Source organism: Carettochelys insculpta, chromosome 14 (genome assembly GCF_033958435.1).
Source record: "Carettochelys insculpta isolate YL-2023 chromosome 14, ASM3395843v1, whole genome shotgun sequence".
NCBI classification, from domain to species: Eukaryota; Metazoa; Chordata; order Testudines; family Carettochelyidae; genus Carettochelys; species Carettochelys insculpta.
The window spans coordinates 21,240,959-21,385,137 of record NC_134150.1 but is presented as its reverse complement, the minus strand read 5'-3'; the positions used below and the strand labels follow the sequence as shown (position 1 = coordinate 21,385,137).

Sequence of the window (144,179 nt, the reverse complement as noted above, 5' to 3'; positions counted from 1 at the left end):
ACAGGTGGGTCAGGGGGGAGGGTTAGTGCCACTGAAGGCACAGGTGGGCAGTGAAACTCCCTTGTCCACAGCAGATGTGCAGCTGAGGGAACCGGGCGGCGGGAGGAGGGGCACTGAAGGCACAGAAGATTGTATTTATTAGCTGAACTCCCTCCCACCAAAAAAAATCATTCATTCATTACAGCACAGTTGATTTACTGGCATTACGGCAGAGATATACATAGGTACCATGTGTGTTACAGATCAGTCATAAAGCTGTTTTTTAAAGACCCCCTTATTGTTGCAGCCTGAGCATGGGTATTGGTGGATGGCAGTGTAGACGGCTGTGAGTAAGCTCTGCCTATTGCCTCTGCTTCAGAATTCCAGATAGACGGGAAAGTCTCCCGCCTTGATTCACGTATGTTGTGCAAAATAGCACATGGTGTAATAACCGTTGGGACATTAGCTTCAGAAACGTCCAAATTGGTCAATAAACATCAGAACCTCGCTTTCAAACATCCAAAGGCACATTCCACAATCATTCTGCACCTGCTCAAACAGTAATTAAAGTTTTCCTTGCTGGGGTCCAGGGCTCCTGTGTAGGGTTTCATCAGGCAGGGAAGCAGAAGGTTAGCAGGGTCGCCCAATATAACAGTGGGCATCTCCACAACACAAGTCTTGATTTTCCAATCAGGGAAAAGAGTCCCATCCAGAAGCTTTCAGCACAGTCCCAAATTTTGGAATATGTGCACATTCTGAACCCTCCCGGACCAGCCAATGTTGATGTCAGTACAACAACCTCTGTGATCTACCAATCCCTGCATGACCATGGGGAAGCACCACTTTCGATTAATATACTCTGAGGCCAGGTGGGATGCGGCCATGATGGGGATGTGCGTGCTATCTATTGCCCCACCGCAGTTAGGAAAGCCGTGGGCAGCAAAGCCATCCACTATGTCCTGTACACCTCCCAGGGCCACAGTCTTCTTGATGAGATGCCAACAGATTGCATGGGCCACCTCCATCAGCATGGACCCTACTGTAGATCTGCCCACCCCGAACTGATTTGCCACTGACTGGTAACTGTCCGGGGCTTCAAACTTCCACAGTGCAATTGCCAGTCACTTCTGTACTGTTAAAGTCTGCCTTATTTTGGTGTTGCTGTGCTTCAGGGCAGGTGCCAGTGCATCACAAAATTCCATAAAGGTGGATTTGCACATGCGAAAGTTCTGCACCCATTGCTGGTTGTCCCAGGACTTCAAAACAACGTGATCCCACCAGGGTGTGCTGGTCTCTCAAGTCCAAAAACACCACTCCGTGTTCATCAAAGCATTCATGAAAGCTACCAGCTCTGCATTCTTGTACTGCGGTTGGCACAACTGCTGTTCCAAAACACCATCCTTATCACCATCATCATCAGCAGCAGCAGCCCACCCCCCACCAGTGGGACAGACAAGCATCACTGAGCTTTGGAATTGAAGTACAAATTGCATGACTGCTGCTGTGGTTGCCGAAACAATCTGTGCTATGAGTTGGAGCATTTGTGGATCCATGGTTGCACTGGAATGCTGCAGCAGGAAATGGCGCGATCTCCAGTTCCTTTTTCATGCAGTTTGCGATGCAGTGAATTCTGGGATAGTGCTTGGAATTCTGGAATTCCAACATGAAATACCCACAAGCAACTGGGGCTAAGGCACTGTGGGATAGGTACCTCCAATGCAGTGCTCACACTGTCAAACTTGCACAGGGCAATGGGGACGCAGAGATTCGACATGGAGAAAAGGTGGGTTGAATTTCAAAAAGCTTTGTGGACGCTTTATTCGAATTCATAATATCGAAATTAAACATTCAAATTTATTATACATTGATTTTATCTCATAGTGTACACGCAGCCTGAGTGACCTAAGTTACGCCAACCTAAGTGCGGATGTGGACAGCTCTAAGTCACACTTGACTGTCTGGAGAGACTTAGCCTCCTCATGGCCCTGATCTCACCAGCCATGAAGGAAGATTAGGTTGGCCAGGGCTCAAGAAAGGCAGTAAGGCCTAGAGAGTCCCTGAGCCAGAACTTGGAGAAGCAGGCAGGCCTGGATTCCCCTGCCAGCTACTGCAGGAGTGGCACTATGAGGCAGTGAACAGGAAGACTGCCCAGGATTGTTGAAGGAGACTTTGATGCCCCAGCAGGGGCAAACATGTAGAATGACCTGACTGGAGGGCTGAGTCACAAAGAGGCCACAGCAGCTACAGGAACCAGAGAGGGGCTGAAGACCAAGAGAAAGAGGTGGAGGATGGTGTGCAACTGAAGGAAGAGGTATCACCCTCACGAGCTATTCCTGAGCATGAGTGGGGGGAGGTACCATCCTAGCAGTAAGTACAGCCCCTATTACAAGGATCTTTACTGGCATTCTGCAAAGTATTGTCAGAAAAAGTTAAAACTCTAACCTTTCCCCGTCAAATAAAATACATTAAAAATACATTTTGTGATATGTAGTTCTCCACCCACCTTGACATGATTCTACCACCAGGATACAAACAGCTGAGTCTGAGTCGCAGATGTGGAGAGAAAGTTGCAAATTCACAATGAGGATTACTTACCTCTGCCAGCAGACACAAATCACCTCAGCTCTCTAGGCTGATCAGAAACTTTTCCTCCTGATCAAAAATTTGTAGATGCTGTGGTGGAGAAGAAGAAACTTCTGTTTTAAAAACGGTTTTGTGCCATAATCAATTGTATTTGGCATGAGGCTTCTAGCTTTTTTGTGTCATTTTGTACCCAGCATGATCTGGCTCACGCCATCATTGTTTAAATGGCTGTGAAGATCGTGACAACGAAGTATTTAAGGTATCTCTGCATTTAAGTTTTCCTCCAGTTTCACAGTTCACTCAAAGTATCTATAATGTTTCTAAAGGTTTGTTTGAACAAGCTCCAAACACTTGTCTTAGGTTTAGCCCTCTGCCCCAGGCCCCACCCTCATTCTGCCCCTTCCCCCACGGTCTGCCTCTGCTCTGCCCTGCCCCGCCTCTTCCCACCCTGCTGCACCTTTGCTCTCTCCTAGGAGCTGAAGATCTTATCCACATTAGATAAACTTCCAGCCATGTAACTATACCAAAGTAGTTAGACCAGTGTGAATTTCTCTCCCTGTGCTTTGGGGTTAGAGGGTAGAGTACAGGTCATGCTGCCCAGCTTCTCTGTGCCTCAAGGCCAGCAAGGCTGGATCCTCACTGCCCGAACCTCCCGGCACTTTGGGAGGAGGGTGTGTTTGTCTGTAAGTTCCAGCAGCCACAATGGTAGGTGGGAGGGGTTGGGCTCTGGTGGGCACGGAAGGGGCAGGGCTTTGGGAAGGACAGGGTTGGGGGCAGTAGCCTCCCTAAGCCAACAGTTCACCACTGCTCATGCTTAATTTCCTGGCATAGGTGACACCTGTGCAGTACACAGGGAGCTACATGCAATCCCACATCACCCCTGCACTCACCTTGAGCTCTGTGCAACTTCTGTTGCGTATGGTGGCAGCCCCACACCTCCCACACAGCAGTGCAGCCTGAAAAGTGAGCAGGGAGGGAGAAGGGGCACTTAGCTGATGGGGTCCTCTGGTCCCACTCAGCTGTTGCAGAGACCATGTGGGATGCACACTCCATGTGAGTCCCACCCTGTATTTTGCAAAAGTATTGACCTCTTAGTAACTCAAGACCTCACTGCACCATTCTGAATGAGCTTCTCATGCTGCAACTGTACATAAAGCCATTAGTCATTTAAATGTAACTCAGTAAAGGAAATAACAAGCAGTCCTGTTGCATCTTGAAGACTAACAAATTTATTAAGTAATGAGCTTTCATGGGTAAGACTCATGCCTTCAAATTATTGAAGAAGGCAATTAGAATCCAGGGTTTATGTAATGGGGGCTGGGGGGAAGAAGGAAGGAGCGGGGAGGAAAGGGGGTTACCTGTCACTAGTAGTACCAGTGGATGAAGCACATTAATTTAAGTAGAACGTATGTTGTCCTTGCAAATGTCAAAGGTGGGGAAATTGTTCTTGTAATACATAAGATGATTGAAATCTCTGTTAAGGCCTAATTTAAATGTGTCAAATTTGTACAAGAATTCCAATTCAGATGTCTCCCTCTGCAATCTTGCGGCAAAATTCTTTTGTAGAAGAATGGCTACTTTAAAATCCAGTACTTAATATCCAGGGAGGCTAAAGTGTTCCCCTGTAGGTGATGGTATATATCACATTAGTGGCTGTGCCAGCATATGAGCCCTGATCACATGGCTGATGTGGTTAAGTCCAGTGATGGTGTTGCTAGTAAAGATATGGTAACAGACTTTGTTGCAGGGACAGGTTCTGGGGTTAGTGTTTCTGTGGTATGGTGTGTGGCTGTTGTTGAGTATTTTCTTGAGGTTGGGTGGCTGTCTGTAGGAGAGGACAGGCCAGTCACCCAAGGCCTGTGAGAGTAAGGGATCATGTTCCAGTATAGATTGCAAGTGGCCAATGTGCATGCATGGATTTACAGTGATTACTTAGAACACTTCCAATGCTATGTTTAGCTGAAGAGAGAACACCCAAGAAAATCACATAACAAGCACAAAAATTTGATAATCCTCTAACCTGTGGTATTTCTACCTGCAAACTATCATCAAGTGAGAGGGAATACAGTTTGTCACTGACAATCTTGAGTAATATAGTCTAGCTTCCAAAAATCGTTGTTAATCATCCAAGTCCAGGAAATAGCTCTAATTCTCTCAAAAATAATTTGGTAATTCACAGGGTAGAAAATTGTTCCTTCTGCTCTAAAACATAAGAATTCCATTTTTTTAAATGATTGAAATTTCTATGATGTGCAATAATATTATTCATATTATCTCTTCTTCTTGATTCAAAAATGCCATTAGCTTTTTCATCTGATTTCATCTTTTTTCATCAATTCAGCGCCTCATTAGTAATCTTTGAAATGGCCACTTGCATGGCCATTTCGAAGTTTTGGCCAAGTGTGGCCACAGCCCTGATGTCTGGTGATTTCAGTGAGGAAGCAATATGTTGAATTTGTTGCGAGCCTGTGGGAAGTGAGGATACTCAAGATCAAATTTAAAAAAAACAGCATTATAAAATCAATTTTAATAAATTTGAATTTATCTTGTAGCGTAGACATAGGCTATGTCTCCCCCACCCTCAGCGGCCCTCAGAGCTGCCCAGAGTGCACTGCAGTGGTGTTCAAGAGGTGATTTAAAGGGCTTCGGGCTTGGGCTGTTCTCACTGCTGCAGTGGCAGCAGCAGTGATGGCCAGAGCCCCAGGCCCTTCTGTATGGCCAGAGCATGGGGGCCTTTTCCCGCTCAATACCCCTCTATCCCTCTTGGCAGGGCTGGGCTCTTCCATGACTCAGTGGCTGGACACTGAAGCTAGACAAACTCAGACAGGTAATAAGGCATAGATTTTTATGTGAGAGTACTTAACATGAGAGTGGAACAATGTATTAAGGTTCATGGTGGATTAACCATCATGGACAATTTTTAAATCAACATCAGATATTTCATCACAAAGATCTGCTCTAGGAATCATTTTCAGAAAGTTCTACAGTCTGTGTTAACAGGAGCTCAGTTAGACGACCCCAGTGCCCCCTTCTGGCACTGGGTCCTGAGGCTACGTCTACACAGCAGCCTTATTTTGAAATAAGCTATTCCAAAACAGGTATGCTACATACAGAAATGTTTTCTGAAACAGTACTGAGCTATTTTTAAATCCATAATCTGCACACATAGTGCTTATTTTGAAAAAGCACCTATTTCGAAGTAACTATAGATATTTTGAAATAAGCGCTATCCTGTGTCTTAACAGCACCTATTTAGAAATCATTACTTCAAAATAGGTGCTATTCCTTCTGCAATGAGGTTTACCAATTTTGAAAAATGCACCCGCTATTTTGAATTTATTTTGAAATAGCATGCGTGTAACGTAGATGACAGCAACATTATTTTGAAATAACACGTTATCTCAAAATAACTTGGCTTTACGGCCATAGCCTGAATGTACCATATATTATGAAAACATGGCAAATTGAGCACCCAAGTCAGCAAACAGAGGCACTAACCTGGACCTACATGACATTTCACTGAAGCCAATGGTATTTGACAGAGGTACCAGGACTCCATCCAGTGAATATGTTGGCAGATTCAGAAACCTGGACAATATTGGAAGAGTGTATTGACTCATAGATTGGCAAAAGCAAAGACATCCTTATGCAGTGATTAGTCATCCTGGAGAATTCATCTGCTCAAAGCACTGACTCTTTTCATAAAGGATAATAAACTACTCTCCAAAGTGATGTCTGGCTCAAATCGGTCCCAGTTAGAAACAGTTGAGAAGTAAGGGACTTCAAATACAAACATCCTGGTTGAGAACTACACATCAAGGGTTATTAATGCATTTTTAAAGGTACACAAATATGATAAATTATCTGCCTTAGGGTAATCTGCTGATCTTCTATACAGACTGTCTCCAGAAATGTAGTGTCTCCTTTTCCAGGTCCTGCTGGCATATCATCACTGATCACAGGTAGCTTAAATAGGTAGTTTACAGTTCCACACAAGGTGCATCAACATGGATGAAAACTGGTGCATAATTCTCCACCAGTGCAGCACCATCAAGGCAAACCAGAATAGGAGCTCTAACATACACAAGGCCCACCTCAACCCCACCCCTATGGGAAGGAATGGGCACTTAGGCTGTTCCAAAGTGATCAGGAGGGGAAAGATACACAGGTTGATCCTCCTCTGTGCATGACTGGGAGGGAAGGACGCACTGGGATGGCCCATAGCTAATGTGTGTGGGCACAGAAGGCACGTGGACTGACCATGTGTGTAAGCATGTAGGAGGTTCAGCCCCCTGGGCATGTGAGAGAGGGGCCCACAAGAGTCAGCTGTGTGTGTATGGGGGAGGAGTGGAATATGAGGAGATGGAAAAGTGGGCTCCTGTCTCCCAAATATAACTGCATAGCCTGCTGTATGATTTTAAATGCTTCAAATGTCTTCCCATTGCTTCAAGACCTTATTCGTTACACAGGCCCAATACAAAATGAAGCTAATATTGCAGACACATGGAGACATTCTGAAAACAAGGACAATTTTCAACCCTACAGCGATCCAACTAGCTGAAAACCCTTCAATACTTTATATTGTCAGATTATAATTCACCAGAGTAGGCCTCAACCTAAGGCCCCAAACCCTTCTTCCCTTTAACAGAGTGTTCTGGGGCTTTCATTTGGTAACACAGTGTTTTTCAAATCAAGCCCTTCAAGCCCAGACCTTCCTCTCCTTTATTTATCATCTCTGTCCCCATACAAAACTGCTGCTGCTCTCCCCTGCCAGGATCTTTGCTGCAGGAAGGGACTGAATTCCAGTAAAGACCCTCACTGGCACCTGCTCTGACAATGTTCCACTGGGAATAAATAAAAAAATTCCCTTTAAATCAAACAAAACAATACCCCCAATTAAGCCCTTTCACTATAAATCACCATTTAAACATGTGAGCACATTGGAAATCCTTGTTAGCCAGAATCTGAAGCCTCCAGCCTGTCCACGTTTCCCTTTGAAACATGCCTGCTGGCTGCTCCCTTGCAATTACAACTCTCTTCATTTTTTTTTTAATTTTCATTTAAAAAGATTGAGAGGATATTTTAAAAAAAAATCCCTCATCAGATTTATCAAATACAATTTCAGAGGAAGAGTCAGCTGCCACTAAACACTAACTAAGAGACGACACAGCCAGCTGCAACTATGAAAGGAACAGTTGGAATTCACAACTGAAATACTCTATCTTAAGTTTAAGGATGCAAACTGACAGTGAAATCAATTGGATTGCTCATACGCTTAAACTTAAGTGCAAGCTTAAGTGCTTTGCTGGACCAGAACCAGAGTACTCAGTACCTCGCAGGATGAAACCCTAATTGCACAAGTCTTGACCAGTGATTTTGGTGCTGTGTGTGCTAGTTTTGTTATCTGTGTGCACATTACGTTTCTCAAACATCACTATTTATTATCAAAGCAAAAAGCAGTCAAGTAGCACTTTAAAGACTAGCAAAATAGTTTATTAGATGAGCGTTCGTGGGACAGACCCACTTCTTCAGACCATATCCAGACCAGAACAGACTCAATATTTAAGACACTGAGAACCGAAAACAGTAAGCAAGGAGGACAAATCAGAAAAAGATAATCAAGGTGAGCAAATCAGAGAGTGGAGGGGTGGAGGGGAAGATCAAGAATTAGACTGAGCCAAGTATGCAGACGAGCCCCTATAGTGACTCAGAAAGTTCCCATCACGATTTAAACCAACTGACATTTATATTCAAATTCGGCACATTAACACATGGTTTAAATTGTGATGGGAACTTTCTGAGTCACTATAGGGGCTCGTCTGCATACTTGGCTCAGTCTAATTCTTGATCTTCCCCCCAACCTCTCCACTCTCTGATTTGCTCACCTTGATTATCTTTTTCTGATTTGTCCTCCTTGCTTACTGTTTTCGGTTCTCAGTGTCTTAAATATTGAGTCTGTTCTGGTCTGGATATGGTCTGAAGAAGTGGGTCTGTCCCACGAACGCTCATCTAATAAACTATTTTGCTAGTCTTTAAAATGCTACTTGACTGCTTTTTGTTTTGATAGTGTATAGACTAGCACGGCTTACTCTCTGTTACTAATCATTATTTATTAATTGTATTATTGTAACATGCCTGTTAACCTTGTGTAAGGCTAGAATATGACAGATTTCCTGCCCTTCTCCTGAATAAGTTGGTAAATAAAGAGTGAATAATAGAAAACATTAGATTGAAGATTGAAATTATTTTTTAAGGGATGGGGAGATCCATACAGTGAAAATAACAATGACATTTGTGGATAAAGGGTTGTGCTGATGAGAGAGCAGACACATGTCATTCGTGCTGCAGAATCGCTAGGATGAGAGAAGAGGACATGAGGAGACATTCTGGCTCCACTGAAGTCAATGGCAAAACTCCCATTAATTTTAACAGAATCAACACTTCACCCACTATGTTTATTTTTATCCAGAGAGAAAGTTTCAGCTCTAAGAGAGGTTTGCAAACTATGGATCAGGACCCCAAGTTGGTCACAAGCCCATTTTAATGGGGTCACCAGGGCAGGCTTTGACTTGCGGGAGCACAGGGCTGAAGTCTGAGCCCTACCATTCAGGGCCAAAGCTTGAGGGCTTCAGCCCTGGGTGGTGGAGCTCAGGTTACAGACTCCCTGCCTAAGGCTGAAGCCAGGGGGGCTCAGGTGAGGCCAGGCTTCCCCTCCTGGGGTTATATAGTAACTTCTGCTGTCAAATGGAGCTTTTAGTCCAATAAGTTTGAAAACCCCTAAATTACAGTATTCCAAAACCTCTGCAATACCATCTCAATGTGTAAGTTATTCCAATATTACCTCTTCCCAAACCAACTTCCACTGCAGTGAGACTTTACAAAAAAAAAAAATTGCTTATTTCTAAAGATACAATTCTAGCATTGCTGTGAAGGTTCAGCACTCAAACACAACCATCTCCTTTTACACAGCAATGCTGGCACATTCCTAGTTTGGGTTTCTCCGTATGGTCCTACACACATGACTACGCTATCAAAAGTTTAAAGGAGCATCTGTGGCAGTCACTGTTCTAGTATAATTTAATTCACGGACTATCTATCTTAAAAAGTGATGTGTTTAAACCAGTTTGCATTGAGAAATGCTAAATAAAATTTTTGGATTGTACAAGATGCCTTACTGGTTCTGTTACACTACATCTTCTTGAGCACTCGTTAATAGCACCTTAACTATTTTCAGATATGCAGTATTGTTGTAACCGTCTTGGTCCTGGAATATTAGAGGGACAAAGGGCTTGAGGTGATATATTTTAAGGTACCAGCTTCTGTTGGTAGGAGTATGTCTACACTATTGGCCCCACAGACGGACAGCAATCTATCCAGAGGGGATTGATTTATCACATCTAGCATAGACATGATAAATCAACCACCAATGACTCTCCTGTTGACTCTGGCACTCCACCAGAATGACAAGCATAAAGTGAGTCAGTGGGAGAGCACCTTCTGTTGATGAACTGCAGTGAAGACACCAGAGTAAGTAGATCTAACTGTGTTGACTTCAGCTATGGTATTCATATAGCTGAAGTTGCATAACAGATCGCCTTCTGGTGGTAGTGTACACCAGGCCTAAGAGAGAGAAACTTTCAAGGTCATATAGAGCTCCTCTTCAGGACTCAGAAGCTGTGTCTACACGTGCACGCTACTTCGAAGTAGCGGCACTAACTTCGAAATAGCGCCCGTCGCGGCTACACGCGTCGGGCGCTATTTCGAAGTTAACTTCGACTTTAGGCAGTGAGACGTCGAAGTCCCTAACCTCATGAGGGGATCGGAATAGCGCCCTACTTCGACGTTCAACGTCGAAATAGGGACCGTGTAGACGATCTGCGTCCCGCAACGTCGAAATTGCCAGGTCCTCCATGGCAGCCATCAGCTGGGGGGTTGAGAGATGCTCTCTCTCCAGCCCCTGCGGGGCTCTATGGTCACTGTGTGCAGCAGCCCTTAGCCCAGGGCTTCTGGCTGCTGCTGCGGCAGCTGGGGATCCATGCTGCAGGCACAGGGTCTGCAACCAGTTGTCGGCTCTGTGTATCTTGTGTTGTTTAGTACAACTGTGTCTGGGAGGGGCCCTTTAAGGGAGCGGCTTGCTGTTGAGTCCGCCCTGTGACCCTGTCTGCAGCTGTGCCTGGCACCCTTATTTCGATGTGTGCTACTTTGGTGTGTAGACGTTCCCTCGCAGCGCCTATTTCGATGTGGTGCTGCGCAACGTCGAAGTTGAACATCGACGTTGCCAGCCCTGGAGGATGTGTAGACGTTATTCTTCGAAATAGCCTATTTCGATGTTGCTACATCGAAATAAGCTATTTCGATGTAGGCTTCACGTGTAGACGTAGCCAGAGGCGCCAACAATCTGTTCCACCTTTCATTTAGCTGTAGTGCTTGGAGAAGACTTGAAGATGAGCTCTCTATGGCTTGAAAGCTTCTCTCTCTCTCTCTCACCAGCAGAAGTTATTAGATACAAAATATTAGCTCACCCACCTTCTCTCTCTATTGCCATATGCACAGATAGGGAGGACCCCCATAATAGGATGCAGGAAATTTTCCTCCTTTGGTTAGTTTAAAGCAGACTGTAGTGAGTCAGTATGGCCTCCTGCTGACTCAGAGGCAGAGGAGGCTGCGCAGAGGCCCTGGTGGGCGGGCCCGGAGCCAGAACACCAGTGGCCCGCCCCTCAGAGGGCAGGGCCTAGGGCTAGAAGGGCCAAGGGCAGGGCTCGGGACCCATTAAAGCCTAGGCCTCCGGGCAGGGAGGAGGCGCCTGCGCGAGCTCCCCGGCGCCAGGGGCAGAGGGCCTGTTGCCGCCCGGATGGGCCGGAGGAGCAAGCCCCCAGCGGCCCCGCGCAACCCTGGATCCAGATACCCCAGGGGGACTACCTGGACTTCCCAGACCTGCCAGGACCCTCACACCGGCGGAGACCCCCTGCCTTGGAGGAAGCCCTGGACACGGCCAGACCGGCGAGGGTGAGTGACCATGAGGCCCTAGGAGTGGCCTGCCCCAGAGTCCTGGCGGACCCCTGCAGCCCCCAGGCCCAGGATCGCCTTGGGCCCACCGTGCTACTGCCACCATACTATCCCAATGACATTGACATGAGCGACTGGCCGGAGCCCCCGAAGGTGGACGATTGGGAGGAAACCGACCCTGCGGGACCCCCTAACCAGATGGACTGGGACCTTCCCCCGGGGCAGGTAGAGGTAGGAAGTGGCCCGGGGAACGATGCTCCCAAACCCATGGCAGTGTGTTGTGGCCTGGATCCCCACTGCCGTGGTCGTGTGTGAGCAACCCCCAGGGCCCCGGGCCGGGTCGCAGTGGAGCGGGAGGGCCTGCGACCCCCTACCCGCTCCTTGACAGGGCCAGCCCGTGCTGGGCCTGTGCTCAAACCCTTGTGCTGTTGCCCCGCCCCAAACTGAGGGCTGGGCCTGTACTGTGTTACTATTGTGAACTGCTGCCCGCCCCTAGACTGAGGGCTGGGCCGGGATTGTGTTACAACTGTGAACTGCTGCCCACCCTGAACTGAGGGCTGGGCCTGTACGGTATTACTATTGTGAACTGCTGCCCCGCCCTAGGCCAAGGGCTGGGCGTCCCAGGACCCTTACACAGACCCAATGTTCATGGAAGATGCTGGACTGAGAGTCCAGAAGGCTAAAGTTCTTTGCTTCCTCAAAGAATAAGTACAATACAAGTTGAAGCACAAGAACGACTGTACTGGGTTAGATCAATGGTTTATCTAACCCAGTAACTTCTGACTGAGGCCAATGCCTGATGCTTCAGAGGGAATGAACAGGACAGGTAACCAAGTGTTGTTACCTATTCCTGGCTTCTGAATAATAGAAGTTAAGGACACTTCAGAGCACAGTTCTGCCTTCCTGGCTAATAGGTAGCGATTGGCCAATCCTCCATGAACTTATCTAGTCCTTTTCTTAACCCTGTTATAATCTTGGCATTCACAACATCCTCTAGCAAGAAGTTCCAAAGGTTGTGTGTGATGTGAAGAAATGCTTCCTTTAGTTTTAAACCTGCTGCCTACTGATTTCATTTGGTGACCCCTTGTTCTGGTTTTACGAAAAGGAGTAAATAACACTTTTTTCTTTACTTTCTCCACACCAGCGATGACTTCATAAGCCTTTATTATATATCCCACTTAGTCTTCTCTTTTTCAAACTGCAAAGTCTCATTCTTATTAATCTACCCTCATATGGAAGACGTTCCAGGCCCCTAATCATTTTTGTCACTATTTTCTGTACCTTTTCCAATTCTAATATGTCGCGTGATAACATTTGCATGGACATTGTCATCCCCGTTGGCTGGGATTTAGCATGATCCTGTTTATTTAGGACCGATTGATGGGCGGGAATCGCAACATTAAGGAAACCTAAAGTATTTATCATTGCCTACATGGCACACATTGTAAACGGTTCACTTTGACTGTTAACTCCCCTGAGAATTCAAATTGTTCCATACCTGCATCCATATTCATGACTTAAGTGTATTTTGATTTGCATGGGGGCAATCTGATTGGGTGAGCTTAGATGCCTTCCAGAAAATTCCAAGAGTCTGAGGACCTGGTTGAGGTGGTCATGAATATTCATAAGATGCCTTTATAAAAGAATGCGTCAGGGAGGTGCTGTGCTCCAGTGTAGTCAGTGTGTGCCCTGTGTTCAGTTGCCTGGGGTTACCTGAGGAGCAAGAACGCATTGTGGACTTCACTTACCTGGAAGCGGCGCAGAGCGGCGGCAACATTTTCTGAGATTTTACCTGGACTTACCTTATTTACCAGAGCTGATGTTCACTAGGCTTTTAAGCGCTATTTAGGAAGCGCAGGCCTACCTGGATTTGACCCACCTGGAGTTTACCATATTTACCTGGGTTTACTACATTGACTTAAGCTGAAATCACTTCATGCTTCTGAGCATCAGTATGGGTGGCGTGGGCTTGCTACGGTTGCTTGGCAACCAGCATCCCTGGCAATAGCTTCCATAGTGACCAGCAGCAGTTACAGAGGACCTCCTGTGGAGGGGTGAGGGATCACCACCCTCACTACGCCCTGTCTGGCCGGACAGCGGCGGGCCTCAGGAGTTGACCTCAGGCTGACTCCCAACAGCTGCGAAGTGGTGCTCCTGAGTGTCACAAAAGAGAGGGCCCAGGATGCCACCAACAAAATATCCTTGTTTGTAGTACTGACTAGCTCTTGGAGCAGTCTGAGAGTTTTAAATTTTTTGATGGTTTAAATTATTATATAGTAACTTTAGTGCTACTATTATTGATCGTTATTATATTTATTAGTATTAGAACCTATTTATAAAAATATTTAATTGTGTACCCTATTTACCGTCATACCCGAATTCACTTACCAATCCAATCCCGCTGAAGGGCCTCGAAACCCTTTCAGTAGGTGTCTGGACCACAAAGGGATGGCCTAGCAAACCGTCCTTGGTAATGTGAGGAGGCCTAGCAAACCCCTTCCTTACCCAGGAGAATCAAATAATCTCCCTTCCAGAAATTGATCACTGTTGCCTCTTTCCTAAACAGTTTCCTTAAGACCATAGTTCTATTTATTGAAAAGAGACAAAGATGGCTTCCTCAATCTTTATTGAGTACTTCTTAAAAAATCAAAAGTTTGTTAATTTAATCCCTGTTTGGTTACTCTATTTTTCAAATTACTTACTTGATTGTTATTCCATTGTGTTGATCTCAAGTTTTAAAATTTGTGTTTGTCATACCCTCTTTTACATTTTACGGGTTGTTTTTTAAATAAAATAACTACAGTTGTTTCACATAACTTTTTCTCGCATACTCATTCTCTCCCTCCTGGTGTGGTGGTGCATCTTGAGGTTGACTAGGGAGTAGAGGGCAGGGCCAGAGCTACCAGAGGCAAAGTTTAAGACAGGGAGCAGTACCGGTGTGCCTGGTGAGGACAGGTGAGCTCTGTGCATGGGCCTTTATTGACACACGAGCATACTCCTCTCCTTGCTGTGGGTTCCTGTGCCCACTGGCCCACAGGTCATAATATATTTTTTAAGATAGTTTGTCTTATCATCTATCCCTTTCCTAACGATTCTCAGCATTCTGTAAGCTTTTTTGACTGCCATGCCACATTGAGTGGATGTCTTCAGAGAACTATTCACAATGAGGCCAAGATCTCTTTCTTGAGTGGTACGTCCCAATTTAGGCCCCATCATTTTACATGTATAGATATGATTATGCTTTCCAACATGCACTATTTTACATTTATCAGCTTCTAATTTAATATACTGTTTTGTTGACTAGTCACCCAGTTTTGTGAGATACCTTTATAAATCTTCAGAAACCACAGTGGACTTAACTACCTTGAGTTGTTTTGTATCTGAAAATATTGCCACGGTTTATTCCTTTTTTCCAGATCATTATGTCCTTGGGGAACATCACTGTCTACCTCTTTCCCTTCTGAAAAATATTTATTCCTACTTTGTTTCCTATCTTTTAATCACTTAGATAACATCTACACTGCATTCTGTTTTTGGAAGTGGAATGCAAATGAGGCATGTATTTACATATCTCATGCCTCATTTGCACATTCTTACTTCTAGAAGAGGCTCTTCTGGAAGCAAAACCAGCTGTTTAGATTGGGTTCCTTCAAAGACAAACCCCATTTTCAAAAGAACCCTTCTTCCGATTCTGTTCCTGGAAGAAGGGTTCTTTCGAAAATGGAGTTTGTTTTCAAAGGAAACCCATCTACATGCTTGCTTTTGATTCTGAAAAAGCCTCTGTGAAGAGTGGCTGTGTGAGAATATGCAAATGAGGTGGAAGATATGGAAATCTATGCCTCATATGCATTTCCAATCTCGCTCATTTGCATAAAACTTCCAAAAGCAGAGTGCAGTGTAGCCTTAGCCTTACTGATCCACTTACTGACCTTCCTTAGCCCATGATACATTATGTTGCTTCAGAGCCTTTGGTGAGGGAGCCTATCTAAGGCTTTCAGTGTTGTAAAGTTCTTCATGTTGCCCTGCAAAGGTACATCTAGTTTGACCCATAGGGATCACTTCTACAGGTGGGGGAGTGCCTGCCTATTCACTCCTTCCTCTTCAGATCTCCAACAAGGCTGCCAATTGTGATGTGGGCATTTCACAAGAAACAGGATTGTGATCACCAATTTATTTTGTATAGGCTACCAAAGTGCTGTCAAACTGTAAAGATTTTCAGTCATTACTCACCAGGCCTAAGTCTGAAATGGCAAGCCCAAACCAGAAAAAAAAGTAGGCTATTTGACATCCCTTGGGCCAGCCAACACTCTTGATCTGCTGCTTTTACTATGAATAACCTTGGCAAAGAAAGTGTATTGGGATTAAACACTATTTCATTATCTTTTGCCTCTCACTGAAAATGTGTGCAATTCTGAAGAAAATTCAGTTGTACTATACCTCAGATTTACAATTACTTTCATGCTTTAGTTACCACATATTACTGAGGTAATAACATATTTAAATAGTCAATTTGCTGAAAATTTACCCACAACAGCGGATTAATATTCAATCTATTAATATTCAAATATGACAAACTCGTTCATATCCTGCATTCTATTATCTGAAACTCTCGAACAACTGGCATATTATCCATGAGTAAATTTTAGTTACCTTTTCCATAAGTACAGTACAGTGAAAGTAAACACAAATACAGCAAATACAGTGTAAGTTTACAGTGTGTAATACTACTGTTGGTAAATAAAGTACTCGGCATACATTTTTGCTCGTTTCTTAATAAAGAAAAACAATATTAGATATTATGCATTGTTAGGCATACCTCTCTATTATCCAGATTATGTAAATATCCAGCAACCTTTCAGGACCGGGCAGTTGCTGCATATGAATGAATTTACTGCAAATACTTAAAATCCAGGTTTTGGACCCTTCATTGTATATTCTTTTCATATATTTCTTACTATTGCTATTTCAAAACATCTTATTTGCTTTTGCTTTGATTACAAGCAAAAAATTATGTTTGGCCGCTCAGCCTTTTTCAGGACAAATGTCCTCCTGAGGCCTTGGAGAGGCAATGAAAAATTAAAGGAAATGTTAGGTGCCAACATTAAATGTCAAAAATGATTTTAAGTGATTACTAATATGCTGGTGTGTGTGCGTTTTATTCAGAAAATCCTTTTTAAGCATATTCATCTGGGAATATTCAAATTTATTATGTAGAACAATGTGGCATTAACATGCTAGCTTCCATTTAATGGTTTGGTTCATAGCAACAAAGATACCAATGGGAAATCCTCAAACCAATATGTGATTTTTGCAGCATAATAGGGCTATGTTTGGAACCATAGGAAAAAACTCACTAAGCTCAAACTGACAGAAAAATTGCAATGATCAGGCAAAGTACAGCAACATTGTAAGTGTCAACAGATTTCAGAAAGCGATTTTATGTTAATTCAAATGTTAATGTTGTCCACAGCAGTTGAAAATAATGCAAGTCTGCAAGATGAGAAAGATAGCATAGTCAATAAGAAAGCAAAGGGCATACAAAAGGCTTGCTTTTTGGTGTGGGTAGGTGAGTTTTAGTAATTATATTTCCTTTACAAATGTAATAACGTCAGTAATCTACACAGAATGCATTTAATTGATGTTAATGATTTCACTCTTCCATTGTTCTTGCTAGTGGACTCTCTCCATGCCCACTCCAGCCAAAATTTGTCTAGCTACATCCAGAGAATCCTTGCTTTTTAACACTCTTGTCTCCTAGGGACTTATGTTCCCAGTTAAGTTACTGAGGACAGATCTATACTAGACGTTAAAGTCAATCCTAGGTACACAATTGCATGGTTATAGGAATAAGGGTATTTTGAAGTGTGCAGGGTCCTTTCAAAAAGGAGCCCATGTAGATGGGCCACGTGTGATCGAAAGTAGCACTTCTGAAGTGCTGCGGCTGCCATTATGTTAATGAGGTGCTGCATATTCATGGCAGTGCCTCATTAGCATCTTTCGATTAGGTTCATTATCATGCCCCTTTCAAAGTTCTGGGGCTAGTGTTGACACAGCCATAGGATAGCAAATAAGGTGTAGAAAATAAACCTCTTCTCTGGTACCCATTTTACATTCCTGTTAAAGAAGTATAGGTTGAAACACTCATCTGGCACCCTCGGGAACAGACTGGTACCTGACAAGAGAATTTACTGGACCATGGGAGTCAATATTGTCTAGCACATAACCAATATTTTCATTGCTTAGTGGAATCTCAGAAGATATTTAAGGGTAAATTACAGCTAAATAACAGCACAGAACACTGAAAGCCAGGATTCATCACTGTCAACAAACTTTGAGACCATGGGAAACTTGGCCATGCTCATAAGGGGTTGTCCATCTTACTAAAATCATGCAGGATTAGAGATGTTGCCAGACAAGAGTTCTGGATTAGAGAGTTTCAATCTTTATAAAGAACTCAGGGATAATGCAAGAGGATCCTCTGATAACCTGAACATTGTGTCATTCTCCTATAAAACAGAGGTGGCCCAGGTAGCAAAACATTTATTCCATTGTTAGTGGTGAGGGGTAAATATTTAAATATTTCCCAATGGTCTCCTTTTTGGTAAACGGTTGACTTTTCAGTTTGGGTGAGAAGATAATTTGCTTTTACCTCAGAGTCCTTTTGCATTCACTCAAATGACTCCTGTGAAGACACTTTAATATAAAATACGTTGCCAGGAGCAGATATTATCTACACAAGGAGTTTGGGTAAGTGCAAAACCCTGAGGTACAAATAGAGAATACTAATAAAACATTTCAGTATAAACATACCAACTTGCATTCTGCAAGATTTGGGCCAAAATTAATTCTCTTCTCCTCTGATTGTGCCAGTCTTTGGAAACAACCACACTCCCCAATTGTGATTTAAAGTATAATTTTTTACTTTTTGTTCCACCTTGCTAAAAACTATGCTGTAGTATACGTGTAACTAGGTTTGAAGGAAACATCCTCAAAAATGTTAAATATTGAAAAAACAAAATGAAAAACCAACATGTTGTGTAACTGGCTGAAAGGACATGGGAACTTGCCAACTTGGCACAGCCTCAATAGGATGTCTCCCAACTGAACATTACTGGGGGCTCAAAAATCTTACTAAAGAGTATGTCTACAGAGCAGCATTATTCTGAAATAAGCTATTCTGGAAGAGTTATTCTGGAATATTTTATTTCATAAAAACACTGCGACATGCGAAATGCATTTTGAAATAGCACAGAGCTATTTTGAAATAGATCATCTACGCACCATAGAGCCTCTTTTGAAGCAAAGCCATTGGATGCACGATGGCTTACTTCAAAATAGACTCTATTCCCTGACTGCATCTACATTACAAAGGTCTTTTGAAAGATTTTTCAAAAGAAAGAGGCTCTTTCAAAAGATCCTGTGGAGCGTCTACACACAAAAAAGGTTCTTCTGAAAGTAAATCGAAAGAATGCAGTGCACCTATCAAAATTGCTCTTCCTTTACTGTTTCAGGAAGAGAGCCCCCTTTTGACAGCTTCTTTTAAAGGAAAACGTGTAGACAGTCTACGGACACTTTTTTTAAAAAAAAGAGCAGTCTTCATGGGACCTGATTTTTCGATCTCCAGCCCGGTCTTTCAAAAGAGCAGGGGCTGTGTGGATGCTCTTTTTTGAAAGAGCAGATAACTCTTTTGATCTGCTTTTTTGTGTGTGGACGCATTCTTTTGAAAGAAGCTCTTTTGGAAGAGATCTTTGGAAGGGCTTCTTTCGGAAGCTCTCTGTAGAGGTAGTTTGTGTGTAAAGCCCCTATTTTGAAACAGCAATTTCATTGTATGATGAATAGTGCCTATTTTAAAACAAGCCAACTGCTATTTTGATATTATTTTGAAGTAACAGTTGCCTTGTGTAGATGTGAGCAAAGTTATTTTGAAATAACTTTGCTGCACAGACCTACCTTTAGTCTACTGATAAGTACTTGGAAGGTTAATGTCATATGAAAGTAGCTTTACCTATTGAACTCATCACACCCACTAATAATTAGTGTACATAAATGTTGGATGGAACATAAATTTGCAGCAACTATAGCCCCTAAATCTTTGAAAACTATCCAATTAAAAAAGCAACATAAGTATCAGACTTACTAAAATATTGGACTGCAGTAGCACTCAACCTTGCGAGGCAACTGTGACCCTTTCAGGAGGCCGATTTTAATTGTGTTACTCCAAGTTTCACTTCATTAAAAAATAACCAGCTTACAAAATCAGACAGCCCCATTACTGAAAAAAATTCTACTTCCTCATTTTGCCATCTAGTTATAAAATCAATTGGAATGCAAATCTTGTACCTGTGTTTCAGTGTAAAGTACATAGAGCAGTATAAACAAGTAATAATACAAAAAACTTAAATTTGTACTAACTTCAATAGTGGGTTTTTTGTTTTTTTTAAAGGTAGCCTATTATAAAAGTAGGCAAATATCTAGATAAGTTGATACCCCCTGCTAAAATACATGTACCCCTGGTTAAGAACCACTGCTGTGCTGTTCGTTTTCACTTTCTTTTTAGTATTTGATGATCTAACTCTGGGACTCACATGAAAAATTGTTTCATACTATGCATTCTAGTTTGTGAACAGTGAAACCACAGTAACTGTAGATGCCACAAGCCACAGCTGTTGCTGCTTCTCAATCTTACAAACGCATGGAGAAAAAGGAAAATATTTCCTGTATAGTTTTACAGATCCTACACTGTCATTGCAGCCAAATCCTGTATTTTCAGTTCACTGGTTTCCTTCCCTGCACATTAGAAAGTGTTACCTGCCCAGAGTCAGAGTCCAACTAATTTCTCTACAAGAGATTGCAAAAATTTAAACTTATGCAAGTAACTCATTTCTTCCGGCTACTATGTTGTATATGCAGATTCTCAGTTTCAATTTTTCAGCTTTTTTTTTAAAAAAAGCTTTCATTCCTTGCACAGTTTGCTGATGAATATTCTTACTTGTGCAAGAAACACATTTTGTAGCTTTTTTGGGATGGGGGAGAAGGAAGGGAGACAAGTGTTGGAATATTTAAGGCTTTTTTCTACTTACATGGCAAATAAAAGAATCAGCTTCTAGTATAGAGAAATGCATGTGACATTGGGCAACATGGCCTTTGCCTGTAGTAGTTGGAGCCTAATTCCCATGAGGATTTCTGAGATAATATTCTAGAATACTTCTTTTGAAAGATGAATAAAACATTTGATATTGTTAATTAAGGGTTTCTTTCTATGTTGGTAAAACAGACTCAAGCCTGCAAACAATTTTGTTCTTTTCCAAGGCTTGGGCTAGTTTCAGTGTCCATACCACTTTACTGTATAAAAGTTCAAGGAACAACTCATTTTTGGCCCAATATTAATTTTTAAGGCTTTTTATGAAAGCTCTTGAAATTTTCCCAAGAAGGTCTTTTTAAAGTGCAGCAGACAACACAACATTCTGCTACTGTTTTCTCAGTGCAAATGTTGCAAGACAGAAAAAGTATCTGACATACATTATAGGAAGCACAAAAAGTAGTTCTGTAACAATGACAAAGGTTCAAATGTGATAGGGTATTCAAAGTCTATAATCCCAGTCCTCATATTTTCCAAAAGTACAGGGTCTGATTTTAAGATTAACATACCTCTCACCTGTCCTCGGGTTAAGGGCCTACTCTTTAGCTGAACAGTTCAGATAGTGGAGGGATCAGATGTTAGTTTCAAGCCTCAGCGGGCTTCCACCCACTTCTTCCTAACAAGTGCTGTTTTTTAACTCTGTGAGCAGATGTTTGCAAACTGAAGTTTCTATAGAAAAGGATGAAAAATAGATCCTCTTAAGCAGGCAGATGATAGTGTCATATTCTACTGCCCCTGAAGCACTGTGTTATCCCTGAGACATCACTGGGATTGCACAAGGCACAAAGTGGTGCCATAAGTAAGCCCTTCACACATTCCTTTCCCCAAAGGAAAACTGTGGGTGGACTTTCTTCCAGGAGCCTGCGCAGACCTATTTTGGCAAACATTACCCTGACCCTGGCAGCAGTTTCATCTCATTTTAAGTTTGCTCTGACAGTGAAGTCAATTATTCCCATATCAGACGTATGACAATGTATATTGACAGAGTTTGAAGACAAATGAAGCTTTTTCATACTTAGGCAAGTCCATTTAATAGCAAAATTACCAAATTCTCTCACTGCAACTGTTACTAAAGCTCCAAGATGCTACTCATGTAAAAGTAATTCCCTGCCTATAGTTTCAAAGCATAAATCCATCTTGCTCTTAGGACAGGCACAAAGCATACAGTGCTTTGAAAGCAGACAAGAAGTGCAAATAAATAGCTATAACAACATTTCAAAAAGAAGTCATCAAATGACTCATGTACTGAAGACCTTTTTCCTCACTTATATGTAACATCAATGCCTTTCAACACTCCAGGGAAAGCATCTCAGTTCTGTGGAAGACCATGTTACTGAAAGCATAGAACCAAATCCTTTAAGCAAGTACAGTACCTGCGCACACTAGAACTGGAATCACTTTTCCCTCCCCTTAAGCTCGTTTGGATAAGATTGTTCAATATATCAGCCCATAGCACTAAAACTCACAAAAAGAGCTCAGGTTTGTAATCTCAGTTCATTTTTTGTTCGTTTGCTCTGTTGCCTGTTATTTCACATACAGCATGATTTAGAGGCTAAAGTTTACTGTTTTGTGCTTGACAAAGCTCTGAGAATAAAACTGATATTTCAGAAACTTGAAAGGTGACATTTAAAAAAGTGTGGGTGCTGCCACAAACAGATGTTTAAGTTAAAGCTTGAACAGAACAATTATGTGCAATGTGAAACAAATATTTTAATTGAGACTGTTTGCTGATCAATTCCAGAGACAGTATGATGGAATCATCTAGTCAAAGTTATACTGTGCAACTACCTAAAAGACCCAGGGGGCAGCTGAGTTTGTAGCTTCACAAAAAAATAAAGCAGTCCTGTAGCACCTTAAAGACTAACAACTTTATTTATTAGGTATTGAGCTTTTGTGGGAAAGACTGAATTCTTCAGATTGCTACACGACTGTTTATTTTTCAAGAACCTAAAAAGACTTAACACAGAAAAGTGTGTTTTATGGGCAATTTGCATAATACAAAAATTCAAAAACTTTTAGAAAACTCAGGGGGAAAGGATCCATCACTCATGCTCCATGCAGACAACCTCTCCCAGACAATGCTGCACTCTGAACTCTGAAGTAAAAAAGAAAAAGATACTTCCATTTCCTATTCAAATAATCAGTTTCTAGAAATCTGCTATTAACTTTTTATTGAGAGCTTTCCATGTCAAGACAATGTAGCATTACTATTCACTGACTGCCATCTTGTACTGCTCTTTTGCATATAAGTCATGCCTGAGTCAAACAAAATCAAAAACACATTCCAAAAATTTCAAACTCTGCTTTGTCTAATTCATTCTAACAGCTGATTATTATTATTGTGGTCTAGGCCATAGTGGAAGATAATTAGAGGAGCTTGGAGAGGTTTATGATTAAGTGTAATGTGAACATAAAAAAGTCTCCTCTCCTCAGAAATAAGGCAAAAGTTACTAAGTGCTTATGGCCAGAATTGGGGACAGTCAATGAATCAGTTAACTCACATGATTAACTCCAATTATCCGTGATTCATGATAGTTTTTAATTACACTGTTAAACAATGGATTACTAATTGAAGTTAAATATTTTGGATGTTTGTCTACATTTTAAGAACATAAGAATGGCCATACTGGGTCAGACCAAAGGTCCATCCAGCCCAGCATCCCATCTGCCGACGGTGGCCAATGCCAGGTGCCCCAGAGAAGGAGAACAGAAGACAATGATCAAGTGATTTATCTCCTGCCATCCATCTCCTGCCCTTGTTCTGAAGGCTAGGGCACCATACTTTATCCCTGGCTAATAGCCATTTATGGACCTAACCTGCAAAAATTTATCAAGCTCTTTTTTAAACCCTAATAGAGTCCTGGCCTTCACAGCCTCCTCGGGTAAGGAGTTCCACAGGTTGACTGTGCACTGTGTGAAGAAAAATTTCCTTGTATTAGTTTTGAACCTACTACCCATCAATTTCATTTGGTGTCCCCTAGTTCTTGTATTATGGGAAAAGGTAAATAATTTTTCTATATTCACTTTCTCCACACCATTCATGATTTTATATACCTCTATCATATCGCCCCTCAATCGCCTCTTTTCCAAACTGAAAAGTCCCAGTAATGTATTGATTTAAATTTCAATAATACAAAATGTACAGTGCTCACTCTGTATTACTTTTGATTACAAAACATTTGCACTGCAAAAATTCTGAAGTATTTTTCATTTCACCTCATACAAGTACTATGATGCAATATCTTTATACTGAACATGCAACGTACAAATGCAGTTTGTTATATAACTTCACTCAAAAACAAAACAATGTGAACCTTCAGAGCCTACAAGTCCACTCAGTGCTACTTCTTGTTTAGCCAGTCTCTAAGGCTATTTCTGCACATGCCACTGGTTCTGAAAGCAGCATGCTAATGAATGGCCTGGAAAATGCTAATGAGGTGCAGATGTAAATTTCCAGCACCTCATTAGCATACAGTCACATGATTTGGAGTCCAGAAGAACCTCTTCCAGACTCCAAAATAGCATATAGAAGTGTGGTCCCGAGGGGATCTCCAGAAAGGAAATCTTCCTTCTGGAAGCCCTGTCTTCCTCAAAATGAATGCTAATGAGGTACTGGAAATTTACAGCCATGCCTCATTAGCATTTTCCAGGCTGTTCATTACCATGCCACTTTCGGAACAAGCGGCATGTGTAGAAATAGCCTAAGAGAAACATTGCATTGATGGTTGATAACACTGTCCATTTCTTATTTATAGTATCACCTGAAAAAATGAGAACAGACATTTACATGGCACTTTTTTAGTTGGTATTGGAAGGCATTTATGTGCCAGATATGCTAAATATTCATGTACCTCCTCATATCCAACCACAATTCCTGAGGAAATGCTTCCATGTTCATGGTGGGCTGTTTTTTTTTTTAAATTAAAAATTTGATTCAACTCCTTGGAGGATTATTATAGGACTCCTGGCTCCATGTTTTTTACCTGCACATTACCATATATTCTGTATTATGGTAGTTTCAGATGCTGACCCCCCCCAAATGTCAGATTTTAGTACACTTTCACTATTCTCGCTTTCAGGAGATGCTGTAATTAGGAAGTGAGCAGCATTATCTACTGCAGTTGTAAAGAAACTTGTTTGAGCCACTGAACAAGAAATGGGGGTGAGTGGATTTGTAGACCCTAAAGTTTTACACCGTTTTATTTTTGAATGCATTTGTGTACATAATTCTATATCTGCAAGATCAACTTTCATGACAAAACAATTGCACTACAGTATTTGTATTAGGTGAACTGAAAAGTGTTTTTACAGGGCTAATAGTTAAAAAAAAACAAAGTGAGCACAGTATGCTTTGTATTCAGTCTTGTAACTGAAATATATTTGAAAACACAGAAAACATCCAAAATAAATAGTATTCTATTATTTTTAATAATGAGATTAATTTTTTAAATCACTTGACGTCATAGTTAAACATAAACTAGGTTCAGTATACAAGTGAAGCTTCATTTTGCTAAAGACAACTGCTCACACAATGACTGCTGTGAGGTACAACTCATTTCTATCATGTATCCTTCTGAGGGGGGTAAGTAACCCTTGCATTTATTCTCAAACATTAGAATGTCAAAGCAGAAAGAGCTTTTTGACAAAGGAAACTGAAAATTAGTGCTTGTCACATTTGCAGTGTCTGCAGTTGTCAATTTTTCCACAGTTAGTGAGGGGACATTATTAAAAGTCCTAAATTAAAAGTTTAACACTCATTTTATGCTGTCAACTGGGGGGCTGTATGTGGTGCTCATTATTTAATGCTGAAGTTTTCATAGAAAGCATTAGAAATAGTGAGAGGAAGGTTTGCATTAAAAAACTGATTTCTCATTAGATACGAGGTGTGTCTAAACTACTCTATTGGAAAAATTCTGAAATACTTTTGCTCAGTTTTTAAACGAGTATGAGGATATTTAATAGTAGTACTAAGTTACATGCATTTTCATCACATGAGCATTTCTAACATTCCTTTCAATAGGGTGCATGCCTCACTGTCAGTCACATCTCCTACAAGAAGTAAGAAATTCAAATGGTAGTTGAAAACTTGTTCAACTTACATTTACACTTTTCCCTTTAGTGCCCAATTTACAGTCTTTCAGAGGAGGATCTTTCAAGAGACTGAACAGCATCACTAAGATAAAATGCATTGCTTAACCATTGGCAGAATTATGTAACACTTGATTTAGTCTACATTTTTTTCCAAGGTACGAGGGCATTAGATACTGTCAGATTTCCACCCTGCCCCCTCCTCCACTAAATTACTTTCAAACACTATAGTTACCAGCAAGATTTAGTTTGAATGCTTGGAATTTAATGAAAACACCAAACAACTTGTATTCCATTCCTTTGTTTCATGCTGCTCCTACTTAGTTTATGGGAGACTCACATGAGTAATGCTGAAAGCCTCCCAGAACTTTCAGCATTGCCTTTGCAATAGACACTGTTCACTGACATTTGGAAAAACAAATGCCACAAATTGTTTTACATCTCTTATCTGCAAGATGTGGAGGTGGAATACCAGTTTCCAGAAGCAGACATTCAAAATATTTCGGAAAAAATATAAATTTGACTATTCCCTGTTTTCAATTGCATTAACAGCTTTATTCTGTGGATGGTCATATTTCTGTATCCAAGTGACAGCTTCCAGGGAAAGAGTTGGCGGTAACAGAAGGTATTCTTACTTTTTGAACTCTCCCACAGCCCCTATTTTCTACTCTGAAACAGCTACCTTTACCACAAGGAGAATACAACAAACACATATAAAACCAGCTGTCTTGGACAGCATTTTTATTTAAAAATTGATATAGAGACATAGCAGCATTTACGTAAAGGGTTTTTAACAAGTCAAGTTGTAAGCTTGAAAAGAGGCTTCCACAGCATTCTCAAGCCCATTTGCCCCCCCACAAGGTGAAATGACCCCGAGTTATCCAAAGACAGACACACACAGTTGCAGTTTTTAACTTCAAGCCTTTTTTCTGAACAGTTGGTCACATCAAGTATCACCTTCCTTAGCAGCATCTGGAGCACTCTTCAGCATTCTTTTAAGTGGCTGGTGTACTTGATACATTTCTTTAAAATATCCATAGTTAATAAAAATTCATATAGCAGATTCTTGACAAAAAAAATGCAAGTTTCCTTTTTAGAATCCATAAAAGCTTCTAAACTTCACTGGCAGCATTTCCATAATGGAGCAGGATTCAGAACCAGAAAAAAAAACAAAACAAAAACAAAAAAAAAACCAGGCACTTCAACTAAATTGTCTCTGATGTAGACAGTTTTCAGTCATATCAGCTGCAGCCCAGTGGACTGTTTCTTACTACTCTGTGGTGGTGTGAGGACACCACTGGGTAAAGGAGAAGTCCTACTTTGCTCAGCCAACATGGCCTGTTTTGCTTGAGCTTTGTCCTAAACAAATAAAAAAGGTAACGTTTAAGTTAGTGTGTTACAAAACCAACTTTGCTATTCTTGCCTTGCATATTAATAGATGGTATAAAGAATTAAGGTATTGCTTATGTTATAGTTAAATACCCGTTATGTTTCCAAAGCTATCATTTGCATATTTAAACCTCTCTAGTGTTTTCACCAATCTATTATCCCATTTAAAAATTCTTACACTATACCACTGAAGTCGCTTCAAAGCCAAGACAGGCTACGAACAAGCAGCTATTAGAGCAAGTCAGACTAATGCAGCAATGCTAATTCTTCAATTTAGGTAATTTTCCAGTGCCCAGTTTTGTTGTTAAAGTAATATCAATATGAGTCCAGAGTGCAATTAGGCAGGTTCCTACAGAGACCTATCAAAAACTTCAGTGCAGGAAGATGCATGTACTTAGTCAGATACTGTAAATTATGACAGATCAAACTTAGCAGCATTCTGACTTATTATATCATAAGCATTAGAGACAGACGCTGCAAGTATATAAGATAGTAGAATTTCAGTTGCACTAAGCTTTAGGAGGTGTTTTTATAATCCATTACATTTTAATATAAAAGAATTATTGAATAAAAAGTTAACTCCAGTTTATGATTTGTGGAGCTGTACTTGTAGCAAGCAAATATATTCTGATCCTTAAAACATTATTGCTTCATTTATTCAAAGACTTGATTGCTAGCAAACCTTGGGACCATATGATATTGATCCTAGCGGGTCTATAGTAAGTATTTAATTACTGGTGGAGAAGAAAATAAAAGCAGCCAACTGGGGACTTTTTCCTTTCCCAAAATTAAACTATTCTATCTTTCCAAAGATAATGAGGAACCTGTATGTTTTATAATTCGTATGAAAAAATAACCCCAATATGCAACACGTGAAGCATCTCAAATACTACGGTAGGGAAAAGCAAGCATCTGCAATGTGGTAATAGGCTTCTGCATGATATTTACAAATAAATTATCAAGTGTTCCTTGTGTTATGCCATCACCAAAAGCCTATAATTTGAAGAGTGGCCCTTTTGTATAAGGTACTGCCTAAGGATATTTGCAATTTAAGCTCAAGTTTATATTCTCCACTTCACTCAAGTACAAATCCTTAAATATATACTGTGTATCACTTCTTAAAGGCATTTAGTTTATGCATTTGCTCTTAGCATGTCACCAAAAAAAAAAGCTTTGTAATGCCTATACCTTACATACATTTTCTGCCTCTAGCAATTACATAAAGATTAAACAATACATACCAGCAAATCCAAGCTGTTAATGTGTGTTTGTATATTGTGCAAATCTTCAGGAGCTACACCTCTGAAGTGTTTGAGTTTGGAGCTTCCCGCTTCCCTGATGGCAATCGCAAATGGAACCATCCATTTTACACACTCTTCTATGTCATACCATTCGTAACCTGGAAGGTGAAAGTTACTTACGTGAGCCTTAGGTTAAGCTACCTGTCAGATAAACCTTTGTAACTAGAAAGCATTAAGTTACCCGAAACTTTCTGCATCAGTTCAGATGAGGAGAAGTGGTACAAAGCAGAAGCAGCAAGTACTCCATATGTATATTCCAAGCAGCCAATATCGAGCACACAGAGATCCAAAAGCTACACAGAGAGAAGACAGACTCCTAACATGTGGCAATCTCGTAACAAATGACAATTCTTAGCACAAGGTGTACTGTGTTTGAGAATGAAGTCACCCTTACCTCTGCTATCTGTACAAAGATTTGCTGGGGATATTGTGGCAGCAATACCTCATAAAGCTCATTTAGATATGCAACTTGCATGTAAATATTTAGCCATGATACAACTGTCAGTGGATTTAAGTTCCAGTTAAGAGCCTGAAAGAAACGTATAAAAATTTCAGGAAAATGTTAACAAAAATGTAAACACTGGAATATGCACTTACTATATTCTATGCATTACCTACTGCTAGCACCAGTGCAAAGAAAATGTTTTTTCCTCCTGGGTGAAAATGAACTTTTCCATGTAAAAACCTAACCAAACCAGCAATCTATAACTTTGAGAAGAATGCAGTTACTATGTCTTATGGGTCAATAACTTGAACTAGAGGAAAATACTACTCTCTGGGAATATCTGTATACATAACTTTAGAGAGCGTGTCTATGTGCCCTTTCTTCAAGGACTCCTCTTAAACTGTTAAGAGCTATGACCGCAAGATATGGTATGCAGCTTCCCCTTACCCTAACCACGGTCAGGGCTCAGTTGTGCCTGGAAAGTGCCTGAAATCCCAGTTTTCCAGAACATGGAAAGGGAGGGTCACCAATTTTCTGGGGAAAGAAGGGTACTTTTGAAATCGGGGTTTCCTTTCAAAGGAATCCTGTCTACACAGCTAGTTTGCTATTCGAAAGGAGCATTTTCAACACTCCAGATGGCTAATATGCAAATGAGGTGCTCAATATTCATATTAGTGCCTCATTAGCATTTTCAACATACTTCATGTACATGCCCCTTCTGAAAGGAAGGGGCATGTGTAGCTGCAGCCCCCATGTTTTGGTCCTTATAGAAATGTAAATGATAGAAGGTTGTAACTACCTTCATAATGATGACTTCCATGCTAAGGATTTCATCTTCTGCACAAGCACCATCTGTGACATAAGCAAACTGGTGCAACTTTGGTGGATAGATTTCCTGAAAGATAAAATATGTAAAGTATAACTTACTCAGTATGAGTGCCAAAGAGAGGGTTTGACTGCAAGGGATACAACACATGGCCTTATAGCTCATACCAACAGCTTCAAGTTATTCTATCACCTCAAATTCATCTCCGTATACTCCTAATGCATACATAGAGACATAACATCTGCATATGCCTAAGAACGTTTTACAGGCTGAACAACATATGACCACATTTGTGGCAGGACAGCTTCCAATCTTAGTGTGGAGGTTTATTAGTGTTACATTTCAAGAGGATTAGCCTTTTAAAAGAAATACAGGTTGAACCTCTCTAATCTGGCACCCTAGGACCTGACCAGTGCGGGAGGAGAGAATTTGCTGGACCATAAGAGGTCAATATTATCTAGCAGCATTATCAACAATTTCATTGCTTACCGGGCTTCTTAGAAGACATTTAGGGGTAACTTACAGCTAAATAACAGCACAGAACACAGAGCCAGGACTGGAGTCAGGAAACAAACTTTATTGGACCATGGGAAACTTGGCCATGCCCATAAGTGGCCAGCCAGCTAACTAAAATCATGCTGGATTACAGATTTTGCTAGACAAGAGAGTTTTGGGTTAGAGAGGTTTAACCTGTATCATTATTGGGCACAACATGGCCAATGACAGTCTGATTTCCTGAGGTTAGAATTATAAACCTGGTGTCCAATACATATGTGGTGTCAGGATGTCCCTTTAAAGATTATGGAATATATCTGGTCTCAATCTGGCTTGCTAAATAGTGGGGAGAAAAAGAAACAGACATTGGCTGCAACTGAGTTTGTAATTCAAAAATATAAATGCTTTTTTAATACATATGTTTCCCCTACCTGCCGCAAGTTGGCTTTAGCTTACTCACACTTAAAGGAAAATAAATAAATAAATAAATAAATAAGATGAGGCCTTATGATTTAGGAGCAAAGTAAGGATGTGCGCCAAAGCATATCTTAATGAATCAAATACATTCCAAAGATTTCTATTCCTTTTCACCTTTTACAGTTCAAACAAGTGATTTTCCCACCCCTCTTGGTTTTAATAACTTGACTATTAAAACAAGGGACAACTCCTGAGTTATGTCATCCAGTCCTGATGTCAGTTATATTCTTTCAGGTACTCATATTTCTGTGCCTCCACTAATATTATATATGCCATCATGTGCCAACAACGTTCCTCTGCTATGTATGTTGGACAGACTGGACAATCACTTAGCCAAAGAATGAATGGACAAAAATCACACATTAGGAAACTGAAAACACAAACCGGTCAGTGGGCATTTCAGTGGAGTAGGCCATAGTATTAAAGACCTGAGACTCTCCATCCTACAAACACAGGGACTTGAGCACCAGATTACAATGGGAGACATCTGAACTGGAATTTATTCTCAAGTTTGACTCTTTGTGCCTTGGCCTTAATAGAGATAGCAATTACCTTACACAGACAGCTTCCCTATCTTTGATATTTGTAGTGATCTCAGACAAGTCATTTAACAACAGACACTTGCAGTAAGTAATTTCCTCCCTATCCTTGTGCCCTGCACCCATCTGATTTGTCAGTTTTAGTTTCCTTTTTGTTTGCTTTCTAGCTCTCTGTTATACATTCGTCATGCCAGTTGATTTTCAGCACTATTTCCAGATCTGATAAAGTCTGCCCCACGAAAGCTCATCACCTAATAAATTCTTTTGTTAGTCTTTAAAGGCAACCTGACTGCTTTTTTTGTTTTATGTTCTTTATTGTACAAGTGGTCTCTGGATACAGAGAAAAATCTTAAAACCCAAGGTAACTATACCTCAATTTTTGTATTTTCTATGAGTATAAAGGAATAGCATGTTCAGATGTAACTTTATACAGAGTAATATGGAAAGGAACTGTAGCAAGAGTTGAGTCTTCTTTCTTCTGACAAACGTCTCTAAAATTCCTCTTCGAATAATGACTTTCTAAATGCAAAAATATGCCCAGCACACAACAAAAATAAGCATTTCCTAGTCCACGTGTAGGTAGAAGGGAGACTCTCACCTCCAGCTTTGCAGCTATGAATAAAGATGAAATACCAATAAGCTGCAATAGTGTTTTTACAACATTTTGCTGTGTTGCCATAAACCGATCAAAGAAATCTTGTGCCAAGTAAAAAGTCTCTCTGTGAAGCTTGTAGACCTCACAAACCTGCACGAGAAACAGTAATGCATATTCATAGGTAAGTACAGAACACATACTAATCCTAGCAGCTATCCAACCAACTCAAGTACCTAAAATGCAGGTTTCATCTCAAGCAGCGAACAACATTTAATGAGGCAAAACTAGGGATATTTCACACCGGAGCTTTTAATATAAAAAAAGCAAAAAGCAAATATGGAATAGGAAGAGTGGGAGCATGTTCACACTACAATCCTAAGTTGACAAATGGAAAGGGCAACCATATCTTGCCATCCCAAATATGGGAGATATGGCAGAGAAGGGCGGCTCCTCCTGGCTCCATCAAGCCCCGGGGAGCCAGGAAGGAGGCAGCAGCCACCAGCCCTCCCTGGGAGCCCCAGGAAGCCCCAGCCACTGGCCCTCTCTGGGAGCACCGGGGAAGCGGCAGCTGCCAGCACTCCCCTGGGCAAGCTGCAGCCATTGGCTCTTCTCCAGATCCCTGTGGAAGCTGCAGCCCCCAGCGCACCCCAGGAAAGCCACGGCCACCACCGCTCCCTGGGAGCCCCAGGGAAGCTGCAGCCACCAGTGCTCCCCGGGAGCCCCGGGAAATGGCAGGGACATGGCAGCCGCCCACGCTCCCCACACTTCCCTGAGGCTCAGGGAAGTGACTTCCGCTAGCAGCCATACCTGTGCAGCTGCTGGTGGAAAAGGTCAGGGGGAGAACTCAAGCATGGGACAATTAGTCCCTTTTTAAAAATAAGTTGGGATGCCTTTTTGGCATCCCAAATACAGGACCGTCCTGCCTAATATGGGATGGATGGTCACTCTACCAAGGGAAGGAAAGTTTACAGCCACCAGTGATACCCTTCCATGGAACACCAGTGACCTCTCAATCCCAGTAATTACTGTGGCGGCTGACATCCTTCTGTAGGGTGGGCTCTTCCACCCACCAAAGAGAGGCACCAGATAGGGCTGAGAGCCCTGCAGCTCCCTGCTGGGAGCCCAGTTGCCCCCCCCCACTAGGCTCCTGGCCAGGAGCAGGGAATATCTGAGCTTCTTGGCTCCCTAAGCAAGAATCCAAATGGGATGGGGTAGCTGGGCTCTAGCTTCTCAACTTTGTCAATTTTCAAGCATCTGCACTGACACTGCATTGCCTTAACTACACCAACATAAGCCCAATATAAGCCCTCTCATGGATGTGGAGTTACGCTGGTGTAGCACAGCATTTACATCAGTGCGGCACATCTGTAGTGTGTACACTGACAAAATTAGGTCAATATAAGGAGTCATATGTCATCCTGAGTAACGGAGACCAAACCTGGGAATGTAATGGTTTCATTTTTTGTGCTCATATGAAAAAAGAAATTTCTTAGTGGCTAACTTTGGTCTTCCAAATGCAAAAGCAGAATGAATCAAGACTCAAACGCTTTGAGGGAAAAAGGAAAAACGAAATAACTAACTTGGGAAAACAAACACTACAAGACCAGACTATCAGGTCTTCATTTTCATAAACATGTAGCTCCTCTCCACACACCAGAACAGACAAAAAAAATCTCACAAATTGGGTGCAATGGAGACAGTACTTGTCAAGTGATAGCCAAAGTAGCATTTTTTCAATTTTATCAGGTTAGAAACAGTTGTGTGTCATGTTTTAGATGCTGAAAGTATTAGAACTAAGAAACATTAGGCACTACATCAGAGTTCTGAACTTCTCTACATGCATCATTACTTCCCCTCCACCAGAACTTCATCTTCGTTTGTTTTGCTCAATCTAGGATACTCTTAAGTTCTAGGTTGCCATCACTGATAAAATGTCTTAGATGTCACGCTGAGTAAATAAGTTCACTGATAGTCTCATACTTTATGGATTATGTAACATTCATAAAACTGCAGATCATATCAAGCATTTAGACAAATCCACCTTATTCATGACATTTCTATACTTACCTACAGCATGCTTAAAGCATTAACAAGAAAAGCAAAGCTCACCTCCATTAGCCAGTCTAGAAGAATTGCTCTCATTTTAGGTTGCAAGAGAGGATGCTTTTGCATATAATGCTTATCCCTCACATATGTCTGTTCTTTGTTTAGCATGTTTTTCCATACATCATCTCTATTTGCCCAGCTAAGGGGAAAAAAAAAATATAAACATGTTATGTATATACTGTTAAATGATAAATAGGATAAAGAAAGGGGGAATGAAATACAATTACCCCAGAATTGGTAGCGGTGAAGCTCTAGTTGGACTAAGTCTTAGGTGTACAAAATGAGAGAAGCCAATATTAACTGGCTCATCTTTATCTGGTGTGGGAATCAGCATATGGGGACTTTTCTGCACATCCTTATTCCAAGCTGGCTATTAAAGGAAAGAAAAAAATGTTGCACTATAACTGGTTTTATAGTTTCTAGGGCTATCAATGCACATAGACTACTAAAAAGATATTACATCAGAGAGCTGAGCACTCCTGTTGGTAGCTAAAGTTCAAAACAAGTTTATAGGTGTATTTTAACATTAAGAAAAACTTTCACCTGCTGATCTCAAACAAGTCATTTACCATTCATGCTTTGGGATTGAAGGGTCACAGATGTCCGAGAGAGAGAGGGAAGGGGAGAGAGGTGTTCTGCATAGAGAGAGTTTTGTTGCTCCATTGAACATTGAAAATTTTGAATGAGAGAAGGATTTTCATCTGTGAGTAGTCTCATTTGCTTGTTCCCCATCCGAAGTACTAATCCCTCAGACTGTGTGTGCAAGGGACATACAAGTCAACTGCAGAGAGGCAATATTAGCTATGCCAATATGAGTAGCTAAAAATCGACATATCAACACTCCACTAACTTGTTTGTCTTAACAGGGGAAGGTCAATGGGAGAGTTTCTCCCTTCAACCTTCCTTACTCCTCACGTCTTCCTCCTCACTAGCTTGCTAGTTAAGCTACAGAGAAGCAAGACGGCTTTCTAAAATGATGTCTCTAAAGATAATCTACCTAGCTTGCTAGCTGCACTAACCACACCTAGTCCCTCACCTATTATTTCATTCTTAAACATTTTCACAAACATGCAGTAGGAGTCCAGAGGTTAACTGTGACCCCTCAGAGCTTAATTTCATGCTTGTGTAAAATCAAATCCCAGAAGATCGACCCTGAGTAGTATAGATGTAGCCTTGGATTACGATGTCAGAATCACAGTCAGCTTCCCTGACCCAGCGCAGTCACTTGTGATCCAACACCAGAAGTCTAAATTTGGGGATGCATTCTGGCCATGTGGCATACAAGGCATGTCATCCTAGCTTATGTAACACAATCAAGGATTAGGGCTCAGGTGAAGAATAAGCAAATGAGATTCCCAGACAAAGATCTGACTTTTGCGCCAAATGTCCTGGATGCTGAACACAGCAGAGGAGGAATGCTCTGTGTGTGGGGGGCGGGGGGTACTGACCACTCATCTCGTGAAGCTGGTTAAACAGAAAGCTCACATTTTGCTATCACTTCACATATACAAAAATGACCGTATATATTTTATTTGACCTAGAATCATAGAACAGGAAGGGACCTCACAAGGTCCCTCAAGATGACCTCAAGAGGTCATCAAGTCCAGTCTCCTGCCCTCATGACAGGACCAAGCAGCATCTATATCATCCCTCCTAGATATTTTTCTAACCTGTTCTTATATATCTCCATTGACAGAGACTCTACAATCACCCTAGGCAATTTATTCCATTTTTTAGAAGAAACTGGGAGTGTCTGCTTTTCCAGCCCAGGTAAGAATTGAACCAGTGTCTTTAAATTACCCAGGTGCTTACTACAGCTACTCTGCTACATGTAGCCATTTGAAGATGTTCAGTCTTAAAAAAAAAGAATAAACCAACTCATAATAACTAGTCTTTTCCTATTAAAAACAGACACTAACAAATTTGAAAATGTTAAGCACTTTACACTTTTCCCACTGTTATACAAAGATACCAGTGTAAAGTTATCACTCCAGTTCCTAAAGAGACGGAGCCCACGTTGCCTAGCCCAGTATTCTGAAAGCTCAAAGTAAGAAAAATCCTATAATCAAGAATAAGCATATTTAATTTTATTTCAATTAAAACTGGGCATTTAAGCCTACAACTGGAGGCAGCCACCTTACAAGTAACACCCCTTTTTCAGGATCAGTGGCAGGACCAAAACTTCAGCGAGAACCCAACCAGGTTTAGACAGAAGACACTAATTCATAAGTGTTTATATTTAACTTGTAGAACAAGTTTCCAAAGCTGAGTTTTCAGTCTTTGTCACAACTGACGATATTTTCCAAGTACTACATTCAAGAATACTCATAACCACATTTCAGTTTATTCACAGTGAAAAATCTACTTTGGACTACTCAAGCCACTGACTGAAAAAAGCTAGTTAGTTTTGCTCTTTAAAAAGAGGTCTAAAAATTGTTCCTGCAACTTTGTCACAGCCATTTATACAGTTGTGTCCAAGACTCCAGTGCCGCTTGTATCACCATTCAGATGGGGAGGGGAAAAACACATCATTCACATTAATATGACAGCAGCTTCCCTATGAACTGAAAGTCTGTAGTGTCACATCAGCTCTTAGTTTTTCTGTTTCCTTTAAGTTAGTTTTCAGTAACACCTTGCTGTCCAGTTACATTGCAGGCTCCGTTGAGAACAATTAATCAAGACTGGGATGGAAAAGAACTGTAAGGAAGGAGAATTATATATTTGTTGTATAACGTTGCGCACATCTGGCACCTCTGTGAGCTCTTTGGGGCAGGGACCTCCCTATCTAAACAGTCAAGACGTAAGTTTTTAAAAAAAAAATTGATGATGCAATTCATCAATGTGGCAAAGTCTAAGGTTTGGGTGGTTTAAAATAAAGTAAACCTTGCTAGGATTGGAATGAGAAAACATGGCAGGGTTTAAGAGTGAAATAATAGGTGAGGGGCTATGCGTTCAGGGGTCCTAGCAAGCAAGGTAGATTACCTTTAGAGGCAGCATTTTAGAAAGCCATTTGCATCTCTTTAGCTTATCTAGCAAGCTAGTGAAGAGGAAGAAGTTATAGTCATTTTAAGTGAGAGTTCAGTATTTCTTTGACAAGGGTTTTGGTGGGGGAGATGGAGACTGCTACAGATTTTATGACAGCACCAATTTCAGATCAGGACATATAAAACAATACATTTGTACCATAGCAACTGAGAGGATTGCCTAGTTGCCATTAGTTGAAAAAAAATGGTAACGACTTAAGTAGAAAAACAGTCACTTGTTGCAAGGCTTAGTTTAGGTTTGTATAAATCTAGTCCCCAAACTCAGCAGCAGCAAATCAGCTCTTCTGCAGAGACCTGCCCCCCCATATATCCAGGATAGCAGGTGCAGCTGAAAATCTTGGCACAGGAAATTCCGTGACTCCTGGGCTCTTCCAATGGCACTTTGCAATGCTGGAGCAGGAGCTGAAATGGCACACAAACCAAGCCCACTATTCATCAAGAAAGAAAACCCTAAGAATCCAGTGTGGAAGAGCAGCGGTTTTATAAGTGAAATCCATGGAGTTCTTTGGCAAGGAAGCTTACATAGTACAATGACAGAGGGATTGGCAGGGGGTGAAGGGGGATAAAACCCTGTATTTCTTCCTGTATCCTACCCACAACAACAGGAAGGAAGCATTGGATAATTCAAGAAAGTTAAGCGCTTGGCTGTCATAGGACAAAAAGGAAAGGCTGATGGAGAAATCTATCCACAGGTGAACAAGCAGCAATTCATAGCTCTAAAAGTCTAGACCACTGCTGTACATAGGGATTGACACAGAACTCTAAGGGAAAGAGGAAATAAGGAAGCTGGCTGGATCATCAGCATGGAAGCTGAAATTACCAAACATCAAGGTGGAACTGGGAGATGAGATTGAGGGATATAAACTGAGCCCACCCCCAGGCAACTAGCGCCTTAAGCCAAGTATGAGGAAAAATGTTCTCCTGCACTATGCCTCCAGAAAGTGACATGTAATGTAATCCTAATTATTCTAGACTAGCATCAAGCATTATGGAACAGGACAGATACACAAGCCAGCCTCTAACAAGCCAGAGAAATGTTAAAGTCAGACAAGGGAAAGGACCACTGCAATTAATGTTTCAATTCCCAACCCAAAGTCTGACAGCACACATAGTTCATCTAAAAGATTATATTGGTTATTAATTCACCAATTGGGGTACCTTCCAGCACGTTACATGAAAAAATAATCCCAGTTTAAAGGACTTTTGCATCACAAGACATGCTGCCAATTTGGGGGTGGGCAGTAATTTTCACAAGGGGGGCTACTTCACAAATTTTGCAAGTCATGTTGGGCTAGACATTTCTACTATATTAACAGAAGGGGTGCAGGGCCTGGGAGGGAGCTCCAGACTGGGGCAAAGAGTTGGGGTGCAGGAGAGGGTGAGGCGTCTGGGAGGGAGTTTAGGTGCAGAAGGGGGTTCTGACCTGGGGCAGGGGATGTGAGGTGCAAGCTTGGATGAGGAGTCGCCACAGGCTGCTCCCAGCTGGTGGCACAGCAGGGCTTGGGATGACTGCTTGCATGTTGTGATCCCAAGCTGCTTCCAAAGTGACTGGCTCCTGCAGACATGTCTCTGCATGGCTTTCGGGGGTTAGGGATGGGGGCAGCCTGTCTTAACAAGCTGTCTACAAGCACCATCCTTGCAGCCCCCATTGGCCAGTTTGTTGCCAATGGAAGTTGTGACAACGATGCTGCAGGCAGAGGCAGTACATGGAGCTGCCTGCCTCTACTCCCTCTGCCAGGCACAAAGAAACATGCCAACCCTAGCTGATCAATTCTAGGAGAGGCATAGGGCCATGATAGGCAAGCAGCCTGCCCAGGCATCTGCTGCTCTAGGGGACTTTTAGTGGCATGCAGAATCATGGTGGGCTTAATGGCAATACTAGAGAGGCTGGATCTGGCCTGTGGGCCATATTTTGCCCACTCCTATTAGGTATGGACAGTAAAAATCAGAGAAGCCAGTACTCAGCTGGCTCCCCACCCCCTTCCCCAGTCAATCCCATGGCTGGGGTTGCTGAGGTGCAAGCCCTGGCACAAAAATATCCCTGGGTATGACCAAACTTCACCTGAGGATTGCCAATAAAGCCTGTTATCTTACTTCAAAAGCAGAGTATCTGCGGTACTCTGCATCCATCAGCCTCATATAATCACCCTTTCATCACATAAAGGGTAACTGCATCCTAATTAAAAGCTCAGGCCTTATGTTCAACAGAAACAAGCTAATGAATTGGGTGTTAACATGCCATAAGTGGGATGTGACCGTACTACTTTATACATGAAGTAAAATGGAGCTTGAGTTAGCATGTAATGATTTATTTAATGTCAAAAGCCACATGGTGTATGCTGTACAGGACTTGGAGATACTTGCACATTAACGTTTACTACGCTATTGGTATGTACCATCTTGCTTTCTCACTAGAAATCATACAAGCTTGTGCAGTACCAACAGCAGTGGAGCAATCTCATTAGTGGGCTATGGCAATTTATACCAGAGAATAGCTTGCATTACACCACAGACCAAGGAGCTGCTGCAGTGCAGCCAAATGTTATCATCTGACAAATCCGTTATAACAAAGTAGCCACAGAATCTTCTCAAAGTACAGACTGATACTTGGGTACCACTTATTTATGAAATACAGAGTTGCATCACCTTATTCTCATCAGTGCCAAGGGGGTTTATAGGAAGTTAAGTCTTCAATTTACACTTCAGGGATTGGTGCTTCAATTGTACTTTAATATACCATGCATTCGTGGAGTAATTGCTCCAGCATCTATTAAAAATCATCTAATTTTCATGTTTAGATAGGACTGTAGTTCTGGAGTAAGAAAAGTTACAGTAAGAACATTTTATGCTAAACTTGCCTACTTTCAATTTTGGGGAGAAGAGGTAAATGCTAATAACGTGAAAGCTAGAAATTGATTAGTAAGTAGCTAAAGTATTAAAAACCCTCAAATTCAGGAATGTTTCTTAGGAAGGGTGGAGAAAACCAACTGCAGTGAAGGACAGACAGCTCCCCTTGTCAAAAGTGAGAAATTACTTTAATATGCTGCATAGAAGGAAGACAGACGGGAAGGAGAGATCCCCTCATTAAATGCTCACCATTTGAGCCCAGCTTAACATGTTGAGTGATAACAAGTATATGCAGTTGCAAAAAGCAGAGAGCATTCCAAACAATGATGCCCATATGTAATGTAGCACATTAGTCTTCAAATTTTCAGTTGCCAGTTGTAGTTAGATCAGAAGGGAGCAATAAGCAGCCCACACGCTGGATACAGTTTGCCAGGATTAATCCCTGGTGGGCTGCCACTTTGTTTATCCAAGAGTCCACAGGCATGGCCTCACAGCTTTGTGGCTGCAGGGACTGCAACCTCACAAATTTAGTACACATCTTGTGTATGAAAGTGTGGGGCAGTCAGTGGTAGGTCCAAAGATTTGCAGAACAAAGAAAGAATGGAAGTGGAATGGGAGAATGGAACAAGGAAATTAAGTTTAAAACAACCTTTCAAAAAATCACAACTATTGTAACAGGGAGATTCAGAAAATTTGCACTGCTTGCTAAGGATACGGTTTCTCCTCCCTATCTCCACCTCTTCTGTGCCAGCTAGTGCTGTCTATGTGAATACCACTTAGTGCTTTTATAGGAACTGCAATGCCTTACCCCTGGGTGCAACAATGCCAATGAAATGTACATTCATTAGTATATAACATTGTAAATTTCCACATTTTAGCTGCGCACCTTTTTATTTTTGTCACTCGAACTACATTCAGCATCACAACTCCTCATTGATAGGCTGGAAGATGCATACACGTCCTCTTTTCACTTACATATTTAAAGTACAGAGAATGTCACAAAAGAACACAAAAAACTGTCAATTATATTTAAGTGGATAGGACACATGCCTTAGGCTTTAGCCCCACACTGCATAACTCTCTAACGAAGTAAATGGCTTCTGCGACAGCATCTACCCATGTAAAATTAAGGCCCTAGTCCAGAAAGGCCATGCAAACCCAGGACATGGGGTCTTGCAATCACAAGAATTCAGGCAGACCTCATATGTTGTATGACAACATTAAAGATCCCATGGCAACATGGGTAAATTGAGGGGCTTAACTTACTAGTGTCACTGTCCAAGTCTCCCCTCCTCAATTAGCATGAAGCATGCTAGCAGTGCTGCACGCAGAGAATTAAAACCAATCGGTGACTATGTATCCACAGCCAAATCCATTACCTGGTTTTCATATTGTTTTTTCTTGTTCAGTTCCATTTTAGCAATTTCCTCGTCAGGATCCTGCAGGAACTACAATGGGATGGGGGGGAGGGAGAAAAAAAAGAGAGAGAGAGGGAGCCATGTGCTAACAAGGCCAAACTCTACCCCGAGTCACACCCGCATAAAGCCAGTTGTTACTCCAGGCAGATCACGCCTTTGTGACAAAGCACAGCATTTGACCCAATTAGGGCAATCAAAATGCCACATGGACATTCACAATCCAGCCAGGGCACAGGAGGCCACAGTCCAAACATGTCAGCAGAGTGCAGGCGGGCAGCAGAATGACAGACGAGTGCCTAGCCCTAGGCGCAAAGCACACCCCTTTGTACTTACAGTGGCCACATCAGCTTTCCTCTTTCGGGCTCGCATGGTCAGCTCGGCAGCACCCTCGCCCTGGAGCGGGGCCGTCTCCTCCGTGGAGTCACTGCCAAGAGACAGGGATACAGGCCCGTAAGCCCCTCGAGGAAGTCTCCTCTGGGATCGGCCTCATGGAGACCTTGGCCTGCCCCACTTCCACCCCCACGCGCCCGCAGGGGCCGGGGAGACTCACCTTCCCCTGCGCATGGTGCCTGGACGGGAGGGGGCGGCCGGCTCCGACTCTGGGGAAAGGCAGAGGAGAGGGTTAGGGGGGCAGCTCCCCAGCCCCCACAGAGGGGCCGGGGAGGCCGCCGGGGTCGGATGCTGGGCGCGTTGGGGGGATTCGGGTAGGGCCGGGACTCCCCCCTCCCCCCACGCGGGGCACCGCCAGCAAACGACCGAGGGGCTGTGGGGGGGGGGAGCAGCCCCGGGCACAGGCCCCCGATCCCGCTCCCCGCCGCTGCCTTACCCCGGGGAGAGGCTGCCGGGGCCGCGCGAGCCGGGCGCGAGGCGCTGCGGCGGGCGGGGAGCGAGGCGCGGGCGGGCTCCGCTGGGCGCCTCCTGCCTCACAGCGCGGCCGCTCCCGTCCCTGCGCAGAGAGCGGCCCCGGCCGAGCGGGACATTTAAACTAGAGGGCGCGGGGCCGCCTCCCTGGCCGGCCCGCACACGTGGCCCCGCGCGGGGCGCTGCGGGGCCCCGGCCGCGGCGACGGCTGCGCGCGGCGGCGGCAGGAGGGGCGGCGGGGCGCAGACGGCCCGGCCCGCGGGCATGCGGGGGGGGCAGAAGCGCGGGGCCAGCCGGCCGGGCGGGTAGCCGCCTTGGGCGGGGCCTGCGGGCGCAGGGGAGGAGCCGGCGGCCCAGACGCGGAAGCGGGAGGAAGCAGCGTGGCTGCCCCTGGATGTAAACAAGGCGCCGGGCCGCGGGGGCGGACGGCGGGGCTGAGCTGGGAGCCCCGGCTCAGGTCACGGACGGGGCAGGGCGGGATGGTGCCTGCGCCCGGAGGGGAAGCGCCCTGCCGGCGGGGGAGCTGCCTGGGGCAGCAGGCCCGGCCGAGCTTTCTAGCGCCTGCCTGTGGTCGCCAGAGCCGGGCGTGCCCTGACCTTTCCCTCGCAGCTTTGCCCTTGGCTGGCGCGCTGGGCTGTGCCCCCAGTCCCGAGCGGGCCCCAGGGGCGGTCCGGGTCTGCCCCTCACCCCCAGTGACCGAGGGAACCCCCCTCTCTGTTTTTCCATAGGCGATGAAGTTTTTGGAGCTCTTTGGGCGATTGAAATCAGTTGTCATTGGGATGGTGCACGTGGGCGCCTTACCAGGTAAAAGAAGAATTTTTGTATTGATTGCCACTCAGATAAACGTGAGTCCAGTGAGTCTGATTTAAGAAACACCTCACTGTCCCCTGTCTGCTGTTTCTCAACGTCCAGCCAGGCACGGAATAAAAATGAGGTGGAGCTAGCATGTTGTCATTCTTCCACACTGTCCACCTGGCTGCTTCCTGCTACCTCCCTGTGGCCGTAATCTAGCAAGGTAAAAATCCACTCTGCACCAGGTGGTCACAACATAGCAGGTGGTGTTATGTGTAAATGAGCCAGTTTTTGAGTGAGAGTGCGATCCCTGGACTTTGCTAACATTGCACGAGCTTGGTGGCTGGATTTGCTGTGGGGTCCAGAACATTAGAGCAGGTGACTTTTTATGAGATCCTCATGCACCATGATTGAGTGAAACATTTGAGATCTCATGTCCTGAGCCATTCGGAAGAATGCTTGTCCTTGTTGTTGTTTCCTTCTTAGGGAATATTAGAAGTTAACAACCTTTTGTGGAGCTCGCCATTCCCATGGAGGGTGGGTGCTGGATTGTGACTAGGGGGAATTGAGAATTTATGGGGGGTCGGGGGGGTTGCAAAAGATCAGGGATTCTTGACGGGAAACCCACTAGCAAAGATGCATGCATGCATGTTTTTTGCTGGGATATATGCCCTTGAATTCACACTGAACAATATGTAAAATTACCATCTGGGTAGTGTGGCTAATCAGTATCTGGCAAATCTTCATGCCCTTCATTCTTCTTCATGAAGCAATCTAATAGCTGGGGCAAACAAATTGAAAGAAAGCACTAGGTCAGTATTTTTAGAGTGGCTTCTGAGTTTGGTTGCACAATCTGTAACAGCTACAGCCTGATCTTCAGAGTTACCAAGTGCCTCTTCTGTTGCAGTTGTGAATGTACTGTACCTCTGAAAATAAAGCCTGAAGTTAGGGACCAAGATATCAGAAGACACTTCAAAGTTTTTGATCTTCATTTTACTGTGAGGAGAACAGACAGAAAACCAGCAGACTTCACTGCTTTTTGTCTGTTACTCATCAGTGAGTTATTTTGCCACAGTTTACCACTCTAATTGTGTTTATGTGTACTGGGAAACTTCCTTTTAGCGCTAATGTAGTCCTTACATTTTCTCCTATGCATCATTCCTGTTTGTGAGTCTTTGAGAAAATTGGCATGCAAAACTTAACCTCCACTGCAGGTGAATCATTTGAGGATCCCCCTACCAAGCCTCCTTTTGTGTCCCTTTGGTGTTCTCTGTATTCATTTCCCATAGCCTGTGCAAAGTAATTGCCTGTGACACTGCCACAGATTGAAACACAAGTACGTGCACTGTCACTGGTAAAGAATGAGGCGTGATCAGAACTAAAGGCAAGAATGACAAGGTAGGTGCTCGTCTGGTTCAGTGTAAGATTACATTTGACATTCCTGAAGTGTGAGGGTTTTTAAGCCCGTTTTAGGAACTCAGTGGTCCAAGCATGTCAGTCGTGTTCGACTAGGGACAAGATACCATGAAAGTACGAGACATGATGCAACAGCCTACTGCTCATATTATTTACTCTGCTACTTTATGCCAACTTGGCACTTTTGCCAATGCTTGCAATATTTTTAATCTAACTTTGGCTTTGTTTTGATTTCTGCTTGTATCATGGCATATAACAACATTATTGTTCTTTGCAGGGACACCACAGAGCAGTTTGCCATTGATCCAGATCACTGATAAAGCCTGTCATGAGGCTGAGATTTATAAGGATGCTGGAGTTGTAAGTTTCATTGTTTATTTCGATTTTTGTATAAATACATTGTTATATCAGAATACAATGAATCTTGATTCTGTAGAGCTAATATTTTGAAGAGCACATTTATATTCGAGTTCTTGCCAAAACCTGGAGCCAGCCTGATGTGCAGATTGTTAGAAAGTGTTTGAAATTCAGTCCTAGATCCCAGTGCATTTTTCTGTATTAAAAAATAAATAAATAAAAGAGGATCTGGTACTTAGCCAGCTCCCCATCCCACCCCATCTCCCAGCCAATCCCATGGCTGCGGCTGCCAAGGTGCTGGTACTCTGTACCGGCAAGTACAGCACAAAAAAGCACTGGTAGGTTCTTATTTCGCAGATTACCTCAATTTCTATATTAGTCTAAACCAAAACCATAAATCACAGTATTTGTGAGCTTTGGAAGAATCTGGATCAGCACTTTGCTGTTCAAGCCAATCACTTAACCATATCTACAATCAACTTATAGAAGAATCAGACTAGTTAAGGAAGTTACATTGTTGTCTCTTTTTTTATGTTTCATCAGTGTCTACAGCATGGGTTCCTGGCCATAACTAGAGGTCTTAGGCACTATGGTAACACAAATAATTAATATAACGAAGAAAAGTTGATCATTGCAAAAAAATGTAGTCAGCTCTGTTCTTTGGTAAAATTATTCAGTGCTTATAAAGTGCTTTATTTGTTTGTCCTACATATTGTATTTTAATATAATTAAAGTGCTCTGTTTCATGGACTTACTGGAGAATGGAGTATGCTCAGGCAGTAGATCAAGAACCTCCACTTCCCCTCTAAGCAGATTCAACCTGTGTTAGTTGTGCTGGTCTCTGCAGTGTAAATTGTGCAGGATACAAAAAGCACCTGTGTCCATTTCTTCCAAGTGTAGCCCTTTTATTATATACCTCTGACAATAAGTTCTCTTCTACTTTCCATATCTAAGGGCTTGTTTACACTTGCCCCCAACTTCGAAGGGGGCATGGTAGTCAGGGCGACGGGAGATTGCTAATGAAGTGCTGCGGTAAATATGCAATACTTCATTAGCCTAATTTTCCCCCGTGGTAACTTTGTAGCTACATGCATGCCAGAACTTCTAAGTTTGACACTTCAAAGTGGCCCCAGGGGAGAGAGAATTAACCTAATGAAGTGCTGCATGTTCATTGCAGCGCTTTGTGAGTAATCTCCCATCATCCTGATTACCATGTCCCCTTCGAAGTTGGGGGCAAGTGTAGTCCCAGCCTGAAAGAGGCATTCTGAAAGGCCAGTCTCAGCCAAAGGCAACAAAGGCAAAAATACTAACACAGAGTAAGCCGTGCTAGTCTATACACTATCAAAACAAAAAGCAGTCAAGTAGCACTTTAAAGACTAGCAAAATAGTTTATTAGGTGAGCTTTCGTGGGACAGACCCACTTCTTCAGACCATAGCCAGACCAGAACAGACTCAATATTTAAGACACAGAGAACCAAAAACAGCAAGCAAGGAGGACAAATCAGAAAAAGACAATCAAGGTGAGCAAATCAGAGAGTGGAGGGGTGGGGGGGAAGGTGAAGAATTAGATTGAGCCAAGTATGCAGACAAGCCCCTATAGTGACTCAGAAAGTTCCCATCACGATTTAAACCATGTGTTTAATCACTGTTACTGAAGAGACATCGCACCGTTTTGGAAAGAGAAGTGGATGAGCTGACTTTTATATTCAAATTCGGCACATTAACACATGGTTTATATCGTGATGGGAACTCTCCGAGTCACTATAGGGGCTCGTCTGCGTACTTGGCTCAGTCTAATTCTTGACCTTCCCCACGCACCCCTCCAGTCTCTGATTTGCTCACCTTGATTGTCTTTTTCTGATTTGTCCTCCTTGCTTGCTGTTTTTGGTTCTCTGTGTCTTAAATATTGAGTCTGTTCTGGTCTGGCTATGGTCTGAAGAAGTGGGTCTGTCCCTCGAAAGCTCACCTAATAAACTATTTTGCTAGTCTTTAAAGTGCTGCTTGACTGCTTTTTGTTTTTAAAGGCAAAAATAGTGACTGAATTTCTATGAATGTTAGGTGTTGTAGTCATTTCTGTAGTTCAGCAGATTTTTAACATGGTGCCTGTCCTTTTAAAAGGTCAGGATATGTTTTAAACATTTCATTGCACTCGGTAGCCATGTGCTTGCTGTACCTTTTGCTGGAGTGCAAGTGTAAATTTCTGGCCTGGCAATGATGGCAGTTCTCAGTGTCTGAGCTTTAAACAGGGCTTAAATGGATAAATAGTCACTCCTGTGAACTGCTTTTAGTTTCTGCTTGGCATTTGGAATGTTTATTTCTATTTTTAATCTTTTTATATAGTATCAAATTCACATGGTACTTTACAGTCAAAGTAAGATTGAATTTAAGAACCTGTTCTAAGTTACGGAAGGCTAGAAATTAAACACAGCACATTTAATGTGAAGAAAAGTGTACCAAATATTGGCTAGAAGGAGTCCTGGAAGAAGTGGGGGAAGAGTAAAAGTGCATGAAACTGAAAGAGTGAGATGAAAGGAAGTATTAAGAAGAAATGTTTAAGAAGTAGGACACCAGTCAGTTATAAGCAGGCACAAGGTTATATATGTCCTTGAAGGCAAAGCCCAAAATAGAATTTGAGATGTTAAAAACTTAGGCCTAAACCATGTGAACTGCTGCATCCAGGCAGACCTCTGTGCCCGCGCAGCGTGCCGTGGATTTCACAAAGTTTACCCCATGCAAAGTAATTTTCTGGACTGATGACTCACAGTTAAGATGGGGTGGAATCTATGGAGTTTTTATGTCTTCTACAGCCATAGAGCAAAGGTTCTCAACTTTTTTCTCTCTGGGGGGCCACCAACATGCTACAAAAGCTCCACAATCGGGTTTTTGCATATGTAGGAGATTAAAAATGTGTTAAATTTATAGTTATGTATGAATAAAACAAAAATGGAAAGGATAAATGAGGCACAAAAATAAAAAACTGAATATTTTTGTTTTGCTTACACAGTGTAAACCTGGAGGTGCCCAATGGCCTCTTAATCTGACAAAATATTAAAAATACATTTAAGTAAACCTGACGAAGAAAATTAATATTTAAATATAACTCTGCTCGTTGGCATCAGTTTTAGAATAAATCACTGTGATTAATAGTACGTGGGTCCTGATGAGTAGTCTTTCATGCCACAGAATTTGTTTTTGTTTTTTGGCCTTTCTCTGCTGGATCTTTAATTCCATTTCTTCAATCAGTGTAACAAATCCTGGACTGACTGGGCTGCCATATTTCACAGTATCAAAATTGCTAAATTGCTCACTTGCAAGCTTTAAATCTGGCTCTTTAGATGAAAGGTTAATGCAGTAATTTCTTTGCATATTAAATCTTGTATTCATTCAGAGTGGAAGTAATAGCAGAAACGTTCCAAGTAGCATATACGAGTGCAGTAGCGGTTACATCCAACCTGTCTTTCATTCCAAAGTAGAACTCTTGAGACAGGCTTTACAGTTGAAACACCATGTTTTTATTGTGATTGCAACAGCAAACGTGAGAACTCTGAAAAGCAATGAAAACCATATACCAGTTCTTTTGATAATGAGGTTTAGAAATAGCTGTAAAGATGAATAAGGAGGTTGTTCTAAAGTTGTGTTGAGAACCTCTGATAATCTTTCCTTCTGCTTCCCTGTAACACTTGCACCATTTTCTGTAGCACTCCAGATGGTATACTGGTCCTTGTGGTGCTTCAGAGGATTCCTGGTTTCTGGGTATTGAAAGAGCTCTCAGCTACTCCAACTCAGCTTCCTCTGGGGAGTCAAGGAATCTGTTGTCTTTCTCTTTGGGGGCTACTTGGGGTAAATGGTTCACTTCTCTTGAAGGGTCTTTCATGTTTCAGAAACTGGGAGTAGCTACCCAACTGCTGTTTTGCAATTACCTGTTTATATATACTTGCTTATATAGGCAAGAGCATCCCCTCAATCTAAGCCAGTCAAGAATTCAGTATCTATGGGATAGAATCAGAAATGCTGAATAGCTACGTGTCTTCACACAGTGCCTTCCATGAGCCATTTGATTTCCCATATGTTTTACATGTAACTATTTCCTCCATGCTAAGAATCTTCACAGTACTGTAACTTTTCTGTGGATCAGTTGGATATAACTGCCTTTGAGCTAGCTGATATTGAAGAAGCATCATATACATTATAGACATTCCTAATGTGCCTATAACCATAGCAGGAAATTGACGAGATCAGCTGGAAGGCTGTACCACTGAGGTGACACTGCCTCTTGTGGAAGAGACCTTTATTCAGCAACAATTCCAGACCATGTCAGCCCTGCTGCAGTAGTTGGATTTTAAGATTCATACTTTGGTCACCCTCTAGAAAACATAGGACATAACCATTGTCACTTATGAACTATCTACAACAGACCTTTTCAGCCAGCATTTTCCACTTGGGCTGTCACTGTTCCATTGTAAACAACGCTATAGTGATTTCGAGGTTGGGATTTTGTTGAAATTGCTTTGCAGACAAAGCTGTAGACAGTTTTTTTTTTTTTTTTAATTTCAAAGCACTGTATATAAACATAATTGATTAAAGGAAGTCCTTCTTTAGAAGGTGACTTGCTTGGTCCATTACCTGTTTTTTTTTAAACATAAATATGAAAGATTTATAATGTTGGGGCACAATAATGAAGAAAAGTGAGTTCTCAGATAGGAGGCCATCTGTGCTGAAAAAAAATCAAATGCCATGTACTTGCATTGCCAAATAACCAGGTTGCCGAGACAAGATTTTATAAGTGACAGATCTGAGACTTTAAAGGGCTCTGCAATTTTGTCAGAGTACTGTTTCATTTGAAGGAAGTGTTTTATAGCAAAAATACAGGGTTCACATTTGAAGCACTGGAATTCTGTTAACTCAGCATCACAGAAAGCTTTCTGCTTCAAAACAACAATGGTTCAAGTTTTAACAGTTACTCTCACCAGCTAGTTGAGATAATTTAAATACTAAAATTAAGTACTGGAGATTTAAAAAACACCACAAAATATTCATCTAGCATGGGGACATTGATAGAGAAATATTGACAATGTGGGGTTGTCATGCTCTCTTCCCATGTAGTTTCCCACACAAGTCTTATTGCACTGGTTCCTGGTAAAGAATTTGGAATTCTCTGTACTTCCTTTGTACCTCGAAAGGTTTATAGCTACATATCTAATTTATATTAGTTTTTTGGCAGTGAAAAATTAACACCTTGCCATATTTGTTAACTTTTTACAAACTGCAAAGACTCTTGGGCTACATCTGCACTAGCTCCAAACTTTGAAATGGCCACGCAAATGGCCATTTCGAAGTTTACTAATGAAGCGCTGAATGCATATTCAGCGCTTCATTAGCATGCGGGTGGCCGCGGCACTTCGAAATTGACGCGGCTCGCCGCGGCGTGGCTCGTCCCCACGGGGCTCCTTTTTGAAAGGACCCCGCCTACTTCGAAGTCCCCTTATTCCCATCAGCTGTCATCAGGGTTATCGCTGGTTTGGTAGTTCTGTTACAGTAGGTTACGATTGGTCAGTAAAATTATAGTAAAATAATTGGTCAAGGTAGAGTTAAGCAGGACTCAAGTTTCGCTACTTAACCTGGAGTCCAAGAAAGAAAACAGCTGATGGGAATAAGGGGACTTCGAAGTAGGCGGGGTCCTTTCAAAAAGGAGCCCCGTGGGGACAAGCTGTGCGGCGGTGAGCTGCGTCAATTTTGAAGTGCAGCAGCCGCCCGCATGCTAATGAAGCACTGAATATGCATTTCAGCGCTTCATTAGTAAACTTCGAAATGGCCATTTGCGTGGCCATTTCAAAGTTTGGGGCTAGTGTAGACACGGCCTTGGAGTCATAGTGAAGCCTGTACTTTAGCATGGAGAAAAGTCTTTGTGTGTATCCTTTACTCGTGGGGAAATTGTGGGCTACTGTGCACATACAGAATTTGTGTCTCTTGCAGATTTCTCCCACCCAGTAGAAAACTTTGGTGGGGTGCTGCAGTTACGCTTTTGACCACCAGGGGCTGCAGTGGCACCATTAGAAAGGGCAAATGACTGGCAGGAGCAGTCAGCCACAGAGGGCATGGGGTGGGGTTTTGGTTGCCTTCTTCACAGTGCCTTGCCTGCAGAGCCAGATGAGGAGGCACAAGACATGGGGTGGGGGAAATGGACAGAGGTGTGTCATACAGACTGATGTTCAGAAGGGCTAGTAGGTGCCCTGGAGGTGATTGGGAAACATCACTGAGACAGGGGCTGAATAGTAGTGGAGATGCAGGGACACATGGGCAGGGAAGGAATGGTTGAGTGGGGGCCCAGGGATGCATTGGGACAGGGTAAGTGTGCTTAACTGAATGGGACAAGCTACGAGTCAGTCAGTGTCTGCATGGGGAAGGGTCCTTAACTGAGCTCCCTGCATAAAAACCACCCTGTTGCATACTTCTGCTACCACACACAACAGCTCTCCAGGTTCATTCCAATTCTTCTTCACTGCATTTATTTCCTTTCCCTTAGCTCCTTTGCCAGCATGGTACCCCACAGGACTATGCACTGTTTCGGAGGTGCGTGGGAAAGAAATTTCTACATTGTAGTTTAAATGTACTGAAGCTCTGTATTGATATGCTGGTAAGGAGTCTATTTGTTGGAAACCATTTCGTAAATCTTTTTTGCAGTCTGCATTGTTGCAGACCTACTGCTGACAAGTATTTTGAAATAAATTGACCAAAATAGTTGAATTCAGTGTGATGGTATAGTGTTACTTTGGCAATATGCAGAATTTTGCAAAAATTTAAAAATACTGCGTACAGAATTGTTAAATTTTTCTGGTGCATATTTATTACTACAAGAATAAATACTGTATTGGCATGTTTAAGTCCCATCCACATTAGAGTGTGGCAGAATCTCGCATAATTATTTTCTGATATATCTTGATTTAGTAACAACATAGAACACAAGATTGTTTACTTACCTTATACAAGGAAGAAATCTATTGGTGTGGGCAGAACCTTTGAAGGAAAGCTACCTGTATTTATAGTAGATTATTTCTAGAAACAGAAAGAAAATCTTGTAGGAGAATATGCCAACTGATTTCTTATTTATGTAAGGGAGTGGCTGAGGCTGAGCTAGAGGCATTGATTTATCCAGAGCACACCTGAGAGCTGGAAAGGAGATAGAAAATGATGATCTTTATGTGAAAGTTAGTTTTCTTATAAACTGTTTACATATATCAGAATTAAATAAAATGGTTTATTTCTCTCTATAATTAAGAGTATTTTTGAATATTTTAAGAACAGATGTCCAGTTGCTAATTGTAGTAAAAGGAGAACTTTTTGTTATATTTTAGACACACACAAATCACACAGAAGGAAAGGTATTAGAGGAAATATGTTATGTGAAAAGGAAGGCTAATGTCTGAATAAATAAAACATAAATAACCTTAATATTCAACTAAAGAAATGCCAGAGAATTACAAGAGTTTTCTGTTCCTATTTAAATAAATTCCATTTTGAAATATGTTATACAGTAACTGTTGCCATAGATTTCCATAAGTTTACGTTCCAAGAACTTTAATTCAGCATAACTGTTTTCTTTCCACCATTTTAATTAGCTGCCTGATAATGAAATCTGTTTTATATACATATGAATTCAGTAAAAACACAGAAATCTGTGGTAAGTGTTCCAGTTTTGATACATTAACTCAAAGCTTTCTTTCTTATTTTTGTATCAGTAATTCAGCTCACTGCATTGCAGAACATATGTTCTCATTTTTAATTAAAAAAAACATAATGTGCAAAAGAACACAGTCCTATCTGACAGTACCCCAAAATAACATGTTATTAAAGTAATAACCAGAGCCTGTGGCATTGCTCAGGACTAAGGGACACTGCCAGAGAAACAGATATACCGAAGTGTCTAGGTATAGGTTGCTTAAGGGTAAAGGACACAATTTTTTTGTATAAATGGCATGTACACTTTTGGAGCTAATGTGTGTTAGTATCTTGTAGCAGGAGCTGTTATAATAAAATTAAGAGTCTTACTGATTTTGGTAACTTTCCATAAATAGTATACACATATGGTCAGGCTCATCAAAATGATAACAAGAGAGGCGTTCATTTTTAGATTTTAATTAATAAATGACATACAGTTTTTAATGAAACGTTTCAAAAGTTCTGGACTGTTATCAATATAAAATAGTTGTATTCTCTGGATCACTTATGTGCTAGCTCTCTACAGACCATGAAATCAAAATTTACCAGTTGAATCATTAACTTTCCCACTCTGCCATTGTGCAAGTGCACTGTGGACAGAATAAATTTGATGCCTAGGCATATCCCTCTTTGACTTCCCTCTCACACTGTGGGTCATCCTATAGTCTGTTTCCTCTTCTCAGAAGCAGCTGTGAAATGCACTGACTGGTGAAGTCCGCTTGTAGATGGAGTGAGGCTTTGAGCTCTGTGATCCGTGAGAGAGGAGGAAAGGATCTGCTGCTCTGATTCCGAGCTTTGCTAGTGCATAGGTGTGCCCTACCTCTGGATGGGACTGTGATTTCTGCACTGGGCTGAGCAGCCATCAAAGAACTCAGCAGCATATTCGCCAAGCTAAGCAAAGAGTGCCAGTAGCATTTCAGTACAAGAAGCTTTTTTTTCATGTGTAACATCCTTTCTGTCATGGCCAGACTTTTAAGATAAATAAACTGACAGTAGAGCTGGTCTGAAGCTCTCCAATGCAACATTTTTCAATCAGAGAATGCCAGTTTGTCAAAATTGAAAACCTTCTTCAAGAGACTTTGCTGAATTTCTATGGAAATCTTCCTGATTTCCTATCATCTCATCCACCTGGCTCTTCAGTGGCCTGGTTGGCCAGGGGTGTGGGTGTGTGCCTGGGAGTCCAGGCTTCTGATTCTTAGGCTCCCAGGCACTTCCCTCCAGGTTCCTAGTTTTTCAGCATCTGAGAGCCTTCAACTAGTGGGAGCCCCAGTTCCTAAACTCCCAGCCTCCTTGGCCCTTCCAAAGCTTGTCTGGCAGAATGCCATGGACAAGTCTTCTCAGGTCTTCGAACTCCCTATTTGTGAGTCTTTGGCTACGTCTACACGTGCAGCCAACATCGAAATAGCTTATTTCGATGTTGCGACATCGAAATAGTCTATTTCGATGAATAACGTCTACACGTCCTCCAGAGCCGGCAACGTCGATGTTCAACTTCGACGTTGCTCAGCCCAACATCGAAATAGGCGCAGCGAGGGAACGTCTACACGTCAAAGTAGCACACATCGAAATAGGGATGCCAGGCACAGCTGCAGACAGGGTCACAGGGCGGACTCAACAGCCAGCCGCTCCCTTAAAGGGCCCCTCCCAGACACAGTTGCACTAAACAACACAAGATACACAGAGCTGACAACTGGTTGCAGACCCTGTGCCTGCAGCATAGATCCCCAGCTGCCGCAGAAGCAGCCAGAAGCCCTGGGCTAAGGGCTGCTGCCCACGGTGACCATAGAGCCCCGCAGGGGCTGGAGAGAGAGCATCTCTCAACCCCCCAGCTGATGGCCGCCATGGAGGACCCAGCAATTTCGACGTTGCGGGACGCGGATCGTCTACACGGTCCCTACTTCGACGTTGAACGTCGAAGTAGGGCGCTATTCCTATCTCCTCATGAGGTTAGCGACTTCGATGTCTCGCCGCCTAACGTCGAAGTTAACTTCGAAATAGCGCCCGACGTGTGTAGACGCGACGGGCGCTATTTCGAAGTTGGTGCCGCTACTTCGAAGTAGTGTGCACGTGTAGACGCAGCTTTTAGGTCCACACGTCTAGGACAAACCACTGAGAAGACTGCCCCACAGTTAAGACTTTGGTCTGTTTTGAAATTTGAATAAAACCAAATCAAAATGAATCCAAATTTTGAAATGGCTTAAGTCGTCTGCTAAATGGAGTTGCACAGCCCTACCAAACATTTACTGCATCCTAGATATGGTATGAAATGTTTTTAATTGTTCAGTTTTGAGAACTCTGTATGTGATTGAGGGTTAGTCAGTCACCTTTATTCCGAAGTCTGAGCATAGGATGAGACACGAAGGTGTTAAGCTGTTAAATTGTACAGTTTAATTAGACATGATTAAGAACAGCTTTGAGGTTCTTTAATCAATATGTGTGCTGCTTCTCATGGGAAATTGTATTGTTGGGGGAATCCTTGATTTGTAAAGCTGAGTCCTCCCGGTGAAGAAACATCAAAGGTGAATAGCTCCTTTAATTTGTTTGAGCTCTTTGAACTAGATCCAGTGCTGTGTAACCATTTGTTAGCCAACTAATAAAAGTGTAATGCATTGCCTTTAAGGAGGTTTGTCTCCTATTTTTCCCTCTTGTGTTATTTAACTGTTGGTCACTTTAGGACATCAGTGGTAGCATATTATGTTATTCTCCATCTTATTTATTTTAATATGGTACATGTATTAAGTTTTATCACACTATTTAAAGGGACTGTGTGTTTGGTTAAATCAGGGGTTTCCAACATTTTTTCATCGAGGGCCTCGTGGCAATTTTATACATGTTCCAGGGGTTGAACACAAAATAGCCCCAATCCTGTGCCCCCTGCAGTTCCCAGACTTAGCCCCACTCAGCTCCAAACCCACCCCCAGGCTTTAACCTCTTGCTGCCCCACACCACCCTCCCTGCCCCCAGACTTAACCCCTTGCAGCCCCAAACTCAGGGTTAACTTACCTTACACAGAAGCTCTGGGTGCTGCTGCACCTTTGCTGGGCTGCCATCTCCTCCTCAGCTCAGCTTTATAGCTCCCCACCAGCCATTCTACTCCCTCCCCCTACCTGCAGCACAAGCGGCTCCCTGCACTGCCGTGCTGAAATAATGGGACTCAATTTAATTGGTTGAATGGCCACATCCCTCCGGCCAGCTGCTAAACCAGTTAAATCGAATTTTACTCTTTTAGTGCAGCAGGGAAGGGAGCCAGAGGAGGAGTGAGCGGTGGCAGTGGCGGGTGCTGCAAATGGCTCCTTAAAGAGCAACATGCAGCTCAGAGCCCCCGAGATGGCTTTCAAAGTGACGCTGCTGCTCACACCATGGGCCGGATGAAAAGGCTTCATGGGCTGGATTCTGTCCCGCAGGTCATGTGTTGGACACCCCTGGTTTAAATGCTTATTTTTTTTCCCCCTGTTCCTTCATTTTAAGTGTCTGAGATGTTTAGTCTTGAACTCAGTTGTCACATGCTGGCTGTGCTTTCATGATATCTTTGTTTACAGAAATAGACTCTTCATTGAAAAACCCTCCATACAAATCTAATGGTTGTTTAAAATACTTTTCTTTATCCTGGTTGTACTTTTTTTATCCTGGTTCTGCATTTTAAACTTACTATTTGTCCTACCATCATTGGTTATTATTTAGCTTCTTATGATCCCTATGGTAAATTTTTTATTGAAATGCTGTGTGTAGTGTCTTCCAAATGCAGTCCGTTCAGCTAGGATACCCTTGATAGGGCAAGCCCTCTAGGGAATGATCTCACTTTCTCCTAATTATGGCCTTAAGAAAATACATTTTATCCATTTTTTTTCAAATTATTCCTCTCTGTAGTTTTAGAATTAAGTGAACATAGATTAGGAAGTTCCAAATTATTTTAAAAATTTGCATGTGAATGAAAAACATTAGATATAAATTGATCTTTTGTGTTTATATTTTTTTAATATCAGTCCAGAACATAATTATATGTAATTTGTTGCTTTCAAAATATATTAATGTATACGATACTGATGATTAACAACCAACATCACATATAACATACAAAGGTGTTTAATAAATCACACATATTGAATCAGAATAGTTTAGAGTTGTTCCATTGTTTACTAAATATGTGTTTCTACGGAGACACATACTGAACTAGAAAATAAATGGCAACGTTCTGTTGAGCAATCTTGCACCCAGAATATGAGCAGTGTTGAAGCTTAAATAGACATCTTAAAATATTATCTCCTCTTTTCCCTCAAATTTTAGTCACCGGAAAATATTTTCACTGATATTGTAAAACTAAAATGAAAACAAATAAAAATCCTTTGTTTGTTCAATACAAGTTTAATCTCTTGATATTACATGAATTGAAAATTTCCTTGATTATCTAAAAATGCAGTTGTCCAGACTTATTCCATATACCCTATTCCATCTGAATAACTGAATTTGACTCTGCATTGTATATTTTGAATGAGTTATGATTAATTTGTTCCTCTAGAGTCCACATTGTAGCACACATTCAAAAGAAATCTAATTGACAAAATGTGTAATTGAAATCAATTATTTCACTTTATGATTACAGATATCCTGATGTTGATTAAAACATGTTTTGCAAATTGGCATTTGCATCAACAATTTTACTGCAGATATTCCCTTTGAAGAAAACTTTTACATGTAGTGTTACTTTTTAATACAAGTCTTTGTTGAATATCAAACTAGCTATTATTTTAAATGGCTCTTCCCAGTTTAATCAGATTTCTCTATAATAATCTCCACAGGATGGCTTGATAGTGGAAAATATGCATGACCTACCTTACACTGTTTCTGTTGGGCCAGAAATAACTGCGGCAATGGCAGTCATTAGTGCTGCAGTGAAGCAGACCTGCCCACATCTCCCATTGGGGATCCAGATTCTGTGTTCTGCAAATCAACAAGCTGTAGCCGTTGCTCTTGCTGCAGGTAATAGAAATGATTCATAATTTGGTACTGGTAGTAGGTGTGGTATTTCCTCTCTGAAACTTGTATGCTAATATAGATACCTGCAAAGAGGAGACCAGAAGGACACAGATCCCTCAGTACTATCTCTCTCCTGAAAAAGCCAGAAGTGGGTTGAACAAAAGATGCCAACTTCATATTAAGAGATGATCACCTAATCACTGCTCCAGCAAGAGGCAAATAAAGATTAATTCAATCTCATATTTTGGGATACTCTTGTTATCTATGTAACTGTCATTTCATAAGTGAACAAAATGAATGTTTTGATGTGGCAATTAATAAGATTACTCAACCAAAATATTAAGCAATTTAAATTGTACTTAGAAAAATTCAACTTTCCTTGCTACATAAATCCTGTCAGAAACAGCAAGACTAACAAAAATTGTACTTTCCTTCTCCTCCCTGCTGAAAGTTGGGGAAAAACAATATGGCTATGTCTACACTAGCACCCCCGCTCCCCGAAAGGAGGATGCTAATGAGACACTTCGGGATATGCTAATGAGGTGCTGCAATGAACATGCAGCGCATCATTAGCATAATGGTGGCCGCAGTACTTCAAAAGTGCCGCTTTTGATCATGCACAGCTCGTCTACGCGGGGTCCTTTTCAAAAGGATCCCGCATACTTCAAAATCCCCTTATTCTTATTTGGTTATAGGAATAAAAGGATTTCGAAGTGTGTGGAGCCCTTTCGAAAAGGACCCTGTGTAGACAAGCCACACACAATCGAAAGCGGCACCTTTGAAGTGCCATGGCTGCCATTATGCTAATGAGACCCTGCAGTGAATATGCATATTCATTGCAGTGCCTCATTAGCATGTTCCAAAGTGTCTCATTAGCATCCCCCTTTCGAAAGGGGGGTGCTAGTGTAGACATAGCCTTGATGTTCCATATTTGTTTATTGATTTAAAGCTGATGACTGGATTAACACTGAAAGCTTGCATTGCCTTTCATTACCTTTAAGTTATGACACATGAGTCTCAGGTTATAACATCATGTTCTTTTCTAGCTTGCAAGTAGATTTTTCCATGATCTTTTACCATGTCTGTATTGCCTTTTTCATCTGTGCTTCACAACTCACACTGTTGCAGATAAGTTCTCAGGTTCCTTTGAATAACAGGAGTCTTTGTTAATTACAGCGTCGTGGTGAGTGGACAGTATATATATAATTTTTATAATACCATTTAAATGTTATTTTTACCAGCTTTTGTTTATACTGCTTTTATAATATTTTAGAAACTTCCCCTAATAATTTTATTCTTTTGGTTGAGAAAACACCATTCTTTCCCCCCATAATATTTTGAACAGAGTTGATCTAAATATCATTATTTTAATTTTAATATAAATGACAATAGAATCATAAACAACAAGAAGTACTGTGACAACTTAGAGACTAACATATAATGCAGGGCTTCTTGTTGTTTTTTTTTGAAATAGACTAACTCAGCTACCTCTCTGATAGCTGTCACAATAGAATCATAGAATCATACATCACTAGAACTGTAAGGGACCACAAGAGGTCATCGAGTCCATTTCCCTGCCCTCTTGGCAGCACCAAACACCATCTAGATCTTCCCCGACAGGTGTCTATCTAACCTGCTCTTAAATATCTTCAGCGATGGAGATTCCACAGCCTCCCTAGGTAACTTATTCCAGTGTTCAACCACCCTGACAGAAAGTTTCTCCAAATATCTAATCTAAACCTCCCTTGCTACAGTTTAAGCCCATTGCTCCTTGTCCAATCCTCAGAGGGCAAGGAGAACAATTTTTCTCTCTCCCAGGTACTTGAAAACCGCTATCAGGTCCCCATTGTCATAATCAAAATATTATTATTGGTGATTGAGTTTCTCTAGTCTTTTTTTAAGGTCACTTCTGGAAATAATGTGTACTGCATAGTATGGACCTTTCCATGTCCTTGATTGTGTGCATGCAAAACAAAGCTCACATACTCTTAGATAAGCTTAAAATCACGTCTCACATGTTAATGAGCACTTAAATTACTCTGACTGGTAGTTTGCATTGCACTTACCCAAATTGCCCATTCAGTAACAGTGTATTCACACATTTTTGCATTATCATTCATGGCCCTTTCTTTTGTAAGACCCACAAAACTAAAAATTAAAACACCATTCAAAAATGAAGACATGTATTAGAGTTACAGTTGTAATTTGAGTGAATTTCTTTCTGAAAATTGTATTTTTCTTTTTAAGGAAAATTTTATGGATAGAAGTGTTTTGAACTTCTACTGAATTTCTTTTTAACATTTAAAAAGCAAAACTGCATTTTTGCTGTAGATTTGGTTGGAAAACTAGCAAGCTCAGTCTGTTTTCATTGCTGCCCTAAAGCCGATAGGAAAAGCTATGACTTCAATAAAAATCAACTACCAAAATCCAGTTCTCTTTTAATTTTTAGGTACAGATTCCAGGTAGGGACATTTGATGTGCTTTGGTGCTTGTTAAAACATCAATTTATTTCATTTTAAAAACCTGAATTGAATGTGTTAGATTAACTAGAGTTCATTTAGGCACATGCAGTAGTACCAAAAGGAGAATATATTGAGGAAGAAATGTACTTCTATGACTTCCTCCTCGTTATTAGAGAGGGAAAGAATTCTTGAAGATACTTGTTAGAATTTTGCACATCTCTGCTGCTGTTCTGCATTACTTAGGGAATGGAGCTCTGAAGGACCTGGATTTAATGCCTTTCTTTCAACTCCTGTGAAAATGATTGTCTGAAGCTCAATGAACAGGAAAGGAAGAAGAAAGAGGGAATCACTGTAATCTGAAGAGCCTCTTTCAACAACTCTTCATTAAAGTAAATGCTGCTTTGTAGATACCAAATGTTTGGTAAGCATTTGTACAATGTTGCAGTAGTGACTTGATTGTGTGATGCTGCAGTTCTAATAGTCGATAGAGGTAACTGTTGATGAACAGAGCACTGCACGTTGCAGTCTGTTACAAAAATGCTTAAAGATGTGGCACTTGAAAAAGCAGATGCCACAGTAGCAATGTCACTTGTTATTATGCAGCCATTTTGTTCCCTTTGGGGACTATGTCTGTTTATTCTGTCGGTAGTAATATCTTTAAACAGGAATATGCAAGAAAACAGAAGTTGGTTTCTGGGGTGCCTACAGTGGGCATTAAAGCAAAAAAAAACAAAACTTTTTTTAATGGAAGGAAAACAGAAAAGGCACCAGCACTTGTTCCCTCATACAAGCATTTTTACATAGGTAAGGCATAAAGGAGAGATGAAATTTTAATTTCCCCCAATATTTTAAACTCCCAGGAATGATCAAATAGATATGACAATGCAATTATGTTTTTTTGAGTAAGAAAATTAATAGAGCCCCCACTTTCCTTTTTTAATTGTGTAAAAGTAATGGTCACAAAAGGATACATGAACTAAAGGAAGAAAGTCGATCATAAAATACACCTCCTTGATGGACCTGGGTTATTTATAGCCTTCTATATTTATTAATTCTACAACTCTGTAAAAGAGAGAGATCAACTGTAGGTTCTCAGTGGCTTCAGAGTTCCCAAACTTTAACCCTTCAGGCTGAAACTTACGCCAGGAAGTGCTTTTAAGCTGAATTGTTTTAGAAAGTTTCAGCAAAGTGGTTGAACTTTTTCCAAGAATGAGATTACAAAAATTAGTTTTAAGTGCGTCTTTTTAGATGTTCTAAAACAATTATTGCAACCAAGAGCGGCAGTCCTTCACCTCAGTCCCCATTGTTCCCCTCTGTTCCCAGCGCTAAAATGCTGCAAATCAGCTGGCAAGGGCAGCCGGGGGATCCGTGGGTCGCAGGTTGCCCACATCTATCTTTTTGAGCAAGGGCAACTTCTTTTGGAAGGATCCCCATTGTGTCAGGAACATGCTTTTCACTATTCCTTTGCAAAACTGCCCTAATTAGATCAAGTTATTAGCCACTGGAAAAAGGAAGTGGCAGTTTGCACATGCTCAGTAGGCAGTTGTTTGGTTCACTGCCAAGTTGTCCTAAGATTCTGTCTGTAGCTTAAACTCTTTAGCAGAATTTGTGAAGAGATTACCTGTGTAATCATCCCTGGGGAGTAAGCAAACATAATGCTCAGGGCACTTAGTAGAATTTTTACCACATTTGCTGCTCTGTGCTGCTCTGGCATTGAGCACCAGAACGGAAAGCAAGTAAACTGTCTTCCCTGTGTTCTCCATGCCTCTGTGCTGATGCGTAGGGAAAGGAATGACAGGTGGTTGTGGCTTGCAAGAGGTAAGAGTGGGGAGAAGAAGAGAGCAGGAGCTGGAAAGTAGCAAAGGGAACTCTGAGTGATAGGAGCTGGGGAAAGCAGAAGGTCATGGAAAGGAGTTAGGAGCAGAGGCAGCTGGGGTGGAAGGGTCTGTAACTTACAGAGCTAAATGCTGCTCCACAACCCAAAACTGAACTTCAGAGCCCCAAGTCTCTACATCCCTCTGATCGCTGGTAATAGCTGTGAAATCCACTGGCAACATGTGTTTCACCCCGCTCCAGTAACTGATCCAGACAGTCAGCTTGCTATGGCTGTCAGTTATTCTGTTAGCTCAAGCCTTGTGGTCTGTGCTGTGGATCTAAAGCAGGGATGTCCAACTTTTTTTCATTGGGGGCCACATGGCAATTTTTATGTTTTCTGGGGGGCTGAACACAAAATAGCCCAAAACCACCACCCCCAGCTTAAACCCCTTGCGGTGTCAAACTGCACCCCCCCCCCCACACAGCCCAGACTTAGACCCCCCCCCCACCAGCCCCAAACTACCCTTAGCCCCACGCTTAGACCCCTTGCAGCCCCAAACCGCTCTTCTGTCAGCCCCTCACTTCAGCTGGGGCTCTACCCCACAGGGCTGGCAGTGGCTCAGTGCTCTGTCCGCTGGGGTTCTGCTGCCAGCCCCTTAGTCCAGCTGCAGCTCTGCCCCAAGGGCTGGCAGTGGCTCCGTGCCCTAGCTGCCAGGGCTCTGTGGCAGCTCGCCCTGGACAAATAGGCTCCATGAGCCAGATTCAGGTCCCTGAGTTGCCTGTTGGACACCCCAGTCTAAAGGTTCAAACTCTTCTGTTGACCCAAGTTTGAGGGTCAGGCAGTGTGAATCCATGCAATCGAGTATTTGTTTGAGGATTTTTTTCCATCAGGAAATATTTTTTTAATGAAAACATTTTTCATTTTTTTTCTGGAAGTATGTGATCATGTAATTGAAGTCTAACATAATCCATATGTAAAAGGGGGCCTGTGCAACCTTAATTATGGTATTTCCTAACCTTTGCTTGCTTAACTTTACCTTGTTTTAACGTATGATTTTTTTAAAAGGTAAAATATAGTAATATATGTAAACAGACATGGAGATAATATAGTGGTGTGTAGTTCACCATTTTCTTGTTTAGAGAATATCTTTAGGCCCAATGCATTTTCACATTATTAAAACACACTCTTATAAGCCTGGCTTTGTAGATACAGACTAACGCATCTATCTGTCTGAAACCTATCTATCCTCATCAGAACATCTTCATTCTCTTCTGTTTTAGAAGACTAAAATGCTCTCTGTGGAGAAGAAAGAACTGCTGTGTCTGAATTTGTTTGCTAGAACTAGTACTTAGCTGGTTCATTATTAACAGGTGTACCATTATTAAGAGGTGTACCATGTGTTCTTACCATGTTTTCCTGTTTATAGATCCTGATTTAATTATCTGCATCTATTTGAGGCTTTCATAGAGTAATGCATATAACCAGCTCTCAGGAACATTTGTGGAACAAAAATACATGTATTGCCTTCTTGTGATCAGCAAAGAGCCCTGGACATATTTTTGTATGTGCTCAAGACATTCATTACATGATCACCATGTTTGGATTAGCTCTTCCACATGTCAGCCTTTACTAGCTGGGCAGTGTGTCCAGTTTCGTGACAGTAAACATTGCATTCACTTGTACAAGTATCTACCACATTCCATACCCCAGTGCTGTTTGTTGTTGTTGTGCTGTTCCTCCTAGCATGGTTCATAACTAGGGTTTTGTTGGTTGTTTTTTTTTTTTTGTAAACTTGCAAACACCTTTTAAAAGAAAGAAAGAAAGGAAAGGAAAAGAAAAAAAGTGCTAGCCCTACCAGTGAGCAGGCCAGGTTCTTACTATTAGCTAGAGCAGTGATGGACAATAAGCTAGAGGCTGTTTACCAAGGTTAGTTCCTGACAGGCCGCCAGCACTTTATTTACTTGCATGTCTGCATGTATGGCTGCTCCTGTTGGCTAAAGATTGCTTTTCCAGCCAATGGGTGCTTCAGGTGGTGGCAATGCAGGTAAATGAAGCATTGGCATCCTGCCAAGGGCTAACTCTGGTGAACTGCATGCAGTCCACAGGCTGGTTATTGCCCACCACTGAGCTGGATCATTGTTTCTCAAAGTGGGCTGTGGGCTCGTGCGCCTGTACTGCTTTGTTTATCTAAAGCAAGGATTCCCAACCTATGGGTCAGGTCCCAAGTATGGGTCACCATTAGATTTCGTAAGGGTCGCTGCCTGGGCAGGTCTGAGCCTCAGGTGGCTCTTTTGAGGAGCCATTTGCAGCTCCTGCTGCTACTCACTCTTCCAGCTCTCAGTCCCTGCCCTGCCATGCTGAAATTGAACTCAGTTTAATTGGTTTAACAGCTGGAAGTCCCATTTCAGCATGGTGGGGGAGGGAACTGCCCACACTGCAGGTGGGGGGGAAAAGAGTGATGCCAGCTCACTGAAGGACTTGCAAGGGACAGCAGTGGCTCTCATGTGAGGTAAGGGGGGGCGGTGTTTTGGGACTGCGAGGGATTTAAACTTCGTGGGGGGTGGTGAATCAAGATTTATAAAAAATAAAATTTCCAGGGGATAAGCTCCCCTCCTGCCCCACCAGTTTTGAATTGCCTTGGGTCACAAAGTCATACCAAATTGTCAGAACAGGTCACCATCTCAAAAAGTCTGGTAACCGCTGATCTAAAGGCTTGTTAACCGTGGAGCATTGCAGCTCCCATTAGCCCCAGTTTGCTGTTCCCAGCCAAGGGGAGCTGCAGGAGGCAGCATGGCTACAGACCTTCTAGGTGAACAAAGTAGTGTGGGCCTGCTAGCAGCTGTCTCAAAAGGACCCGTGGTCCCCTTTGGAAAACACTGAGCTATAGGGATGATCAAAACTATGTCTAGTGATCTGACGACAACAGCTCTTGCCTTTTTTTACTGTGATGCTAAATATACTTCTCTGCACTAATATTAATCAAGATTTCAGCCATTCTGAAAGAGATACTTAGTCTGTATGCCGACAACATTAAACTTTTTAACGAACTGAGTCATCACCACTACCAGGTGCCAGCACATAGAAGAAATAAATACGTGGATGAAAAACAGCTGACTGGTGATTAATCCAGGGAATAGTGAATTAATGCTGAAAGGATGAAGGAAGGGGTTTGAGAAGATACTGGAATATTGACACTGTCCTCTGCTGAGAATATCCGTCTCTGATTATCCCAACAGCATTAAGTATTTTGGACTCTTCACTGCTTAAACAGGCAGTTGGCAAAAGGGATATTCTTCTTTCATCAGAAACTAATCAGGAAATCACCCTTTCCTATCTGAAGGACTGGATGCCACTGAAGTTTGCGCAGCTTCTCTCTGCAGAGATAGACAGCTGCAGTTCACTCCATGAGGGGGAAGTGCACACAACTATCAACTTACATAACTGGAAGTTTATTATGCAGATCAATCTTTGAGTGATAAACTGTCATTTATGCACATGGCCTTTAATAAGTTAGGCCCACTCTGTTCTTGGGGTAATTTTTCACACCAGAACCTACCACGACTGCCAATTCCCTAAGGATGAGGAAGTCAGTAGGATTCAGGGTGCCTTTCTGAGGGACTGGGGATAACATTCTCACTATCAGATCCTTTCTTTTGAACCCCAGGGGGGATGGCTCAGTGGTTTGAGCATTGGCCTGCTAAACCTAGGGTTGTGAGCTCAATCCTTGAGTTCAAATAGATTTTTTTAAAAAATAAGTAAATGGTGCTTGTTCCTGCCAAGAGGATAGGGGACTGGACTCAAAGACCTCCTGAGGCCCATCCCAGTTCTGAGAGAGGTGTGCATCTCTATCTCTTACAGCAGTGACAAAATGAGGTGGAGACGGACAATTTTCAGGAGACAAAGCAGAAAGCAATGTCAACTAGGGCTTGTGCCTTAGTTCCCCATCTGTAAAGGTGTGGATATGACAGGGTGGACTACTCACCACTGGATGGCACCATCTCTGACAGTTCTAGTTTGTTTGGTTAGGCCAGGGCTCCTTGCGGTGATTGTACCCAGTTAACTTCTCTGTAGCTCCTCTGTTGCTCTGGGGAGCCATAGCTGTCCTCCTGACTCACCCCTCCAGCCAGGCCACTGCCATGTTTTCTTTTTGAGGTGGATGAATCAAGGTTCCCGCTCTCCAGCAAGTCTCAGGCAGTCTTCTGCTTCACTGCCTCACAGTGCCACACCTGCCACAGCTGGCAAGGTTACCCAGGCCCACCCACTACTCAAGATTAGGCTCAAGGATCCTCTAAACAGCAGCTAAGGTCCATTCCCTGTACTCTGCTGCTGTTCCCTGAGCTGCTTCCGTACCTACTGGCCTTCCCCACTTCTCTGGCTTTCTAGGCAACTTGTTTCTTCAGCCACTCAAACATTTCTCCCTACTGCCCCTGCTGTTTCCTTCTGCTTGTCTGTTGTAGAAGCCTGGCCTGTCTATTGCTGTGACCTTCTCTCTAATTAACTGCCTCGAACCCCATTTGCATCCTAATTATCAGATTGGCTCCACTTGGTCCAACTCAGCTCTTGCACCAGCAGTGTGGGGGTACACACTCCATTGCAGAGGATAATAGCACTTTCTTACCTCATGGGGTATACGTGCCAAAGAGAGAGAGGTTCTCAGACACTACCTTGCTGGACATCATATAATTACCTTAGATCAGTGGTCTCCAACGTTTTTGTGCCCAAGATCACTTTTTAAATTTAAGAGCAACTCAGGCTCTACCCAATCCCAAAGCCTGCTCTGCTCATGCCATTCTCCCTCTGTCTCGTTCTCCCCATAGCCTCACACTGGGCTGGGGCAGAAGGTTGGGTTCAGAAGGGGGTGTGGGCTCTGGTCTGGGACAAAGTAGTTCTCAGTGTGGAAGGGGCTCTGGGCTGAACCTGGGACCGGGGAGTTAGGTCAGTGTTCCCGCTCATCTTTTCCATCCACGTGTTGATTTTTCTCTCTCCGTGTGCAGAATACTTTTTTAAGTGTGCATCAAGATGAACTTATATGCCCACCATTAGTAACAAAAAACCTGGCTGTGGGCAATCTGCTAATCGTCTGGGCTGCATTTCATCTTTTCTCAGCAGCTGCACAGGTGCACTGCTTACAGGAAACACTGGTTGGGGAGCAGGAGGGGATGAGGGGCAGAACTGGGAGGGAGGGATTTGGGGTGGAAGAGGGGGCTCTGGGCTGGGACTGAGTGGTGGAGTGCAGGAAGGATATGGGGTGCTTGCTCTAACAGGGGGCTCAGGGTTGGGGCAGGGGCTTGGAGTACATGGGGGGGCTGGTTCTGGGAGGGGACTCAGGAGTTGGGGTGCAGGAAGAGGTATGGGAGCTGGCTCTGGGAGGGGCTCAGTGGTGGGCAGAGGCTTGAGATACACAGGGTGTATAAGGAGGTTGGTTGTGGGGCGGGGGGCTCAGGGCTGGGCCAGGAGCTTAGGGTGCAGGAGTGGGCATGGGGGCTCACTGGGAGGGGGCTCATGGCTTGACCAGATGTTTGGGGTGCAGGTGGGTGTATGCAGGGCTAGCTCCAGGAGATTGCAGCTTGGGCGTTGGAGGAGAAATGCTGGTCCGGTATAGCTGAGTCTCCTGGACTCACATTACTCCTTATCTTAATGCTGTGGAGCCTTTCAAAGCCTGCTCATTGAAGGGAGTGGCGCTTGCCTTTGCTGGCCCTGGGCCCGTGCTGCTCCTGCAAGGGCCTAATGTACCCCTGTGGTCGGGGGGGGACTGATAGAATTGCCAGGACCCTGAGAGTGAGGGAGCTGCATCCTGACATGCTGCATGCTCCCCGCCCCCCCCAACCCTCTGACCCACCTGGAGTGTGATGCCTGGGACTCTGGAAGCAATTTAAAGTGCCCAAGGTTCCAGTCACCACTGCTGCTGTTGTAGCAGTGGTGGTGGCTGGAAGCCCTGGGCCCTTTTGGATTGCTAGGCCTCATGGCAGTTGCCCTCTTTGCCTCCCGCCCCCACCTCCCCATCAGCAGGCCTGCAAGCTGCCCCTTTCTGCAGGAACCAACCCTGCAGCTCCCATTGGCCACAGTTCCCCATTCCAAGCCAATGGGAGTTGTGGGGAGCTGTGCTGACAAGCAGGAGCAGTACATGGAGGCCTCTGCCCTGCCCAGGCTAGGGAATCATGTTGGCTGTTTCTGGGAGGGACTTAGGGCTGGGGCAGGCAGGGAGCCTACCTTAGCAGCAGCCCTTTTACACTGTGATGGACTAGAAAAGTCTCCAGGATTGACCAGTCAATCATCATCGACCAGTTGGTGACCACTTCATTAGATAGATTCATCCTGTTCCTGTACTTCTTCACAGACAAACTTTATAAGTGATGTGAGGTTGGTACACTGGAAGGGGAAATAATGCCTGAGGGAAAGCGAAAAAATGAAAGTAACTGCTTTAAATCATGCCTTGCAGTACACAAAAGTTTAAGAGCTACCATTTGATGAGTGTTTTCCCACACAAGCAAAACTCCCTTTTGATTTTAATAGGCATTGAACACCTATAAGGATTGCAGGGACAAGTCTCTAAATTTGACCAATTTTAAATAAAAAACTGAAGAAATTATTAGAGAGTGGTTTTCTATGTACAGATTTTACATTTTAAAATCAAAGACTGTATCTTAATTGCAATATCTGGCCATCCAGCTAGGGGATTTTTCCTTGTAGCGGGCATGGGACATACAAAGTGTGTGGGGAATGAGTGGCCTGTTTGTGAATGTTAAGTTTGTGTTGCTTTTATTACATGCCCTGTACCCAGTGACCACAGTGATGGGTTGCACTAAAAATTGTTAACACAAGTTTTAACTGGGCTTGAGAAGAGACTTGTGCCGGGGAACCTCTGAACACTGTACGAGAATAAACTCAAATGTAATAACAGGATGAAATTTAAAAGAAATGTAATTTCTCTTTTTTATAGTTTAATTTCCCTTTTATAGTTCAATTTCAATTTTTTCCCAGATCTTGATTTTATCCGAGTTGAAGGGTTTGTTTTTTCCCATGTCGCTGATGAAGGGATTATAAATGCCTGTGCAGGAGACCTGCTAAGATACCGAAAACAAATCGGGGCACAGCATATTCAGATTTTCGCTGATATTAAAAAGAAGCACAGGTAAATGTGAGCACTTTTTATGCATGTGTTAGTGCAAAAGTGATCTGATGTTCATTTTACATACATCTTATTAATTGCTCAGAAAGTGAATATTGGCAGAATTTTACTGCTCACGCAAGGTCCTGCAAAACTATTGAAATTGTACCGATAAACTGCACCTTTCTGCATCTGTGGAATTTGCGGTTATTTAACTTTCAGAATTGTTAATGTCTTGTGTCTGATATAAGGTGATGCTTTATATAATTTAGATATATCTCCTTGTTATGTTTTTAAATAAATCAAGTGTCATGAGGTTAAGCATCTAAAAATGGCCATTTGAAGTTATGTGGGTGGCTCCCAAATGTTACACATTCATACCATGAGATTTTGCCACATTCAAAGCTCTTATCCCTTTTCCCCCCACTCTAATATTGGCTTCTTCAATTTTAAATCAATGCTATATGAAGATATGGAGCGTGTTTTATGATTATCAGACAGCAGCATCTTCTGACAGCTTTGTGAATTCCAACTGATGTTTCATCACAATTGTCACATAGTCCTTTCGATTATTAGATGTTTCTTTGGAATTCAGTTCAGGAAAAGAGAGAACCAAAAAGCTGTGTGTATTGTACATAAGTAGCTTGAATTCAAGAAATATTTGTGTGTAGGGTGTAGGAAAAGTCACAGAAATTGCTAGGTTTCAGACATAATAAATATACAATTTTTTAAAAAGAAACATTTCATTATAATAAATGAAACAGTGCATAATTGTCAACATAAACTTAAGCATTTTCTTCAGAGCATTTCTTTCTAACTTCATTTCTGCATATTCTGAACATCCATGTGATGATATTGCTTCTTCTGAGAAGACTCAGAATATGGAACTTGGAGCATGTATTCTCATTTTTGTCATATGAAACACTAATATTTTAGAATATACACTGCACTGTTCAAGTTTGATGTAGTGTGGTGTTTCTTATTTGCTTAGTTAATAGGGGAAAGGAGAATGTCATCTAATTAGTTTATGGGAAACAGTTATTCACAGGGATTATTGATCTAAAGGGCAGTGGTTAAAGGACAGTGGTGTTATTAGGGAAAACAGCTACAAATTGCCTGGCACCAAAAATTATCAGTATCTGATTCTCAAACTTGACAAACTATTTCCCAGGTTACCTTTTGTTACTAGCTTTAAGGATTTCCATTTCCTTTCAACCTGTTTTTCCCTTCCATATTTTTACACATGCACAACCTCATCAAGACACTGACATCACAATGACCTTCCTTCTTGTTGTAAAAAGTAGTTTGGTGTTCCTTTTATAGCACAATCACACTGCTGGAGTGGTCACAGTAGAGTGATTATGCCAGAAGAGGAGCTGCCTCTCAAAATGACATGGTTCACCCAGAAAGAAAGACGCTAGTCCCAGGATGACTGGTGTTTCATGCCTAGTGCTGTGCACTGTCCTACCAGGCTATCATATTACTGTATCATGTTGTCTTTCTTAACTATCATACTTCCTGATTCTATAGCACAAAAGATAAGGGAAAATTGTAAATGTAAAAATTGATGTTTCAGAGGTTAAAACAATTTAAAATTTGGAAGCTGTCTAAAGCTGAAGTTGCTGTAGATTTAGGTCTCAGAAAAAGAAGCTGATTTATACATCTTACTGGCAGGTAAGCATCTGACTTTTCTCAAAATTTGAATAGTACATTTTTGGATGCATGAAGCAACTACCATTTGAAGATGGTAGCTTCACTCATTTTTTTTTTCGACAGACAGCTATGCAGGGTATAGTGCATGCTAATGACTGCAAGTTAGTACTTTTTGTTGACCTTTATGAAATGGTGATGCTCTTAGTCCAGTCCTAGATGACAAGGGCCAGATTTACAGACAAGGTGAGCAGCTACAACTCCACTTGAACTCAGGAGAGTTCAGCATCTATGAAAATTAGGCACTCGGTAAACACACTGCCACCTCGTTTGGTACTCTGAGTGACATTCACACATTTAGCCATCATGGTGTAGACAGGGTGAAATCCAGACAAGGAGAGCAATGTGTTAGGACCTACGGTGGCCAAACATTGTGTTTTTAATTTCCACTTTGAAAAAGGGTACTTATCGTCAATACAGATAACACTTACAAAGCCAGTCGTCAGTTGTTCTGACAACAGGGGACTGGAGTACAGTCATGGATTTGTAAGAAAAAGTATCAATATTAAACAAGTGGGATAGCAAGTATGTGTGCAGAAAGTAACAAGTTGTTTCTGCTGCTTACAGTGCTCACGCTCTGACAGCAGATGTCAGTATATCAGAGACTGCTAAGGCTGCTGAGCTCTTTCTTGCTGATGGGATTGTATTGACTGGCACAGCTACTGGAATGTCGGCAGATCCTAAAGCACTGAAAGGTGAGAGCTGTCACAGGAAGGTCGGGCAACAACTAGTGGTGAAGCATCTCCAGGACTAATACAGAAAGGGATCGATACATGCTCTGTTCTAAAAACAGTGAAACTTTCTTTAACTGTGTAGTTCGATTCAGTCTAGCACAAAACTTAGTGGTTTGGGTTCTGGTTGGATATAAAATACTGTGTTTATAAAAGCAATTTTTATGTAATTAAATTTAATGTTATTGTGAACATTGGGAAGTATTTTTTGTAAAGTTAAGGCTGTGTCTACGCTAGCCAAAAATGCAAATGGCCATTTTGAAGTTTACTAATGAAGCACGGAAATACATATTCAGCACCTCATTAGCATGCGGGCGGCCACGGCACTTCGAAATTGGCGCAGCTCGCTGCCGTGCGGCTCGTCCAGACGGGGCTCCTTTTCTAAAGGACCCTGGCTACTTCGAAGTCCCCTTATTCCTACGAGCAGATGGGAATAAGGGGACTTCGAAGTAGCTGGGGTCCTTTCGAAAACACGTCTGGACGAGCCGCGCGGCGACGAGCCGCGTGGCAGTGAGCCGCGTCAATTTCGAAGTGCTGCGGCCGCCCGCGTGCTAATGAAGCGGTGAATATGTATTTCCGCGCTTCATTAGTAAAGTTCGAAATGGCCGTTTGCATGGCAATTTTGAAGTTTTTGGCTAGTGTAGATGTAGCCTTGTAAGTGTTACTTATATTGGCATCTGATAAGAAAATGAGGACTCAGTTTCTACATTATTTTAATTTGAATGAGATTTGTCATAGCCTAGTTGTTAGCTGCTTTTATTTTTATTTTAAAGTAAAAAAGGCCATCTTGAAATACTTCACTATTAACATGGAAAGAATATTTATAATTAATTTCTCACTCTGAAACTAGTATTCCAAGTTTTCATATAAATATATAGAACTAAAACAAAGCCCTTGCCAAAGAATAGATAAGATAACATGTTAGCCCACTATTAGGTAAATTGCAGTGGAAAGTTGGGTTTGTTTGAAGATTGGCCTCTGAAAATAAATGGATTTTCTGAGTATTTAAATAAAAATTGTTTCATGACCCAGAACCTCCTGAAAATGATAATGGGTCTGAGAGACCTATCATCCACCTCCTCAGATTAGTTTTTAGTTTTTCCGTCTATCTGGGATTTATGTATACATGCCAGTTTTACTTTCTCTTTCTGGGTCAAAAGAAGGGAGAGATGGAAAAATGACACAAAGTACACTCCTTTGGTTGCTTTCACTTTTGTGTCATGAATATAACAAACCTAGTATCCTGAGTTTGCTTTGGTTGGGTCACAAGCCTAAGTGCTGAGATTTTTGTGACAGTACGGCAGTCCCTCATGTAAGAGGGCTGGTAATTTTGTATTGTTAATTGGGGAGGAACCTGGTGAAAAATCAGTATCCTGAGGTAGGAAATGACAATTTAATCACATCAATATTGGTAACCTCCTAAAGGAATCAGGCCTGTAGTACAAAGTTGAGTGTTGGTGTGAGTGGGTTTTGTATTTCACAAGGCCTGTGGTGTTAGAACTACTATGTTACTGTGAAGACTTTAAGTGTAAACAAAAGTGCCCACCTTTCATCATGGTACAAAATGTATAATTTAAAGCAATTAATGCCAACTTATACTTTGATCTGATCACTTGAACTGAAAAGGGACTTGAGATTTTGCTCTGTCCTTTTTTCAGCTTTGTTATGCAACAATGCAGAAATGCTAGTGCCTTTGTCTCTGCTATATTGAATTGAATTTGAGGTAGGAAAGAAGTGTTTCTGTCAAACAAGGAAACTATGTAGAGAGGCTAGAATTTTATTTTTAGTTTGTGTAGATAGCTTAATTCAAGATTCTCAGTTGTGATGCTTTGCCATGCCCAAAGGCTCTTCCACATTATATGCTGGGGAATCTCTCTCATGTATTAACCTCTGTAAATCTGGTATAGATGACTACAAAGATGTGACTTTACCTGTTTATGGGTGCAAGCAAGCAGGTTTCTCTGAGGCAGATACCAGTCCATTCTGCACAGTAGCTGGTGCACACTGCTTTCACAGTTAGAGATTATTGGCCTCCATATAGTGACCATACCCAGCTACTTCAGTTCTACGAAGTACCTAAGCAGCATTGTCTTGGAAATAAGGAATCCAAAGTCCCTTCTGCTATTGCACTGTCACTTCCAGGCCATTGAGAAGCAGGCATTAGAATGCTGAGCAATTTATGTTGCACTTAATTTCTTCTCAAATAGTGTACTACATTGCTATTTGAGACTTCATCTTTTATCGAGGCAAAATTATAGGATAAAATCTTCTATGATTTGTTACTTCTTTAGATTGGTCCAAGTCCAAGTAGCTCAAAGTTTGCTTTTGGAGGAGAGATGTTTTCAGTTTTAGATCGCCGGTTCATATCCCGCCCAGTTTGGAAGAGCCTAAAACCTTTTTACTCTCTGATGACTGTTTGATGAACTATGAGAAATGAGTTATCGGTCACAGTCCAGTAACCACTGGACACTTGCCCATATCCCAAAAACCATGAGCATAGTTGGTAATGATTTGCACCTTTCTTGCATTTGTTTGCAGTAGGGACATGGAAACCAATTTAGCCTTCTGCACATGCGTGGTTTGTTTAGGTTGGGGTGGAGGCATATTGCTGCTACCCATGTTGTACCTGTTCTGTAAATAAAGACAGGACTTCTGTATCTAATCTGCACCTTTTACAAGCACTAAGCACTATGATAAAAACACTCTAAATTAAAATAACAAAAATGTGTTACGGTGCTGCATGTACCATAAACACAGTGGTATGTATGATACCATGATTGTTGCAAATGAAAAAACTGTTGATGCATTGCATAGTTTTACACTGTTGTTTTAAACCTATGAGGTTTTGACCTATTTTTCATGCAGCTTGTGCATATAATTCATAAATTTGCATTAGGCTTTGCAGCTTAACATTGTTTCGTCTGTCATGTATGCAGCTATACTGTGAAAAGAAAGAGCATAGTGCCCTCTAGTTATTGTCATGGAAGCAGAGTCTAAGTGTAATTGTATAAAACTTTGAAGTCTTGTGACATAGAATTCATCATCACAGAACTAGCCACTTTTTTTCGTCTATCTGAAAAAGTACGGTAGCTTGAGAAGTTAGCTTATAAACAAGGTTTTAAGTTGAGACAATTTTATATGCAAAAATATACTCCACTGATTCCTGTAAAATTCTGTTGCCTATTTAAAAAGTTTGATTTTGTGCAGTAGTGTAGCGAGAGACTTATTTAAAAACACCAAAACATAAACTATTTGAAATGGACCAACTTTATGTCTTTGTATATGAAAGTATCTGTTTAAAATAATTTGAATGACTTTTTATACTAAAGTCAATTTGGTAACCAAATATAATGCCACATTAGGCAGTCAGAACAGTGAGGTGTTTCCTGTCCTGGCACACTCTGGCTAGCTCCAGCTGCTGCACAGGAATGGACAGATTTATATCAGGAGGTCCACTTCACACACACTGCCTCAGGACGCTTGAATCCTTTGTTATTTAAGGATGCCTTTGGGGTAGCTCCTGTCAGTTTTCATTACCTTAGCCTTTGCTTCTTAGGGTTTCTCTCAGGCCCCAGCTTAGATCAGTGGCAGGCAGCCTGTGAGCCGCACATGGCTCATCATTGTAAGCCATTGTTAGGCTGTTCAACAGGTATGGCCAATCTCAGCTCCCATTGGCTCAGAAAGGGGAACCATGGCCCGTGGAATCGCTGGTGGATGCAAGGTAAACAACCTGCCTGGTGGCCTGCCTGCAGCTTACCAGGAAGAGCTCTGTGCAGCCCACAGATTGCAGGTTGTGCGTCACTGGCTTAGATATTCTGCTCTTCCTGCATGATCAGTTTATTTATTTGACATAATATAATCATATAGGCTACGTCTACACTAGCACACTACGTCGAAGTAGCCTATTTCGAAGTAAGAACATCGAAATAGGCTACTTTGACGTGTATCGTCTATGCATCCTCCAGGGCTGGTGCCATCGACATTCAACATCGTAGTAGCGACAGAGAACGTCGAAAGGAGCCGCCCCGGAAGGAAATGCAGAGCGTCCACGCGCACAAGTGCTCCCTGTCGAAATAAGGGGCCAGCAAAGCCCCAAGCTGTTCCCTTAAAGGGCCCCTCCCAGACACACTCAGCCTGCACAGCACGAGATCCGCAGAGCCAACAACTGGTTGGAGACCCCATGCATGCAGCATGGATCCCCAGCTGCAGCAGCAGCAGCAGCAGCCAGAAGCCCTGGGCTAAGGGCTGCTGCACGGGGTGACCATAGAGCCCCGAAGGGGCTGGACAGAGCATCTCTCAACCCCACAGTTGATGGCTGCCATGGAAGACCCTGCTATTTTGAAGTAGCAGTACGCGGATCGTCTACACACGCCCTACTTTGACGTTGAACGGATGGGATGGGAATAGCGATTTCGACGTTTAGCTGCCTAACGTCAAAATAGCACACGGCGCGTGTAGACGCGATACGTGCTATTTCAACATTGTGCTGGCTACTTTGAAGTAGCCGGCTGGTGTAGATGCACCCATAGTGTGTACAGTGTGTCATGCACTTTTCATAAAAACAAATGCAGACTTATTTGATGTGCCTAATTTAGGGCAAGTCTTTGCTTAAAATTGTGTTCTACTGGGTGATGGGCTTGTTCTTCTATTTAAATTATGTGACAAATGGTGCTTGCCTTAGATGGAAGAATGCTAGCACATCTGACCTGGGACAAGCTTCAGCAGCATTTGTGTAGGTAGTTCTTCTCTGGGTGAAGCAGAAAGGCAGTAAATAGTTATTCCTGTGGCATCATTATCAAGTTGCACTTATGAAACTTTTAAGTAAATAACATTTTCTTGCAGAGTATTTTTTGTTATTTTACTTGTGTATCCTTTCAGTTAGCACCCTGCTGGTTTAACCACCTATCATCATCACCCATGGGCTCAGCGCCCGTTGGTGTCTGATGCCTCTCACTATTTCCTTCCATCTTTCCCTATCCAGGGCAGAGTGGCTTAGTTTCTGTAGACTAGCTCTGCACCAATCTACTACATCATCTATCCATTCTCTGTGAGGTCTGCCTCTCCTACTCGAACCATCTGTTATGCCAAATACTAGGGTCTTGATTTTTTGTTTGTCGTTCATTCTGCAAATATGTCCAAATAGTTTGTAGCTTCCATTTTATAACCTTCTGCAGCAGGTTCTCTTTCGGCTGTATCTTCCTATATAGTTCCTTATTGGTGACCTTCTACATCCATCCTATTCTCAGAATCTTTCTATAACAACTCCTTTCGAACGCCAATGTTCTTTTCGAATCTTTCATTATCACCCATGTCTCACATCTGTACAACATGCTGCTGAATACACGTTTTCAAGATGCCCATCTTCCTTCTTAAGCTAATTGCTTTGCTTTTCCAGATCTTATCTATCGCCTTCCAACTCACTCTTGCTTTCGCCATTCTAGTCACTGTTTCCTTCTTACAGTCTAGATCATACGTTATGTTGCTCCTCAGATATGTGAACTTCTCCACATTTTCTAGTTCAATACCATCCACGCTGATCTTCTTTCCTATTTTCTTATCTCCAAATACCATTTTTTGTTTTATCAATGTTCATAATCAGTCCATACCGCTTTCCTTCTTCGTTTAACACCCGCACCGTTTTCGCTACCTTCTCCTCATCTTCCTCAATAAGTATATCATCTGTGAACCTCAAGTTAATTCTTTTCCCATGCACAGATATCCCTTCTACCACTTCCTTGATCTTGGCCATTGCTTTCTCCCGATGTGCGATGAAGGTACTTGGCGATATTGGATCTCCTTGTCTTGTACCTCTACTTGTTTTAAACCAACTTCCCAACTCCCCGCATGTTCTCTCCGCTGCCTGTGCATTATCACTGATATCTTTCAATCACCGTATTAATCTGCTGTTCAGTCTGTATGACTCCAACATCCCCCCCAGTCACTTTCTGATCTATGCTGTCAAATGCCTTTTGAAAATCGACGAAGCAAGTATATACGTTTTTGTTCTTTCATCGAGCTTTCTCCACTATCAGTCTTAGTGCCAATATCTGCTGTATGTTACTTCTGTCTTTTCTGAACCCTGCTTGCTCATCTGCTATATGTTCTGCTATCTGTGATCTTAATCTCTCAGTCAGTATCATCATCAGCACCTTACCTGGATGACTCCTTAGGGCAATCGTTCTGTAGTTCTTGTACTCCAGCGTACTTCCTTTCTTGAGTATTGTCACTAGCACAGATCTTGCCCATTCCTTAGGTGCCTTCCCTTCTTTCCATGCTATATTACATAGTAGGTGTATTTCCTGAATCATGCTTTCTCCGCCATATTTGATCATCTCTCCCGTGATCTTATCATTTCCAGGGCTCTTGTTGTTGTTTAGTCGTTTCACTAGTTTTTCTACATCCTCCTTTGAAATATTGGTCTCGTTCTCGATGCTTGGGGGATATATCTCTTTCAATTCTTCAGTCAGTCTCTCTGAGACACTCTGGTCCAACTGTGCTTTGTATAGATCAGTGCAATATCTCGTCCATCACTGCACAATCTTCTCCCTATTCATGAGTACTTCTTCGTTCTCATCTTTGATGCCATCTGCTTCAGTTGCCATTTCCTATTAATATTCCTAATTGTCTTATATTAACCACCTATGCCAGCTCTCTATCACCAAGTAAAGCAATTTTTATATGCCTGTCAAGGTCAAAAATAATGCTCTACACCAGTGGTTCCCAGCCTTTTCACTAGTGTAGACCCCCAGTCACATCCCTTAACTGTTTGCAGAACCCTGTCAAAGCCAATTCTAGCTGCAATGTGCTTCATTAAATAAAAAACGAAACCACAACATAAATTTTCAGCGGTTAATATTATTGAAAGATATTTAAACTAAAAATAATTATTAACTGTAGTGTTGGAATTTATTTTAGACTTACGTTCTATGATCATTTTTATGTATCTTTTTTTTTTTTTTTGTCACGGACCCAGTGCAATCCCTTCGCGGATCCCAGGTTGGGAACCACTGCACTGTACACCATTTCCTCTGAGAAAGCAAGTAGAGCATCCAATCCTGCAAGACACTGTCACTTTTCTGAGACTCAATTTGAAGTTAATGCTGATAGAATTGGGCCTTGATTTTTAATAGCTAGATACTAACTTGTGTCTTTCAGAGATGACTGTTAATTGTCTGTTCTTTCTCTGTAAAGTAATTTGAGCATAATGATAAATTTGTGATCTGAACAGCAAATTACTTTCTCTGGGCCTTGTATCAATTTCTGTTGTATCAACAGAAAAAAGAAAAAAGAAAAAAAAATCTAACAACTCAGAATGCTTACATCTCAGTAAATCTAAATCTGACTAAATCTGCGGGAAATTTACCCTTGTGCAAAGGGTCTGTACAAGGGCTGCAGGGGGACTTCAGTGTTGCATAAGCCTTATTTTTTGCCCAGAGGTGAATTTCACCATGTGCAACCTGGTGACGGCTCAACTTGTTAAGTGACATGTTACTTCCAGATAAAATAATCTGCTACCTTATGTCCCATTGCCTTTTTATAAGAAAAGCAGTCTTTACTAGTAATGCCTTTGGCCTGCAAACAAGTTGATCAGATAGTCCTGATGAACACTGTTTACTTCTCTAGCTCCCTTCCCCTAAATTACAAGATCAGCTGGAGAGCTTGTTCATTTTTTCCCAGGGAGAATAAGATTGCTTTGCTGCCTCTTCCCTGAAGATCTTTGTCTTGTCGTCATCAGAGCATAAATTCAGGAAAGAGACCTGGTAGAAATATCCATTGTTCCAACTACTATTATTGGGATTTAAATTGATAACTAAAGAATTGGAATGAGCCCAGCTCTGTTGTATAGTTCTGTCATTTAATAATCACAGCCACCCCTCCAAAAACCCCTTAATAACATAATAAATGGAAACAATGTCTTATCCTTTTTGCTGCTACGCTTTATTCACTTTATAGAAAGATTTGTTTTCTTTTAATTTTTTGGGATGGTAGAGAAATTAACAACAGTTAAAAATCCTTATTTTGATATTGAAGTAACTCCTATCAAAATAGAGTCTCTCCCTAAGACACTGGGGTGGGACTTGAGTGATCTAGGTTCTATTTTAGATGCTACTACAATATAAATAATAATGACTGCCTCTTTCTATGTGGCTGTACAGCACTTAGCAAAATGAGGCTCTGATCTCATCTGAGTACTGGGTGCTGCTGTAATATTAGTAATGATGGAATCCATGATGCAGAAGAATCATTAGGCTTCTGCTGTGTGAGGGATCTCCTTCAAAGCTCAATTCAGCAGAGAGGCTTCTTGGGCATCTTTGTGTAGCATGCTTTGTGGGGCCAGAAGAAAAAAGACCTAGTAAAAAAGTGGGAGAGAGGCCAGTGGATTCACTGCCGAATAGTCTTTGCCCCATATGGAGTGGAGGTCACAAGAGTGGTGATTAATTGTTTCCGTTCCAGGCTTTGCTTCTTCCTCAGCTCTGAAACTGCCCTCTGATGCACAGCCAACGGTGGTCTCATGTGACCCCTACCTCTCAGTTTCTTTTGCTTGAATAGCACTATACAAAACAAGAGCATTTTGTTAGTATGCAGTGTTGTTGGTTCCAGAAAATTGGAGAGACGAGGTGGGAGCAATACTAGTTTTTATTTATTCTCCGTTGGGGAGAAAGAGAGAAGCTCGAAAGCTTACACAGAGCTGTTCTTCTGTTAGCAGTTTTTCTGAGGTTACAAGGGGTTTCTACAGAGGAGCCATGAAATGCTTTATTAGGGAAACCGAGACCATGTGTTTCTAAAAATCAGTATAATTTTTTAGCAAAGTATCAGTTAGAAATTGGATATGTTGTAGCCAGTCAATTTTGTGTGCCCATAATTTTAAGGATGGGTGGAAGGAGAATACTGTTTAATTTTCATATGTGGCTTTCTTCATCTTAGAAGTTGAACATGCTGTGAAGATTCCAGTGCTGATTGGGTCTGGAGTGACGCTGGAGAATGCAAGGAACTACATGGATGCAAATGCTTTAATAATTGGCTCATATTTCAAGAAAGAAGGGTACTGGGCAAATAGTGTTGATCCTGACCGAGTAAATAAATTTATGGATCACATGGGTAAACTGAGAGAATGAATTTGTTAACATAGTATTGTGTTTGTGTAGAATAAAACTTTGCCATGGTACAACTTCTGTAGGGTTACCATAAACATCGAATGTGACATACCATACACAGGTAACCTCTGTTGGCATTCATGGCAGTTGCATGGGAATTGGAATTGGTGACTATAATATTAAATGAGGGGAAAAAAACTTCTCCATGGCTAGCCGATAAATCTGGTATCATTTTAAAGAAAATGGATGTTCTCAGTTTTATTTGTAGAAAGCGCATTTCTTCAGCTCTCTGTTCCATATACCAGTACAAAATTCTCTCCTATAAGTTTTCAGGAATATATTCTTTTTAATAAAAAATTTGTGCAACTTCAAAATCCCTAGTACATGCATTTTGATCACAGTATTGATTGAGTGTTGTTTTACATGTGAAGTACAATAGGGTAACCTAAGATTGCAGCCACCAGTATTGTAAATTGGGCTGGTCAGTTACCCCACTATGTGCCTCCATTTCTCCATATTTAAAATGAGGAGAATAAATACTTTCCTTACAGAGGTGTGCTGTAGGGCATAATGATTGTTTGTCAAACAGTTTCATCTAATAAACGTACTATAAAAGCATGAGATCTTTTTTCCATTCAAACTCTATTTGTAAAAAATACATTAAAATAAGGAAGTAAAATCTTTTTATGCATGTCTGAATACTGGTGACGAAGCAGTTTTTGAAAGCTGGGATCCATCACTAACTTAGGATCCTCAGCATCTACACCTGCCAGTTATATGTGGCACAGCATCCCATCTGTTTAGCTCCTGGATGGTCTTTCACTGTGAAGACCCATCTTGAACTCCTTCCTTGATAAATTTTTTGAGGTGATTTCAATCTCCGTGGCTGAGGTGACCAATCTGCATAAGTTTGTGCCTGGTGATTTCTTAGAGCAGAGAGTCCTCTTTTCTTCAATAATATTTTGAACATAAGCAGTTGTCTTGCTCTCTAGCAAGAGAGATGAGTCTATGCCACACCACATTTCAAAGGCTTCAGTTTTCTTCTTGTCATGCACATTAGTTCACTGAGATTCACATCCATAAGCTGAATGGAAAAAATTGAATTTTTCACCAGATGACTCTTGGTATGTTTCAAGAGTCCTGTTTTTTGCATGCTTTTATAAGGGAGACCCTGGCTGATTAACCCATCTCTTGTCTTCTTCTGATTTCTTTAGAATAGCCTGCTTGGTTGGCTATGTATGATTGCAGATAATTAAATTAATCTACTTCCGCTATAGTTGACCATTAATCTGGACATCCACTGGCATCCTGATGTTGTTATTCTTGTTAACATATATGCTTTTTCATTTTTGCCCTTTCAAGTAGTCCATATTTCTCTTTCACTGTTTTTTACAGGTTCCAGCATTTGTTGAAGTCTATGGATGGTTGCCAAAAAAGTATGTCTGATTTCAGGAAATGGTGTGCAGTGTAGATCTTAGTTCCTTCTACTTTATCAGAATATTCAGGGCTTGGGACAGAATGCTACCTTGTCTCCTGTGTGGCAATGGAAAACCCTCTGCTGTTTGCACCATGGTCTGTTGATGGTGGAGACATGATGAATTTAGTTAGATGCTTTGGAATCCCCATATCTGCCAGTATCCTCCAGAGATGGTCATGATGGATGATATCAAATACTTTAGAAATGTCTACTCACTGGATTGCTGGAGGTTCACAATTTGATTATATGTGCCCCATTCCTCTCTGAAATCAACTTGTGGTGGTGATAGTTCTGCTTCTGTCATTTGCTTTGTGCAATACTGAATTATAAAGAGGAACACTTGCATGCAGTATCAGGGAGCTGGTATGATAGTTACTGCACTCTATTTTATTTCCCTTGTTTGGTAAGAGCAGAAAAATTCCCTTTGTCCAATCATCCAGTCAATTTCTACTCATTCATGCACTGTTGCAAATTTTCCACATGAGATCAATACTGCCATCACCAATCACTTTTAGCAATTCTGCTGGCACATTATCTAGCCTGGTGCTTTCCCAGGCTTCATTTTCATAAAAGCATGCACGACTTCTTCTTGCAGGATTGATGGCTCTGGCTCTGTTCTCTCTCTCTTTTTTTTTTTTCCATCCTGTATTGTAAGTGGCTCTGATGAGGCATAGAGGTTGGCAGAGTAATCTCTCTGTTTGAAATCACGACCTTCAGTAAGAACTCTGCTGTCATGATCTTTTATTATGTTTGGGGAGAAAGGGGGAAAAATTCTTACTAAAATGTCTGACCACTGTGAATGTATCTTTTGTTATACTACTCTTTTAATTCATGAGTTCCTCACATTCTGCTCTTCAGAATTTTCTCTGGTCTCCTCTAGTCTGGCTTTCAATGTGTCTGCTCAGTTCCTAATGTTCTCTGCTGCATTGTCCAATCGCCAAGCCACTCTCACTCTGCTTAGTCTTTTCAGCAGCCCAGTTACGTCTGTGACGCTTTTTTTGGAATGTGTGCTTTGGCAGCTTCAAGCATGATATTTCTTTGAGTGCTTGCTCATGCATATTCCAACTGGCTGCGCGCATAGCTGCTGGAAAGTTTTCTCTTAGCTGCTATTCATTGGGTCAGCTTTGGAGCACCCTCCTCCCCTGCCCGCCCTGAGCAGCGCCAGTGCAACATCTTATATCTGACCTGATCAACCCTCAGTTCCTTCTTACCACCAGTGACAGCTGTTGGAAATGTGGCTCTCTGTTCCGCAGGTGCCTTGTGTCCCTAGAGCTTTCAGCTGTTTTTTCTTGTAAATAGTTTAGATCAATGGTGCACAACCATCAATAGAGGATGGGCCTCAAGAGCATCCCTTCTTCATCTCAGTGGGCCTCAGTAGCCCACAGCCCACTGCGGGTTCCACCTGCGGCCCTACAGCTCTCCCTCTTCCATGCATGCTTGTCCTGCACTGGGGGCCAGAGCCCTGCACTTCCTTTCTCCTTCCTCCCAGCACATTTGGAGCATGTGAATTGCCTGAGTCACACTTTGTCCCAACTTCTCATCCCCCCACCCACCCGAGCTGGAATCCCACAAACAGCCAACCTGTGTGATCAGTATTTTAACTGACTTTCTCAAAGGCAAATTGTAACGATTGTACCCCTGATTGGATTATAACCAAGCACACACTTTGATGTCTCTTTGGATAAAATAAAGGTAACCCCTTTTCTCTCACTTTCTTGGAACCTGAGTGTACACCACATATCCATCCATCATCATGAAATGACCTCTGCCGTTCCATCACAGCTCAAGTTCCTTATATATCTGTCATGCCTCTTTAATCACAGTGACAAAGTTCCCTTCACATATATGCTTCATAATCCATGTTCCCATTCTGTGAAGCTTTTACAGAGGTCCAAATCATTCTTTTCCTTGGTGCAAACATCAGGTGCCGTACTTACCAAAGGATTTGGTACAGCGCCATCATAACTACAGCGGGTCCTCTTACTGGCTGGAACCTCCTCTCCACGATAATTTGATGAGCCTTTTGGTGTGGCATTTATCTCATTATCCAGTGTCACGCATAGATCACGTTGCTCATCTTCAGTCATGATTGGTCTCATGGGAGCAACACGGGATGGTTTCCTGTTGCCTTCCCTCTGGTTTCTGGTTGCCGTTGCGTAAGTTGTGATTTCGATAGCTCTTCTCCATCTCAGTGCCATTTCCACCAATGGAAGTTCCCATTGCCTTCTCCAGGAACTCATGTTTCTGAAGTCATTGGTACTTCCTGAGGCTTCCGCTAGTTGCAGGCGGTACTGTCTACTGCCCTTTATAGCATCAGGCTGGCTTGAGTACCACCAAGAAATTAAAAAAAAAAAAAATTGGGAAATGGATTCACTGGCAGTACTTAATGAAGAAAGTGTAAATATTTAAATGGAACTCACTGACATTTTTTAAAAATTTGATAAAATATTTTAAATAAAAAATATTGGAAATGAAGTTTCAATGCTGTTTTCAGACCAGTTAATACAGCTCTGCACGTCTGAGGATTAATATTAGTGATGCTGCAGACTGCCAAGATCCTTCGTAGTACACACAAGGGTAATTATCACAGAAGCCTTTCTTGTAGTACTGAAGGGTCAACACAGATTTTCATTTTTCACAAAGAATTCATCATCTTAGAGACCAATATTGGATAGGTTCAACCATCTCTTAAAGCTAATAAATTATCACACAAAAATTTATTTTCCTGAGCCCAAAAGAAAAGGTCTAGAAGCCATTATATGTGCTTATGTAAAATCAGGTAATGATAGAAGTGCTAAAACATTAAAAAATCTTTTTGTTCTTTGGGTTCGTGATATGAAAATCTTGTGTGTGGTGTTTTAGTGAGACTGATGTAGAGTCAGACCTGTTCTACGTGGATACATTTCAGAGAGGTATTTTTATTTGAGAACCATAAATTAAAGAGAAGAAATTTTGCAAGATACCATGCTTATACATGTCTATATTGTATTTTGAAGATTCATTGGATTGGGTTAAAATGTACTAAATCCATGTGAAAACAGTCAAATATAAATAAACGTGGCAATTTCTGACTATATTTTGAAATATTTTACACTTTCATCATTTTTCACAGTTTGGCTTTAAAGGGGATAAAACCCAGTATCTGAAGTGTCATGAATGTATAAATTGTGTTCTCATTCTTTGGGACTCAGGGTGAAGTCTGCCCTTTTGAGATCTCTTTCTTTCCCATTGACATCTGTGTTTTTGCTTCCATTGATGGTAGGGTACATTATGTTGTGTATGTCAAAGGATAAGTGTAAAACCTTTGTAAGCTGGTGAAGTCCCCACCCAGCTCCAGACAAAAGCAACATACTCATTGTAGAGCCAAAACATCACCCCACCCTACCCTGCCCAGAAGTCTTGTTTTGTAAAGGTAAAGGTAATGCCAAAAACAAGCCTTCTTCGATGATTCCTTCACCCTGGACTCACGTATATGTCCCATGGTTCCACCAAAGGCTGAGTCCTGTGACTTACCATGTCCTGTGGAAAGTGCAGATGCTTCAGAACCACGTGTTCATGGCATTCCTTTACTGCTGGATGTACACAGACGCCCCAATACCTTGGGAAATTTTCAGTTCTTTGGAAGTGATGCATTACAAATTTCTGTGGCTGGAGTAACTTGTATTCCTCCTGCAATTTGGCAGCATAGTCTGGTCTGTTGCCTGTGGAACTACAGAGCATCTCAGGAACAGGTAGATAATGTCGTAAGGATGATATTTTTCCCTTTTCATACATCCCCAGTCCCCAAGCAGAGTCCACCTACACAAGCTGTGTGCAGAAGTCCTGGGAAGCATGGTATCTGCCATATGGTAAATTTATCTTTTTCATTCATTTACATTCTGCATATTTTAACATTGTTAGCCAGGATATTCACTTTATTTAAATCCTTAATCCTTAGTTATGAGACCCATATTATATAGTACTGGTCCCGTTACAAAGGAATGTGCTATATAAAATTAACAAGTAGTGTGTTTAGAATTCAGTAAAAATACTGATTTTTGTATTTTAAAATCAGTGATGAGTTTTTTCACCCGTTTGTTTTGGGGAGGTTTCAAGCAGTGAGCGACTTGCATATATTTCCATATCTGATTGCATAATAGATAAAGTTGTTCTTAGTGTCACATGTTTTCTAATGGAATTATCACTAACTTTATAAATTATTGTTTAAAAAATTATGTAACTAGGAAGACCAGCACATCAACAAAGAGCACCAGGTGTAATCAGTTTGGTGTTGGAAACATTTTAAAGCAGTCAATTGGAAAGTGTAATAAATACATTGATAGTGACTGTTCAGCAACGAGAGCTTTTAAAGACACTGATTACAGTTGCTAAAACTCACATTAATTACTGTGAAGATGAAAATTTAAAGTGTTACTTTAGTGTTACTAGAAACAAAAGAAAAATTACTTGGCCTGATTTTCTGCTCACTTTCATCAGTGTTAGGAGTAGCTGTAATGACATCAGTGGAGTATAACTGGCGTTCAGTGAGAGGAGAATGAGGCTCAATGGGCTTGTCTACACTAACTCCCTACTTAGAAGGGAGCATCATAAGTAAGGTGTCGGGAGATGATTAATGAAGTGCTGCACTGCATAAGCAGCACTTCATTAAGCTAATTCTCTCCCACAGCAACTCTGAAGTGTTAAACTTTGAAGTCCTGGCTTATGTGTCACCGCGGCTCACCCATCGCTACTTCAAAGTACCCGGGCAACTTCGAATTCTCTTTACTCCTCAAAATTTTGAGAATATGCATATGCAGTGCAGCACTTCATTAATAATCCCCCAACACCTTACTTACCATACTCCCTTCGAAGTAGGGAGCTAATGTAGACAAGCCCAATGTGTTTAATACCATTGCTGTGGACTAAGCAAGGAATGCAACACAACCTGTTTCTGCGCTCCCTGTTCATAGGAACCAAGGAAGCTGCAACTTTCAACAATGTCTCTAAGGTCTCAAATGCAATAACATCAAGTACACCATAACCTTGTAAGCAAAAAACTTTATACAGGTTGGAACTCTCTAGGCTGGCAGCCTTGGGACCTGAACGCTGCTGAACGAGAGAATTTGCTGGATTACAGGAGGTCAGTATTGTCCAGCAGCATCACCAACATTTCCACTGTTTACTGGATGCTTAGAAGACCTTTAGGGATAAATTAAGGCTGAATAAAAGCACAGAACCCTGAGAGCCAGGACTCATGGCTGTAAACAAGCTTTACGGGACCACAGGAAACTTGACCACATCCATGATAAGTGGTCGTTCTGCTAACTTAAAATATGCCAGGTAACAGATGTTGCCAGACAAGTGTGCACCGAACTAGAGAGTTTCAACGTGTAGTGAATTTATGCAATACTCAAGGTATGCATTGAATGCCTTAGACAAAGCACCTCCACCCAGTTATTACTAGAGCCCTGCACCCCAATATATGGTTCTTTAAAAAAGAATTAAGGACATAATGTGATCCTCAATTAATATATAAAAATGTAACTGCAGGATTTAGGGACCTGTGACAAAAAATCTGATTTTAAAGCCTGAGAGGATGATTGATTGCCAGCTCTTTACATTCTTTCTGCTGAAAGTATTTGTCTAGCAGCATTAAGCATCTGCTTGTCTGTTGCACACAGATGCTGGAAAAGAGAATCTGATTTTTTTGTTTATAAAGTGCTTGAATAATGTAAAAATATTAAGTTATCAGGAAGGCTGTGTCTTTTGGGAAGAACACTCAATTTTACATAAGTTCTCAGAGTACTGCAGAATATGAATAACTTTGCAGCAGAACAAAGCATCCAGTGTTGTGTGTTAGAAACTCAAGAAGTGAATAACAGCTGTTCAAGAAGACTTACGTTAAATATGTATTAATTAATTTGAAGTGCATCACTTAAATTTGTGAAGAGATTATCTTGTGTTAATTTACATTAAAACATTACAGTATTTGTTAGCTTCATTATAGTACCCCAAAGTACTACCTCAGCCTACACTAGAGCATTTTGTTGGGTGTTGATTGTTTTCGATTTGCCCTTTCAAAATGTCAGTGGCCTCTTACTTGCAGGGTTTGTTCTTGCATAGTTACTGCACTTTTTTTTTAGTGGGACTGGACACAAATAATGAGCCAAACTGTTCGAAGAAACTTCAGCCAAGGAGAGCATGCAAAATGCAGAGTCAGCTGTGCACACCCTTCTGGTCAGCTGGATTTCTCATACACATCTCACATTTGCTTAGGAGCAGATAATAGGTGCACAATCACCTGTTGCTGCAGCTAAAGTCCATGTATAATAGTTCAATATTACCTATCATTTAGGTGGCAAACTGGGAAAATTGGCCCCACATGATGTAGACTGGGTGGAGGGTGTTGATACGACACTATAAGCACTGCAGTTATGAAATATACGAAATTGGTGAGTAGTACTTACTTTCTGTAGTTCAAGCAATGTGCCAGCTTTTAACTAATTCTCATTACATTTGTTTGAAGTAGGTATGTTTGTTCTTGGTTAGGAATAGGGGAACTGGGATAGAGAAGTAGTGACTTTGCTGAAGCACCAAAAGGAAATCAGTGTATGAGTCCCAGTTGGAATCCTGAGTTCCTGGCTTTCAGTTCTGTGCTAATCAGTAGATCATGCCACATTTTTCGCCTGAGTTCTGGGTTATATGAAGAGTTGTGTAGATAGGACCCCAGGTAGGCTGTAGCATAGTGGGCCAGGTTCCATAGCAGCAACCCCTCAATTCTCTGGCAACAGCATTTGTTTTGTCACCATTGAATACCCTTCTTTTCCATCCTCCGACCCTGACATAAATACACACAGTTATAGCATACAGTTGCAAAATACTAAGGGATGTAAATCACTGATCATTTTCAAGGATTATTTATTTATTTATTTAATTTATAATTTCCAGGGGCCTTGGGTCTACTTTCTGGTCCTCAGCTCTCATGCTGTTCTCTGGGCTGCATAGCTCACCAACCTGAACTTCTGTCTCCTTTGCCAAAACGTGGAGACCAGGTCTGGCTTCCCAGGTTTGGTCTGCCAAGCTCCATGGGGAGCACGCACAGTAATCCAGTCAGCTTCCCCTTGTGAGAAAGCTGGAGAGGCAGAAGCTTGTGAAGGGTAACAGAAGACAAAATGCTGAGTACTTGCCTACAGCAAAATGCTAAATTCAAAGTGTTTTCTGACTTAGTCTATATTAGACAGAGCAGTCAACCACTGAATCACAATTTTAGGGATGCCAGTTGTGTAGTTAAAACTTACTTATCAGCGGTCGGTCATCTTCAGTGTCTGTCTACATGGGAGAAGGTTGGTGGAAGTATTTCTCCCATTGACCTTCCTTAAGCCTCACTACTTGGAAGCCTTTCCGGGGTTTCACGCATTTGCAAAACAAAACTGTAGATTGATCCTAAGCAACTGAATCTTCCACTGTAGTGTGGCTCTAGCGTGAGATGAAGGGAGGTATTCACACCTCTGAGTTACTGTTTTCAAGCTGTTTGCAGACGTAGGCAGGTGAAACAGCATCCATTTGTGTGCTCATCCCTCACTATATGAGCACAATTGGTTCCCAAATTTCTGCTCATAGGCAAAAACTCATAAGAACGACACTAAATTCCCATTAAAATACATGTAAAAGTCTCCGATTTGGTCCACGTGTTTGTAACTTGACATAAACCAGTTGAGTTTAGGTACTTTTCTGATTTATTTGAATAGTTTGCCACCAGAAGTAGGATGTAGTGTTTGTATGTAGAGCAGGGATTCCCAGCCTATGGGTTGGGACCCAGACATGGGCCACCATTCGAATTTGTTAAGGGTCACCCGCTGGGCAGTTCTGAGCTGCATGTGGCTGTTAAAGAAGCCATTTGCAGTTTCTTAACACTGCTACTTCATGCAGATACCTATCAATAGAGAGCGCTGCCATCTCCAGGAGCTTTCTCTATCACTAGAGATAGCAATTACCTTATGCCTAGGTGCTGAAAGCTTAATACTAGAGTTAACTGGTTTTAATGACTGTTACCTGCTGGGAGCAGGAGGACTGGGGAAGCCGCCCAGCCTAGCAGCCCCGCTGAAGAGGCTGCGGGAGGAGGAGTGTCTAAAGCTTGAGCTGTTAAGGGCTGAGGTAGTGTGTGTTTGGAATCTAAGGCTAGGGTGGTTTAGGGATTGGGGGGGTCTAAGACTGGGGACATTTTGGGGTCGCAGGGGGTGTAAGGCTGGGTGGTGGTTTGGGGCTTCTGGAGAGGGTTTAAGTCTGGGGGCAGTTTGGGGCTACAGGGGGATTCTAAGGCTGAGGGCAGTTTGTGGCTGGTGGGGGGACTGTAAGGGTGGGGGCAGTTTGGATCTGTGGGCAGCTCCCACTTCCCCAGGGCTTGAGGAGTGCCAGGGGCTGCTGCTTCCCTAGGCTCCCAGGGATCGCTGGGGGGCAGCTGCTTCTTTCCTGGGTGGGGAGGGGGGAAGGCCAGCAACTGCCTATTCCCTGGGGCTCTCAGGGGATTGCCAGCAGCTGCCACCTCCTTCCCACCTCCCCGAGGCTTGGAGGAGCTGCCTCTCCACCCCGTATGTCTGTCCCATATTTGGGACAGGGAGATATGGTCACCCTAACCAGGGCAGGCTGGTTCCAGTCTCCTCATGGCTTGTGGGACTCGGAAACTGATCAGCTCATGGCTGGTCATTTTCACATTCCCGCCAGTGCAGGGGAGGGAACCAGGCTAAGAGCCTTCTCCCTCTCTTCCCCCAGCCACAGGGCTGTCAAACAGCTGCGTATCTGAGGGAAGGGAGGGAGAAGGCTTCAACTGCAGGGCTGCATGTATCCCTGCCCCCGGCCAGGGACCCCGTGGCTGGCTCATATTAGTGGGAGAAGTTCACTCATCTGGTGAACATGGTAGGTATATGTGTGCCTCATTTTAGTGAGTAGTAGCATGTAAAGTACTCGCTAAAGGAGGGCTGAGTGTACGTGACTCCCATTTTCAAGATTATTTTTAATGAAATCTGAGATGTGACATTCTCTCCAAAAAAGCAGTGAATTCTGTGGCAAATACCTTCTTCGTAGGATCCATAGAAATTTGTTTTAGGAGCAGATATCTCTGAAATACAAGGGTCCCTAAAAAGAAACCATTCCAGCATTTATTATTAAAATACATTTTAAATAACTTCACAATCTCTTTCCCCATTCCTTCCACTTCTCTGCACATGTTGCTCTTTGTTCGCTGTGCTAAAGCCATCTGTGCTTTGTGCACTGGGCATGCGTCAGGGAGGGAATGGCTTTTCTCCTGGGTGGAACCTGTTGTTAGGAATGGTGTCCTGTAATGGTGCCATATAACTGGTAATGAATGAGAAAAATAATACCTTGGGAGCTTAGAGATAGAAAGGGGCCACATCTCCAAGAAAACAACCTCACAGAAATAATGATCCCCAAACAAACAAATGTACCCAATAAAGATAACCTTAAGCTCAGGCGACATAAAAAAGACATGAATACATAAACGAAGGCAGAAGACCAGCAGCAGAGTGGGGCAAAATAGTTTATTGCATGGAATGCAACATATATGATTATCTGCCTCATGGGCGGAGTGGGGGAGAGAGAGAGTGTGTGTGTGTGTGTGTGTGTGTTGCAAGTAAGGAGATGATTCAAACTACCAAGGTGGGAGTAGCTGAACAGTTTCACATTCCTGCCAGTGCAGGGGAGGGAACCAAGCTAAAAGCCTTCTCCCTCTCTTCCCCCACGCACAGGGCTGTCAGACAGCTGCGTATATGAGGGAAGGGAGGGAAAAGGGACAGAGGTGCAACGAAGAGATTTTTTAGGGCTCTAACAGAGCAGCTCCACCTCTCTGACAGTCTCTGTGCTGTATAATGAAAGTCTCAGGGCAGGAAAACCTCAAGCTAGAACAGAAGAAAATGATCCTTTAGTTGGGACCCACCTTACAGATGATGGTGTACTCTTAATTGAGTGCGTAGTTGTCACTTCATGATGCTGAGATAAGATTCCTAGCCACCAGACATGACTGGTTTCCTGGAGCAGCTTCTTCTGAGACCTTTAGAGGGAGAGGCAATCCTAGATTTAGTCATAAGTGGAGAACAGGACCTGGTTTAACTGTTAACTATAGCTGAACCACTTTGTAATAGTCACCCAAATTTAATTAAATTTAACATCCTCGTAGGGAGGAAAACACATTAAAAGAAAACCCACCATAGTAACCTTTAATTTTTAAAAAGGGAACCATGCAAAAATGAGGACACTAGTTACAAAAATTAAAAAGTACAGTCATAAGGGTGAAATTCCTGCAAGCTGCCTGGAGACTTCTTTGAACATATAATTGAGGCTCAGGCTAAATGTGTACTCCAAATAACAAAAAGAAAAGACTATGACTAAATAGCTGAGTCATGGAGGCCATTAGAGGCACAAAGGCATCCTTTAAATTTGGAAGTCAAAACCTAACGAGGAAAATTGAGTGATTTACAAACTCTGGTAAGTAGAATGTAAATGTATTATAAGGAGTCCAAGAAGGAATTTGAGAAGCAGCTTACTAAAGACACAAACACTGACTAACATTTGTAAAGTGCATCAGCAGTAAGCCTGACAAACAGGCAATGGGGCCACTAGACAACGAAGATGATATGCCAATAGTACAGGTGTTAGAACAAACTGATAAGCTGAATGGTACTAGTGCGTGTAGAACCAAATGGTATTCTTTCCAAAGTTCTGAAGGAAATCACATCTGAAATTGCCAAATGAGTAAGTACAGGTTGAACAGAAAGTGTTATTTACCCTTCCCCCTTACATGGAAACCGTTATATGAAAACCAGGCTCACCTGACTCAGTGAAGAAGCAGGACATTTTCACTCAGCGCACGCAGCTAACCTGTGGAACTCATTGCCAGGTTGTGTTGGCTAAAAGTATAACTGGATCTGAAAGAGAACTGGGTAAGTTCCTGGTAGTTAGGTCCATCTTGCACCTGCACCTTCTCTCCCACCCACACCATGCACCTTCACCCCGTTCCTGCACCTTATCTCTCACCCAGCCCCTCCCTGCTTCTGCACCCTCCCTTGCATCCAGACCCTGCTCTTCTTCCCCCATTCCACTCCCTGGCAGGTCTCCTCCCACACACTGAACCCCTTATTTTTGGCCCTTCCCCAGGGCCTGGGGGACCCCACAAAATCTACTAGTCCATGGCCCCCATAGAGTTAATCTGGTTCTGAGAATAATCCCTGAGCCACAGTGCCCCCCTTCCCTGGCTCCTGTGGGGCTAGAGCTCAAGGAAAGTGAGGTGTGTATCTTTTTTTCCTGCTTCTCAGTTGGGGGTCACACATATAAGGTTTGTTGAGGGATTTGGGATTTTTTTGGGGGGTGGCTTCTCACTTGTGTGTGTTCCCCAACTAATTTGGTTCCCCACCCCACCTTACAGGAAATTCTGCACATTTAACTTCATGGAATTTTCCTTTCTGTCCTTCCCAATCTCAGCCCCTTTCTCTCTCCCAGTGAGAGGGATGTTTTGATCCTTTGAAAATGTTTACATTGGGGAAAAAACTCATTTACCAAAAAGCTAATTAAAAAAGAGACATGTATTGGGTCTAATCACCTGAGTCATTGCCCTCCAACGTAATAATAAATAGTTCAGAATCTTCTATTGATCAATCAGTCAATACAAACTTGAAAACATTGTCACTTTGCCCCATTCATATTCCTGACTTCTTGTCTCAACAAGAAACTTTCAGACACTCTTTTTCTAGCCCAGCCAGAGCTATTAAATACTTATCTCAAATTACTCTTCAGCTGACATTACTACTCCTCTACATGCTATTTAGATTGATGCCTTTGAGTCATTGAAATATTCCAGCCTTCATTCTAAATGACTCTCCTTCTTCCCCTGTGCTTTATTTGCACTCAGTGAACAGTTCCCAATGCCTTTCGTCTTACATATAATCCGCATCAGCCTTTATCTGTACGTTCTATTGATTGTGGACGTGTGGTCATCTCACCACCTCCACGAGACTAATAAAGCGGCTCCTAGCACTGCAAGCCTGTTTACACTGGCACTTTACAGTGCTCTAACTTGCTGCAAGGGGGAGGAGGAGGTGTTTTTTCACACCCCTGAGTGAGGAAGGCTGTGTCCACACAGCAGGTGCTATTTCGGGATATGGCAGTCTAAGAAATGTGCCCGTTGTCTCGAAACAGTACTGTGTGGGCATCCCTGTACTCCTCCTTGCTTTGTTTCAGCAACCAGCGCCAGACCCCAAAATAGCCTATTTCAAGGTTAGGCTCCTATGTAGACACAGCCAAAGTTACAGCACCGTAACTTTTCAGTGTAGACAGTCCCTTAGATACAGAAAAAAGAGACCAGAGCAGAGGGTCGGCAGGAAAATTTAAGAGCGTAATTGATAAAAACTTTTCCTCCTTTAAATGTGCAGCTAATTAAAAACATACTCCTTAGTACAACTTGATACCCCTTCACCGTGGCTGACCCAACCTCAGTTTATTTGCTTACAGTTTGAAGTTGCAGACGTGCTAGTAAAGCTGTGAGTAGTGTGAGGCTCTCTTATGGAACCCTTCGGGGAAAGGAGGCAGAGATGCATGAGGGAACTCATTTTGATTTGTTTAAAAACTTACTAATTTGATTTCAACTTGGTTTTTGTGTTCAAGCCATCAACAAGTGACTTTGCTGCTTCTGGCTGAGCTGACTTCTCTGCTTAAGCTTCTCCTTCCTGCTCCCTCCAACCCCCAAAAATTCATCGGTCCACAAAGTCAAGCCTATGGGTGGTAAGCCACTGCATTTCATAGGTTTTCTCCCCCGCCCAGGACAGAACTCGCATTGAAATGAATGCAACAGGAATTCTATTCACTTGATTGGGATGCTAGATCAGTGTGTGTCCATGCTCTGAATGATGTGTTCTGTGGAAAGGATTTCATTGTTTTTGAAACGAGCATCCAACCTGGCAAAAACAAAATCGGGGCACAGGCAAAATGTTAGGGTAAAGAAATTTCAGAAGGGTGCTGAGTCCCCTTCTTTAGCATACAGAGTGGGTCAAATTCAGCCTCTGTGTAAATAGAAGCAATCCCATTTGACTTGTTTACAGCCTCTCAATCTTTGTCCAACAATTGTACATTTAAAAATAGTGTTTGCAACCCCTGCCTCGTATGCATGCTGATCAACTTACTGTGAATAGTGAGAGAACAGGCTTGTGTGGAACTGTGGGGTATAAATATTAGCTTCATCCTAGTGCCGCATGAGCAACATCTAGCTCACCCCCACAACGCCCTGAGGAGGTCTGAGGTAACCATGAAAATTATTACCATTCCTCTTTTACACTTGGGGAAACTGAGGCAAATAGGCCCAATTGTTTCCCCTGCCCCCAGGTGGAATCTCTATTAATGCCAAGCCCAGGGAGTATTTTCCCGCCCCCAAACTGCTTCCTTCTAGTTCAGCATTATCCCAGCCTCCTTTTCTTTCACTTTGCCTCTCATCTCTTACTTGTGTAGGTACAGACTACAGTATACTATGCAGGGGACCAAATAATCCAACTAAGTGCAGAAACAAACTCATCATCTTCACCAGATGCATATGAAAAATACCAAAGCAGATGCACTTAGAGAAATGGAGTAAAGAAACGAAATGCAGCAAGGCCCCTTCTTGCGCTCCAGAAGCCTTCTCAGTCCTTCCTGGTTTCATAGCTATGCTCTGCTTTTTATTAGCCTCCCTGCAAAACCTGTCCAGTTTTGTGCAGCACTACTATGTACAACATCCTTTGAGTTGTCAGCCCTGTTCCCAGGCCCCAAGGAGGAAAAGGGCTGAAGAGTCAAGATTCCTGGAGAACTCTGACTCCATACCCACCTAGCCCTCTTCCGCTGCCTTGCAAGTCCTTCCTGTGCCTTTTTTTATGATCAGTCAGCAGCCAATGGGTGAATGAATCCTTTAGCTCCCCCAGAGTGCTGTTCTGACTAGCCAATTGTCTTTCATTCCCAGGTGGACTTCTCTGGGGTTCCAGAAGAGGATGAGGCGTGTTGGCCCTTCTCTCTCACTGTGTTGTAGTCTGTTCATCTGACTGGGCAGCACGACCACACTGCTGCCAATGTGCAATGGGAAAAAGTGCAGGTCTCCAACTCTTTGCTTTAGGGTGAACAGGTTTAAATCCATCCCTTGTTTATAAATTATATGAAGCGCTGTCAAATCTAGAACCCAAGTCTGAAAGCTCTTGTTTTCTCCTTTGAACCCTCTCTTGGTAATCTCTAGCCACACACCCAGTAATGTAGAGCTATAGCCACCCTTTCAGCTTGGCGGAGGAGATTTTTCAAAGGCACAGAGGTACCCTCCCTTGTCTTCCCTTCAACTTTCTGAGGAAAACCCGGGTAGTTTCTGCCTGCTTATCTAGCTGCAGAGGACTGTTTCACAGAGATCTAAGAATTACATTCTAGTTTTGCTTCAGTGTGATGTATGGCATGTGGTTGGATGAGACAGCATGGAACTCAGATGTAGTAGTCAAGTGGAGGTCCCTTGGCCATGTGGTCTGTAAATGGCAATAAGTTAAGAACTCACAAAGTGAAACACTTGTAGACACCATAGTCAGCTTGTGCAATTCACTGGGACAAATGAGGCAGCAGAGTTTCAAAACAAGGCTGGATAATTCTACTAGTAACATTTCTACAGTAGCAAGAGGTGAGTTAAGACAGCGATGTGAGTAATTCAAGGCAGATACTAGCCACCTGCAGGGTTCAGGAAATAACTCTTTTCTGTACAGCATTGATCTATTAGCGGGGTCCAATATGGGATTCTCCCTTCCTCTGAGCTGTCAAACAATAGCCATGGCTGGGACAGGATACCTGATTAACTTGACCAACAGTCCAATCCACTATGACAATTCCTATGTAACTAAACCAAAGAAATATAGAAGAGAGAGATTACAGGGTTAGTAGTGGCTTGTGTTTTCAATAATTTATCAAGATTCGAGAGTACAGATTTCCTTTGGGGAATATTAGTTCTTAGGTTTACAAAGTGCTTCGGTTGTAAATACCCATAAAAATGACAATTTGGTAGGTTGTATTTATTCTTAAACGGGTCAAAGGACATTAGCGCATTCCTACTGTATAAATCTGCCATGTACAGAATTTCCAAGATCACAAAGGTGCCTCTTGTAGTTCAGTAGAAAATGTACATGTTGTTGCCAATCAAGGACAACAAGCAAACCTATCAATCTCTGCCCAATAACTTTTGCCCCTCTCGCCAAATTTTTATCACCGAAATTGCATGCATCAAGGGACTGGCTTTAATATACACTTGCAGAGTGGATTTATTATTGGAAGAGAAATGCAATCCAGCCTTACTACCCTGATTACTCTTTTAGCACTCCTATTGTACCTAGGGTCAGAGTTATATTGGCACCTGTTATGATTCTTCGTGCAAACGAGGCTTGATCCCACATTTTTTAAGACATCAGCAGATGCAGTGCACAGCTGAAGGGAGGGGAGCTGTTCAAAGGAATTAGATGTGACTCCTTGATTCTGGAACCAGTTGTGTGCCACTCCTGACCCCTCCATCTATGTCCGTTTTAACAATGCTAGTTAGAACAATGCACTAAGGGCCGTCCACCACTGGGGGGACTGTGGGAGTAAAGGAGAGCTCTGGCATGTGCCCACTTGGTTCTCATGTGCCTTGTATGTCCTCTTTCTAGCTAGTGAGGCCCAGTCACTTGTCTGACTCTTTTTGCCTAGAAACAGTGCAAAGGGGCCGGGTCACAGGAGAGGATCTGGCCTTTACCGCAGTCTAGCTTCTTATATTGGCTGAGTAGCGCAGTATTCAGGACATACATGACATTTCAGACTCTTGGCATGAACGAAAAATAACACTTTGGAAGGCAAGGACATCCTCTGCTACAGTGATGTGGAAGGAGTCACCAAACACATTCCTCTGCTGTAACAGACCCCCTGGATTTTTAGTCAGAAATCTTGTTCAAAACATCTCCTGCCTCTTAGGACATAAATGAAGTGCACCAGAAGAGAACATAACCACACTGGGCCCATGCTATCCTGAATGTAACTCCACTGAAATGAACTGGTTTTTTCATGCTCTGCATGTACAAGGTGCATATCCTGAAGCTTGGCCAGCTCTGCTTTCTTATTAAGTGTGATTAGGTTTATACTCACCTGTGCAAAATAAATTGCACCAGGCTGCTCCAGAAATATGTAAAGGGAGGGGTGGGCATGAAAGATTTCCCTCTTGTTTCACCTCTTTGCAGTAGATGGGTACATAAGTGACCGCTCCCTACTGCCCTCTGGAGATTTAAGACCTTTCAGAGAGTGCTGGAAGAGTAGTGGGTCGCTGATTCCAGGCCTTTCTCCATTCTCTGATGGTCGAGTGTGTAGGGATTGTAGGCCTAACTTGTGTAACAGCAGGCATGCACTTGTGTGCACTGGGGAGCTCCTGAAGAATTCTGCCTCAGAGAGCACCTGATTCTTGGTTCGTCCACCTCCTAGTCTCCTCGTAGAAGAATCAATTTGCTAGCGAGCCTCAGCACAGAGTTCCACATTGTTTCAGAAACAGGGTGGAACAGTCTTGCAGGGCTGCACCTCTCATATATCAGATTTCCCATGTCATCTGAGCCTTGCAGGGGGAAATTCAGTGGGTGCGGAGGAACACATGGTTCAGACAGACACCCCTGAAGGGAAGATTTGCTAAAGGGAACACTCTATATCAGTGGTTTCCAGCCAGTGTGCCATGAAAGCTGTCCACGTGTGCCATGAAATGTCATCAATTTCTCCTCACTGTGGATCTTTGCAGAGCCACCATGTGTGGGGGAGGGGGAGATTGACAACTCCACATCAGCTGGGGCTCAAGCAGCAAAGCTGCCTGAGTCCCAGCTGGCGCAGGATTCTTCATTCCTTCCACCCACCATGAGGGGAAATGCTGACCCTGCAGGAGCCATTCATGCCGGGAGGCAGCTGAAATGCTGCTTCTTGGCCTGAACAACCTTCGGCGAGCCCACCTCCACTCCTTGCTGTGGCACGGGGGAAGGAGGGAGGCCTTCTGGAGCTGGCACACAGCTTAAACGTCACATCCTGGCTCCAATGGGCTGGCAGGGAGGGGAGCCTGATTTCAGTGATTACTCATTCACTCAATATCCCTAGCATGGGGTGGAACAGATTTTGAAAATGTGTCTGTGCTCACTGTCTAAAACAGTGTATTCTGTGGTGGATTTGAAACATTAATGCATTTGATCCTTCTTCAGCTTGTTGTAGGCACTGCTATGTTGCAAAGCTCTCTAGTAAGACTGTAACCACAGTAAATGTAAGGACATGTAACGTTTATGAGCAATTGATTCAGCTGAAAAAATTGGGTGTGCTGCGGAATTGTTTGTCTCATAGAAGTGTGCTGTGTTATTGAAAATGTTGGGAACCACTGCTCTATATCCTAGGAAAGGTAGGATAGAAGTTGATAATGTACAGATAAGAACTGAAGAGAAACAGCCAAACAAAAAAGAGATCCAATCACTTGTATCACATGAAGGCAGAATAAATATTGACAGATTTTCTAAATGCTCATATCCAAAGGCTAGAAGTCTAAATACTAAGATGAATACAAGTTCCTGTTTTTGAGTGAGAACATTAAAATAACAGGCATCACAGAAACTTGGTGGCTCAATGATAATCAGTGGTCATAGTAATACCAGGGCAGTGGCGCTGGAACACATTTTATAGTAAAAGTGCTGAAAGCCAGCAAAACTGCACACTTATCCTGTCTGCATCCCTTCATCCCACCTGCTTGAGCTGGGGCTGGGAGCAGGGCTGTTGCACCAGAAGGAAGGGGACAAAGACAGGGTAGAGGGGCCAAGCCTGGGGCCGTAACTAGAGGTGGGTACAGAGGCCTGTGTGCAGGGCTGGTAGCCAGGACCCTGCGTGTAAGGGCAGGAACCAAGTCCCAGGCAAGGGGCTGGCAGTTGGGATCTGCGTGTGGTATCAAAAGCAAAACCCGGGCATGGCCTGGGAGCCAGACTCCTGCATAAAATCTGGCGGTGTTGCAGTACCCCATACCATTAGTTCCCCCATCTATGTACCAGGGTACAAAATACAGAAGAACAAAGGAGGAGCTTGTGCTGTTGAGGGAGTATTAAGACATGATAGGGTCAAAACCAGTAGAAATCTTCAATGAATCAAACTGTGCCATAGCATCTCTATGAATAAAAATTCCATGCCTGGGCAATAAGAGTATATCCTTCAGAATATTCCACTGACCATCTGACCGGACTGTGATTGTGAAATGCTCAGTGAGAGTAGAGAGACTACAAAAACATTCGCTTGGGAGCACCTGGCACTGGCTCCTGTTAAAAGACAGGATCCTGAGCTAGGTGGACCATTGATCAGACCCAGTTTGGCCCTTACATCCATGTGTATAAAAGCCATAAAGACTTTTATTTTTGTATGGCTTAGGAAAGTAAACCAAGTTGACCCCCCTCAGATCAGGGATGAATTTGTCCCTCCATCTTATTTAAAACAAATACTACTACTAAGGGAGGCACAGATTTCCCTTTCAGGGGAGTGGACGCCGTTCCCCTGAATGGGAACATCTTTCACAGACCCTTTTGAGTTCAAGTCAGAAGAGAAAGTAACTAGAAAGAAGATGATTGTAAACCAACTTGAAGCCAAAGCGAGAAGGTAAAACATGTTTTCCTCTTGGAAATGCTGAGCCCCTCAATCCTCATTGAAATCTCTTCTCAGGATCAGGCCATCAGTGACAAATCGAGCCCCATGTTGCATTTTGTTCCATTACACCTTCCCAGGTAAACACTCAACTCCCTCGCTTGCTAGATTAGTGATGAAAGATGACTGTCTCTTGTCCACGTGAGAGCCTTTTTTTCACCTCCAAACATTTAACTTACATGCAGAGATGACAGAAAAGCAGTAGATTTTTTTCCCAAATATCCATTTGCCTAGCCATTTATCTACTTTGATCTAAAATACAGAACCTGATGGATGCCCTAGGTAAATCAAACATTTTCTGTCTGCCAAAACAGTTTTGCAAATGCTTATTTCATGCCATTACCATTTTTCTGTTTCTTGTAGTAAATCAAAAGTATCACCCATTCATCCACTTTAAAAAAGTAATGCCTTTCCTTTGCATAATTACATATACCCAGTGGATATATGTATGCACAGTAAATCTATTCCTTTAAAAGGTTTTGCCTTAAGTACAGCAGTGACATAAATTGGAGTAGAGCAAATTTATTTATTTAATAGGTTGAGTCTTTTAACTGGTCTGATAACTGTTATGCTTCCATTGTTTGATGTGGGTTTTTTTTTTATTAATAGATTTGATTTATTTATACAGCGGATGTTTGTGTAAAAAGGTCACACTCCTTGTAGGACTTGTGGAAAGTGGTATATGTGTGTAATTTATTCGCATTACAGGATTAGTCTCAACTGGTGTTCAGGGGGTCTTCACTGTATCTAAAATAGATCTATGAGAATTAAGCAGCTTAATAAGTGTGATGAGCAAATCCTGAAGGGAATGTGAGTGCAGAAAAGTGGTTACATCTACACAAGACTAAGAAAGTCGATCACAGGCACACAATTCTAGCTACAGAAATTGCATAGCTAAAATTGACATATCCGCACTCGTATGTCTAAAGAGAGTTTTGCCCATTGACCTCCCTTACTCCCTGCCTCTCACAAGGTGTATGGGGTCATCTGCAATCCCTGAGAGGTAGATTTTGCGGGTCTAATCAATAAGGTAGTGTAGACGTAGCCAGTGTGTATTTGGATGTACCTTTCCAGGAGAAAGATTAACATAGCTCATTGACAGTGATAAAGGGATATAGGGAAAGAGAGCAACATAAACAAATGTCTTCCAGCAATAAATGCTCCACACAATATTTTGGCGAAATGAATATACAAAGGAATCTGTTCCTCCTCCTAATGTAAACTTGTTCATTTTTATAAATTGTGTCAAATCAAAAGCAGACAGGCCCAGCTGGTGGAAGTCTAGAAGTGAAATGCTGAATTTTTTAGCAGATCTGCATTTATTTTTAGGCTTCATAGAATTATTTTTAGTTTCCCAGTAAGTGAGATTGAAAGGAAGCATTTTAAACATCAAATTGTAAAAATTAACAAAATTAAAGCAACAAAAAAAATCAGCAAGACACCAGAGCCTACCTGCAGCCTAACTCGCAAAACAAACTCTTTCCCATCTACCGCCCTGACCCTGCAAACACATGTAAACATGCTGAACATATGCATGTGAGAACTCCCATTGACTTCAGCAGAATTCCAAACATATGCAAACTACAAGGATTTGCAAGATCAAGGACTTAGATTTTGTAATTAGCAGTGTCATGGAGAACTGGACCAAATGCTAGTGTAAATAAATTCTCTGTGGATAGAGCTTATACTTTCCATGCTACCAGATGTGGATGTGACATTCCAGTACCTGTTTTGCTTCAGTTATGTGATGAAAAGATGGTGAGACATTGTTTTTTCATGTTGAACTGCAGAGTTTAAACCTAAAATAATGTGATTTCATGAAGATGATCAAAACAAATTACTCTGGAATTTTATGTTGCTCATTTCCAAATGTTACCTTCTTTCACCAGCTTTAGTAGAACTGCTGGCACTGTCTTTCATGCAGTTGGAAAGGCCATATTGTTTTATTATCCAAGGCAAACCTGAGAAAGTGTCCTGGGCATGGGACAGGAATACATATATTAATTAGAGATCTGGCGAGGGCTACAGGTCAGTGAGAGAGAATAGATCACATGCTTCACATCCCTTATCCGTTTCAGATTTCAGTTAAAATGGATCTGGTTTTTGTTGAGAGACTCACAGACTCCTAGGGCTGGAAAAGACCTCAGGAGGTCAAGTCCAGCCCCCTAAGACTGTTGACATTGTCTTTTTCCAGTCTAAGTAGGTCAGAGGTTGCCATCTGTCCTTTTTTTGCTCCACCACTTACTAGCAGTATGTGGTTTAACCACAGTATAGGGGAAGAATAATTAATGCTTAAGGGGGAGAGCAAGGGAAAAACTCATGGGGAAAACATCCAGCTAAAACTTTAAGGGGCAAATCCTCAGGTGGTGTAAACGAGTGTGACCTCACTGTAGTCAAGAGAGTTAGACTAGTTTAAGTCAGCTGAGGATCTGTCTGTAATTCTTGTTTCAGCTTAATTCCAACCATTTTATCACACACTTACAGTGACCTGACACAGCAGAAATCATTCTTACAGTATGTAGGTGTATGTGGCCGTGTCGCCAGTCAGGCCATTCCCACTGCCAGGCAATGCACTCTTCCAGGGAGAGCTGTACTTTTTTACATTTGGGCTGAACCTGACACTCAGGAGAGCAGCTGGACTGGAGACTAATGGCTCTTTGGAACAGAACAGAGTGACAGCACAGGCTTCTTCCCACAGCTCCAAGAACATGTTTCATTTGTGATGCAGGGGGGCACACCAACAGGAGAGAAGATAGTTTAGGTTCAGCATATGGTGAGTGTTTGGTCTTCTCTTGCGGTTGCTTGCAAGTGTGCTAAGGAGGGAGAGGGGTTTTGTGATGAGCACAGGGGGTAGGGACCTTCCTTTTGCTCTTGTTACAGCACTAACACAGCGGGTGCCTGGTCTGTGGCTGGGGCTTTAAGTGCTACAGTAATACAAATAATAGCCATGCACTGAGAACTGGACTGAGGCCACCAAACCTGTTTGACTTAGACCACCTCAGCAGACAGCAGTGCTCCCGTGTTGTTATCAATAGACTGTAGTCTGGATTTGAATTGGTATCAGAGGCCTCGGGTCAGCAAATCACTCAACCTCATGCCTGCTGAATCAGGAGCCAGATGATAGTGGATCCCCTATCCCATTACCAACCTTCAGCTACATCGCCCCTCTTGATGGGCCTTACTCCACTGCCACTTCAGTCATTAGGAGTTTTGCCATTGACTTCAATGGAAGTAAGAGCAGCTCTGTTACCCATATGCACTTATATATTCATGATTACTATTTAGTGCTTGAATGTGCAGCCCTTGCTTATGAGCAAGCACTTATGTGAATAATCCCATTCGGTATCAATCCCATATGAGTGTGAACAAAAGTTAGTTTTCTAAAATAGGTTCCTTATTGGTTATACTTCTTCCTTGCAGATATTCCATTCCAATCTTTAACTTCCAATTTAGAGCTTTCCTTTTAGGTCTTTTGATTTTTAGGCATTTTAGATGTATTGACTATCTGTCTAGCATTCACTAATACTTCACAGCCATGCAGGGTTGTTTCCAAGCGAATGTAGCAAAAAGTTTTAAATTGTTAACCAAGTTTTATTTTATAACCTCTCTAAAGTGCTTTAAGTGTTATTTTAAATGGGTATGTGGATCGGTGTGCATGCTTTCATGTTTGAAATTAATTTAAAATATTTAGTATAGCAGCTAGAGTGCCTTGTTCGCAACATGTGCTTTACTGAAATTTCATGATCTATAGCACACCCTAGTGATATCCAGGAATCATGTAGTAGGCCCAACCATTTCAGTCTGCCCTGTGATGAAACACACCATACAGCTCAACCTGAGAGACTGATGCCATGTAAGGGGATTCCTTCTGCTCAGACCTGGGAAAGGCAGTTAAATTCTTTTGTTTCTAGAAAAGAGAGTGAGAGAGTGAGACACAGAGAGACAGATTAAATTCACAAGACTATAAGACTACAGAGCATCTGTTTAATTATTTCATCTCCTTTTCTGAAAATCTGAAGTGTTGGGCATATTCTAATGACAGAGCACAGGGAAAAGCAGCAGTAGCTGTGTGAAAAGAGGGAAATGATCATTATTTAAGTCTCAGGCCAGTGTGCAAAGAGGAGCATGATCAAATTAAATCCTTATCCAGATTTTGAAGGAGACCGGTGCTTAAGATTCTACATGGGACAAAAGCCAGAACGATTAATATATTTATGTTGTCTTATAGTGTGTTACAGCTAAAATATTAAAACTTAAATTAGGCAATGGATTACCTTCTTTTGTACCTGAACAGGTAATCTGCTTTTAGAGGTGCTTTGGAACCTACACATGGATTTAGCTAGCTAACGTAACCTGCAGAAAGACATGAATACGTTTGACTTTTAAGCCATAGTGAGCTCACCTTTGGGAGGATCAGAATAAATTGGTTACTTTTTCATTGTGTGAATTTACTGTTTAGGAAGAGCACTGGTTTGTTATTGCTCAGCATTGACACTGAAGAAGGCAAGATGTGAAAGGACAGCGAGGAGCTAAGAGTGGTGGGAAGAAAGTAGATGGACAAAGCCTGTAGGTGATCTGAAACAAATCCATGCAGAGTTTTACCTAATCAGGGAGCTGGTGAGGAGAGATGAGGAAGAGATAAGGTTGAGAGATGAGGAATACCCAGATGGAAGAGGTGAGATTGAGAAGGTTGCAGAGGGAAGTTAAAATAGTCGAGATAAGAGATGATGAAGAGCCTTTCCCAAGAGGTCAATTTGAATCAGTAATACATGTGGGCAATATTGCAGGGATGGCATTGAGCTGTTTGCACACATACACTGAGAACTGAGAGAAGGTTTAGGATCCATTATCGGATCTATTCATTATTGTCAGTGAGGATGAAAAGTCAAATAGATACACACTCCCACAAAGGGATATTCCTGAAGGTAACACTAAAAGGCACACACTGTCCCCTTTCATACAGATTCAGGGAAGGAGAACTTGTAATAAAAGTTCACAAGTCCCTTACCTCAGGACCCTGGTTCAGAGCTCCCACACTTAAAGTCCATGAAGTCTCTGGGCCTATTTTGGCTAGCTCCCTGAACCTGAGAGATGCCACTGTAGCCTGCATGTTTCTAATTCTCTTTATATCCAACTTCATGTTTAAATAGCCCAAGCCAAATCATAGAATGGGACCTTCTTGATTACACCTTGGCTGTGTTAGTTTGAGGCACAATAACGTTGAATTAGTCACATTGCACTTTCCTGCTTTAAGGAAAACTGGACAGAATGATACAGATTGAACCTCTCTAGTCTGGCACCCTCAGGACCTGACTGGTGCTGAACCAGAGAATTTGATGAACCATGGGAGTTCAACATTACCTAGTAGCGTTACCAACGCTTCCTATGCTTTCTGGGCTCTAAGAAGACATTTAGGGGTAAGTTAGAGCTAAACAACAGCACAAAACACTGAGAGTCAGGACTGGTGGCTGTAAACAAACTTTATGGGACTGCAGGAAACTTGGCCAAACTTATAATCAAGTGGATATTCAGCACACTGAAATCATGCTGGACCACAGATGTTGCTGGATCAGAGAGTGCCAGACTAGAGCAGTTCAACCTGTAATTGTAGACACTAACCCAGATCTGGGCCGTTTATGTCACTTCAGTGATGCAAATGACTCATAAAGCTGCTCTAAATATTAGCTGCCTCAGCAGATCCTGTCTATAACACCATCTTTTGCCCCCACTTCTGGTTCAGAGGCATGCAGCTGTGGAAAGAAGGGACATAGCTAAAATGTACTGCACTGCAACCAGCATAACAGACTTTGAGGGTGGTGTAATTTCCACAATGTCTCACCAACACCAGCCGGCCCAGCAACTGCATGGACACAAAGCAGAGTGTGGCTGAATTCAGTTACTGTATCTGGTTCCATGTCTTTGTTATACTTGCAGAAATATATTAGCCTGCTGTACAGCAGGGCTTATGGTGGATTTCTGTCCATCTATGCCCCATAGTTCTCATGGTGTCTGTTGTAATTTGGGGAGAGAGAAAACTATGCCTTAAGAAAGCTCTGCAGAAGCCAGGTCACCTAAACAATAAGGGAAATGAGCATTTAGTTTTATGTAAATAAAATGAAAGTATTCAATAATTTATATTCCTTATTTAAATGAAATGCAAATTATTTTGTGAGACACAGGGAAAAAAACAGCACAACTGAAAACCACACAATTGTTACCAAGAAAGCATCACATTTATTTCAAATCCTCATACAGTGTTTCATTCATGCTTAATTGTTTTCTAATGCTAGTATAAGAATTACTAGTTCCCTTTGTCTTCCTGCTTTTGCATGCAATGTGATTAGCAAAAATGCTTGTGCACGACCAACTCCTGTACATGTGGGGTTTAGTCTCATTGTTTACGGGGTGGAGCAACAAGCGCTATAAACATTAGTGCTGCCAAATTTGTCACATGTGAGCCCTCGGAGGTGCACAAATATCACTCATTTCATTTAAATCCTCTTCCATATTTTGCATTACTACCAGAACTGCACTCCATTGTGTGCCTGTATTATTTGAAGCAGCTTTTCTCCCATTGTTTGTGCACTGTAATCCTTTAGCTTTCTCTAGTCATCGTGAGAAGCTTACTTGAAAGAAATCACTTAGCTCTCCCAGATCACTCTCTCCAAACCTGCTGGCAAAAGAACAGGCCATGACTAAAGCATGAGACCTATGATCTTTCTGGAGAAAATCTCTTCAGTAGAGTTTATAATTTCTGGCTTTCATGGGGCTCTATTCTCAGGGTTTGTGCTCAGCGTTATCTTTCCTCCCCTGTGGATTTTTCTACAAGGCATGATGGGAACGTTAGCTGGAAACAAGAGAAGTAATGCTAGCTGAAGACATGTAGCCTAATGCACAGCTCAAACACAGGCAAAGGGAGACATCTACTGTCTGGCAGAAAGGGAAGAACCTAGTTTATTTTGATTGCAGCCTTTTATCCTTCCATGGTGTAAAAATTGGCACATCGGGCTGTGAGTTTTTCAGTGGGATTTAGAAAACTGAGCTCCTGCCTGCTCAATGCAGTCATAAGGCAGACCAAATAGGTTTTCCAAAGAGAAAAGACTGTCCCAGTTTGCCCCAAATTTCTGTTTAAGGTTGTGTGCTTGAGTGGTGATGCCCTCCCTGTCAGCTGCATTTCATTGGTGACATGATTTTCTGTATGTGGATTGTTTCGATGGGGAGTGCTTTGGGGGCTTCAGATTAAAAGGTATTTATTAATGTAAGATTCTTTTTATTTTATCAACTAATATGCTTCAGTTTTTCTCTAATAAAGATACGTATTTAGTATGGCCCCATACTGAGGACCATGGACAGCCAGTGATCTACAAAACACTTGCTCAAAGTCCATGGCACGCTGACTAGTCACATGGAGCTCATTCTCTTTGTTTCCAGCTGCCAAATCGCATTAAAAGATAGCTAAAAAGTATATACTTCTTTGCTGTTTGTTGCCTTCCCAGGTAAACGATTGCTGTAGTAGCCACAAAGTTGATCCCAAGTGGAAAGGGAAGTTGTCCATGGGATTGCACATGGTAGGCCAGGAGACAGTTTCCCTTTAGAACAAGATAGACACAGCATAAGAAAGGTAGGAGAATGCTTGAGAAACTCCTCTTTTAAGACTTCACCTCAGCACGGCACTAAGTTCAAAGCTGCTCTCATCACCGGGAGTATTTCCACTGGCCTCAAGAAGCTATGAATCGGGCCCTCAGTGTACAAAATAATTGTGATCAATTTTCTTCTTCAGCTGACAGTGTGTGTGTGTGTGAAAACAAAAAGCAGTAAAGTAGCACTTTAAAGACTAATAAAATAATTTATTAGGTGAGCTTTTGAGGGACAGACCCACTTCTTCAGACCATAGCCAGACCAGAACAGACTCAATATTTAAGGCGCAGAGAACCAAAAATAGTATTCAAGGTTGACAAATTAGAAAAAAAATGATCAAGGTGAGCAAATCAGAGAGTAGAGGGGTGGGAGAAGGGGAGTCAAGAATTAGGTTAAGCCAGGTTTGCAAAAGAGCCCCTATAATGACCCAGAAATGACCCAGACAATAATACACCTTTTTCCTTTACTGTGGAAGGTACATAAAATGCTAGCTCCAGGTAAATACAACATTTATTTATTTCTGCATCCCGGTTCAAACCATGTGTTGATGTGTCGAATTTGAATTAACACATGTGTGTCACTCAAGAGAGCTAGCACCCACTGAAGTCAATTGAGAGATTCTTCTTGGCTTCGGATCCGATTGTCAGTGAACACATCTAGCAATAAATAAATGTTGTGTTTACTTGGAGCTACCATTGTATGTACCTTCCACAGTAAAGGAAAAATGTGTATTATTATCTATGAACTTACATTATTTTCAAACACCGCTAACAAGAAACTCAAAGTCAAGAACACACTTAAAACCTGTCAAAAGCTAGAAATGTGTTGTTAAAGTAAAACTCTGCCCATTTCCACCTGCACTTTGGGCACTAATTGTGCTTTGCTTGTTAGACAAAGACGTTCTGGTGAAGGAATGCCTGATAAAATCTTTGAGATGAAATTTTAATTCCACAGCATCTACTCTATTTGCAGTTTACCCACATGGCTGAACTCTTGTATACGTTTTTCTCAGACATGTTCTGGAGAGGAGTGGGAGGCAGTGTGTCAGGGAACAGGATTTTTTGTTTACCTTTGAAAGACAGGTAAATTATGTATTAATGTGTGTGTGTTAATGGTATTCTGTTTAAATGCAGCCAAAGGCACTCTTTCGGCTATAGAGGGTGCGCCAGTACCTGCATAAATGCTGCTTCTGCAGGGTCAGGATAGTGGCTTCAGTATTCAGGTCTCCATTGTTTGTTTGTTTGTTTGTTTTCTGAGAGTGATGCACAGTAGTCATTCTGCACCAGTAATGTGACCTGGGAATGGTCTAGAATGGCATGTGAGTGATACTATAAAAAATAATTTTAGAAAGTTGAATGGAGTTATCCCCTCTAGAATTTTGAAGGTAAATAAAGTTTCATGGAGTCTTCAATAACCAGAAACGGTCAGGATCGTAACTCCAGGTTCATACTGTCCTCAGTATTAAAATGGGGATTGACTCAATGCAAAATAATATCTGCAAAGACGAAACTGTGTTCCTGTATGGATGTGAGACCTGGCATACTAAAAAGTCTTTAAATCACAAGCTTCAGACATTCATAAACAGATGCCTGAGGTACATCCTTTGTATCAAATGGCAAGACATCATCACAAATGAGGAGCTTTGGAACAGAGCAGGACAAGAACCAACTGACATTGAAATCAATAGAAGAAAGTGGGAATGGCTATTCCACACACTCAGAAGACCATCATCCAGCTTAGTCTGTCAAGCTCTCACATGAAACCTACAAGGAAAACGCAAAAGAGGAAGACCTCAGACAACATGGAGAACGTCTGCTGAGACTGAAGGACAACAACTGGGGTATTCCTGGAGCCAGCTATAAGTTTTGTCCCAAGACAGAGTGAAGTGGAGTAGACTTGTAGGTGACCTATGCTCCACGTGGAGTACAAGGGTTAAGTAGCAACAGTAGACTGAAAAATCAGAATACCAGCCTAAAGCAGTGAATCACGAACACCATTTCTATAAGAACCTGGGTCTTCCTAAGTAATCATTTACCCTTCCAAATACTGACAGGCTTGTCCAAGTTTAGCTTGTGAGATTGACAAGACCACAATCCAAAATTCAGGAAAACAAATTAAGGAAATAAAGGTTGCAATCTCACTAAGTGATCCACTCACATAGCCCTTTAGGCCCTTGTGGAATCACAGAAAACCTGTGGATTCCATGCAGATCCTCCACAATGAATTGCTTCACAGGCTATGGGCCAAATGGTTCCTACTAATCTCACTGACTCTGGTAGCCTTAAACAGCAATCTCTGTGCAGAGTTGAATTATTCTTCAATTATTTCTTCAGGACTTTAGGCATAAACTTACTTTCCCTAAACAGCAGATGTGCTTCTCTCTCTCTCTTAAACAAACTTTTTTGCCCTTAATGCTAAGCCGATTCCTCTCCCTATTTAAAGTTTGAGTTGCTTGAGGTGTATGGCACAGTATCCACAGGCTAGTGGTTCTGTGTTGCACACAATTATTCCAAAACTCTTGTATGTATGTTTGGATCATCCTTCAAGATTCCGGTGACATAAAGCAATTAATAGGGTTTTGTGACCTTCAGCACTAGTTGTTCATCTTTTTGGCACTGCAACTGATTTTGCCCATCTCGGCATTCCATCACCTGAGTGTGAAGGAGATCAAAAGGGTACCTTTTATAGAATCAGCAGAAAAAGGGGGATGATTTAGCTCCCTCAGACTGTTCTTCAAAACCACTCAACAAGCTGATGAGACAAGCCTCTTCCTTGCTTAGTAACGCAAAAGGTGCATAGAAAACAAGGAAGAGAGAAATTTTCTATGGATTCACTTCACAAGCAAAACTCAATATATAATTCAGTTCTGTTCAGTCAGAAAACACAGTCTAATGAATATCTACAGCCACATGAGAGGAAAAAGAATTACCACTGAGACTTCCCTGTGGTTGCAGCAGGCCTCAGTATTCCCTTTCCCATGCCCAGACTCATGATAGGGCCATTTGTTGTATATTATTTAGCCACTCAAAAATGAATATCAAACAGAGCTTCAAAGTTAGTAGTTGGGTAACCTGTGGCCTCTTGGCTACATGCAACCCCTGGGATTCTAAATGTGGCCTAGAAGACATTTGTTTACTGTTGCCCATGCACAGGGTTGGCAGATTCCACTGGTTTCCATCCGCATTGTTTTTTTCCTGCCAGTATTAATAAAGTAACACACAAAAAGCAAGGGCACGTGAAGTGAGATGTGTGCTGATTCCACACAGCATTAACTGTGAGATCTATGTGCTCCCTCTGCATCCAGTCAAATCACTCCTATGGGGTTCAGGTGTCACAACCCACAAATTCACATTCAGCAAAACTACCCCACTGGGGGAGAGCATCTTGGAACAATAATCTTCTGGCCCATTAAGATGAAGGAGGGCCTCTTATATCGCCCACCCACTACCTCAGGCTGTCTATTGCTGTACTAGGTGCGCAGAACTTCTGGAAAATCTGGCCACATGTTTAGATGCCTGGGTATGGAAACAAGAATCTAACTATAGGTTCCTGTTTTCAAAAATGTGGTTTCTGCCTTGTGCAGAGTTCTAGACAAGGTGTAGCTCTTGATATTAAAAAAAAAGGGAGACCAGGCTGTAATTGAAGCCAAGTAGAAGCTCAGTTGCAACTGTTTTCTTTAATAAATGCTTTTTGTTTAAGAAGGAGTCATGTTATGACACTACCCTTTACTTGCCTTTTCTTTCATGGTGAGGCTTTCCCTGTATTGATGTCCCAGAGTGCACTGTACTTGTGAACATCCAAAGCCAAATTCATGGAACTCTGCAATCTCAGATTTTTGCTGCATTCAAGAAGAGGAAACAGGAACTTGTATCACAGATGTGGTTAAATGAAGCCCTCTGACACATTGCATACTGGAAACTTTCAGAGCTGGTGTCACTTTCACTTTCACTATGGCTTGATTTTCTCAGGCTATGCATTTAGGGTAAATATATCATCTGACCCAAAGAGACCCGTGTTACTACGGGTAGGGCACTTAAAGAGCAAGCTTTTCTCAGTCCAGAACAGTGTCTCCCAAACTTCAGAAAGCTAAGTCACTCTTCATGGAATGTAAGCCAACTGCACTCATGTGTTGCTATAGACTTCTTCTCCTAATTAATACATAGTGTCTCCTTCATCCTGACTACTCGTCAATGATTCCAACTTCCACACACATTTTGGAAAACCATGATCTTCATAATAGGACAATTCTTTCATTTCTTACGTGCTTTGACAAGCAGTGAAATAGTTAATATTTATACAATAGTTAACAATCTGACTTTTAAGATCGTGTCATTACCATCTAGAGCTGTTGGTTCAGAATTTCTTCAAATGCAGGCAGGTATCTCTAATTCAGCTAAACTCCTGTCAAGTTGTGATGTGTTTTCGTCACAGCCATAACTGATAGAGATATATTATTTTTTTTTTAAAGCGATCCTGAAGCTATGGAGAATGACCGAAAATTCTGCCCATGGCTAGTTCACACATACTCAGGGAAACACTGGAGTAGAGGGAAATCTAAGGGAAAACTTCTAGAGCCAGTGCTGCCCCCAGTCACATATCTTCTTCTTGGTCATATGATCCTCCTGGATACAACCCCACCAGTGTCCAATCTGAACGGGCTGAGCTTCACTAACAGACAGGCTTTTGGGGAGCCAGCAGTTTGTATCGCAATCAGCAGGGGGTTAATGGATCCTGAGTAAAGGATATTGTCTTAGCAGAAAAGATATTTCTCTTCCATGCTCCCCTGAAGAAGGGCAGAGATGGACAATGGCAGTAGGTACCTTTTCCACTTACAATATTTACATTAAGCATTGATAGCCAAAATATGTGGCAATCTCTACTTGGTGGCTAATGCGTCGTCTTGTCTCTTGACTGTTCTTTTCTTTTTATTAAATATGAAGCCGTAGAATTTCTAGTAACTGAGTGGAGGAGAGGGAAGGGATAACAAACATGGGATTGGAAAAATAAATAATATAATACATTTGTAAGGGTCAGGAATGCTGCACGGAGCACTCTGAGATTATGGAAAGGGTTTATCTCACAAATGGGCTGCCTGGAACCACTGTTGTTACTGCCACTGAATTCCAAGTAAACAAATGTAAATTCCTGCTGCTTCTATGATACCTGTCTATCTAGACTTGAGTTAAACAGACAAAATTAAACTTTGGTTTCAACTTAAGCAATGAAAAAAAAAAGAAGATTGGAATATGTGGTTTCCCTCATTTCCTCATAGGCAATATGAACTCTTTTACATTTCAGACTGCTCAGAATATTCATATAGTTCTTTAAATACGCAGTGCTAAATTCAGTAGGTCTTTGCATGCTCTTACAAAAAACCATGATTGAAGTCCACTAGCAGTATACAGCGGGTTGCATCATTACCTTTCTTCTCTAATTCCCTCTGACTTGTCCTTTGCCAATAAGCCTTGTGGGCCAATATTTTGGAGGTGCCATTTCTTTTGCAATGTTCATTTATATGTAGAAACTTGTCTCATACATAATTGCCAAGTTGCATTTGTAGTTAAATGGTGTACGGACACACTTGATCCTTCCTGAGGAACGTCCAGGATGTATAGGTATTTTGAGCATGGGTGAATTTCTATAGGTGTTCCTGATGTACTTTGTTTTGAAGATGTGACCATCTAAGTCCTGCCTTCTGCATGTGTATTTATTAATACTGCAATGCTTACATTGTTTAACTGTGAACTAGTTTTACAAGTTAAAGGTACAATTTATTCTCCTTACTGTAATTCTTTCAATCAACTAAGCTCTGTCACACCTTACATAGACCATTAGATTGCTGTTCTTCCTGGAAGCACTTAGAAGGGAAACTTTTTTGGCATAATATTTTCTATACAAATTGGTGCCTGGCATCACAGAAATCTGTAGGCACCTGGCACATAAAACTTCCTCCTTTAGTTTGAGGACATTGAAACTTTTATTGTGCAGAATCACAGAATCATAGGGCTGGAAGGGACCTCAGGAGGTCATCTGGTCCAGCCCCCTGCTTCAAGCAGGATCAACCCCTACTAAGTCATCCCAGCCAGGACCTTGTCCAGTCGGGACTTGAAAACCTCAAGAGATGGAGAATCCACCACCTCTCTAGGCAACGCATTCCAATGTTTCACCACCCGCCTGGTGAAGAAATTTTTCCTAATATCTAACCTACACCTTTCCCTCTTCAACTTCTGACCATTACTCCTTCTTGTGCAATATATAAAGTATTCCTTTGTGAACCTGATTTTATACTGACTTGTATTTTTTCAATAAAAACAAGGAAATTCCTCCACAAAAGTATTATATGAAAGTTTACATTTGGCAAAGTAATAAGAATTATGACATGTAATTGCAATTATGTACTTTAGGTAGTCCAAGATTTTTCTACTTTAGACTATATACAATATATTAGTGATGTATATGTCAAAAGAGGACTTCTGAGTCAGGACTAAGGTTGTTAAATAAAATATTGAATGTGAATGTTCACAACAATACTGTTCTCTGAGTGTATACATTATACAGTGTGTAAATTAATTTAATACTTTACAACCTTGCAAATGCTTAGATTTTCTTGAAACTATTGCTGTATTTTTATATATGTTACAGCTGCAAATTTAACCATGAGTTAACAATGATTTTTGCCAGAAATAGCTGCTATACATGTTATCGTCCTTGCACAAATATTATATTTCCCAAAGGAAGCCTCCCCTATACACACTTTGACCCACACTTCTGATGTACTCACAAAACCAAAAAACAATAATGTAGCGCTTTAAAGGCTAACAAAATAATTTATTAGGTGATGAGCTTTCGTGGGGCAGACTCACTTCTCCAAATCTGGAGAATTATTAGGGGGCTGGAACGCATGCCAATGAGCAGAGGCCAAAGGATCTGGGCTTATTTAGTTTGCAGAAGAGAAGAGTGAGGGGGCGGTTTGATTGCAACCTGCAGGATGGAGAGAGGCTGTTCTCAGTAGTGATGGATGACAGAACAACGAGCAATGGTCTGAAGTTACAGAGGGAGAGGTGTAAGTTGGATATTAGGAAAAGAAAAACTGTTTCACAAGGAGGGTGGTGAAGCACTGGAATGCATTACCTAGAGAGGTGGTAGAATCTCCATCCATAGAGGTTTTTAAGTCCCAGCTTGACAAAATCCTGACTGGGATGATTTACGTGGGGTTGATCTTACTTTGGGCAGGGGAATGGACTTGATGACCTCTCCTAAGGTCCCTTCCACCCCTAGGATTCTATGATTCGATGTACCACAGATCATGTCACTTCCATTTAAAAACACATTTAGACTTATAAGGAAAAAAAATTCTTGTTGAGACAGATACCAGAACAATGTGCCTTGAATTAGCAAAGCATACAAGACACAGCCTCAGATATAGCACTATCGGTTAAAATGGGACTATGTGATTCTGAAGCATAGTTAGAAACACCTATGTTTATTAAAGCACATAATCTGACAGAAACAACAGAGAATGAAAATATTTGCCAGTTTGTTCAGTTTGAAAGCTTGCTTCCAAATGGCAATATAAAACAACATAACAGGGTTAGAAGGTGTTAATGTAGCCACCAGATGGAGCCATCTGTGTAACAAAAGTAGTTTGAAAGGAAATTTTGGTTCACTTATTTTATACTTTTCTGTTTCAACAAGAACAACTCTGACTTTTGGGCAATATGTTTCTCGATATCTAGCCAGCCCATTCAAAACATGTAATGTGTATTTACTAGCATAGATTCATCATTATTGAATATTTGGAACTTTGTTTCCCTGTATTTTAGCCGAGAAAAAATATAGCAAGTGTGGCAGGGTGAGGTCAGGGCAGGAAAGAGGAGTAAAAACAGGACAGATTGGGAGCTGACAATCAGCGTGGGAGCAGCTGAGGAGAAGACTGCCCTAAATCAATGAGAGCTGTCCCACTCCGGGCTATCTTTATAAACCCTTTCCCAGGCAGAGCAAGGGGGAGTGTGAGACTTGATTGAGGAGAGCATAGGAGGTGAGTGGAGAGAAGCAAGAGGAATTTGTCTAGGAACATCAGCAAGGCTCCGGGGCCCCTGTCCAGGTGGTCCTGAGATTTGACATGAGGCTGAAAATTGATCACCCTGGGGGAGCCAATCCAGGAGTGGGGGATGTGCTGCTGCTGCCACTACTTGGAGGAGGTGCGGCAGGGGATTGTCTGGGGAAGTGGCCTAGGAAGAAGAGCTGCGGTGTCCAGGGTGAGGGGAGCCCTTCCCCACCAGTAGTAGTCACACAGGATCCCTGGGTTGGAACTCGGAAAGAGAGGGCAGGGCCTGGGTTCCCTCCAGACTCCCCCCTCTCCCCAATCCCAAAAAAGACAACTGCATCATTGTGGTGGGGCCAGCAGGCTTAACAGAGGCCAGGAATGAGGTTAATCTTACCACACAAATCAATGAAATCTCCAGTCACCTGCTCCCAATAAACTATGAATATTTGTCTTTCATTGAAGTTTTAAGTGAACATTCAGTCTCCTTCCCCAGAATGTTGCCAGCTTCCAGTGCTCCAAATGCCTCTCCTCGCCCTTGAAAACTGGTTACGGTTGAAATTATTTTCCTTTTAAACAATTTACATGACATTTTGTTTCTTTGTTCTTTTTTGTTTTGTTAAATTAAATGCCTTTTGCATCTTAGTCATAAAAATCAAGAGCATCACTGGGCCTATAACATTATGAGAGTGTTATTTTATGTGATCACTTAAGGCGTGGGAGGTTAAGAAGTCCCAAGTGTGACCACAGGGAGGAGAAGAAAGACATAAAGATGGGAAGTTGTTTTTCCCCCCCTTATTGGTTTCTTCATCCACCCCTCTCACCTCCCACAGAGGAGCCTAATGGAAAATGATTTACTTTAGCATCAGAGAGATGATACTATAATAGGGCTTCAGTGATAAAGAAACAAAAAAATCAGTTACTAATTCATGCTTTGGAAACAGCCAAGTTTCTTTGTTTTTTATGTTAGACAGTTTTTATAGCTCTTACTCTTAAGAATCACTGTGCTGTTTCTGAAACCACAAGACACAGCTGTCCCTTCCCTTTAGTTCATAGTTTGCTTGAACACACACAAGCTCACTCACCACAACAAGGTGATGATCCAGAGAGTGAGATCCCAAACAACAAACCAACAACGGATCCCCAAATGACCCCTTTGAGGTCAAAACAGGAGTCAGAGAAGACTGTATCATTGTCCCATCCCTGTTCTGCATCTTCATTGCCAGGACCCGTCACTTCATTGATGGCAAGCTTCTGGATGGCATTAAGATTGTCTATACAATTAACGGGAAGTTTTTCAATCTCAGGAGACGGAAGGCTAAAAGCAAGCCCTCCACAACCTTTATCATGCAGCACCAGTATGCAACATGGCTGCTGCAAGCTCCTTTTATACCGTGCAGTGGTTGTTCCAATGCTACTGTATGCATGTGAAACCTGGACAACATATAAGTGTCATCTGAAGGCATTTGAACAATATAATCAACACTGTCTCAGGAGAATCCTAACTATCTCTGGGGTGATAGGCACATGAACACGAGCATCCTGGAAAAATTGAACGTTACCAGCATTGAAGCCAGTATCATTCATCAGCATCTTCATTGGACTGGTCACAGGGTTTGGATATCTGATCAGCACCTCCCAAAATGGATTTTGTTTTCCGAGTTGCAGGAGGGACAAAGGGGCATTGTGGTACAGCAGAATCGATATAAGGACATGCAGAAGGCACACATGGAAAAAGTGCAGCATTTGTGTCAACACTTCGGAGAACCTTGCCCAAGACTGTCCCCAGTGGAGAATGGTAATCCGTGAGGGGATGGTGCAATTTGAGAGGACCTGGCGCAGTGCAGACAAGGAGAGGCGGAGGAGGAGAAAAGAGCATCAGAAACTGCCCTATGGCTCTCCAACAGCTCCCAGCACCTGCCCCTTGTGTGATAAGATCTGTGGCTTCTGAATTAGGCTGATCAGCCCTCAAGGGACTCACAAATAGGAGGGTGATATGAAGACGTCCTACTCATTATCGAATGACCACAAAGAGTTGACTTGATTATGGTCATAAATGGGAACATTACACCTCATTACACCAGATGGATGAGTGAAATAAACCTACACGAAGAGAGGGCAGAGAACTCTTGAATGAGCCTGTTTGGTCTTAGGGCCACATCTTGGCTGCACTTTTGTTTGTGTCACTCAGCTGAAATTGGGGAAGGGGAGTTAAGAAAAGACACAAAAACCCTCTCAAGTCATTTTTGAGTTATTTCTTCAGTAAATAACACTGAAGACCTTGTGTGTGACTAGAAGTAGCAGCTGCTTCCCTGGATGCTCAGTGCAGCTTCTCAATCTAGAGCCAAGATTCAACAGACAGTTCAAATTCAGGATGACCTCCTGAGGCCAGCAGAACTCAAGGTCAATGCTCCTAAAGTGCACAGTGAGACTACTCAGTCCAGCTCCTTGCAGTATGGGCATGTCCTGTGAGCACTGTCTGTCTCTTACCTGTGGCTTTCTTGTACAGGCTTTTAAGTTCTTTGCTCTTGTTGCGGCATTAAAAGGGTCCTTCTGGGACCCGTCTCTGCCATCACTTTAGATGTCCACGTACACTGCTTAGCCTGAAGATTTTTGGTAAGGGCTGTCTGCATCCTTGTTTCTCCACATATAGAAAGAAGCTCAGTGATTTCTGCACAGCTCCATGATGCTGCCCATGACAATGTGTCGTAGTATGGGTTTTCCAGTCATAGTAATACCCTGCTTGAATGATGAGGTATGTGAATCCAGGAGCCAATGAACTGGTCTTGGCTTCTGGCCAGCTTTTGAACATGGGAAGTAACATCTGGGCTATATGACCTCAGAAAAGTGGGTAACCAGGTTGATCCTGATGACTTGCAAAGCAGCGTGGGATAGCAGCTGGTAACCTGCCACCCTAGTGCAAATGAGCAGCATGGGCACACACAATGAACTTAATCTCATACACAGTGAACTTAATCCACTTTCAAACTGGGTTAATGAATACCTATTGCTTGGTCAATATTTGAAAGACGATGTCAGGTATCTGAAGATAATTTTAAGCATGTATTGGGTAATGTTATTGCAATTTACACCTCCCATGTAGACAAGCTGTAAGTGTTTGCAGACTCAAGACCTTAAAAAAATTCCAGCAAGATAACATTTAATTAGACTCATGCCCTTTTCTTTGCCTAGAGGTGGAACCTGAGCATGTTACCTATGGTTTTGAGTATCTTGTTTGATAGAAAAATAGTGCTATATTCAGCCATAAAGAATTCAGACTACTGCTACTCACATTTAGTATTAGCACAGAGGGCCATTAGAGTATATGACAGTCGGTTTTTGAGTTCTGAGTGTTGGTCAGTTTTAGTCTTGCTACCTGAGGCAAGTTAAAGAATCCCAGATTCCTAGTAAGACACAAGGATAGTCTAAAGGAGATTCTCACGGTAACTATTATTATTTCAAAGTAGCTTGGACTAGCAAATGTACAATTGGGAACAATCCTGCACTGTCAGGGATGTGAACTAAGTCTAGCTACAGTGGTGTACATGTGCAAGGGGCCATGAAATGTGTAGTGTGCCAGATCACTGTCCCAGATTGCTTACAGCCTATGCAATGCGTTACTCTGGCAAGGCATCTGAAGTGGCGTGCAAGCTACATGTAACCTATGTCTGCTGTGTGTGGTATGCTGGCCTCTTCTAGTGGCCCCGAGACCATCTGAAGATTAATGAGTTGACTGCAGACTTGCCATGTAACTTTTAGCTCATGCAGTAGAGGCTCAAGTACTAAACTTCTGAGGTCCCAGATGCAACCCGTCTTACATGTGCACACTGTCAGCAGATAGGATGCCCACCAATCATGGGGAACCACCAGCCATGCCCATTAACCCTTTAGGGAAGACTAGTCTTGATTCTGCTCCTTCCACCCAAGCCACCCTGGCCAGAGCTCTGATACCCCTTACCCCCCAGCAGCCAGAGCCCTGAAAACACTTGCCCCCTCCCTGTGGCCAGAGCTCTGAAATCCCCCAGAGGATCCCCAACTACCCACCCCACTGCGCCAGCCAAAATCCCAAGCTGCTCCCCCCACCCAGAAGAATCCTGGGCTGGCTAAAGCCATAACCCCTCTGCCTGGAAGAGTCCTAGGCTAGCTGCAGCCACACTTCCTCTCTTCAGACCCTGAGGTACCCAGAAAAGGAGTCTCTCAGACTCTCCTCCAAATGATGCTTTTGCTGTGCCCAGCACAGGTTCCAGGGTGGCTGAAGAGGTGTTATTTGCAATTTAGCTTTCTGGAGTCCAGGGACATTATTGATGACCCCAGAAAGCTGAATAGCATGTACCAGCTCCCCAGCCACCCCAGAACCTGCACAGGATATAATAAATCAAAACCTACCTCCCCCACTCCCCAGGCCCTGTAACCAGGGGTCTGGCAGCCATGGCAGCACGAGGGGAGGCTGAGTCCCCTGGCCTATTATACCCACTGCCCAGACCACCCACCCTATGTTCTTGTAGTAGATCTTCATCCTGGGTTGAGGGCATCATCATCAGTGAATAGAGGTACCCTGATTAGTGCCTTTTTAACTGTGGTCTTTGCCTTAGGTTGTGACAGAGTGAAGAGTTTCCAGTCCAATCTTGCGTGGAGCTGAGCTCTGTCTTTTGTGTCCTTAAATACACAGTTTAGGAGTGCTGAGGATTCCAAAGAGCATAGGGGCAAGAACACAGCCTTGCTTTATCTTTTCTTCTTAAAGCTGTCCAAAGTGAACCTATCAAACTGGATGGTTGCTCTCCTGCTATTGTGGGATGAATATTTAAGACTTAACACATGGTGGATGGTCCGGGCAGTGGGTGTAATAGGCCAGGGGACTCCCCCTCCCCTCATGCCCTCTCCCCCCCCCCGCCTACTGTGGCAGAAGGAGCCATGGCAAGCAGAGCGACCCCACAGCCTGTACTACTCTGCAACCTCTAGCTGAGCTACCTGGCTGGGCGACGGCCGCAGAGCAGTGCAGGCTGCCCCAGCAAGTGCTGCGGGGAGGGAGTCCAGCCCCCCCAGGTAGCCTTAGGCCCTGCGGCTGACATGTAGTACTGCCCCACCTGTAGGATGCTTGAGGTAGCTGCTGTGGGGCTTGGGGTGTCTGCCCCGAACCATCCTATGGACAGGGTGGCTCTGCAGACAGGGCTCCAGCCCCAGGTTAAAAACCCATCTTCCAGCCTACTTAGATGACCCAGCCAGTGGGGGTGTCGGGGGGGGGGGGGGGCGCCGGGCCGATGCGCACGGCAATGCTAAGGCAGGCCAGGTCCCGCTGGAGGGCACGAGGCGGTGAGAGGTGCTGGCGCGAACTGCAAGCCCCGCGCGTGGGGAAAACCGCTTTCAGGCAGGAAGAGGCGATGGCGCCGCTGGACAGAGGGGCTGCAGCCTCGGCCGCGCTGTTCTCTGCTCCCACCGCCCGCCCGCCGGCGGCGGCTCTTCTGCAGCAAGCAGGGGGCTCGGGCGGGGTCGGGACATAATCTCTCAGCGCCTCGGCCCACGTGCTCTCGGAGCGCACCGGCGCCGGCCGGCTCGCACGTGACCGTTCGTTCCTGCCATTGGCCCCTCCCGGGCGCTTCCGCCTCCGGGCCCGGCAGCTGTGTGGCCGGCTCCGCCTCCGTGCAGCTGCGTGCCCGGCTCCGCCTCCGTGCAGCTGCGGCCGAGGTAGGGAGCGGGAGGGGGGAGAGAGTGCGGGGCTGGCGGGGGGGTCGTCCGGCGCGTGGAGCGGAGAGGGACTGGGGCAGCGGGGCAGGGCGAGGGGAGGCCGGGCCGCGGAGCGCAGATGGCGGTGGTGGGGGGAGCCCGGGGCTGGTGTGGGGCAGGGCGGGGGAGGACGAGAGACCCGGGGCTGGTAGCTGTGGGGTACGTGTGTGCTGGGGGGCCCCGCTCTGAAGCTGGAGGCTGCGGGGGGGCGGAGCGGAGGGGCTGCTGAGGGCGCCGGCGGCCGGGCCAGGGTGCGCTGCGCCCCCGCGTTCCCTGCCCTTCTGCCCAGCTGGAGCCGGGAAGGCCCGAAGCGCGCCCGTCGCGGGCGGTGATTCCACTGTCCGGAGTGTCAGCTGCTGCCAGCGGTGGTCAGTGTGCGCGCCACCGCCCCAAGGAGCGCCTGGAGCTGGGCCCCTGCCGCTTGGGGAGCCTCGTAGTCCAGCAGTCCTGCCTCCGGGCTAACGGGCCTCAAGGGCTGCGTGCTTCCATGCTGCTGCCTGGCTGGGGCAGGGCAGGGCGCGTGTGGCCTCTCACAGGTCCGAAGGTCTCCAGGTGTGGCGAGCGTGTTCCTTTCCTCGTTCTTCTCCTGCCATGGGGCGTATTTCCCTTTTAGGTTTTCCCCAGCACTGGGGAAAGTGTCCCCCCAAATAGTCATGTTAGTGGCATCTGGTAGATAAAAGCAAATCCTAAATTTGTGTGGATGTAGTGATTTGAAATGAGAGTTAGTAACATCCTGTCAAACTCTAAGGCAGTATTGAAAATCACCTTCCAAACACACACAAAATCTTCGACTGAATTTTAAGGAAACATACTTGATGTATAAAAAGTACAGCCTTGTGTTCCTTGGCTGTACAAGGGTGTTGCTTGCTGTGTTCTTAGAGGTGCTTTCCTTTGTTGTTTCACCCACAAGGTTCGTACTTGGTGAGAGGATGAAAATTATGATAAGTTCATAGTACCCGGAAGACATGAAAAGGTGTATTCCTGACTCTAAATCAGTGGTGGGCAGTGATTTTTTTTTATTTGAGGGGGTCCAAAAATTTGGTAAGGGGTCAAGGGCCATACTTGTCCATGATATTAATGGAGGAGGTGCAGGGTTTGGGATGGAGCTTGGGTGCAGAAGGAAGCTTGAGGTAAGGGATTGGGGTGCAGGGTGTGTGTGACCTCGATAGGGGGCTGGAGTGAAGGAGGGAATGCAGGAACTGAGGGGGGTTGTGACCTGGGATGTGGGGGTGGGGGCGCAAGGATTTGGGTTGTGACTGGGGCAGCAGATTAGGGTGCAAGGCTTGGGAGGGGTTATAGGTGCAAGAACAGGAGTGTAGAGGGTTTGGATTACATGGGACAGGGGCCAGAAAGTTGTGGGGAGGGAGGGCTGGGGTGCCAGAAGCAGGCTGTGGCCAGGAGACACTTATTTGGGCTGCTGCTGGCCAGCTGGTTCCTCAGCCAGGACCTCTGCCTTCCATATCCCTACACGGGCTGCAGGGGCCATGTGTGGGTAACTCTGATGGTTGTGAGCCCAGAGGTGGGAGAGGCACTTTCTGTGCTGTGTGTCCTACATGCAGGCAGCTTTCATGCGCCAGGTTGTATCTCCATCTTACAGATGATGGAACAGGACCGTAAATATGTGCTGTAGTATCAAAACAAAAAAGCAGTACAGTAGCACTTTGAAGACTAACAAAATAACTTGTTAGGTGATGAGCTTTCATGGGACAGACCCACTTCTTCAGACCATAGCCATACCAGAACGGACTCAATATTTAAGGCATATATATAGACTAGCGCAGCTTTTTCTCTGTATGTGATATAGATTTACCAAGGTCATGCAACTTGCCACGGTGAAGTTGGGAAGAGAAACAAATGTTTTGGCTGCTTCCCTAACTCCTAGAGAGCACTCCCACCAGGACTAAATTAACTCTTCATCTGGCAAGAGGTGGTGGGGAGGTGAGGATGCAGGTTTTGGATGTTCTTCTGATGATGTGCTGCAGGGAGGATCTTACCAATTCTCTAGAATGTGTGTGCTTTTTGAGAAGGGTAGCCAGGTTAGTCTGTTTCAGCCAAAATGAGATGCAATTGGCAAAGTGGGCTCCAGCCCATGAAAGTTAATCCCAAATAAATTTGTTAGTCTTAAGGTGCCATGGGACTTCTTGTTGGTTTGGCATTGTTAGCGTTTCCTCTTTTGTTTTTAGGAAGTCTCCTTCGTGCTATAATTTTTCTTTTCCGTACTTACTGGTTTTAGTTGTCTGCTGGTTTTACGTGTACTGTTCTGGAATGTGGCAAGAGGACCTTGTTTCACCTCACTGGATGATTAGGGAAATACAGTAACTCTTTCTTCCCTAGTGGAAAGTCTGTGTTTTACTGAAAAGGAACTTTAACAGCCGTTTGGAAAGAGAGGCTGTTGAACTCTCTCTTATGTGGTTTGAAACAGGATGGCAATTTTCTAACTCATTATAAGGACTCTTACATACTTTGGCTTATCTAATTCTTGACTCTCCCCTCCCCGACCCCTCAACTCTCTGATTTGCTCACCTTGATATTAATTTTTCTGGTTCGTCAACCTTGATTACTATTTTTCGTTCTCTGTGCCTTAAATATTGAGCCTGTTTTGGTATGGCTATGATCTGAAGAAGTGGGTCTGTCCTGTGAACACTCATCACCTAATAAATTATTTTGTTAGTCTTTTAAAGTGCTACTGGACTGCTTTTTTGTTCTCTCTTCCCTAAAGGAGTCATCACCTAGATACCGGTGGCTGATTTCTACTCCAGGACCATAAAGTGTACTTTCATAAATAAGTATGCTATACTTTAAATGTTACCTGTGTGCACATCTTGCAATGATTATGAACCTTGACATCTTACAAGCTGCGTGTAGATATTTTACATGTTACTCTTCCTGGATTTGTCTTGCGTGACATCTCTGTAGTGTTTTTATGGTTTGAGGAGAGAGTGATTTTTTTCAAAGAATGGAACCCTTTGCAAAGGACATTTCTTTGCTAGAGTTAATAATTCATGAACCTTAGGAACACACATGCCATTCAAGGCTGCAGATTGTGCCTGTGGGCGCTACAGAGGAAGAGCCTCCTGTTGTAGATAGGTATCAGAGAGGTAGCCGTGTTAGTTGGTACCTTCGAGAACAACAAGAAGTCTTGTGGCACCTTATAGACCAACAGATATTTTGGAGCATAAGCTTTCATGGGCAAAGATCCGCTTCATCAGATGGATGAGTGGGGTCCCAGTAAGAGGGAGGGCCAGAGCTGCCAAGGTCTATTCAGCAAGGTGGAAATGGCCCAGTATGAACAGTACTTATCAAAAGAGGAAAAAACAAGTCAGATCAGACAGGGGGATGTGAGCCTTTGCCAGAGTCTAATGGGGAGACATTAGCACCCAGAGCAGAGAAACTGCCTTTGTAAGCTGTGAGCTACTCCCAGTCTCTGTTTAATCCATGGGCACTCCGTGGCAGATTTAAGGGTGACAGTCCTGAAACAAGACAATTTCAAAAATCAGATGGAGAGCGAAATTTCTGAGCTGCAATTTATTTGCAAATTTGGCTCCATTAATTATGGATTAAACAGAGACCGGGAGAGGCTTGCAGCTTACAAAGGCAGTTTCTCTGCTCTGGCAAAGGCTCACATCCCTGTCTGATCTGACTTGTTTTTTCCTCTTTTGGTAAGTATTGTTGATACTGGGCCATTTCCACCTTGCTGAATAGACGTTGGCAGCTCTGGACCTTCCTCTTACTGGGACCCCACCCTTTAAATACCCCTTTGAAACCACCCCGCCACTCATGCATCTGATGAAGCTTATGCTCACAAAAGCTTATGCTCCAAAATGTCTGTTAGTCTAGAAGGTGCCACAAGATTTCTTGTTGTTCTCTGTTGTAAATAGGTGTGTGTTTACTCGTTTTGGGGGGAGTGTCTGCTATAACAATTCATGGATTTCTGCCCTCAGATAATTAGGTAGTTATGTGGTCTGCTGAGTCGCTACGTGTAACAGTCTGGTCTCTAAGATCATACAGTGGTTATGTAACAACCAAGGCCAGTTATCTACTCGGTTACTAGGAGAGATGTCTCAGAAGCATGTGTAATAGTAGCCACTTATGGATAGATTATGCAATTAAATTATATGTGTATATTGGAAACACATAGAGGTGATCTAATGGAGGGATCTGTTGCCTGCTTTTTTAGTTCCTATTGCAAACGGAATACAATTTGAAGGTCACCGTAGGCCCTTTTATATGCTTTCTGCTAAATAAGTGACCTGACAGAAACTATCCAGAGAGTCTAACTTTCTGTAAATATCGCTTTACATAGCCTCAGAAGGGTATCTGTGTTAGTCTGTATCTTCACAAAACAAAGCAAGCAGTCCTGTAGCACCTTAAAGACTAACAATTTTATTTATTAGGTAATGAGCTTTCGTGGGTTAAGACCTGCTTTGTCTGCTCCGTAATCTGAATAAGTGGGTCTTAACCTACAAAAGCTCATTACCTAATACATTAAATTTAGTCTTCAAGGTGCTACAGGAATGCTTACTTTGTGTCACCTTACAGTTACATATGAGTAAAGATGGCTGCTAATTGAGTCATGGAATCTACTGGCTTACCTTGTCCCAACATTTTATTCTGTTGTAGCCTGTAAATGCTGTATGTGCTGTTTAAGTATTGTAAAGAGATTCTCTGAATGCATGCGTTATGTATATTCAGTATTGGATTTAAGGAATGTGTCATGGGGAAGGAGAGAATGGATCCAGATAGTTAGCTATCCGCCTACAAAGAGTCAAATTCTCTCAACCCCAGATGTTCTTTGTGAGTTTGGCAAGCCAGAATGCCCAAGTTGTCAGACCTGAAGAGTAATAGTTTTTCTTGCTGTAAAAAGGACATTCCCAGAAGTGAGGAGAAAGGGCCGAGGGATAGGTAGGGGAAGGACACATCTTTTGCAGGGGGCTGGATAAAAGGAAAGAGAAACAAGGTGAAGAAAACTAACGGTGGTTCCAGGAACCTTCTTCGGTTCAATGAAGAAGCCTTTGTTGCTTTATTTAATTTCAGAACCTGGTAAGCAGGTTTGCTTATGCACTTTTGAAACTCCCACTAGGCAACTCTGTATTTTTAGGCATCTACATACCTTTGTTTCAGGTAAACAGTAGTCAGCTTTTAAATGTCAATTCAATAAGAGGATTCCTTCAGCTACTTATAAATTTAAATTATGCATTAATAAAGCTACCTTTTTTCTTGTGTGTCCAGCACTTTAAAGGTAATTTTATGTAACTAATAGTAGTAATTTTTAAAATGCTGGTTTTGAACATCTTTAATTGAATTCCATTTTCCTTCCAAATGCAGCCTGACACAAATCCCAAATAAAATATGTTCTAGTAAATATGAAAAGTGTGATTTCACTATTTTCTAACCTAACAAAATGTAAAAATGAAGGATCTGAATAAATGTATTAGGCTATATAATTGCTTTAAACATGCAGATAGTGTATCCTGATTATCAAAAGGAAACACCAAATTTTCTGTGAAAACGTATTGTTTGAAAATCAGTGTTGTTTAATGGCTATCAGTGAATCAGAATTAACCTCTCTTCAGGAAAATAACTATTGTACAAATGCAACACAAGATAAAAATCACTTATGTAAATCAAGGTTTCCTGTGTGTTGATTTAAATCATGATTAAGTTCAGTAGTTTAAATCGCTTTGATTTATCCCAGCCTGCTACAGACATGCTGTTGGAGGCTGGATGGCTTTTCTTGGCTATTTTAAAACCAATGTTGAGTAACAGTGCAGGTACCGATTATAGTAGGATCTCAACATTCGTTTGCGAATTCATTTGTGAGCAGCTGCAATGGCCACTACTCCAGGGCACAGAGTGCCGGCAGCTGCTGCTTCCCCCAGGGCCCTGGGCAGGAGACTCAGCAGCCACTGCTTCTGCCGGGGCTCCAGGCAGGAGCAGCATTCGTGAAAGTCAACATTTGCGAGGGTTCTCAACGGGAACCCTTGTGAATGTTGAGACCCTGCTAAACTCTTACTCACCGGTTTTCAAAAGTGGATTATGTAAGCAAATCTGTGTGCGTGAATCACTACATGTTGTGCTCACTCACCAGGGACTATCAATCACAGATGCAGTGGTACACCTTAGTACTGATGAGCTGGCAGAGTTGGTTCCAGTTACTAGAACTAACATCTAACTTGGCAGGACAGGTGAGCCTGGGACAGGCAGGGAGGAGGGTTTGGCTGGTCAATATGTTTCATGTGCACTCAGACCCCATTGCTTATGTCTTTCAAATAAGACATTTTTATTGTTGGTTCCTTCCCTGTTTTTATTCAGGTGTTCATAGTAATAAATAAATTTGCCAGAAGAGAAGTAATAAGGTCAGAATTATTGAGATCTCGTCATATGAATAACTGCATCTATTGAAATACAGTGAATTTGAAGGTTTTTGATGAGATAACCAGTTGAGGCGAGTGCCTTAACCATTTAAGGTGCAGGCCTTTCAGATCTTCCAGGGTCTATCAATGTATTTTTGTAATATAGTGACATACTATTATGGTACATCCTATAGGTTGAACCTCTCTAGTCTGGCACTATGGGGACCTGACTGGTGCCAGATGAGAGAATTTGCTGAACCGCAGGAGGTCAGTGTTGTCTAGCAGCATTACCAACACTTCTACTGCTTACTGGGCTCTTAGAAGACATTTTGGGGTAAATTAGAGCACAGAATACAATAGCCATGATTTGTGGTTGTAAACAAACTTTATGGGACCAGGGGAAATTTGGCCAGATCCCATGATAAGTGATCATCCAGCTAACTAAAATCATGCTGGATTATGGATATTGCAGGACGAGAGTGCCAGACTAGAGAGGTTCAATCACAACCTAATAGAGTCCTTGGAAGAATTATTTGACAGTTCTAGCTGCTGCTTTCAGGGCAGTAATATGCCTGTGAAATGAAAACCTTTGAATTTGCCATTTTGTGTAGAAATGGCATAAACCCTCACAGCAAATAATGGTGTATAATTTAACAACCTTATTTTGAGACTTCATTGAGTTTAACACATTTGGTGTTTAACAAAGGGCATATTTTATTTTATTTAAAAAAGCATAACTTCATTTGTGTGTGAGCAGTCTACCTTGGCTTTAATGAGTGTGCTTTTTGTGTTATCTGACCTGCAAAAGCAGCTTGCTACTTCTGTTGAATGAATGCTAGTTAAAAGGCAGGACTTGAATGGGATGAACAGCTGTGTCACTGGTTATTAGGCCTGCAATTGTCCATTGCTCCTTATTCACAGAGATCACTTTTAGGGCAATTGTCATCTATTTTATGACCCACGTTTGACATACATTTAAAGCTCAGTGTACACATCCCAGCCTACTGGATTTTTATTGTTGCTCAGGAATTGGGGGCGGGGGGATATCGAACTCAAATTCTCTAGCTTGGAGTAATTGAGAATTCTTCTGTGTGTGTGCGCGCGCGCGCGCCATACACAGAGCTGCACATTTATTCTGTACATTTTTATCATTTATCTACTGATGTAGCTGACTAAGATCTACAACACAAGTGCATCATTGGTGCAATTGCAGAAAAATTTGAAAGGAGAAGAAACTTAAAAATAACTTCTATAAAAAAGCAATTGCTTCTTGGAGGGAAGTGGGCTGCCATTTCGCCTTTTGCTTTCTGTGACTTTTTTTAGTCAGGTGGACATCTTTCTTCTGAGAATCAGACTGAAACCACCAACTCACTTCACACTGGCCATTGAAATACCATTAGGTAGTAGTAATTTCTGGTCATTATTTCCCTGTTTGATGATGTAGCTTACCCAGCGTGTGATACCTCAGTCATTGTTTGCTAATGTGCTCAGGTATTGTTGATATAGAAGTTCCAGTATCTTTTCCACTCTGCAGTGTATGAATAACAAATACATTTGCTGGAAACAACTGCTTCATCACGATAGTTCTCTGACAAAGAACAAAGACATTGACAATGACCCAAAGAAAACATTCTAAATGTCTTTTGAAGCTGTTGTCTCCTATCAACATGTACGTGCTCTGCTGTAAAATGCTTATACTACAAGTATATATATGTAATATATTAGCATATGTGTTTTAATAGGTCCATCCAGGGCTCTTACGTGCTTAATAAGATTGTCTGAGATATAACAAATAAATCCTGAACTCATTCAATATGAGAATAATGTAGATGGCGCAGTATACTAACAAACTAATCTAAGTAGTTTGGCAGAGCAAAAATAAGTGCTTTTGTATAGTACCTTCAAGAATTTCATTGGGATTAAAAGTAAGCACAAGCTTTAGTACTTTGCTATATTGGGGGCATTGTGCTGAGCATCCTGTTCACTCAAGCCCTAAAATATAGAAAACAAATACTAAAATTTGTCTGACTATGAAGGGAGCAAAAGATCTCCTGTATTTCACTGTGAAAAAGAACACAGTATAATATCTAGATTTGCTTGAATTCCATTTTTCTTTTCTGTATCAGACCTTGAGATCTGACCTGTATTGGTATAATGCTAATGCTAATATATTTTGCTCAGACCTTTATAGCCATATATGATAGACTTCAAGTACAGGAGTACTGGTGGTTTTCATTGTTGTAGTACAACATTTCTGGATCTGTGGGAGCCTGTGGTATCAGTGCTTTTTTGAGATGTGATACCATTGTGCGGTAATGTTGCTTTTAGTGCTGACTTGCCTGTGTGGTCTAAAGGTTGATGCAGTTTGTGCTCTGCCATAGTGAACCTTTTCAAATTGCTGGTGCTAAATGAGCACAGTTTGTCACTTTGAATTTATTTGGTTTAAGGAACAGTTTAAGAAAGTCAGGCTGTTTGACTAACAGAAGGCAGACAACTGTATCAGTCATGTTTTCAGGAGCACTGTTCTCTGACTTAAGTAGCTATATTATAGGGTCATTTGCAGGGTGCCCAGGCCTTATATTTTTAACTAAATTAGTCAATTCTGTGTAATACCCTGGGGACTCCGTGCAATTTCCAAAGACAGATTTCTCAGCTTGTGCTTAAAACATATGGGGGAAATGCCTCCTTGGCAACACGCAATCTTTTAAACCTTTGGTGTTCTCTGGGGAATCAGTGGAACCTTCTTATGTTAATATTTACTGGAATAAAAAGACATGGGTAACTGTGAACTCTGAGCCAATATTGGTAAGCTAGGGTCTGATTTCTCTGCATATGTACTTGCATGACCTGTCACCCTGTTATTGGAGTGCTGAACACACAATTAAAAGTACAAATAACAACAATGCTCTTCTTTTTTCCATATCACAATCTGGGGGCAGAATAGCTTGATTAATTTATAGAGTTTCTCTTTGCTTGCTTATGTGAGTTGATTGTGGTACTGTGAGGAGCAGCTGTTGAGGGAACTGTAATTGAGGAAGTTTTGCATTTGGCTGTACAAGTGGGAAGGCTTGTGGTCATTCTGCACTCTTGTGGGTGTGAGCTCCGTAGCTTAGAATCAGCGCTCAGAAAAGTCTCGCCCTAGCTAACGAGCTTGCCCACTTGGTCACCGGTACAGTTGGTCAATGACTGTAGCTCCTTTTGAGATATCAAGATGATGATGGGAGAGGTGTTCCCTGAGCTAGGGATGTGTGACCTTGCCCGAGGTACAAGCTGGATTGTTTGTCATGTCCTCAGTGTTACAGTAACTGCCTATCAAGGGTCCTTGTGGGCGAGTGACCTCATGATCCAGTTTTGTAGGGACAGTTCTGGTATTTAGTGTTTTCTATTATATAGGTGCCAATCCCCCCCACCCCCACCCCGATTTTTCAAGCTGAGGGCTTGTCTGTACTAACCAGGATGTGGACCGATTTGGGACTGGTCTTCTGGAGTTCATTTTTGCACATCTGGTAAAGATGCATGAAATGGATCTCTCTGGGGTTGGCAATTGACCCCCTGTACACCTGTCAGGAGGAGTAAGGGAGGCAGATGGTAGAAACTCTCCCACTGAGCTCCCTCGGTGACGACAGACCTTACTGTTGACTGCAGGGACCATATCAGCATCTGAGCAGTTGACTGTAATGTCTAGTGTAGACCAAGCCTTTACTGTCTGTCCCTCCAGCTCTGAATCCCTCACCCTGAGTGGGGTGAAGAGGTGGTCTCAGTGTGTTTCTGGGTGTGACCTAAGGAGACTGCCATTTCAAGGTGCTTCTGCTCACTCCTGTGGCTTATTGGGAGTTTGACAAGGTAGTTTGGCATGTGACAGTACTAGATGCTGAAGAGAGTTCCGGAGGCGTGTGCATATGTGCTTGTTTTGTCGATGGGCAGGAGGGGAGCACAGAGCTTGGCAGTAGTTGAGGGTCCTATCAGTCCAGATTGTATCACTAGTTCTCAGGCCTTCGTGCAGAGTAAAACTTAGTTACCTGAAATTCAGCGAGAACTTTCACAAGATGAAGCCTGATAATTCGTATGCCTTCCCTGCCACCTGTTGCTCCTTAGCTAGAAACAGTTTATCATTGCACCAGGATGAAAGGTTCAGTCTGTTTCTCTGTGCAATAGACTTGCCGAAGAGGCAAGCAGGAATATAGGTAACTGAAAGAAGCGTGTCACAGTACAGTAATCCCTGGCTTTATACGGCTTCATGTTGCTCAAAACTTACCTTAACGCAAGTTTTGCACAGCGCAAAGCTGGTGGGCTCTCAGCCTGCCTAGCTTCCCGCAGCTACAGGCAGCTAGGTAGGCTAAGAGCCCCTTCCCCTGCCTTCTCAGGGCAGCACTAAGCACCTCTCTGTGAAGGTAGGGGGAAGGCTTTTAGCTCAGCTAGCTGCATGCCCCTGCGGGCAGCCAGGTAGGCTAAAACTCCCTTCCCCCTGCTTGCCAGGGTGGCGCCACTGGACAGCTGTGTCGGTTCACCCTGTTTATCCTCCTGCTGGCTCAACACCCCCGCAGCCCCAGCTCACCCCAACTCACCTCCCCCAATGGGGAGCTCCAGCTGCTCACCTAGGGCTCCCCACCAACCCCCGCAGACCCGGCCCCAACCCCCCTGCATACCCAGGGCCTCAACCCCAATCCCTGTGTGGCCACAGCTCTCACACACACGCCTCTCAAGCACGCTGCCCCAGTTTACCCCATTGCACCCCCCAACTACCAGGTCCCCTACACTCAGCCACCTTGCCCCAGTGCACCCACTATTCAGCTCCCACATCTGGCTCAACTCAGCCCCAGCTCACTCCCCCTGCACGTGGGGCTCCGGCTGTCAGCCACTGCCAGCGTGTGCAGGGTCTGTAACTCCCCTGCCAGCTCAACCCACCCCACCCTGGTTCACCCTGCTCAACACTCCACCTCCACCTGGCTCAATGCCGCCCCCCCATCCCCAGCTCATCCCACCCTGGAGCACGCTGGGCTCTCAGCCACTGCAACTGCATGAGGCTCTGCTCCCCACTCCCTGCTGCAGTTTGCCCCAGCTCACCCCGGCATGCAGGGCTCTGGCTTCAGCCTCGGCATGTGCTCGTATGCAGCTCCAGTGCCAACCCCATAGCCCCTGCCCCAACCCCCTGCTGCCCAGGTCCAGCCCCCTGCATGCCCCAGCTCAACTGCACCCTCTCCCCGGGCCCCAACCCAGCCCCCCAAACCCTTCCCGACTTATGTGAAATTCAAGGTATGTCAGGGCTGCGTGGAACGCAACCCTCCTGTACCTCAAGGGGTTACTGTATTATGTGTCTGAACAGCATATGTGGTACAGTAGTGCACGGGGACTTTATTATTTAGACATAAATAAGGAACACATGGTAAGAGAAACAAGGATATTTTAATATGTACATTAAAGCATTTTCCCTACTGAGCTGTCTTTATCCACCTACTTACACATACCCCTGAAGATCTTGTGACACACTCAGTAGATTTTACATTTGCCTATAATTACACAAGATTGCATAAAGAGTTGCTGGTGGCTCCATGGCTTCCTCCAAAAATTTACAGCTGTTGGTTATAATGCACCCCTTACCCCCAGCCTATGTCACTTCTGTACTTCCCTGTCCTGATGTTAATTAATTTAACATTATCTAACCTGCTGCCCTTATCCCTCTCAGTTTGATTTCACCCACCCCCATGTCTAGCCCTTTTCATCTTGTGCATCCTCTTGCAGCTCCAGGAGCTCCTTTTCACACTCTTGCTTGTGGGCCTGGATGAGCTGGAGTGACTCAACAGCTAGATTTAAGATTCTTTGAGGTAGTGACTTTTTTTTAATTGTGGTCTGTTTTTACAGCACCTAGCTCAGTAGGATCAAACCCCTGACAGAGGTTCTTATGTACTAGCACAGTATGAACATTCTGCATTGCCCTTTTAAAGTCACGTCATTATAAAACTACTTTCCAATTTTAAAGTTCATCTGAAAAAAATCTCACTTCCTCTCTGACACTGTTGACTTTCACCTTTACTCCTAGCAGCCTGTACTTACAAAAAGGTAAGGGATTGATTTAAGTTAAATGTGTATTCCACACATTAAAAATCTACCTTACAATATGCTATTAATGTTGCAGAGTTAGGCAGTGTCAGAATTAAGGATGCCTGTGAATTATAATCTGCTAGTCATATCTTAATGTAAGACTTGAATGTCAGTTTCTTTTCTCACATGTAACTGTTCATAACACCTGAGGTGGCAGTTGTTCAAGGCTAACTGTACAAACAGGCAGAACTTTTTAAAATGTTTTTGTTATGATTGTGACCAGATTATTTGGTTTTGTGCAGACTGTTTTTTAGATTTGGAAATACGCAACACATTTGACCTATTTCCTTGCTTCATCAGCTACTTGTAAAACTGTTGGTCTCTGTTTTCTTCTGGAAGAAGAAATGTTTTTCCCAAGTGATTCTTTTTTATAAACTTGACCTTAAAATATATCTTTTCAGGGCCCTAACTAGCCAAGATGCCGGTCTACATTGATGATGTGATGCACCTGCTGTGCCGTATCTCTGAAGAGAGGAAGATGAAGGCTGCTATCAGGCATTCTGGACGAGGAGCACTAGCGGCGGGTGTAACAGCATTTGTCGGGGGCTTAGTTGGGGGTCCACCTGGAATAGCCATAGGTAAACACGCTCTATCCTGTCAGGAAAGATGCTTGACTCATAATAAGGCAGTGCTCCGCAACTGGTGTGCCGTGGCAAACTGTTGTGCTGTAAAGCATTGCTTAGTGTGCTTCAGAGCCACGTGCCAGGAGTGCTGTCGCCACTCTGTGTACGCGCCCCACTGCTTGGTGGGAGAAGCATGTGGTGACGGTGGCAGAAGCTCCTGTGAGTTGCCAGCATTGAGTTGGTGGAGGGGGAGCAGGGAGGTGCCTGGATGTAGGGGTGGGGTGGAGATTGGCTTTTTATATATATAATATTAAAACAGAAAAATTGGGTGTGCTGTGAAATTATAACAAGTGCCGAAGTGTGCCATGAGGTGATAAGGGTTGCTGAGCACTGCACTTAAGAATTAAAGAATTGATGTGCAGTGTGGTTTAACTAGAAAGTTAAGCAGGTTTTCATAATACTTTGTCAGTGGAAAAAATACTCTGTACCAAAGAGAAAATGTGGTAACAGTTATGAGATCACCCTCTCACATACTTTTAGTAGGTAAGAGAAAAGTAGGCTGGGGACTCCAGTTTTTATCCCTTAGGGAAATGTATTTAACTTGGGTGTAAAGTGAAGGAGGAAATCTTCCCATTCTCCTCATATTCAGGTGAGTGAGCATCCTCCCTTAATAGCAATATTCTTCTATAGTAAGCCTTGTTTGTTTAAAATGTTTTACAGTGCTTGTCACACTGTTGCAGTGTGTGTATTCAGTTTTTGCAGAGTCCTCTGTTCCTTGTCCGCTAGTGTTTCTCTGTAGAGCAAAAGTATTAAATCCCTGAACTTAATAGCAATGAGAGCTACAGAAGGAGAATTCCATATATCACCTTTGTTAATAACCTTTTATGGCATTAAAACTAGCTTATTGATATTATGTGTGCCCCAGTCTTTCAAACGCTTGAGCCATGCACATATGTTTACTTGCACAAGCAGTTCCATATACCACAAAGGGAATGCTGACATGAGTAAAGTTGTACATCAGCTTGTGTGTTTTAATAACTGGGACCCAAAAGACTTTATTCATAAACTAGCTTTAAAGCCGCAAAAAGGTATTATAAAAATACAAATCAACATGTAACATAAGAGCACAGTGGCTACGTCTACACTAGCCCCAAACTTCGAAATGGCTATTTCGAAGTTTACTAATGAAGTGCTGAAATGCATATTCAGCGCGTCATTAGCATGCGGGCGGCCATGGAGCTTCAAAATTGACACGGCTTGCCACCGTGCGGCTCGTCCTGACGGGGCTCCTTTTCGAAAGGACCTCGGCTACTTCAAAGTCCCCTTATTCCCAGGAGCAGATAGGGATAAGGGGACTTCGAAGTAGCCGGGTCCTTTCGAAAAGGAGCCCCGCCGGGACGAGCTGCGCAGCGGCGAGCTGTGCCAATTTCGAAGCGCTGTGGCTGCCCGCGTGCTAATGAAGCGCTGAATATGCATTTCAGCATTTCATTAGTAAACTTCGAAATGGCCATTTGTGTGGCCATTTAGAAGTTTGGGGCTAGTGTAGACACGGCCAGTGGGAGATACAAACTGTGAAACTTCTAACGTTACTGTAAAGGTGTCTGCTAGGGGTTTCGTCCCCTCTGGGATAAAGAAGGCCACAACCTTTCAAGAGTCAAGGAGCCACCCAGTTCTGAGCAGGCAACGATTTCTACAGGGCTCAATTCCCCTTTGACTGGCCTGAGCCAGCAAATATTATGTAAGGGGCCAGCCCTGGGCCATGGCAGGGCAGCAGTCAAATATCCAGCTCAGCGCCTTTTAGCAGGACTGAGCAGACACACTACATAAGCCCTGGGGCAGGGGGAGGGCAGCAATTAATATAGGACTCCTCTCCCTGAGGTGAGGCTGAGCAAACAACCCGTACGTAAGGCTCTGGGGCAGGGTAGGGCCTCAGTTAGTAGAAGGCTCAGCTCCCTGCAGCGGGACTGAGCAACCAAATAGCATGTTAATGGTTTGTCCTGGAGCGGCAGGCCCACCACCAAGGCCGGGTGGGTTTGGAGAGGGGTGGGGGAGAGGGCCCACGCACTCACTGACTCACTCTGTGCCCCAGTGATAACTGCTGGTCAGCAGGGATCCAGTGCACCCTCCGGACTACTTCCTAACTCTATTTCCATCAGTGTGGGGTCCCACTCGGGCTCATCTGGGAGATCAGGCAAGTCCACGTGCCTGGGTAAGGCAGAGGGCAGGTGCAGCGACTCTGGCATGTCCACGTCATTGGGGGTGGGTGACTGGTGGCAGGTCCTGGGCAGCTGGCAGGTTTGTAGGCTCAGGCAGGTCAGGGCCTTCCCAATAGTGGGTCCGTAGCAGGTCAGAGGGCCCAGGTAGGTCAGGAACCTCTGGGTAGCGGGCAAGCAGCAGGCCTGGATGCAATTCTGGGGTCCAGTCAGGGTGGCTGGTTGGGGCCCTCTGGTGTGCTGAAGCTGTCCTTTTAATGAGCCCTAGGCCCCTGCTCTGGCACTTCCTGCCTCATGTGTCAGTCTTGCGGGGGAGGGGGGCAGGGCCCACGTGTGCTGGGCCCAGCCACCAAGGTCTCCAGGAGACTTTCTCAGCTTCAGGGCAAGGTCACACCCCTCACTACAATTGCAAATACACTTCTTACTAGTATCAGAAGGAAAGTCTTGCAACATAGATGCTACTGCTAAGAAAAAAGTGAAACCAAATGGTGGTACAAAACGTATAACATGCCTGCCAGCAGGAAGTACTCAAAAGAATATAGCTTTTCATGTACTTAAATAATTGGAAATACAGAAATCATCAAATGACATCAACCTTGCACATCCACAACAGAAGAAGGGACAGCCTCAGTGCATTGTCCTATAGACCCCTTTTAAGTGATTACCTTCCTACCATGGCTGCTAAGGAGAATGCAGCAAGTGCATATTTTGGAAGGGAGACTGAGTGCTTGTATTAGCCTGTCTGTGCACAAATGTGACTGAGCCACAGGACTTGATTTTGTCTAGAATCTTATATCATGGCAGTAAGTGACCCTGTGATGGAACAATCTAATGGTTAAGCTTGGTACGGGGCACTTTTAATTTTGTTTTATCAGCAGTATGCACTAACAATGGGGTAGATGGGCCCTTGGCTGCGTTATTCTTTTATTGTAGGCTGGATAGATTGGTTATTATTATCCTTGGCAGTAAGGAAGCATCGTATGAGGAATTCCCCTGCTGTGTCTGTCCTCAGAGAAGTGTGCAGCTCTTTCTTTCCAGTGCCTAGATCAGTTGCTTGGATCCCTTTGAGAGTAGTGGGTCAGTAAATAAGTTAATTGAAGAGAACAAATGTTGTGTGAGAAACCTTCCTGTTTAGAGCTAGTTCAGTCTTTTTTTTTTTTTAATGCAGTATTCCCAAAATCAGGTATTGATTTCTCAGAAAGATGGGATGCAGATGAGGGCACCCATAGCAGGCTTTCAAGTATTTAATGGACATTACTGGGAGAGTTTTCTCAGCAAAATTTGCAAAGTAAGGAAGTTTTGTCCTGTGAAATGGATGTGTAAAGGATGTTGTAGGACAGAGGTGAGCAAACTTTACTTCAGGTCCCACTTTTCATCCTTGCAACTAACGGGGCCCCCCAACCTGTCTAATGTAATCCAAACCAATGGAAATTTTCGTTATACTTGTATGGGGGGAGAAAAGAAAGACCTTTTGGCACATGTAAGAAAAGAAGTCTGTACAATGTAAAAACTTTATTAATCGGTATGTAAATGTGAATGCATAAGAACAGTAACGTATTTCAGCATTTTTAATGAGCTGGATGAACCTGAAACCTAGCAGCTGATCCTGCTATGCCCTCCTTACAAAATGTCATGCCCCCTGAGGGGGTCCACCCTACATTTTGTGAACCCCTGTTCTGGGAGCAGCCCCTGAGTGGGAGGGCTGTGGAAGCTGAGGAGTGTTGTTCTGGACGCTACTTGGCAATCGTGAGGATGCTAGGCTAACCTCCGTGTGGACGTGTCAGTTGTTCAGGACTTTGCATTTGCTGTTTTATGCTGAAGAAAATTACTTTACAGCTTGGGACTGATTCTCTTTTGAAAGGGAGCACCCTTTATAGACCTGTACTATTGGCACTTCCCATGGAGTAGGCCCAGTAACCACTTTGACAGCAACATAGGATCCCCTCCTCCTCTTCTTCCCTGTATTCTAGGTAAAGGATGGTTCAGCTCTATATACAAGAGCATGTTTTGGAATCCATGGTACTGCCTGAGCAATGAGCAAGTGCTGATTCAGTAATCAGTGGGATGGCCTGTCTCTCGGTTAGTACTTCCAAAATGACGAGTTTCTTGTTTGGCATCGTATAAGCTCTGTCTGTGGAGGGGCTTAACACAGAAACTAGCAGAATAAGCCCTCTTCAGCAGTGACAAAAACTTGCACTATATTATTGGTTTGTAATGAGAGAGAAGTATATTAATCGGCCACCAGCATATTTGTCTCATGGTTTCCTTGGCCAGAGAGCTGTATTTAAAAAATCTGCCTTATCCAGCATCTGTGATCTTCAGTCTTCTCCAGAAGACACTAATCAGTGCCATAAATCAGAGTTTCCCCAAAGTGTGGTGTGTGAAAGGCTTTCTCGTGGTATGCAGCAGAAAATAAATTTCTAAAAGTCAGGAGATAAGCACTGGGAGAGGGGGTATGCTGATAGAAACAAAGTCCCGAAAGGGCCACACCAATGTTTTAAGTTTGGGAAACATTGCCATAAAGGATGATTCTTTTTTCACTGATTTTAGGGCTTTTAGTTATTAATACTGATCATTTTAAGAATTGGTTTGCAATGGGAGCTGACTTAAAATATTGGAAACCCTCTCTGGACATTTTAAACTAGTTTTGTGTGTCACCATTAAAGTAAATGTGCCTTGGCCACACAACTTTCTTCATTGACTTCTGACAGGCAGTAGCACTAGGTTGGTTGTGTGAAGCCTGGTTGTTGAGTGGGATTTAAAGCAGACTAATGACATCTCCATTTGCTTCCTAGGGGGAGCAATTGGTGGCTTATTTGGTGCTTGGATGACTGCTGGACAGTTTAAGCCAGTCCACCAGATAATACTGGAAATGCCCCCAGCTGAGCAGCAGAAGCTGTATGATGATGCCTTTACTATTATCAGGAGGTTAGACTGGACTGATGTGGCGCAGCTGACTGCACTTGTAATGGGAAGTGACGCCCTTCAAAAGACATTGGCAACAATGCTAATAAATTTTTTTTCACGTGAGCTCGGAGCGGAAGTACGATATGGAGAGTGAACTTTTCCTGAGTGTTTTTTTCCCCATTTTACAATGACAGGAATTTTATTTTGACAACTGTGATCTTTTACTCAACATATAATGATTACTAGTTATTGCTACTAATTATGAAGTTAAGTAAATGCAGTAGGCAGATATAAATGTTTTTCTTTGTGCGTCTAGAATTATTGCAGTAAACTGACTTGCTGTGCAATTTTAGTTACTGGGTGCTGAAAAGTGAAATCAAGATCATAAAGCATACAAGAAGCTATGTTTCTCTCACACTATCTTGGGGGAGAATTTGCAGAGTAACTGTAGTGGCTTAGGCTCCTAGGCTTTTAAGTGTGGCTTAAGCTCCAAAGTCACTCGGGCACTCTTGAAAATTTTACTCACTTTCTATTCCTAAACTGTGAAGGATACAAGAATGAAGAAATTTCTGCTGAGAAGTTTAACTGTCTTCTCAAGGTTTTCTTCATTACCTGCTACAAATTTATCATAATTACTGAATCTTATTCACATACAAATCTGGCAAGTACCTAACTGAAACTTATTGCAACAGGTAGACCAATGTGCTCAGCTAGGTTGCTCCTGCCTTCTTGGTGTGGAAAGGCTTGACCCAGAAGGCTGCTAAAATGGTGGTGCTGACATCTCCCATCCAATCACAAAGCTTGGGTTGTCAGCTCAGCATTGGTGTGTAATGGAGAAAAGCTTTGCTCTGACTGAAATCTTGTTGAATCTGAACTATAGGGTTAATTGGTCCTTCCCATTCTTTAAATTATTTTCAAGGTATAATAGCATAATCAAGAGATCTTCAGTACAAATGAGTTCTCTTTAAAGCCAGACCTAAGCTTTTTCCTTAACTGCTGCAGCAATATATATGTATGTCTTGTGGTAGAAAAGAATGTACCCTTGCACCCTGATGGAATATCATGTTTATAATGTGTTTTGCCTTAAAACAAATCAGATCTGAGAGAACTGTGAACTGAAATATGAGCAAATATGAGGCACAATATTTTACTATGTCAAACTATCTTTTGCATAATGATTAGGGGTGGTTTCCTAATCATGTTGGAGCTGCAGACACGAGATGGAATTATGCTTGTCTGATTTTCAACTATTTATATTGAAATACTGTAAGAAAAGCTCACATATTCAAAGTGTGTAAAGGTGCCACCTTTTATATGTAAAAGTGTACAAGAAATTGTTTTTATATTCTGTTCTCTTCCTAGTACTGGAATCAAAATAAAGATTTCTTTTTTTTTTCGGTCAGGTTTCCAAAATTTGGAGTCTGGCTTGGGAAGGTTGTTCTTTATTGACCGTTTACCAAATGCACTTGCTTGGGTTTGACTGATTTACTTTGCAAAAATGTAACATGAGTAAGTGAGTAAGCCTATATTGACCTTCTCCTGAAGAGTTCATGGTCTAGGTTGACTGTGTCACTGTCGTTAATAGTTCTTTTCAGTAAACTGGAAAGCAGAACAGAAAGTGGAAAGCCAAGACTTGGATGAGTCTTGGTGCATAATATCAAAGCAGGAGAGTAGAGTTTTGTTTCGTGAAGTACTTTTAATACAGTTGACTTCTTCAAAGATTTTTGGCTAAATTCAGTCTTACATGTTTTCATACAATCTGGTATCTGTTTTTGAAATACTGCTCTGCACAAGTTGTTGAAGTTGTAGAAAACTGTAAATTGAAGTAGCTGCCTTCATAGCCACACCACTTAAAATGAGACATTGCTGAAGAGGGGTAGCAGATAACAATGAGTTAATTGTTTGAGACACAAAGCCTTTCACATCAGGATCTCCTGTTTAAATCTAGCCAAAAATGGTAGTAACTTGAAAGTAATTTGACATCTGATTGCAGAGTTTCTCATGTAAAACACCAAAAGGAAGTGAGCTAAATTCTTTCTCACCATCATTTGTGTAGTTCAAAACAGAAATGTTTTAAAAAAACAAAAAAAACAAAAAAAAAAAACAAAAAAAACTGCAGGTGTCAATGTGCCAAAAGCCTAATTTGTTATTCAAAGCATATTACTGCTGATAATGCACAAGAAGCAAAGGCGGCAGCTCTAATCTCTGCCCAACCTGAGGTGCTGGAGTTGGCAGTGAGAGAAAATATCTTCCTACTTGTAAATTGAGGACACTAGGTATGGAGAATGGAGCCTTCAGTGCCTTTTATAGAGAGCCCCCTTTCAAAGTAGCCACACTTAGTTGTTTGTCCCCTTTCATGGTGGCAGGATTTCGCTGGACCTTGCCAGAAGATCCAGTTTCACATCCTAGCTCTCTAGCCTACAATCCTGCACCCTTGACCTTGTGATTCATTTACTTGGTCTTGTCAGGGGATTTGGTTGGGTTCAGATGATCTCCTCAGCAAACTTCATCAGCTGAGGAAAAGGCCAATTGTAAGAGAATTTATTAACCTCCATCTGTTGCTGTTCTTTGGCAGAGATGTCTGTCCACCATGGCATCCCTTGTAGGGATTGGAAGCAGTCATGGCCAGAAGGTGGCAACTTTTGAAATCTGTTCCAGCTGCATAATGTCTGGTTGACTGTAAGAGACAGTTGTCACCTAGGAAACAAATCTAAAGCAGTGCCAGCAGTTTAAGGAAGCAGCTGAAGATGAGCCACTATGGGGAGATAGGCATATTTACACAAAGAAACCATCTGCTTCAGTGCTGGTTATTAAACTGGTTTGCTGTACATGTGAGAGAACCAAGCTAGACTTTCACAGGCAGATGGTGTATTTTTAGCTAAAATTATTCCTCTCCCTTCCCGTTTTTTAAGCTGTCTGGTTTTAAAGTGGAAAGCAAACAAGATGGGAAATGCAAAGGGAGGAAATAGCTTGCTTTTTTAAAAGGTTGAATTCCAGTGTAGATTAATAATTGAGTCATGCCATCTAGTGGGGGAAAAATACAGCTTTTAAAGCCAGGCAAGTCATATGGATACAAATCTCTAGGTTTTCTAATGCTTTCCCTCTTGAAACTGCACTATATCGTATTTTGTTGCTATTAATTCATAAAATTCTTTACAAGGCAAGAAATATTAAACTACCAGTGATTGCATTTTCTTATGCCTGTGCTGGAATTGGTAATTGGTGACTATAAAGAGCATGAGAATGGTCTGACCCAGTATGTCCATGGTCCATCTAGCCCAATATCCTGTCTTCTAACAGTAACCAGTGCCAGGTGCTTCAGAGTGAATGAATAGAACACATGATATCATAAAGTGATTCAGTCCCTGTCTACTTCCAGCTTCTGACACACTAGGGACACTCAGAAGTTGGCGTTACGTCCCTGCCCATCCTGGCTACTAAATAAGATTAATGTCGTTTAGAGAGTGGTGAATTTGTTGTTTTAGTTGTTACAGGAAAGTAAATAATTAGCTGATGGAAGTCAGTCTTACCATTTTGATGACTAATAAACCCAGATGGACTTAAGATACCTGCGAAGTAACATCCAGCTAAATAACTGGACAGATCTAAGCTGCTGCCAATTTAAAAATAGTCAATAATAAGTAGGGTTGGCACAGTTGGATTTATATTTTTTAAAATTTTGATAGCTTATTGTTAGCACTTTTCTCATAGTTATGTGCAAATAGGGATTTTGAGCACTTTTTCTGTTTTTATCGATTTAAATGTTCACAGCTGCTGGAAATTGACAAGGGTCTGGCAAGTATCTGATGGCATTGAGATTCACAAAATCACTAAAACACATCTTATTAACACGTCAAACTATTCAAAGTAAACGTCCTTAAATCAGACTGTTTTCAAACAGTATTTTTCTTACTTTGCTTAATTTCTATGATCATCAAAGGAAATATTTTTTCATGGGTTTGCATATGTATTGTGAAAATTGTTTAAAAAGAAAAAAATCAAATCCTTCCAAGCCTAATAATCGGTGATGTTGGAAAGTCACTTTTTTTAACTGACGTTTTGCTTGTTCAATTCGTTGACTTTACTTACACCTTAGCTTCACTAAAACTAACAACTTCTTTACATGTTTACAAATTAGGTTATAGACCAACTGTGA

At 42.6% G+C, this 144,179-nt stretch overlaps 3 protein-coding genes across 6 annotated transcripts; 2 read left to right on the top strand and 1 right to left on the bottom strand.

The window, feature by feature from the left end:
• Positions 1–25,992: 25,992 nt before the first annotated feature.
• CCNE1 (cyclin E1) lies at positions 25,993–42,422 on the bottom strand. Of its 3 annotated transcripts, XM_075008345.1 has the most exons (12): positions 42,104–42,422; positions 41,828–41,876; positions 41,611–41,701; positions 41,239–41,307; positions 34,196–34,338; positions 33,972–34,107; positions 31,866–32,012; positions 29,730–29,825; positions 28,880–29,014; positions 28,667–28,778; positions 28,426–28,583; positions 25,993–27,154 (listed from the first exon to the last, which is right to left on the bottom strand). In XM_075008345.1, the coding sequence occupies exons 2-12, from the start codon at positions 41,839–41,841 to the stop codon at positions 27,032–27,034; spliced, it is 1,224 nt and encodes a 407-aa protein (XP_074864446.1). In that variant the 5' UTR covers positions 41,842–41,876; positions 42,104–42,422; the 3' UTR covers positions 25,993–27,031. The 3 variants fall into 3 exon arrangements, with proteins under 3 accessions (XP_074864446.1, XP_074864448.1, XP_074864447.1); XM_075008347.1 differs by lacking the exons at positions 41,239–41,307; positions 41,611–41,701; positions 41,828–41,876; positions 42,104–42,422 and adding an exon at positions 41,126–41,212; XM_075008346.1 differs by lacking the exons at positions 41,239–41,307; positions 41,611–41,701; positions 41,828–41,876; positions 42,104–42,422 and adding an exon at positions 40,746–40,825.
• Positions 42,423–42,471: 49 nt separating this feature from the next.
• LOC142020493 (uncharacterized protein F13E9.13, mitochondrial-like) lies at positions 42,472–84,858 on the top strand. Of its 2 annotated transcripts, XM_075008342.1 has the most exons (8): positions 42,498–42,595; positions 42,867–42,942; positions 44,624–44,706; positions 57,216–57,396; positions 68,653–68,803; positions 71,057–71,184; positions 80,146–80,319; positions 81,711–84,858. In XM_075008342.1, exons 2-8 carry the CDS (start codon positions 42,870–42,872, stop codon positions 81,725–81,727), a joined length of 807 nt encoding a protein of 268 aa, XP_074864443.1. In that variant the 5' UTR covers positions 42,498–42,595; positions 42,867–42,869; the 3' UTR covers positions 81,728–84,858. The 2 variants fall into 2 exon arrangements, with proteins under 2 accessions (XP_074864442.1, XP_074864443.1); XM_075008341.1 differs by having other exon boundaries at positions 42,472–42,534; positions 80,146–84,858.
• A 36,898-nt stretch (positions 84,859–121,756) lies between these two features.
• On the top strand, positions 121,757–141,443 carry C14H19orf12 (chromosome 14 C19orf12 homolog). The gene is made up of 3 exons (XM_075008344.1): positions 121,757–121,849; positions 134,742–134,918; positions 139,912–141,443. Exons 2-3 carry the CDS (start codon positions 134,759–134,761, stop codon positions 140,175–140,177), a joined length of 426 nt encoding a protein of 141 aa, XP_074864445.1. The 5' UTR covers positions 121,757–121,849; positions 134,742–134,758; the 3' UTR covers positions 140,178–141,443.
• The last annotated feature ends 2,736 nt before the right edge of the window (positions 141,444–144,179 follow it).

Excerpts from the sequence above, each read along its gene's own strand:
- C14H19orf12 (XM_075008344.1), top strand. The coding sequence starts at position 134,759 with ATGCCGGTCTACATTGATGATGTGATGCACCTGCTGTGCCGTATCTCT. Across the intron at positions 134,919-139,911 it reads TCCACCTGGAATAGCCATAG|GGGGAGCAATTGGTGGCTTA; the intron begins GTAAACACGCTC and ends TTTGCTTCCTAG.
- CCNE1 (XM_075008345.1), bottom strand. Across the intron at positions 29,015-29,729 it reads TGGAAGTCATCATTATGAAG|GCTCTTAACTGGAACTTAAA; the intron begins GTAGTTACAACC and ends CGTTTCTTTCAG. Across the intron at positions 27,155-28,425 it reads TTAACAGCTTGGATTTGCTG|GACAAAGCTCAAGCAAAACA; the intron begins GTATGTATTGTT and ends TTATTTGTTTAG.
- LOC142020493 (XM_075008341.1), top strand. The coding sequence starts at position 42,870 with ATGAAGTTTTTGGAGCTCTTTGGGCGATTGAAATCAGTTGTCATTGGG. Across the intron at positions 44,707-57,215 it reads TTTATAAGGATGCTGGAGTT|GATGGCTTGATAGTGGAAAA; the intron begins GTAAGTTTCATT and ends TAATCTCCACAG. Across the intron at positions 71,185-80,145 it reads AGATCCTAAAGCACTGAAAG|AAGTTGAACATGCTGTGAAG; the intron begins GTGAGAGCTGTC and ends TCTTCATCTTAG.